At 37.4% G+C, this 144,179-nt stretch overlaps 1 protein-coding gene across 1 annotated transcript; it reads right to left on the bottom strand.

Annotated features, from left to right (window-relative positions):
• Positions 1–66,851: 66,851 nt before the first annotated feature.
• On the bottom strand, positions 66,852–119,764 carry brinp3a.2 (bone morphogenetic protein/retinoic acid inducible neural-specific 3a, tandem duplicate 2). The gene is made up of 7 exons (XM_053636254.1): positions 119,541–119,764; positions 93,860–94,050; positions 85,622–85,812; positions 76,142–76,247; positions 74,193–74,429; positions 72,534–72,756; positions 66,852–68,836 (listed from the first exon to the last, which is right to left on the bottom strand). The coding sequence occupies exons 1-7, from the start codon at positions 119,735–119,737 to the stop codon at positions 67,720–67,722; spliced, it is 2,262 nt and encodes a 753-aa protein (XP_053492229.1). The 5' UTR covers positions 119,738–119,764; the 3' UTR covers positions 66,852–67,719.
• Between the last annotated feature and the right edge of the window lie 24,415 nt (positions 119,765–144,179).

Here is a 144,179-nt window from a genome sequence, read left to right as displayed (position 1 = left end):
CTGTGCAGGACAACCTAACTCAAAGCAAATGGGCATTGCCCTGAAGCTGATTATTCCCCCTCCACCCTCTCTTTTTCACTTTTGTGGTTCCTGAACACTTTTCTGTGACAGAAAACTTAAAGTTACAGCTGTACCTCTGACCATTACAAAGCACTGACACTGGAGACTCCTTCCAAAAATGCTAAATAAACATCTCCTTACAGAAAAGGTTTTTTTTATTATTATTATTATTTTTTTTTTTTTTTAAGAATATAACATATGTGGAGTGTATAAATATAAACATGTGATTTGAATTACAATATTACTATCGTTAGAACTGCTGTTATATAAAATTAATCAACGCCTTCTGACCAATACGAATTGAACATTCAACAACACTGGGGAATAACTACAGTTAAATAGCATGCAGTTTTGTGACAGTAACTATCATTAAAAAAGAACAAAAAAAAAACAACTGTTCAGAAATCTGTCTTCATAAAATATTATTTTATGTCATGTGTACATTTCTGAATAGTGATCTCCTGGATAACACTGGATTTACATTTTGAGTTACATTATACATTCACCGAACACTAATAGGAACACCTGTATACCTGTTCATTCAGCAATGCAATGCATAAAATCATGCAGATACAAGTCAAGAGCTTCAGTTAATGTTCACATCAGACATCAGAATGGGAAAAAAATGTTATTTCAGTGACTTCGACCATGGCATGATTGTTAATGTTAGTGTAGAACGGCTGGTTTGAGTATTTCAGGGCTGATCTCCTTGGATTTTCTCACACAGCAGTCCAACAGTCGCTTATCTTAGTATGTCCAATCTTATCTGATCTCAGAAGCTACACAGGGTTGGGACTGTTGGAACTTGGACGTGTGGCCAACTGCGAACACCAGGTGCTGCAAGCTATTCCACATTGATCCCGTTGGGGATCAATAAAATACATGTATCCATCCATCCATCCATCCATCCATCCATCTATCTATACTGTACATACAGTTTACACAGAATGGTGTGAAAAACAAACATCCAGTGAGCAGCAGTTTTATGTGCCTCGTTAATTAGAGAGGTTAGAGGAGAATGGCCAGACTGCTTTGAGCTGATAAGAAGGCTACATTAATTCAAATAACCACTCTTTACAACCGTCGTAAGCAGGAAAAAAAAGTGTCTCAGAATGTACGTCACAATGAACATTGAGGCAGATGGTCTACGACAGCAGAAAATCACGTCAGGTTCCACTCCTGTCAGCCTTAATCTGGAATCTGATGCAGAGCTGCAGATGAAACACCACATGACATTTCCAATCTTCATATGTCCACATGATTGGCTGATTGGGTAATTTTATTAATGAGCAGTATACAGGTGTTTATAATAAAGTGATAAGTGGGTGTACTTCTCAAGTATAGGGTGTTTTGTGACAACATGGTGTTTCTTGGACTCACATCTGTTTGGACTAGGAGTTTGGTCATCACTCACTGCTGCAGCACCTGACCTATAGGAAACTTCTCTGTTGAACCAGAACTGCACCAGAAGATAAGGGATAAGCTGGCTGATCTCATTGATCCTATCACTTACACCAAAATACAGGCAGATGATGTGCTGGAAGAATGTCAGGAAATATCCACTGGTGTTGCCAAAATCATGTCATGAAAAATCCCAGAATAACTATGAAAAACAGGAAGCATTATTTTAATAAATTAATTATTAAACTATATTTTTTTAGGACTGATAACACTCCTAATGTATAGATAGCATCTACTATTTGATCATTTGATTAGTTTTATACCCTGTGTAACTGGTAATCAAAGTAAACTCATGCAGTCTCCTTATATGTTTCAGTTTTGTGCAGAAAGGAGTCTCAGGTTATCAGCGATTAATGCTAATACACTGTGTGAGCTGTGTGACTTCTTTGTTCATTGTGTTGAGCTTGTGGATACCTCTCTTGTTAAGGAAAATTGATTGCTTCAAGAAGTATATACAGTACCAGGTAGCAGGCACTGTCATTGTTAAGGCCCCAACCGTATTTGGCACAACTGCTACTGAAAAAATTGGTGCACAGGAGGATGAGGGACAGTGCTGCAAAAATACCATCTAGACAGGTTGACATGCTGGAAGTACAATCCTGTTTTTAGAGAAATGTCTGGTCAGATTTTCTATGAAGCCCACATTCATAAATCATTAAAACTGTGCATATAATTCTTTGTAAGTTGGTAATGGTTCCTTTTAAACATGTTCTAAACTTTAATAATCACTCATAAAGCTCTAATACATGTGCTGAAATTAATTCTTTCATAACTTATAATCATGTAATGCAAATGTCACCATTCACTATGGAGCTCTGCACAACATTTATAATTAATAACGACATGCACATAATTTATAAAGCAACTGGAAATATATTTCCAATTAGTTAAGCATTATAAACATCTAAAATGGTATAATTGAGTGCTTCAAGTAAAGTGACTGATATATTCAGGAATAAGTTAAAACACGTTAACATTATATTTATATTTATATTTTATTCATTTTTACTGTGTTTGTTCTAAAAAATCCAAAAAAGAGACAAAAATCCCTATTCAGATATGATTAAATTTACATAGGGTCCTGATGTAATTACCTATTTTTTCAGGTGCTACTCTATGATTTTATCTTCATCCGGATTGGCCTTATTAAATATTATATATAATATAGGGCATTCAACAAATGCAATTTTCAGTGTTCTAGATAGTTTTTATTAACGTTTTTAATTATACATTTCAAATTTGCAGTTAGCTTAATGTGCAGGACACTTTGCTTAATAATAAAATGTATTTTAGAGTTACTTTTCATGCATTTTTATAAATATGTCCTGGGGACGGAAATGTCACCCATTCGGTGGAATGGCTCATGTAGCAATATAATGAATAGTCTATTACAATATGACTAAAAGGTATTAAGGAATTATTGGTATAGCTATATGATGCATTATTAGAGTTTATAAAATGTTTACAAGGAATCATAATCAGAGTTTTATGATTCATGATTTGTGAATATAATAGAAAAAGTTCATAATTTCTTTTTTCTAGAAAATGAATTTTCTTAACTCACAGGTATGTATTATAAAGTTGAGCCCAAACCTAACTAATAAAAGTGAACTTGCAGCCTACATTTGTACATGTCAAATATTAGTACAGTACAGCATTAAAAATTCAAATGACAGTAAAGCTCTAAATATACATTTTATTGGAAATATTACTACTGGTTTCAGCTAGTTATCAAGGCATGTCTCATGTATGTTCTGTGTAATAAATTCAGATATGATGTCAAGAACAAACCTGCACATAATGCAAAGTTCATTTTAATGCTTCGTAACACAAGCTTGACCTACAACACTGGATCAGTGGTAACGTTATTGGTTATTGATGCACAAATTCAGTCCATTTTTTCTACCTAGGCAGTAGATCCTTATATTGGATCTTATATTTATACTGGGGTGAGTTAACAAGTAAATCCCACTTAACCATGGCTGTACTTTCTATACAATGATGCAGGCATGTCAGAAAGATGGACACACAGGCAGTCATGCATAATTATGCTGCACATAAAATCAACAAAGATATTGGACCTGCTTGTAATGCAGCCAGAAATAAACATGTTCTCAAGTGATTTCTAATTAATGGTAAGCTATGAGTTCTTTTAGGAGATACATGTAAGCATGTCAGTGTCGCAGACAGGGGGAGCAGAGAGCTGTGATTATCTTCTCAGACATGTCAAGTCTTCCATATGGCATAAAGACCAGTCTGACTACTAAACGAAGCCTTCATTATGCATCTGCACTGTTTTGTTCCATGTAACTCCAGCACACATGCAGCCATCATTCCACCTTTATTTATTTATTTGATTGTTTGTTTATCATATGATATGCATCTTGTTTACATGAGAGAAGGAGAGAATTATTGATTAAAACTAGGATTGATCGTGCAGTTGAATTAGCACTCCATCTGACAGTTCTCCCTTCTGAAAACCTGAGACATACTAAAGGTTAGCTCTGACTTCTATTCGAACAATGGCTTTAGCAATTAACTGGAATTCTATTGGAGGTCCTAGCCTTGCCACAGCCTGTGAAAATGCCATCTGTCATCAGGACACACTTCATGAAATTTTCTGCTCTGCCTCACATTTGCTTGAGGGAGTTAAAAAAAAAGAAAAAGAAGAAGAAAAAAAAAAAAGACTATTTTTTTTTTATTATTTATTTATTTATTTATTTTTTTAAGAGGTTGAGATGCCCTGTCTGTCATGTAATCAGGGTTGGAGATAGAGGCAAGTGCAGTTAAAGCTTTTATTTATTGTAGACAGGCAAGGCAAAGCACAAAATGAGAAACTAGGGACAAGAGCAAGAACAAAGGCTTGGTAATGTACTGGTGGCAAAACAGAAACGCCATGCTTCGCCTAGAACAAAGGCACATGGGGGTTTAAATATAAAACGTAATCAAAGCACATAACACAGAAAAGCTGAGACATTAGGAAAAAACAATAACATAACAGGGACGGAGACATGACATAAAACATAACAAAACATGCGTGTCAAAAAGAAAACAAAGTATGACAACGGGGACACACGCGCTGTCATGCTACGGGCTGTTGAGCACTGTGCCTGCTCCGGCATTCAGCATGAGGGGAAATCTCTGACACGGTGCCCTAAAATGTGGTATTTTTCCCCAGTTATTCTAATACCTTATGTAACCGGTCCATTCTGCCTAGCCCGGCTACACTGCATTGTGTTCTAGTGCACAATAGACACTGGACACCAGCGTATCTTGTTGAATTCAGGTTTATTCATCCCGCAGACAAGCTCAACATCTATTTAGAGTTCAAAAAGAGAAAAACGTCGTCATACAGGATTTATCTTCTCAACAAACCTCTCTCAGTCAAACTCAATGCCGACTCTCTATCGACATGAGACTAACTCAAAACATGTTAATAAAACACAAAAGATACAAATAACAAATGTCATTAAATTGCATTCTATGACATTCAATTATATTATTAATAACAAGTAGCTTTTTAACTTAATACATATTAACACAAATAATGATTATATTGATGCACATTTATCACCTGGCGCATAACAAAAAATATATATACATTCTATGAAGGAAAGGAATACACAAGCACCCACAGCAATCATGAAAAACCGCCTATACCACAACAACCTAATATCATGATCTTGACTAAAATAATATATTTACTGAACATGGTAATGGGAGTACAAAACACATGCACATAACTATTCAAAGTTCAAAGAGAGCAAAACATCGTCATACAGGATTTATCTTCTCAACAAACCTAACATGAGAACATAACATAAGCGTGTACCTCGATAAGAAGATAAAATGGCGACAGCTAGCGCACACACGCGACAAAAACGTGCTAATTTGCTCATCTTTCACAAACTCATTTTACAAGTAAAATACACAGCAAAAATGACAGTCCGTCTATCCTAATAATACTATAAATGATTAAACAGGGTTCTGCACTTGAAACGACTTTTAAAGCTTAAAATTCAAACTTTATAATCGTGCTGGCTTAAGTACATACCTCTCTCAGTCAAACTAAACGCCGACTGACGCAATACATCTGCTACCAATTAGCAAAGAGCGCTATAACACAAATAAAGTACTCCCAACACCAAGAACAGCAAACTATTAAATAACCGCGAAGGATTTTGGCAAAATTAATACATTTTACAGCACAACACATGCCATGAAAAAAAAATGTCACGGATTTCCCCTCACTCTGAGTGCCGGAGCATTCAGCGCGCATGAACTGCCCGAAGTTGTCTGAAGTGATTCCGGGTTGTCGTTGATTGTTTACTTTGACACTTGTGTTTGTTTTGGTGTCTGTCCTGTGTCTGCCCCTGTTATTGGTTATTTCCTAATGTATCTCAGCTGTCCTGTGTCATTCCCGAATGTTGTATATTTAAACCCCTCATGTGTCTTTGTTCGGGGCAAAGTATTGAGTGTTTCTCTGTTTCCCAACAAACCCGTACCAAGCCTTTGATCCTTGTTCCACGTCTCATAGTTTCTTGATCCTGTTTTCGTCCTTGCGCTTCTGATTTTTGTTCTGCCTAGTTTAGCCCACTTGCCGATCACCTGACCCCTTGTCTGTTTTATGACCTTGATACTGCCCTATATTTTGGATTTGTCTGCCTGTATCTTTAATAAAAGAGTGCACTTGCAGACGTTTCCAACCCCATTACATGAGAGTCACACAGTGAAACACATCATTTCAAATGCCTTCTGGATTATTACATTTCTTATGTATGACCTTTCAATGGTTAACACACAAATTACTTAAGAGTTGCAAATTTAGAGGATATACACTGAAAGCTATACAATGTGTTTCAGTTTTTTTCTTTATATTTTATTTCATATCCCATAATTTTTTTTACTACATTTGCTTCATAACTAGTAACTTCACAATATCCATTCAGCCATTTTCTGTACCTTTTCTGTTATCCTAACTTCACAATATTTACTTTTTAATTGTTGAGCATTTCCCCCAATATCAACTGATTCATAAACAGATAGATTAGATCAAGAGTTCTCAAACTTTTTTGGCAAACAAACCAAAATAGAAATTGTGATTTTGTGTGAACCCAAGCCTTGACCACTCTACATATTTTTTTTTTTATTCCAAATTTATTGGATTACTGTAACATTTGAAAAAAAAAAAATATTCTGATTGGTCAGGTGTTGATTAATTTATACATTTTTCAGCAGCTCTGACAGTATATCTTACTGCAATGTTTATATTAATGGACTCATTCAAATGCATTATTGTATCTATAGTAAGAATTTATACAGGGGTTTATATAAACAAATAAAAAAATGTTTTCTGCAAAGAGATGTGTATGTAGCTTTTATGGAAGGAGTCTCCACTGTCAGCACTTTGTAACAGTTAATGGTAAAGCTTAAAAAAAAAAAAAAAAAAAAAAAAAAAAAGAGTCTGGGTACACTTGTAACCAGACAATATAAGTGACGTGAGTCCAGTTGCATCACACCACTGTCTTGTTGATTATTTTCCTTTAATAGCACAAAGTGTTTCAATTCTGGCATAATCCACATTATAACACATTTGAAGTGTAGCTATTTTCAGGTGGACAAATAACAATCAGCATGTAGTCTGTAAATGCATGACAGCAGATGGATCTTTATAAAACTCAGTGAAGAGAAGTTGACTTTTCTCTTGATGATCTATCCATATTTGGCATACATCTGGCATACATCTTGCACTGAAAATGCCAGCTGTTACTTTGGCCCCTCATGTGCAACACCAAGAAACAGCATGCAGTAATGCCCTATTCTACTGTTACTTGCTAAGATCTCAGAGACAGCCAGTCAGAGGGGAGCAGTATACTCCAGAATTATTCACGCCCTTTGAAAGATCGTTTTTTTGACTGAAACAATTGTAGAAAGTATATACAAATAAATATAATTTACAAATAGAAAGGAAAGAAAAAAACAGCATAGAGTCTTAGAAAGATGTTCAGTGCACCCTGGCAGAGATTCTACAAGTCTCTGTACTGTACTGGAGCAATGAACACGATTCTTCTAAAATATTATCCATCTATCTATCTAGCCATCTATCTAGTCACCTATCTAGCCATCTATCTATCTATCTATCTATCTATCTATCTATCTGATGCATGATTGTCATAAGATATTATGAGTTATGCCACATACCTCTGCCAGGACAAAACTTTTTTTTTTTTTTTTTTTAAGAAAAAGATAAAAAGGTTAAAGTCGAAAGGTAGAAGCCTATTATGATGATAATTGTACACAAATGAGGAATAAAATTGAAAAGTGTTGTTCAGTGGTTTCCATTATGAGCAAACTGGTTGTTGAATGTCCAATATTGTGTTTTGTGTAGTTCATGTCTTCTGCAAGTAGTGTTAATTTTCCCAAATATTAATTGTATTTCTAATACCAGAGTTGAAGATACATTGTAGTTTTAAAATGCTAGAATTGTATTGTGATATTTGTTAAATATCTAACAAAGTGTGGTTCATTACTATAGTTGGTGTTCACTGTATTTATTGACAAAAATGTGGCCCTATTTCCAAAATGAGGCCTGAAACGTCCAGTGATATTTAAATTACACTGTCCAGTGAGAAATGTTTCCACGTCAAAAGACTTTTATTCTGTATACTGTGCATCAGTATACTTTATGCAGTATCTGAGCTGAGTATGTGCTAATCAATATTATAGACTGTTTGGTCATTTCCTTCAAGTTGGTTATTGTGTAATGCTATATAAGCTATATGTTGATATCTTGATGTTCCATGTCCATGAAGTGTTGGAAGTAGTGAGGCACCGAAAGGAAAATTCTGGGCGGAACCGCCCATGATTTTTTTAAAACCAATTTTATATATTAGTATAATTGTATTAATAATAGACTTTTTAATTCGTTTCATGAATTTATTGAATCTGAATTGAAATGATCATATTTTTATTGAAATTAACACATCAAAACAAAAACAATATTAAATATATTATTCTTCATTCAGTTCTGCAACAATCAATATTTTTATTCAATTATCCTAATAATGTAAAGTTCTAGAATGTCATATCACAGCAAACCAGTGACTAGATTTCCCATCCTGCAAAGCGGCCTACAAACATGGCCGCCTGGACTGCAATTCCCAGAACACTCATTCATTCTAATCATGCACACCTGCATCCAATCTCACACACAATCACACCGCAGTTTCAAAGGACTTTCTAGGCATTTACTCTTTGCAAAGTATTATCACTGTACCAAGCGATTATACCCTGTTCCTCATTTTGTTTCATGGTTCTTGATCTTGTTCTCATTCTCGATTCTAGCCTTGTCCAGTTTATGCCTGTATGCCAATATCCTGACCCTTTGCCTGTTTCTTAACCTCGCTATTGTCTCGTGTTTTGGATTTGTCTGCCTGTCTCTCTCTCATTAAACTCTTATCTGCATTTGCATCCATCCTAACCTTCATTACGAGGAATACGTGACAGAATACTTCGCCTCACCATGGATGCAGCAGTAAGAAGGAGGAGACATCATTCCCAGGTAATGAGGAGCACCTTACCAAGACTCAACTCTGTCAAGGCTCCTCAATGGGTTGCCATGGATCCCCCAGAGCCATATGATGGATTTTCTGGCTACACTGAGTATTTTTTGTTTGACTGCCAACTGCATTTTTTGAGCCTGGAGCACCCCAAGCCTGACCAGAGGCAGTGGCTTGGGTTCATACTCTCCCACCTCGTTGGCCAAGCCCACCAGTGGGTGAAGCGTCTAGCCCATACAGATTCCAAGGGTCTGCACAATGTACCTCAGTTTGCGGGAATATTAATAAAGGAGTTTGGGAGTCCAGAGTACGCCCCCAACCTGGAAAAGTGTTTGGGGAAGGCCTGCCTCATAGATAAACCTGGCATGGCATTCACCACCTATTATGAGCAGGCAAACTGGGTGACCTCATCCCCAAAGCTCCTGCCTAAAACCCACTATGTGGTCTCACCTGTCGAGCTCCAGTCTGAGGTCAACATGGCGACCTCCTCCCCGGCGGTCCAACCTGAGACCCACGAGGTGGTCTCACCTGCCAAGCTCCAGTCAGAGGTCAACGTGTCGACCTCCTCCCCAGAGCTCCAGCATAAAGTCAAGTTCCTGCTAGAGGTCAACGAGGTGACCTCCCAAGCCATGTTCCTGTCTGATTTCAAAGAGATGACTTCTCCAGCCAAGTTCATGTACAAGGTCTAATAGGTGACCACTCAAGCCAAGTTCCTGTCTGAGGTCGAAAAAAGGGCCTCTCAAGCCAAGTTTCTGTCCGAGGCCGAACAGATGAGGTGACCTTTCACGCCAGTTCCATTCTGAAACCAATGTCATGACCAACCAGGTTCTGCTCAGGCCTGAAACCGACGTCATGAGCAACCAAGTTATGCTCATGCCAGAGTTTGTTGATACGACCAACCAAGTTCTCCTCATGCCTGAAACCGACGTCACGACCAACCAAGTTCTCCTCGTGCCTGAAACAACCAACCAGCTTCTGCTCATGCTTGAAGTCAATGTCACGACCAACAAGGTTCTGCTCACGCCTGAAGCTGACTTCACGACCAACCAGGTTCTGCTCACGCCTAAAGCTGACGTCAGGAACAACCAAGTTCTGATCAAGCCCGAGTCTGCTGACACGAATAACCAAGTTCTGCTCATGCCCAAGTCTTTTGACACAGCCAACCAAATTCAGCCTGGAGAGTCGAAGGAGGACGACGTTCCACTTTCCTGCAACAGATGTAGCCTCAATCAAGAGCAGAGTTTTACAGGGCTACACAAATTTGAATGTAATTCTATACACATAACAAATTGGACTGCTTTCTATTTAAGCAAAAGTGGCAGGCTTCTCTTCAAGAACAAAAGTTGTTCAGCTTACTCGCAGGAGAGACGGTTCCTCTTCTCATCAAGTACTTGAGATGCTGCACTGAATAGTCTCTCACACTCTGTGCTGGTGCTTGGGGCAGATAAATACCTGCACGCAATCTGCGCAAGCAATGGAAAGTGTAGCGGTGCTTGTTGCGGCACTGCTGTAGATCGGGGCGCTTTGCTGTAGAAACACGTCATCAAACATGTCAGAAAGTGAGGGGGTTTGTGCCTCATCACTGGCACGCACCCGTTTCTCTGGCACATTTTGCTCTGTGCTGCACATCAATCCTTCAGCAGATGCATTCATCACTTCCAGCTCTGCTTGTTTCATTTCCTGTGCACGCTACTTTTTCTCCATGTCAAAGTAATGTTCTTCAACTTGCGGATCTAGTAATGTTGCAATGCTACAATAGCCGTTGGCTAGATCGAGAGTGAAATCTGAGCACCGAGCACTAAGGGGCGGGGTGTCGCGGAATATAATTCCGGCTCATATTTTCTGCCTTTTTTCCTTTTTCGGCCAATAACCAAAAATGCCATTTCAGCCGGAAATTTTAGGTGGGCAAAATTTGGGTGCATCCCTAATTGTAAGCTATACTTTAATTTCCCAAGCCATGTTTCTGTGGTTCCTCAGTGTCTGTTCATTCTTGAAATGTGTTTGTTGTTTGAGTTTTGGTTTTTGGTTTTGCAGGTTCCAATGCTGTTGAAGTTCACGTTGCTCTGGACTTTAGGCCCTGGGGGGTCACACTGCTTAGTAGTGCTATTTTCACAAGTTAGGGCTGTATATGTGTTCATTCTGTGCTGCACTTCACGTGGCTTTGTGATCCCCAGTACAGCATTCATTATCAGTGAGCGAAAAAAGTTAATTTAATAAAATTAATCTTCACGCACTTTTATTTGTTGCTGTGACAGGGATGGTATGTGTGTGCTTGAGTATGGTATGTCTGTATAAGTTATATGTAATCAAAAAGCCAAGCAAAACAGTCATTGTAATGCTACCACCACCATGCTTCACTGTGTGGCTGATGTCCTCATTGTTGTGTTTCTGACAAATGTAACCCTTTGTGCCAAAGCCAAAATGTTCAGTTTTGAACTTGAAACATATCAGAGAACCTTTTACCAGTCTCCAACATGCCTTTTAGCAAACTCCAAACGGGATTTCATACCACTCACAACTCTTCCATAAAAGACAGCTTTGTAGAGTGTCCAAGCTATGTTTGCCCTGTGAACAGCTTCTCCCATCTGAGCTATAAATCTATCCAGTACCTTTAATGTTACACTTTGCCTCTTGGTTGCTTCTCTGACTAATGCCTTCTTTACCAGTTTACTGACTTTTGGCAGTTTTTAATAATGGACTTAAGGGTGCTCTGCAAGAGGTCTATAGTGCGGGATATATTTTAATATCTTTATATATAAAACCACCTCTGTAATACACCATTTATTCCATGGTAGCATTCTACAAGGCCACAAAACCATTATATGGATCTTGTATTTGACCAAGCTAAAAATGAACCCTTTAGTTTTTTTTAGTTTTTTTATATATATATATATATATATATATATATATATATATATATATATATATATATATATATATATATATATATATACACTTTGGGTGGGACTAATGGATGTTGAAAGTATACTTATAAGTAATGATATTTTGGTGAAAGGGATGGCCTGTGGCTAAATGCATTGTTTTAATGTTGTTACATAAAGATATTTTACTGCTGCAAAAGAGAAAATCAGAGCTTTTCATGGGGAAAAAAAAATATATCAATTGTGAGTCCTCCTATTTTCTCCTGTTTAATTTTTGAGCCTCACAATTCACAAAGCTTAACATGTGCTATTGTTTCTAAATAATCAACTCTTAGTGAAGACAGTGCTTTCTTAATGTGACTTGAATTTAAAGTAACACAGAGAAAGGTGATAAGCTTTGGATGAGCTTGGATACTGTGGATGATCCCACATAAAGGTAGATACCCACAAACAGATTCGGCCCAAGTCTCACCCTTGATTCAGTGATAATCTCACCGGGATACTGTAGATTTTACCTAAGAAAAACTACTGTTTTAATCATAATGACCTGTGCTCTTCGCAGGATATGCTCATATGGATCAAGGCTTCTTTCTCATGTCATCTCAGGGAGTTTTTCCTTACCACTGTCAGCTCATTAGGGATCGAAATCTACATCCAGATTTCTGTGACAATGTCTATTGCTAAAAGTGCTATAGAAATAAAACTGAATTGAATAATTAACATAGCTAATTAGCCTATTTTTTTATTATTATGTTTATTTTAGGATATTAAGATAATAATTACCCTAGAACATGCCAAATCCAAAATCCTTCCTGCTAGTGATTTAGATTCTCTTCTCCCTGAAACTGAAGAAACTCCTATTATGCATTCCAGGAGAAAGTGACATTGGGACTCGTCCTCACTCAAATAACGGAATTTAAAGTAGTCGGGGACATTTCTAACATCCACTGGCAGGCCTGTACTTGCCTCAGTGGAACTTGTGATATTTAATTTGTGTGCCACGTACAAAGGGCATCATATCATATATCATTTACTTTCTTAAACTATGACAATTAGAGAAGAAACTCTATAAATAAGTCATTGCCATTCTATTTTAAGGCCTTTCATTTACTTATGATTTGCCATTCTCTGTTAAAAGTCTCAAACAGAAACTGGTCTAGCTCCAGTGCATGCCAAACTTTCTCTAGTCTCATCAAAAATCATTTTGCCTGGAAATTGTTGTAAGGAAAGTCATGACAGCTAACCCCATCTCTCAACCAAACCTTAATAATAAATAACCTTTATATGTGATCTGACTTGCATGAATTAAAATGAAGGGAAACCTCACATCATTCTTTCTCTCAAAGGGCATACTTTTTCATGCCACTGGTACTCACATGTTTACTAACACATGTTGTCTAATATCTGTATACATTTGTAGAACTTACATTTCTATTTGTATAACTTAAATCTTAAAATCTTCCTTATATGTTCTTTATTATACAGCAGAATTTAACAATGCAGACTTCTTTAGTTAATGTATTTCCTGCTGTCTTCGTGACCAAATCATTTCCTTCTGAATTCTGGGAACTCAAAGTTGTTGTGCAGAATTCTTCCTGTTTTAACTTGGTTTTGCTTAATTCTCAGTGTTGCCTCTGTTATCTTTCTTTCTTTCACACACACACACACACACACACACACACACACACACACACACACCAAGATTCCTAGTCTGACAGATCTACTGTATATTCTTTTTCGACTAACTAAATCAAAATCAGCAGAAGCACACTATCAGAATATTATAGACCAAAATTTTCTGTATTTTATAAGTATGAGCTTTCTTTTTTCTTTCTTTCTTTGTTTTCTCTCTTCCCTGATAAATATGAGCTTTCTTTCTTTAAAAAAATAGCTTTTTTTAGTTCTGTCAAAAATTTGCTTTTATTTTATATTATATATATATATATATATATATATATATATATATATATATATATATATATATATAATAAAAGCAAATTTGACAGAACTAAAAAAAGCTATATAAGCTTTATTTATTTCTTCAGAAATACAATCTTTATTTCTTTCTTAGAAATTAGCTTTCTTTCTTTAGTTAAAAAATCATACAGCCTTTCTTGTCATTTCTTTCAAAATACAAGCTTTTTTTATTGTTTAATGTAATATTTCTTTCTTTCTTTCTTTCTTTCAACATGACAAACCAAATTGACAAACCAAGTAAAATAGAAAAACAAAGGTGAAACTGGGAGCTCACCACATAACTTGCAGAAGTTCAGCACCATGTCTGACTAAAACACGAGAGGGATCCTACAATGTGTTTCTGAGCTCTGGGTTATTTGGGGTGTGTGTGTGTTGATTGTGAACAGGTGAGTGAAACTGGGAATGGGGAGAGTGATCACGTGATAGGTCATGTGACATGGTTTGTAGTTGCAGATCTTTTCTGTGTTCAGGAGTAAGGAGAATATTATAAACAGTATAGTTCAGTTGTAATTTGATTATATAAATTACCTATGCAATTTGAATTTTCATGCCTTACCCCATTTATATCAACATATTTTTATGAGGATCCCTGGTAGCCTAAGCTATCAACAATAATATCAACAATAAATAAATAAATACATAAAAACATGTACACTCCGCTCTGAAAGTGTTGGAAGGACAAGGCCAATTATTTTATTTTTGCTATACACTGAAGACATTTGGATCAAAAGATGAATATGAAATCAAGATTTCCTCATATTTACATCTGGATGTGTTTAAAAAAAAAAAAAAAATTAGAACATGGTACCTTTAGTGGCAGACAACACAATTTTTAGGTGAGCAAAAGTATTGGAACAGATTTATTGAAGTAAAGTAAATAACACTTAATATGTTGTTGCATATCCCTTGCTTGCAATAACTGCATCAAGCCTGTGACTCATTGACATCACCAAGTTGTTGGTTTCTTCTTTTGTGATACTTTTCCATGCTTTTACATACCCTCTTTCATTTGTTGTTTGTTTCAGGGTGTTTCTCCCTTTAGTCTCCTCTTCAGGAGATGAAATGCATGCACAATTGGGTTAAGGTCTGGTGACTGACTTGGCCAGTCTAAAACCTTCAACTTTTTCAAATTGATAAAATCCTTTTTTTTTTTTTTTTTGAGTTGCCAGTGTGTTTTGGCCCATTGTCTTGCTGCATGGTGAAGTTCCAATTAATTTGGATGTATTTCCCTGACAAAATGTTGGCAGACAAAATATTTCTGAAAAATTCTGCTCCTACCATCATGAGTTATATCATCAGTAAAAAATTAGTGAGCCTGTTCCAGTAGCCGTGCAAGCCGAATCCATGACACTACCTCCACCATGCTTCACAGATGAGCTTGTATGCTTTGGATCACTGATAATTGCTAGCATTTAAATGATTAATTGACTGATTGATTGTTTGCTGCATTATCCAAAATAGAAAATTCTTCTCCTTCTTTGAAATATATATCTTTTGAAAGTTCCATAGTGCCAGGGACTGTATAAATCTATGTACTGCAGTCTGCTGAGCCACAGAGGGAAATCACGTATCATACTCTCCCAATGACTTTCATACAGACCCCCACATTCATCGATTAAATCCTTTAGTGTGAAGTTGAGCGATGGAGGGCACCTGTGTGATTTTATTATTTGGCTCTGGTGGGCAATATCATATCTGCCTATATGTTGCTGTGTCTCTATTCAAGCATTCCCTGTTCTGTACTCAAATTACTTTTTCATCTATTGAGCATTTTTCACCCATATATCCTCTTCTTAAACAGAAAGACTATAGAAAGGGTATCGTGGAGACCTCACTCTGGTGCAGTAAGTGGAAGGGAACCATAGTGTTTTGATGAATTCAGACACTGCAAATTTGATGAATTAATGTCTCTGCAAATAGTAGGTCTTGATAAAAGCTGTTGTTAGGGTATTGTTGATATAAACAATTTTAAATATTATAATTATATCATTAAGGTAAACCGAATTAGATTTCTTAGTAATGAGATGTTGTTCAGCATACTGCATTCTAGCTCCATGTAGTTCTTGAAAAATCTATTACTGTTATATATATATATATATATATATATATATATATATATATATATATATATATATATATATATATATATATAATTATTATTATTATTATTATTATTATTATTATTATTATTATTATTTTTTGTTTGTTTGTTTTTTGTTTTTTAAGTCCATGCAACATTTTGCAAATAATTTTTGGAGAGAACAGCAATCAGTGTTCTGTCCCAAGAGCAATAACATTACAAATGACTTCGCCCTTGGAAGAGAACAACATGTTTTCGATTGAGACTACAAAGCACTTCTGTTGCACCTTGCTCTGTTTCTCTGAACAAGCAATGTTCTTGGTTGTATCTTCAGTAACCACTTTATTCTGCTCAGGATGGAAGTGGATCTGGAGCTTATCCCAAGAGCACAGGAATACACCAGTAGTCAACTACTGGGATAAATAGCTGACTACTCATTGTTTCCATAGTTAATTATGGAAATCACTATTATTAGACTTTTTTAATGCAAAACCAAGAACATGTCAAACCACAATTCACACTTCAACAGCCAAGCACAGGCTACAAATACATTTCCAAGTTTGATGTGGATGAAAAGAAATAAATTAGCAAAATAACAAATCTGTGTGTAGCAGGATGAGAATTTCACGTGCTAGTATCGGGGTGATCACTTATTGATGGCCAGTCATCGTTAAACTTAAAGAGCCTCTGTTTGGTCGCTGTCATGTAATATCGGAGAAGGATTAGAGACTATGATTCCCATCAGACACTGCACCTAGTCACATGTCTTGTTTTCACCTGATTCACGTTTTGTCTCATTAGCATGGGTGTATATATAGTTAAGTTCTGCACTGCAATAGTTGTCTTACCTTGTTCGGTCTGTCTGCCTGTTTCACGTTATGCTCGCCCTTGTTTCATATAAGTCTTGTCTTGTCTTGTGTTTTGTACATTATTAAACGCTTCACTTCAGTTCTGCATTTGCATCCATCTCTATGTACAAACGTGACAGGATACAAGACCTTATAAACTGGATGCAGCAGAATTATTCAGTGTCCAAGATGCCCTTTTTGAAAGGGAAAAACCAAGGTGGGAGAAGAAATGGAGATTCTCCCTGATCAAAGCCAATCAGGAATGGCTTGATGTGATGTACTCCCTCAGGGCTCATATCAAGAAGGAGCCTTCCAACCAGGCTGAAACCATCTCCCACCCTCCCTGTCCCACTAAGGACGTCAATCTGCCTTCCTCCCCTGCTATGGATCTCGTTCAGCCTGCCAAGTCAATGGAAAACTTCATTCAGCCTCAACTGAGGATGCCGCTAAGCATCCCTGTTCAGCTGAGGACCTTGCTCCGCCTCCCGGTGTGGTCAAGAGCTGCTGCACTGCTCTATTTCCCTGCTCTGCCTCGGGCATCACTATGCCAGGCTCCTCTTCGGACATCGCTCTGCCTTCCTACTCCATTGAGGACGTAGCTCCGCCATCCAGCTCGGCTGAGGACATCACTCTGCCATCCTGCTTGGCTGAGGATGTCGCTCTGCCATCCTGTTCTGCTGAAGATGTCATGCCTTTTCTCTGCTTCGTGGCATATGCTGCTCCCCCCTCTGGCCTTGCACAGAACTTCGCTCTGACCTTTCGGAGGGTGTCACTCGCCCCTCTAGCTTCATGGTGAACATTGCTCCACCCTCAGGTTCTGCCTTAAGCTTCATTCCCCCTGCTGGCTGCACAGTAGCTGTGTTTGGTTACTTTTTTGTTTTCTTTTTCTTCTTTTGAACTGCATCTAGGCCACTTTTGCAGGGAGGAACTGTCCGTCGCTTTAGTGCGAATACAGCAAATCTTTTTTCTTTCCTCCATGCTGTTGCTGTTGTGGCTAATGATGTGGTTACCACTGTTCTCTCCTTTTGTGTTTTGATCATTCGTATCTTGTGTTTAAATGACTTGCTTATTCACTTTTGTTTATTTTTGTTATTATTGACTGTGAATTGATTTTGTTTGTTTTGCTGGCATATCAGTTATTGGCATTTGCCAGTTTGTTTGTTTTTTAATTGACTGTGATTAGACTGTCTGTGTGTGTGTGTGTGTGTGTGTGTGTGTTTGTGTGTGTGTGTGTGTTTGTCGTTTTTTGTGTGTATTTTTTTTAGGAGCTGACTGGCCCCAGGGTTGGGAGGCTAGTGGTCTCCATTCTTTAGTTGTGAGAGTTTCCTCATGGAGTGTTGCATCCTTGATGCTGCATCAACTCTCTTGAGTGTGTGTGTGTGTGTGTGTGTGTGAGTGTGGTTGTGTGGAGTGGGGTGGTGGTCACAGACCCATTAAGTCATCAGCTAGCCTACCCAGCTTGTTTTGGTTGATGGATAAACTGGCAGCGATAGACCAGGTTTATTGTGTTTTGATATTTATTGCCAATAAAGGAACTATTTTTGTATGCGTATCCACATTTCACTTTGCAATCCTTTGGTAAATGATGTATGTTATATAGCGCTTTTTTAACTTTAGCAGTTCCAGAAAGCGCTTTGCACTGTGTCTTATTCACCGATTCACTCACACACCAATGGTAGCAGAGCTGCCATGCAAGGCGCTAGCTTGCCATCGGGAGCAATTTGGGGTTCAGTGTCTTGCCCAGGGACACTTCGGCATGTGGAGTCACACGGGTTGGGAATCGAACCGCCAACTGATTAGTTGTCCATGAACCAAGTAATGGACAACTACCACCTGAGCCACAGCCACCCATGGTAACTTACCGGTGTCCTTGTTGGGGTTATTTTTCTCTGGGGAGTTTTCCCAGGGTGCCGTAGTCAAGAGTAAATTCCATTATTTGGGTTTCCCTCCACTTCTCGTATGCCACGTGTGTATCATATTAATTAAAGAATGTGTTAAAAAAAATGCACTCAGGTAAAGGATATGACTCAAATGAAATAATTGATTCTGGATCTGAGAGTGCACAGCATGGAAGCTCATGTCCATCAACAGAGCACTCCTCCTCTTATGCAATGACCATCCTTACTTGGATGGAAGATGCTAGGTCTACAGCAGTGTCTGGGAGCTTTTTTCCAGAATCATCGCTCAAATTCATACAAAAGTGATATGAAAGTGATAAAAGTTACATTAAAGCAAAATAAAATAAACAGACAGTGTAGCCTCACACAAAACACAGTTGACAGTTGTTTAGTTGGCTTCATCTAATCTTAAATATTTTCAGACTAACAAAGTACTTTTGTTAACTTATTTTACTGTTTGTCTTTTTTGTTCCCAATACCTAAACTAGTCAATATTCCCACAGTGGTTACTAGTGAAGCTATTATTTGACTAGTTTGTGTAAGGATTTCCGTGTGTTTGGATTTTCAGTGACACCGACTTTGTTTCAGTGACACCGACACCTGCATTTGTTATGGTTTATGTCTTGTCTCCGCCCTTGTATTGTCATGGGTTGTTTCCCGTATGTGTCATCATTAGTCTCAGCTCTTTTGTGTTCACCCTTGATTACGTTTGTCATTTAAACCCCTCATGTCTCTTTGCACTTCGCAAAGTATTACATGAGATTCCGTATACCACGTGTTTGTTTCTCGAGTCATGTGTTATTGTTTTGATCTTGTTCTCTCCGTCGTTCTTGATTATTGTTTTGACTCATTTATGCCCATTTTCCGATCGCCTGACCTATTGCCTATTTTCTGACCATGCCTTTGTCTCATGATTTTGATTTATCTGCCTGCCTCTCTTTAATAAAAGCTCTTATCTGCACTTGCATCCGTCCTAACCTCCATTACGTGAATTACATGACAGAATACTTCGCCACACCATGGATGCAGCAGGAAGACGGAGGAGACATTATGCCAGGGAAGCCAAGGAAACTGTGCCAGCCTTGGATTCAATCCAGTTTCCTCAATGGACTGCCATTGAGCTCCCAGATCCTTATGATGGATTTTTTGGCTATGCTGAGTATTTTCTTGTGGACTGCCAGTTTTATTTTGTTAGCCTAGCAGACCCCAAGCCGGAGGAGAAGCAGTGGCTCAGGTTCATGTGTTCCCAGTTCTTTGGACCTGCCCGCCAGTGGGTGCAGCTCCTAGTGGCCAAGGGAGCCAGGGAACTTGGGAATGTAACCCAGTTTGTGGGAATATTTGTGATGGTATTCGGGAGTCCAGAATCTAAGGCCAACCTGGAACACCTTTTTGATGGGGGGGGGGATCAGTCTGGCAGAAAAAACCTGCCCTGCCATTCACCACCTATTATATACAGGCAAAGAGGGTGGCCCTCACGCCAGAGCTCCAACCTGAGACCCACAAGGTGGTCTCACCTGCCGAGTTTCAGCTGGAGGTCAAGGTGGTCACCTCCTCCCCACTAATCCAACCTGAGACCCACAAGGTGGTCTCACTCACAGAGCTCCAGCCAGAAGTCAACATGGCGACCTCATCTCCAGAGCTCCAACCTGAGACCCATGAGGTGGTCTCACCTGCCGAGCTCCAGTTGGAGGTCAACATGGCGACCTCCTCCCCAGAGTTCCAGCACTAGACCCATGAGGTGGTCTCATCTCCAGACCTCCAACATAAAGTCAGGTTCCTGTCTGAGGTCAACGAGATGGCCTCCCAAGCCATGTTCCTGTCTGAGGTCAACGAGACGGCCTCCCAAGCCATGTTCCTGTCCGAGGTTGACGGGATGGCCTCTCAAGCCATGTTCCTGTCCCAGGTCGAAGAGGTGGCCTCCCAAGCCAAGTTCCTGTCCTAGGTCGATGGGACGGCCTCTCAAGAAATGTTCCTGTCCCAGGTTGATGAGACAGCCTCTCAAGCCACATTCCTGTCCGAGGTTGACGAGAGCCTCTCAAGCTACGTTCCTGTCCCGTGTCAATGAGACGGCCTCTCAAGCCACGTTCCTGTCCCAGGTTGACGAGACAGCCTCTCAAGCCACGTTCCTGTCCCATGTCGATGAGACGGCCTCTCAAGCCACGTTCCTGTCCCAGGTCGATGAGATGGCCTCCCAAGCCACATTCCTGTCCCAGGTCGATGAGACGGCCTCCAAAGCCACATTCTTGACCGAGGTTGACGAGGCGTCCTCCCACGCCAAGTTCCAGCTAGAGGTTGACAAGACTACCTTTCACGCAAATTTCCAGCTAGAGATCAATGACGTGACTTTCCATGCCAAGTTCCAGTCTGAGATTGATGAGGTGACCTTCCATGAAAGTTCCAGTCCAAGGTTGCTGACACGGACAACCAAGCTCTGCTCATGCCCGAGTCTGCCGACATGGACAACCAAGGTCTGCTCATGCCCGAGTCTGCCGACATGGACAACCAAGGTCTGCTCACGCCTGAGTCTGCCAACACGGCCAACCAAGTTCTGCTCACACCCGAGTCTGCTGACACGGCCAACCAAGTTCTGCTCACGCCCAAGTCTGCTGACACAGCCAACCAAGTTATGCTCATGCTTGAGACTGACAACACAGCCAACCAAGCTCTGCGTCCACGTGAGTCTGGTGACACAGCCAATTGAGTTTAGCCTGCAGAGTCTATGGAGAACGATGCTCAGCCTCTCTGCATGACTGAGGATGCTTCTCAGCATCCCTGTACAGCTGAGAATTCCGCTCAGTCTCCCAGCTCCGCTGAGGATATTGCTCTGCCTTCCTGCTCTGCTGAAGACATCAGGGGAGGGGAGTGTGTTCAGGAGCTCTTTGGGGGGGGGGGCTCTGTCACGATTTCCCCTCAAGCTAGCACTGTAGCATTCAGCGTGCTTGAAAACCTGATGCGCGAGCTCAAAGTGCAACTTCAAAGCGAGCACATGCTTTTGGGTTTTCAGTGACACTGACTTTGTTGACTTTGTTTACTTTTGACACATGCATTTGTTATGTTTTACGTCCTGTCTCCACCCCTGTATTGTCATTGGTTGTTTCCTGTATGTGTCATCAATAGTCTCAGCTCTTTTGTGTTCACCCTTGATTACGCTTGCCATTTAAACCCCTCGTGTCTCTTTGCACTTCATGAAGTATTACATGAGTTTTTGTATACCAAGCGTTTGTTTCTCGATTCATGTTATCGTTTTGATCTTGTTCTCGCCTTAGTTCTCGATTCTTGTTTTGCCTCATTTATGCCCGTTTGCCGATCGCCTGACCGATTGCCTGTTTTCTGTTTAATGTTAACTAATGGTGTAAATCATATTAATATAATATTAATATAACTTGTTCCCAAAATTCATAATTTACATAGTTACAACTGGGGAATGATGATCAGCTGAGGGATTTATTTATTTATTTATTTTCCTGGGTAAGGACTTTTTGCTCAAATAGCATTTTAGTTTAGCATGCTACAACAACAACAACTAAAACATTGGCTACTGTTACAGTTTACTTCCAGTAAGGGATGCTTTATGCACATGCTCATCTTATATTTTCCATCCATCCATCCATTTCATGTACTGCTTATCCTACACAGGTCACAGGGATCCTGGATCCTAAATCCAGGGGAATTGGGGCACTAGGCTGGGGACACCATGGACAGGGTGCCAACCCATCACATGACACACTCACACTTTGGGCAATTTAGAAATGCCAATCAGCCTACAACACATGTTGTTGGACTGAGGGAGGAAACTAGAGTACCTGGAGGAAACCCCCAAAGCACAGGGAGAACATGCAAAAGCATGTTAAAAGTGCATAGGGCAGAACCAGGTATTAAACCCCCAACCCCAGAGGTGCAAGGCAAATGTGCTAACTCCATCGTATCTTTTAATTTGTTTAGATTATACAGATTTATAAGATTATAAGATTTTACACCTTAGAAATCATTAATGGTAAACCCAGTTCCTGAAGGTTCAATCTTTTATTGGTCTTGGATTTTTTGCCTTATGGAATAAATGCTGGGCTTCTGGAGCTCTACAACCTTGGTGTTATGCTGAGCTGCTTCCAATTGTTGTGTGATTCATCAAACTGATTGAGGTGTAATTTAACATTCTTGTCTTGTGAAGCTTGACCTCCTGAGGGTCCACCTAAAATATTCAGCCTTGGCATTTGTAAACTGTCACCATGCGTAATTACTGAAGGATTGCACCAGTGCATTTCTGCAGAGCCTTGAAAAAGCTATTCAATCCTGTGTTCAACGCATATCGACTTTTAAAGTGGATCTCTGATAAAGCCCAGGTGAATGTTGGACTAATGGAGACTCTATCATAGCTAATCAAATTAAATTAATCTTCATTATACAATCGTATTGTTTCTGTAATGCAGTTCAAGGCCTAGGGTGTTGCTGCACACACTGCTGCTTAGTGTTCTTTAAGGCAGAGGAGCTCACGCTAGAATCCTATACGGCTTGATAACTTCCTGCTCGCAGACACCCAACAAGCATAGTGGCTGGAAGCATGCGTTTCTGAAAAAGAAAATCAACAATCTGTGATAGATTACTCTTCCCATAATGCTGACCTGACGAGTCATGCAAGTTTCTACTTTACAACTGGCTATTTCTCTCTACAGAGCCTACTCAGGTGTTTGTTCAGTATTTTGTCATCTTGAGCCTGGACTACTGCAACTCACTCATTGCAGGTCTTCCTTTGCATGCCATTTGACATGTGCAACTGGTCCAGAATGCAGCTGCATGACTTAATTTCAATCTCCCTAAGTTGTCTCATATTACCAGATTGCTATGTTCCCTTCACTCTTTTCCTGTAGCTGCTGGCATTGGATTTAAAACACTAACACTCACATACCAAGCCAAAAATGGACTCCCACCTACCTGAAGGCAGGATTATTAAATTGTATTGTGGGTCCAAAATGAATCAATTTGCATAAACACTAGCCAGTATTTTGCACCGTAAAGTAGAAATGCCTCAAATTGAATGTGCATTAAGGCAAAAAAATTAACACAGAGAAATACACAATCCTCCAGAGGCCCTGTTACTTAATCAGTTGGCACATTTTGTTCCAGGGGGTGTTCTCAAGTTTGTATGTGGTTTTGCACATGCAAACATTTAGGGCCTAATATTACTCTGACTCTGAAATATTATATTAATTCTACTGAATTAATCTTGTTCTGCACTTCCAAGTGACCTGAGATGTTTTCGAGATCAAATTCTGTTATCACAGAGTGTAACCTCTTATCATCAGTTCCATGCATGAATAAAAGAGAGGAAAAAATGTTGTTTTTTATAATATAAATGAATCTGCTCATCCATTAAATCAGGTTGGATTATGGAAAAATCCTGAGACAATTATTTTCTTTGCCATATACAGTGGCCTCCACTAATATTGGCACCCTTGATAAATATGAGCTGTAAAAAATTGTCTTTACTGTTTAACCTTTTGATTTTTTGTTCAAAAAATTCTGGGTCACAAAAAAACTTTGCTCTCATGGATATCATGTATGGGAAACACAACACAGGTTTATCCAAAAAAAAAAAAAAAATACATAACTTTGGTAAATATAGGTGTGCAACAATTATTGGCACCCCTATGAATTTATATGAGAAAAATATATTTGAAGTATATTTAATACATATTGATATTTTTTAGTACACCTGGGTGAGTAGGAAAAGAAATTGTTGAACCATGACTTCCTGTTTCACAGGAGTTTAAATATGAGGTAACACATAGGCCATATATAGGAATATAGCTGTGATTCACAAAAAATACCACAAGCATTGAAAATGGCCATTTCCACCATCCGGGCAATAAGTAAGAAGTTCCAGTTACCTGGAAATGTTATGAATTAACCTGGGATTGGATGTGTGTCTTTATTGTCTCAATGCACTTTGAAGATGATGGTTTGAGTGGCCAAAAATCCTCCAAGGATGTTTGCAATTGTTTGATATCCATGAGAGCAGAGTATTTTTGCTATTTTTTTTTTTTTAACAAAAGATCAAAAGTTTAAATAATAAAGACAATTTTTCACAGCCTTCTTTGCTCATATTTACCAAGGGCGCCAATATTAGTGAAGGGCACTGCATTAAGCCTTATTCCCTTACCAATTTCCATTTTTTATTACATGTCATTACACAATCTGGAATAGAAAACATAATGAAATGCAAAATTGGTAGCAACTTCAAATCACAGGAATCAGGATAAAGGATATTTTTAAATCAGTCATTCATTTGTAATTCTTGTATAAACAACATTTGGGGTGTGGATTACAGGAATTTATACCGCAGCAATTTAGAATGCTCAAATCTGATTGTTCAGAAGGTATTGATTTTCTATAACAGCATATACAGTAACATAATGTGCTTACTCTAGCACTGTGTTATTGTTTCTATAGTAACATCTTATACAGGGACTGGTATTGTGCTCTCAGGAAACAGGAGCTGAGACAGATGCAGTTGTAGTTCAGCGTTCTTTAATGAGAGCAATGCAGATAAATTCAATACGTCAGGCAGAGTCAGCATCAACAGGCGTGGGTCAGGCGATAAGCAAACAAACTAAACTAGACAAAGCTAAGCATGTAAATCTAGAAACTGGTAGGGAATCGAAAACCAGGATCATAAACACTGAAAAGACGTTTGATAAAGTCAGATGCAGAAGGACGTACTGAGCATTTACTGTACTTCGCAAACTCAGAATGAATGTGTGAGTGTGTGTGTGCGTGCGTGCGTGTGTGTGTGTGTCTGAGATCAGTCAGGTGATTGGGAAAGGGTTTACCATTTACCATTTAGCTGCCGTTGATTCTGGGGTGCGTAGTCCGTGGTGGCCATGTTTGTAGGCCATGGTGTGTTATGGGAATTGAAGTACATGGATTGTGTGGACCTGACAAGTGAACACAAAGCATGAACACACACACACACAAAACATAGGGGCATGGTGGCTTAGTGGTTAGCATGTTTGCCTCGCAAATCCTGCCTCCGCCCTGTGTGCACAGAGCTTCCGTGTTCTCCCCATGCTTCGGTTTCCTCCAGTGTCCTCCCCCAATCCAAAGACACGGCATCTCTAAATTGTCTGTAGTGTGTGAATGGATGTGTGAAAGCATGTGCAGTTGTGCCCTGCAATAGATTGGTACCTTGTTCAGGTTGCCTCCTGCCTTGTGCTCTGAGTTCCCTGGGACTGGCTCCAGGCTCCCCTGCAACCCTGTGTAGGATAAATGGTACAGACAATGGATGGATGGAAGGAAGGAATCTCAAGTGTCAGAACTTCGTTACAGTCAGAGCTAAAGCTGTAACTTTCTGACATTTTTAATCTCGTTTACTTCAAGATAGGGAAAAAATGAGAGGCTGGTAATGGAATGAATGTCATAGACATGATTCTGCATTTGCTTCATAGAAACCTCACATTAAATCTAACAACAAATGGCTAAAAAGTATGATATAGTTTCCTAAACAAAGAAACCCAGTCCCCAGTCTGTCACAGGGCACCGTGCACACACTTATTCAAACACAGAGTAAATTTAGAGTCCCCACTCCACCGACCAGCATGTCTTTTGGAGGTGGTAAGTAACTGAAGAATCTGGAGGAAACTCCACAAAAACATGGGGAGAACATGTAAAAAACCATACAGACAGTATCCAGAGCCCAAGATTGAACTCAGGAGCCTAAAGCTGTACAGCAGCAACACTACCCACTGGCTAGTTAAAAATACTTCAGTGAGTAATTGTTTAATACACAAGCGAGCACCACAGGGGTGAATCACTAATGGAGGTCTATTTTGAAAACACACCTCAACCATGGGAATAATACATCAGTGCAGACTGGTGACATGCAATGATGTAAGGGTGATTGAAAATCTTTTGTAAATTATTTACAAGTCATTACTCATTGCTGATTTGGGTGTAGGAATGACACAGACAAATGGCAATATTAATGTTCACAGAGCAGGAAGCAACATAACATATAATCACAGAGAACAAATGCTCTGTAGCAGTGGACAAATCAGTGGAACAGGTGGAGTTCATGCTCAGGCTGTTCGCATTTTAATTATATTTAGTCAAGAGACATGTAGGTAAAATGGAAGAATAGTGCAGTGGAAATGTGAGACCTGGGTTCAATCCTCAGGTCGGGTGAGACTGCAGAGTTTGAAAACACATGATGAAATCATGTTGAATGAGCAAAAACAAACTGTGTTAATGTAACTCAATTCAATCACGTGAAACCGATGTACACATTTCTATTAAGTCAATTAATTGAATTTTTTTTCAGTGTAGGCAGAATAGTATGCATGGACAGCAGATGATCTTTTCATAATTGGGAACATGCAGATAAAAAAAAAAAAAGAAAAGAAAAATAATGAGAAAAGAAAAACAGACAAATGAAACAGGAATTATGTACTTAAATCAAACAGCAGGGATTAGAAACCTATAAATCAACTGACAACTTGGCTTGATATACAATATATTCCAGGAAAGGGTCCCACAATTAATTAAATGTCTTGATAGAGCCCCTAACTGGATTCATCTTCTTTTTCTTCTTCTTCTTCTTCTTCTTCTTCTTCTTCTTCTTTTAAAATTTAAGACAATTTAGCATATCTGCATTCCAGTGGACAAAGTTTGATGAATGTGGATCCTTTCAGTTTCGTAAAAGTCTTGTGAGCAAAGTAAAATCTACACAGTCAGTTTCCACTCCTGACAGAGAGGTCACATCTGGGAGGTCACCAAAAATGTCCCTGCACAGTTTTGGATCTACAGATATACAGTGGTGCTTGAATGTTTGTGAACCCCTAAGAATGTTCTATATATTTGCACCATCACCAGGTTCAAAAGGTAGATGAGGAGAACCCAATTAAACAAATGAGACAAAAAAATATTATACTTGTTAATATATTTATTAAGGAAAATGACCCAACATTACATACTGCATCTGTGAGTGGCAAAAGTATGTGAAGGTCTGGGATTAGCAGTTAATTTGAAGGTGAAATTAAAGTCAGTGGTTTTCAATGAATGAGATGACAATCAGGTGTGAGTGAGCACCCTGTTTTATTTAAAGAACAGGGATCAATCAAATTCTGATCTTTGCAACATGTTTGTAGATGTGTATAATGGCACAAGCAAAAAAGATTTCTTAGGACCTCAGAAAAAGAGTTGTTGAGGCTCACCAGGCTGGAAAAAGTTAAAACACCATTGCTAAAGAGTTTGGACTCCACCAGTGAGACAGAGTGTGTACAAATGGAGGAAATTCATGAACATTGTTACCCTCCCTAGGAGTGGTTGACTAACAAAGATCGCTCCAAGAGCAAGACATGTAATAGTCCATGAGGTGACAAAGGAACCCAGGGTATCTTCTAAGCAACTAAAGGCCTCTCTCACATTGGCTAATGTTAATGTTCATGAGTCCACCATCAGGAGAACACTGAAAAACAATGGTTTGCATGGCAGGGTTGCAAAGAGAAAGAACAAAATTAATGTTTTGGAATGGTCAAGTCAATGTCCTGACCTTAATCGAATAGAAATGTTGTGGAAGGACCTGAAGCATCAGTTCATGTGAGGAAACCCACCAACATCCCAGAGTTGAAGCTGTTCTGTACTGAGCAATGAGTTAAAATTGCTCCAAGCCGATGTGCAGGACTGAAAACAGTTACCGGAAAACATTTTGTTAGTTGTTGCTGCACAAGGGAGTCAGAACAGATACTGAAAGCAAAAGTTAACATACTTTTGCCACACACAGACATATAATATTTTGTCTCATTTGTTTAATTTGGTTCTCTTTATCTACTTTTAGGACTTGTGTGAAAACCTAATGATGTTTTAGTTCATATTTATGCAGAAAGCTAGAAAATTCTAAAGGGTTCACAGACATTCAAGCACCAATGCACCTAGAATCCCTGAAATGTAGCTACCACTTTTTAGCCTAGTCAATTAGGTTTCCAGAAACTAAAACTGGCAGCACACTGAAGCTTTTTCTTGCCCTGTGGACTAGCTGATGGATTTAGGATCTCAGGATTGTTAACTTGCATTGAGTTCTCTTTGGTCCTTATTTTAAGAAATGTAATAATTTCCTAATGTGCTTAAATAACAGCAATCATTTAATCAAATGTTTGCTTTTGTGCATGCATAAATTACAAAAAAAAAAAAAAAAAAACAACAACAAACAAATTGGTAATTGTCCAATTACTTAAGTCCCAATGTATACTGACACTTAAAAGAGTGAAAATAAGCACAAAAATCACACCACTTATTGATGGATGGAAATTCTGAGAAGCACAACAACATGTAGCCCAAGCATAATTTCTCAAGTTGTTTTTTTAATGCTGTCTCTTCATATTTAGTTTTATGGGCAAACATCAGCTCTTGGACAATCTTCTCTCCTGTCATTCTGTTAAAACCTTCTTTGTAATGAGGATACAGTGGAGTGATTCTGTGCTGACTGGCAGAAATGGCACATGGCATGCCTGCCTGCAGTATGCCCATTTCTGTCTGGCTTGATTATCATGACATTCAAGGAATTATGAAATGCACAGAAAGCTAAGTGTGGCCATTTTTTTTCTTGCAGTAACCTACGCTTTGAAATAATTGCTTTTAAAGGTGACTAGATTAGGCATTGTTCCACCCGCATCCCATTAGGTAAAAGTGCACCCGATGACCTTTTCTGTGAATGGCAAGTTAAAATGATCCACAATACAAGTCAGTCGCAGAGATTAAAACATGTCCTGTAAACTATTTGAATTTATGGTTTTAGGGCTATTTTAGTTTAACTGAATTCTTTGCAAGTCAAAACACATTGTCACATCTAGGGGTAATTTATAGACACCAACCCACCTACTGGCAAGTTTTTTTGCGAGGTGGGAGGAAAATTAAGACCTCCGAAAAGACACAGGGACAACATGCCAATGATGACACAAACAGTAACCTAAGCTCAGGATCAACACTCTGTGCTGGCAACAATACACATTGTATCACTGTTCTACCTCATGTTTAAATTAATCATATGCACAGTGGTCCAAATAGATGTAAGTAAATCATTTTTTTTTGTTGGATATTTGTAGACTTTAAAAATCTTTTTTTGATAATCAGTAAAATTTTAAAATTTGCAGTCTTAGTCTAAAAGACAATCAAAACACATTGAACGTTAGGTGCCAATAATTCTTTACCACTTTGATACTTTAATTATTTAAGGCTAACACGGTTTCTATCATATTTGTAATGAACTATGAATATATTCATATCATGTAATATGGAATTCATTATACATAATGAATATGTAATATGGAAGTATTTATACATATCGTTATAATTATTTATGAAAATGCATTGTCATCTCTTGACCTCCTTATATGATTTTCTGGTCTCTACACAGACTCTAGAGTTTACTCAGAATGGTGTGAAAAACAAAGTTCTGTGGCCTTGTTAATGAAAGAGGTCAGAGACGAAAGGCCAAACTGGTTTGAGTTGACAGGAAGGCTATTGTAACTTAAATAGCCACTCTTTACAACCATGGTGAACAGAAAAGCATATCAGAATGCATTTCAAACCTTGAGGCCATTGGTCAGCCTGTGCCCACTATAGCCTCGGATTCCTATTCTTAGCTGACAGGAGTGGAACGTGATATGTTTTTCAATCTGGCCATTCTCCACTGCCTCTCAAATCTGTTACTCATGTTAAAATGCAACCATTTTCAGCAATGAAAGCTTGTTGCCTGAGCTAGGGTAACATTTTTCCTGTTTTGTTAGATTGCAAAATGATAAGGGCTAAATGGCACTGCAATCATGGAATCAGAAGAGCGACAATAAATCAAGTCCAATGTTTAGTAAATATCACTGTACAGTCCCAATCCCACCACCTTCTGCACTACATACATCAGCTGATATGCAGTGTGATTGATGAGAGAACATTTTTAACATGCATGTGGGTCCCTATCTGCTCTTTCATGAATTTGTTTCAGAAGGAATACACGTGGATGATATGTTGAGCTCCTGAAAGCAGTGCAGTGTGTTTACTGGAATATGGGAGGAAACACCACAGCAGATGAAATTACCATCTCTCTGGTCATAGCATTCACCTTGACAGTGAACTCTTGACTCACGATGCAACAGTAAATTAACATTTTCTTTTCTTTTTTATAGTAGAAAACACCACAACAGATACAATTGCCATCTGTCTAGGCACAGTTATAAATAAAACATAAATAAAAATAAATAAAATATTTGCACTTGCAGCCACGCAGCCACCAAGTTCTTCCGCCATGTGTGAGTTACACAAACAAACCACAGTATGCAGTACTATATATACAGTACTGTGTGTGTGTATGTATATATATATATATATATATATATATATATATATATATATAATGTGTGTGTGTGTGTGTGTGTGCGTAAACCTTTGCTATATTGTAATATAATATTGCACTGAATAATACTTAATAATAATAATAAATAATTGGGGGTACAAATAGTAATATAACAATAGTGATATATAATAATAACATTATAGGCAACTCAAACTCACAGCACAGACAGAGATGAAGTTGGTGTGGAGTGGCGTTTACTGTAAACTGAGCCACTCTAAAACACTGAGCCACACACACTGAGTGCAACACAATAACACAGGTTTACCATCTCAAAAGCAATGAGCAAAAATAAAATCTAAATCTGCATTACAGTGTCGGTTTGGTTGCATTTTTAAGACCTTTGAAACGTGAATTTAATACATTTTAAAGCTAATTAAGGCCTTGTTTTTACAATAAGGAATTTAAGACATCTTAAGACTTTTTAAGGACCCCTGGACACTTCGTGATATGTCTCGATATACTGCATATTCCAGGAAAGGGTCTCACATTTTATGAAATGTCTTGGTAGAACCCCTATCTGACGTTTTTTTTTTTTTCCTAAATTTAACATGGTGAAGCAGATCTGCCCTTGTCACTGTTCTTGTTCTTAACCACATTAGTACAGCAACCTTAATTACAAAGACATTTTATCAACTCAAATGTTTGGTTCATCACAATTCCCATCCCAGAATAGTTTGTGGGATATTCTTTTTATTTGTTTTTTTTTTATAGACAGTATCAACATGATTTCCCTGAGCGCATGATTTCCCTGAGCAATAAATTACTCAAATACTCCTAGAATCCTATAGTAAATATATCACTACAAGGATAGCCTCATTCCCTATGGAAGCTTAAAAAATATCAGCAACATTCTCTATTTACATCACTCTAATAAATACAGAGGCCAGAATAGGAAACCCAGAGGTGGCACTGAGACTTTAAAATACTTTTAGCGGATAGAGTGGCATTGTAAAATGGTGTTAAGAGCAGATGGTCTAAGTTGGAGCAGTTATGGTACTTTGCTTGAGAATGGAACTTTGTTAGTTCATATCACTGTACACAATACTGGACACTTAAGACACTTAAGACTCTAGCATGCACAGCTGCATGCTTTTAGTTGACTCTGTCTCACTTTGGTAAAATACATCTATGCTAAGTAATTAAATAAAAGTAATGAAATCATTGTGACATTAACCACATAAAGTTTATTACTGAGGTTTATTACTGTGGTGTTACTTTTTTATTTTTGCAAGGATGCTGGTGCAATGTTAAATACACAAACAACACAGTAAAATGTGTCAGCCAATATTTACTCACTGACAGAATAGAGCATACTCAAAACATTACTATAACAAGCCAGAGGAGAAGGAAACTTTTAACTGTAGATATTTTGCTAGGATGTTAACACATTGATTTACTAATTAACTATTAATTAAACAGTGGGATAAAACAGGATTGGTATTTGCTATTCACCTACAGTGTGTAAACAATCTGGCAAATTAGAAATTCTTCAGAACAACAAAGACATTTGAGAATTATTATTAGCAAATTATAGCTACTTCAGATAACATTAGTATTAAATATTACTGACATTAGTTATCTAAATGCAATGCACATAATAAACTGAAGCTTCCAGTGAAACTGGGACTAATAGTCATCTAGCATATGTAGTGAGAGTTTGTTAGAGAGTTTGAGTGTTTGTAAGTAAACAGGATTTGATCGTACAGAACATCTGTGTTTGGCCATCTATCAATGAACATAATGACTACTTCGAACAGTCTCAAATGTGCATTTTGATCATTGTTAATGTAAGGTAAACTTAAAGTATAGTCCACATTGAGATATAAATGTAGATGATAGTACTTTGAGATTTTGCTACCTGGAATGTCAAAAGATTTATGTCTTTATATCTCAAAATGGCTCTTCACCCAGATTGTTACAAACATTTTAGTTCATGTTTAAAAACAAGTTAACATCAGGCTCATTGTCAGAGGTTAGTAAAGGGCATAGCATAAATCAAAGACATCGAACACAAGATTAGTCATTGTGATGCAAATGTATTGAAAAATAGAAAAAAATGAGCTTGCTGCCAGAGAAAAGGGTCAGGGTGAGTAACATCAAAATAACAACAACAAAAAAAAAAATCACTAACTGTGCTTTATAAACTACCTTTCATATTCAAAACACAAAAAAGTCCTCCCGGTCTTCCTGCATAAACAAAAACAGGAGAAATGGAAAGATTTACAAAAGTAAGAGCACTTCAGTTTTCAGGCAGGTCTAAAGGGCATGCAAATTATGTCTGATATTGTTATCTGTATGCACAATGAAGTCAATCTAGATAATATTTATATATGTACAGCATGCCATGTATAAAGATTAAATACATAAATCACAAAGCTGGCTTAAAACCTAAGAATACAAAGAACACAAACTGGCATATAGGTTAAAGTCAAGTACAAAACCTAGCATTATTCTTTGTTATCAAGAGTTCAAAAGCCTGCATAAAGCTTAGAATCAACAAAGTACAAAGCCAGCATTATGCTGAGATATATACAAAAGTTGGGGTTGGTTTTTAACAGGACTGATGGCCTCTGTATTTTCATATTCTTCTAAGGGATGACATTATTCCCAATCTGCCAATCCCGGCTCAAGATTTGGTTCTCTAAATAGCCAAAATACATACAGGGATTTATCAAGATAGCTCACACATAGTTCAGACATGGAAAATAATATTCCTCTGGACTATGAGCATGGCTATTTAATGGGTTACTTTAACTGGTAATAAAGCAACTTAAGTTACAGTGTAGGCTTAGTAGTTATCACCTTTGCCTTGTACCTCCAAAGTTGGGGGTTCAATTCCCTCAATTCCATGTGTGTGTGGAGTTTGCATGTTCTCCCCATTATTTGGGGGTTTCCTCCAGGTACTCCGGTTTCCTCCCCCAGTCCAAAGACATGCGTTGGAAGCTGATTGACATTTCCAAATTGTTTGTAGTGTGTGAATGTCTGTGAGATTGTGCTCGTGTTGGGATGGCACCTCGTCCAGGGTATCCCTTCCCTTGTGCCCTGAGTCCCCTGGGATAGGCTCCAGGCTCCCAACGATGGATGGATAAATTTACCATGTCATTTTTGCTGTAAAAGGTATACAAAACTTCTTCAGACAAGGACTAAATTGGCTAGGGATATTTTGTGATGAGTCTGCTTCATTTTTTATCAATCCATTGGAAAATTCAGGTCAGGAGGGATTAATTAGCTTTCTGCGACCTAAACACCACATGTCAAGGTAATCTTAGCAGAGGTCAGTGAAATATCTCAAGATGAAAAGTGCTGTCTCTGAATATGCTGCACAGACAATGTGGTCTCTGACACTGCATCTCTTTCAAACAGGTCTACATCACTCAGTAGTAACTCAAACACTCTCCATGTAGTCATGACCTCATTAATCTCCAAGCGCTACATAATTAGGTCTCTTTGAGGATGAAAGTCAGAGTGTGCCAACAAGTCATCATGTTTGCCTGCTGTTCACTGCATTCTGGTTTTACTTAATGTAGCATATCAATACTAATTAGAGGCACTTCATATCTGTAATTGCTGACATGCACAGCATATTTCAGAGAAAGTAACCAGTTCACTTTTTTATAATAGTTATGCACAGTGCTGTTGGAAATATAATACTCACATTAGTCAATAATTAACTGTTATTCTGCACACTAAATCTAAGATACTGCTGGGGTTTGACTATATGGTATGCTTTATGAATGATATCTTTACCTAAACGCTTACCAGGTAGTGATGCCCCAGGAAGAACCTTTTTTTTTTATATATATTTCTTCTAAGAGTCACTGTGGTGGCATGGTGGCTCAAACAGTTGAATTTCCACCTCAAGTGCTCCAAGGTCCCAGATTCAATCTAATTTCTGTTTGTGTGGAGTTTCACATGTTCTTCCTGTTTTCCTCTCATGTTTCTTAGTGATACTCCAGTTTCCTCCCACCTCTCCAAAACGGGTTGGTGGATTGCCAGTGCTAATATTGCCCATTAGTATGGATGGTTGTATGAATATACACCATATGGCCAAAAGTATGTAGACAACTGAAAAAAACTCAATCATATATGCTTGTTGAATATACCATTCCAAAGGTGCGCACCATTGCTGTTATAGCAGCCGCCACTTTCAGGGAAGGAATTCCACTGGTTTCTGTAGCATGGCTGTAGGGATTTGCCCATTCAATAACAAGAGCATACTGTAAGTGAGGTCAGGCACTAATGTCAGATGAGGAGGCCTGGATCTCAAATGGGTCCAGTTTGGTTGAGGTTAGGGCTCTGTGCAGGCACACACACTTCTTCCACTTAGTTTGAGCCTCAGTGAAAAGAAATCATAATACCACAACATACTAAGACATTCTAGACATTGTGTGCTTCCAAATTGGTGCACTGTAAAACATGATAGCCCCATTAAGTTATGTGAAATTATTTCTTCTCCTTAGCTCCAATTGCCATGACAAGTTTTGAATATTGTCACTGAATATTGAACTCAAGTTTTTAAGCTTTAAAAAAATAAACTTAAAGTAATCTATTTTCTTGACTAGTAAAACTTGTAAAACTTAACTTTTTGAGTTGAAGCAAAGGTTATCTTCAAATTGAGATTACTCAGGTTTTTAAGGCAGCAGGTGAATGTTTGTTTCTAAGTTTAACTACTTGAAATGTTTGGCAACAGTTTGGGGAAGGCCCACATGCGGTAACGGTATCGGTGTGAATGTCAGGTGTCTGCATACTTTTGGTCATATAGTCTATGTGTGCATGGTGCCCTGCAATGGACTGCCATCCCATCCAGGGTTCTTGAATTATACTCAGAGTTCCAGGGTAGGCTCAGGTTTCACCATGACCAAGATAAAGACCTTACTGATGATGAATGAATGAATGAATGAATAAAGAGGCTTTGACCTATAAAAATATAGTAATAATCTTTGGAGAGCAAAAATATAGTAATGCCACCTTCAGGTAATTCAGAGTATGGCCATATGTTTGTTGAAAAATGGGAACTGCATGCAAGGAAAAGCCTCTAACCCCTCTATAAAATACAGTATCCATCATTAATGCTTTGGCGCTAGTTTGCAGTTGGTCCAAGGGCTCTTTTGAAGATTGATTGCATCATTATTTCTCCCATCATTACCAGGATAGTTTAGGCCAAAACCATTTTTGCCTCTGCCAGAAGGTTAAGACCTGGCCACAGATGGATCTTGCACCAGGATAAAGACCCCAAATTAAAACAGAAAATAACAACAACAAAAAAAAACTGTTTTGCAACAGCCAGTCTCTGCATGTGAACTTCACTGAAAATCTGGGGTCTGGATGAAGATGATAGTCCACATGCACAAAGCTAAAAATACAAATGAGCTTGAAACCCATGATAGCACACACTCATCCAGCTAATATCAGCACAATATGCACAAATTATGTCTCAATGTAATATTCTGCATTTTACAGCTTTAGAAAAGTTGAAATATTTAGTTACATAGTTGTTGACTGTAGTCAGCCATGTGTTGCTCACTACTAATCACAGGAGGAAAGACGTGAGAAGGAACTTTAGCTGAATTGGCTTATCACATGGTAAGGGATTGGAGATTTAATAAATCCTTACTGTAAAGAAAGAATTTCTTTCAACACTGACATTTTAAATCACAAATTATGAAAAGATGTTGTGCCAATGTTTTCCCAATTAAAAACAAACAAACAAAAAAAAAACTGTATATGAAGTGTGTAATGTGTAATATTCTGCATGGAAAGGAATCCAGGTCCGGCCGAGTATTCATGCAAAAACAGTCGGTTATGTCTAAAGTGAATGTAAACCGTTCGGGAAAAATCGGAGGTGTGTCAATACACTATACTGGATCTGTGTGTAGGTCTTAAAGTGACAGCAGTCTAATAAACCTGCTGCTGTCTGTGTCATTAATGTTAATCAAACAACAAAACGCAAAGAGAAAAGCACTAAGTCACTCATTTGATTGAATAACTTCTGTAAATTTAATAAGAATCACTGTATATGTCATACAGTGAAGTCTATTTTATTTTACATTTAATTGCTTTATTCAATTTCCATAGTATTTCTTCTTGAATAGACCTGCCTGTGTAAACGCATCATTATTGTGAAATAAGATTCTAGTCATATCACCCACCCCTAAACATTAGCATTTGGTTATTCCAGCCTTGAAATTCATGTAAAATGTAAAATGTACCTCTTAATGTAGGAAATATCAAGAACCCTGCTGATAGGGGTTTTTTTTGTTGTTGTTGTTTTGTTTTTTTTTGTTTGTTTGTATTTTTTTTTTGTTGTTTTTTTTTTGTTTGTTTTTTTTCATTTTAAGAATTAAAATGAAAAACGTTACAAGAAGAGAGCTGTGTTCAGAAATGAGTTTGTTGTCATTCATAGATGGATTAAAAGCAATAATAAAGCATGAAGCTTGTTGTTATGACATGCTGCTAAATGTACCTGTACTCTGTACTCTCTCTCTCTCTCTCTCTCTCTCTCTCTCTCTCTCTCAGCCTATATAACTGTGGGGGAGTGGCATCATATAATTGAAATGTCAACTCAAACTGGAGGACACAATATAGTGTGATACAATAACAAAATAAGGTCATTTGTATTTTCATACACTTGTAATATAATAAAAGTTCTACATATCCCTTTTTTCTTTCAAACCATTTTTCATAAGAAACTAGTTGAGGTGTTGATGACATGAAATAAAAATATAAAATTACAATGGCAAGATATAATAGTGGTATTTTTTGTTACATTTATGTTGCCATTGGTTTGTGAATTTTAAAATATTAATAGCTCAGAGTTGAGTTTAAAATTGCAATTTATTTATTTATTTTTTAAAATTTAATTACTTTCTGAACTCGGCCGGACTCGACTCAGACCATTAAGGAAATGGACTTGAGTCCAACTTGGTCCCTTTTGGACTCGGACTCAATTGGTTAAGGACTTGGTCTCGACTCGAACTCGACAAAGGTGGACTCGGATTCAACACTATCATTAAGTACTTTAACATGGAACAATGGGAACAAGGTGGGAATATGCCCTGAATGAGATACCAGTTCATTGCAGTGCACCATGCACACACACACACACACACACACACACACACACACACACACACACAACTAAAAGTAATTTAGTGCAGACAATCCATCTATTTGCATGTTTACTTTTGTTTCTTTTGTTTTTTTGTTTTTTGAAGTGATAGGAGAACATGAAAAACTCAGCACAGAGAGTGACCCAGACTCATGACAGAACCGGTGAGCTGTGAGGAGGCATCACTACCTACTGAGCTGACCCTTACATATTTATTTATTTATATTCTCTATTCAAATCATACCAAAATCATGCAATTTTTTACAGATAAGCTATTAAATGTTCAGATGCCTTGTAGTATTGAGGAACTACTAATAATAAATAATCTTAAATGAACACAAGCACATCAGGTATGATCTTCTGTGCTGTCTTTCTCCACCTCAACCCCTCTGCAGAGAGAGGGCATTAGGCTCTATCATGGCATGGTGCTAATGAGTTAGAAAATGCAGCCAGGCACGTTCTCTCCACAGGAAGCCTGCACCATTAGCATTATATCTCTACAGCTTGGGTGCTTAAAATTCAGACCTCAGCAAATCCAGCAATTAAGTTGTTTAGCAGAACTTGATGGAAAACATTAATAAAAATGTCTGAGTTATGCATGTAACCCAGTTCCCTGAGAAGGGAATGAGACGTTGAGTGAGCTCCACGCTGTGGGAAGCGCCCTCGCGCGTGATCGGCATCTGAAGCTTGTGTAACATCATGCCTATTTATAGGCTTGCCGTGAACAGGGTTACCCAGACATTCCCTTTCGAAGGGAACTCCCCATTGCCTGAGCTCCACGCTGTGGGAATGAGAATACCCACTATGTCGCACTGAGGGTATGGCCTGTTCAAAAAGATCCGAGCCTGAGGGTGACTGCAGGACACTTGAGCCCTGGGTGGAATGTATATCCATGCTGTAATAGCGAATGAATGTGTGTAGTGTAAACCACCCCGCTGCAGCACACACATCCTGTAAGGGTACCCATTTAGACAAATCCTTCAAGGAGGTGACCCCCCTAGTGGAATGGGGCCTTATGCCCAGAGGAGTAGCGAGACCACACACTGCGTAAGCAATAGAGATTGCTTGCACTATCCAATTAGAGATGCGTTGCTTTGACACAGCATTGCCTCTACTGTCACCGCCAAAGCAGACCAGCAGCTGCTCTGACTTATGCCACTGGCCGGAGCGGTGGAAGTAAGTAAAGAGAGGCCTTACTGGACACAATATTTGCAATTTCTCTTGTTCTGGTGTGAGAAACGGAGGACGGCAGAAAGCCTGCAACACTACTGGCTTGGCAGCAGATGTAGGGACTTTAGGAATATAATCGGCCTAGGAAATAGGAAGGTCGTGCCTAATCCAAGGGTAAATTCAAGGCAGGAAGGGGCAAAAGAGAGTGCTTGTAAATCTCCTACTCGCTTGAGAGATGTCAGGGCCAGCAGAAGGTAGCTACCTTTAGAGTCAGAAGCTTCTCATAGGCTGCCTCCCTCGCACTAGCACCGGCCGGGGCTCCACTCATGGATGCCCGGGCAAACTCGACAGTGTTGACCACCAACTTTTGCTGTTTTGCTTCACAAAACTTGTGTGCGATGTCATTAACCACGCCGCCAAACAGGCTGGAAGGTTCAACAGGGGTATCAAGCAAGGAGAGTCAATCTTTGTCCCCTATTCCTGAGAAGTTGAGTCATAGGTGCCTCTCCACCGCAACCAAGCTACCTATTGAACGGCCAGTATGACAGACCATTTGTCTGGTTGGCCGGAGAGACAAATCGGTGGCGCGGCGAAGCTCTGCCACAGCCTTGGGCCCAATTCCCTCCCCAGTGCTTGGTAGGCCTGCAACACTACCATTGTATGCAGTGACCCACAAGCAAGACCTGCTGTCACATAGGCTTTGTCCACCATTGCCAAGGCGGCCTTACATGGCCTGGAAGGCAAAGCCAGTCTCCCTAAATTACCTACCGTTGACGGAGAGAGGTGGCTCACAAGCACCTCCTAACAATGGCCAAATAATTTGACGTTGCGGGGTTATAAATACAGCTAGTGTCTGGTTTCCCCCAGAAGTGTGATATTTCAGCATGTACTTCTGGAAAAAAGAGCCACTCCCCCTTCTCCGGGCTTAGTTTTTCAACTGGCTGACGGCGCCTTTCACAGGTGCTGTTTTTAGTTTTTAGGCCTATAAATAGGCATGAATCTACACAAGCTTCAGATGCCGGTCGTGTGTGACGGCACTTCCCACTGCATGGATCTCACGCAACATTGAGTTCCCTTTGAAAGGGAACTTCTTGTTCAGATGTATGAACAGGCTGAATATTTTATAGCTGTTCAAGCCTGGAATTTTGAAATGTTTCAACAATGTGATCAAATTGTATAAGACATTTGAATGAATTAATGAGCAATGTGAATGGTGGTAATTAAAGCACCGTTAGCACACATGCTTTTGATCATGAGGATGAAAAAAGGTCTGTCCCTTTGTTATTTTATGTGCTGATAGCAGTTCAGTGATTCATACTTTTTAATGGGATTTTTTCCCCCAACTCACTTAGGAAATGTCATGTCCATCTCCCTGCTGTGTAAGAGCTTCTGATAGCCAAACACTTCTATAGAGAGGTGACCTGTCAAACTAAAAGCTTCAGCTGGCTGTGATAATGCAATTGATGAAGTGGAGAAACAGATTCATTTTCTGGTCACTCAATAGACTGTGCATAGGTGGGAACACTATTAGAACACTTTGTGTACTATATATGTTTATACACTGGGGGAAATAAGTATTGAACATGTCAACATTTTTTCAGTAAATACATTTCCAATGAGGCTACTCACATGAAATTTTCACCAGACATTAGTATTAACTCAAGAAATCTGGAAATATGAAGAATTCACAACATTAATGTCGATAAATAAAGATTTGTGTAATAAAGTGGAATGACACAGGAAAAAAAGTATTGAAGACGCTAAGAAATAGCAGTTTTCCAAGGTAAGGCAAGGAACCAGCTGAAATCCTTAAGTAATTATACCTCCTATCTGTGCAAATTAATATCAGCTGGGTTAGTAAATTGATGGTCTATAAAAAGGATTTTTGTTACCAAAGTATCACACAAGAAACATCTCATGATGGGTAAAAGCAAATAGCTCTCCCAAGACCTTTGCAACCATGTTGTTGCAAAACATATTGATGGAATTGGATACAGATGTATTTCAAAACTTCTGAATCCTCCAGTAAGCACCATTGGGGCCATTATCCGCAAGTGGAAGCAACATCACTCTGTCATCAACTGGCCACGCACAGGCGCTCCTCGCAAGATTTCTGACCAAAGAGTCAGAAGAATAGTCAGAAGAGCAGCCCAAAGGCCAAGGGCCACTTGGAAAGCGCTCCAGAAACACTTGGAGGCAGCAGGTGCCATCGTCACAGAGAAAACAATAGGCAATGCACTCCACTGCTCACACTAAACCCACAAGACTCCATTACTAAAGAAAAGGCATGTTGAAGCTTGTTTAAAGTTTGCTTCAATTCATTTGGACAAGCCTATGAAATACTGGGAGAGTGTAGTCTGGTCAGATGAGAGCAAAATGTAACTTTTTGGTTGTTATACTACACACCATGTTTGGAGCAGAAATGGCACTGCACATCACCCTAAAAACACTATACCAACAGTGAAGTTTGGATGAGAAAACGTCATGGTGTGGGGCTGTTTTTCATCGTATGGTACTGGCAGACTTCATATAATTGAAGGAACAATGAATGGAGCTCTTTACCGGGAGATTCTTGAGAACAATCTGCTGTCAATTACCAGGATGATGAAGATGAGACGTGGGTGAACCTTCCAGCAGTTCAACGATCCAAAGCATACAGCAAATGAAACTCTCAATTGGGTTCAGAGAAAAAAAAAATCAAGGCGTTAGAATGGCCCAGTCAGGCACCTGACTTGAATCCAATTGAACAAGATTTAAAGACAATGTGTTTAGAAGAATTGGCCAAAATCACACCTGAATACTGCGGACAATAAATTTCTTCATACAGGAAGTGTCTTGTTTGTCATTACAAACAATGACTTCTCCACCAAGTATTAAATAAATTTCAGTTATTGTGTTCGATACTTTTTTCCTGTGTCATTCCTCTTTATTACACATAATTTTATTTATAAACTTTAATGTTTGGATTTCTTGAATTAATACCAGAGTCTGGTGAAAATTTCATGTGAATAGCCTCATTGGAAATATATTTACCGAAAAAATGTTGACGCGTTTAATACTTATTTCCCCAACTGTATATATAAGCTACAGTATATTATACAACAGTGATGTTGAATTCTTCAATTTGATTGGTCAAAAGTTGTTGACAAATAAAACACTTTGAAATGTTCGGTTACATCTCCTGTTATCATCTCTGCTTGAATTGTACCATGAAAACTTTGTGTCAAATGCTAATCAGTTTTCTGCTCTGTACCTAAATTACCACATAAAACAAGGACAGGTAAATTACAAGCAAGCATAATTCACATTTCTCTGTATTTCACCTTGCTTCAACACAAGGCTAAATGCTGTCAAAGTCATGTCTGACTTATGCTGTCTGAGTCACCTCACTGCACAAACACTGTCTAGGCATCATTTCTTTTTTCTTTTTTGCTATCATCACTTAGAACTCTTACTGGAGCCCCTGCTTGAACTCTGCACATAATGCACATCTTTAAAAATTATTATAGGACAAGAGCACACTTACATTCCCTATGTAATCAAAAGTTTTGTGGCTTTTAGTATGAATATGTTAGCCTTAAGTTTTGTCTATATGTGTGTCCTCCAAAACAATGACAAAATTCTCATTTAGAAGATTTATGCATTGAAAATTTACAATCTTTCTCCACCACCACTATGGATCAAAATTTTTTATGACATCATTCTGCACTTCAGCTTCTCATCAGTTTTTCTGTCTAATTAAATGCTCTCTAGAATCTGAAGTGTCTTGCCCCCAACTTTGTAAAAATCCATCTAACTGTCCATCTAACTTGACTGACTGTCAAGTACAGCTTAGCCGGGCTGTGAGGTAAGCTAAATACTGTTGGCTATTTAAAAAGGGGGAGGAGCCACATTATATCTCCCGTCTTGACTTCCTGTTTCATTCCAACTCATCAAATAATGCTGCTCATTTCAAGGCACTTCACGGGGACTTTATTAGTACTCTAAAGATGCCAGTGATCCTGCCTCTTTCTGCTCTCTGGATTTGCCTGATCCATCCTGATGCCTCACTTCTGCTTAGAGTTTTCATCACCTGAAATCACTTGCTGCTGCTGAGGATGATGCCACATGGACAGCCACAGAGATTACTGTGGATGATACCAAACAAAGACCCTAAGGATGGCTGTGGATGTTCTTCCCTGGATAGCCTTAAGAGTGCAATTGCTAAGAACAGTATATATACTCAAGTCTCCATCATGGAAGAGAACTTCAGTTTGCATTTCAGTTCAAATCTCTAATGATGCTCCTATTCAAGTTCCTGTTAACAGAGTTAGCACTTTTTGGCTCAATAATATACAGTTATAGAAGATAAATTATTTATAATCACACTATCCCATGTCATGAAGTTTTTCCTTGCCAGTGTCACCTCTGGCTTGCTCATTAGAGATCTTTTTTTTTTTTTTAAATAGTTAAAATTTTATACCTGGGTTCATGTAAAGCTGCTTTGTGACAATGCCCATTTGTTAAAGATGCTTTATAAATTAAATTGAATTGAACTTAGGAGAACGACAATAGGAGATCTTTAGATGCCTGCATACACCTGATAATTTATTCATTAAAATAAAGTAAGTAAAACTTAGAGCACCCTCATGACTTCACTCTGCTCCAAATCAGTGAAGTGAAGAAGAACAGCTATAGTGGTCAAACCCATCCCTGAATCAAAATCTTGTCATTAGTATCAGACTGCTAAAAAAAAAATGACAACACAGATTCCACCATCTATGAAATTGTATCTTCAAGATCATGTAGAGCAGTGGTTGGGTGGGCAGAATTATTAAAGTCTTCAGGAAGGTAGATCTCCAGGAACAGGATTACTGATCATTGATATAGATTATTCACTGGAACATCATCACTACTGCAACAAGGGAAACACCCTCTCCAATAAAAAAAAGAAATTAGGCTAGGTCACATCCTGTTTAGAGTTGTAACCTGCATCCCAGTGTCTTATTATAAATGGTATAAGAGGAAGCTTAGGGAGATATGGTTTTTAAAATAGTTATTGTATTGAAAAAAAAAAGAAAAAAAAAAGCTACAAAGTACCATATCAGTAAAAAAGTTAATTGAAAATGTTAGTTAATTGAATTTAATCAATTTGTCAAATTATTCACTTTCGTGCTTCAAATGGTTAATAGTTAGCAGTTAACTAGCTAGTATCTAGAGTAGGACATGGTAGGCTAATACATGTTAAGTTGCTAGCTTGTTAAAACTAACTATGACAACAATAGCCTGTTGATTTTAAAGATAATCATCACTCAGGTGCTCAAATTGTCAATCACCAACAGTTTACTTCAGAACTATAGCAACTCAGACTATTCACAACCTATAAATTAATTGTTTATTAAACTGTTTTTCCCTCATTCAAGATTGAGAAGTATTGTTGGGAAATGGTTTACAATTTATTTTATTTATAGGGAAGCTGCATGGAGGAAAAATGGTCTAAAGATTTTAGCCTTTTACTACAAAACACAACATACTGTATATGCACTATACCTGACCAAACAATTCCAAAATGAAACATAATGAACATTTCTTCATTAGAAGAATATATTGTCGAAAAAAATAAAATTAAATAAAACAGGCACAACAGAAGAGACAACAGATACAGCAGAAAAAGGTACAGGAGTGAAAGCATATTTCTGTCAAAGTTTCTAAAAACAAAACACTTCCAGGCTTTTTGAAGTTTATTTCTTCGAAACATTAACCAGGCTTCAAATTCTCACTGCTTACTATATTACAACCCCTCATGCATTTATTCTGTATTCTCTATTGAATATGAATGGGAATGAAAAGCTTTTTTTTTTCTTTTTTTTTTATTGTGCAAATAGCATAATGCATATGTCTCAGAAATGGCACAGCATTGCCAAGAGGAATATTCTGGTTTCTGGATTCAAATAAGCATAAAACATTGGCAAACAATCCATCTGCTACCATGTTATTTATTTATTTACTATTACTTGCAGAATTATTTTCATATTGTTGTTCTATATTTGCTTAGAGCTTCTACACTTGTGACTCACATGAATGTCTTTAAGATTTGCACTTCCAAAAACAGTTTATTCCTTGCTTCAGCAAGAATCTTACAAGGATACTGTAGATTTATACCTAAGAGCTGCAGCTATTTTCATAAAGACTGTCCTGTGCTCATCCCAAGATATCCCTGAACATCCACTTAATACAGTTAGTGTTTGAATTGAGGGGGGCCTGGGTACCCCATAGGGACCCCATATAAGGCTGGACAAAATTAAGTTGGGGGGCAGGGTTGATGTTTCATTGAAACTAGAAAATTCGAAACAAAAACATTGTTTGTTATTTGTCCCAGTTTCATAAGTTATCCAAATTAGTTTTTTTTTTTTTCGTCTGAAAACTCTAAACACGCTCGAATGCACCATGAGTGGATTCTCATTTTCCAAATAATCCAAAATGAGTGGATCCTCATTTTCACCTCATGATGATAGTAAGATATAATTCTTCTTTTTTATTATTCTTTGGTGCACCTAATTTATTGACATTGAATAAGCTGATAAAAAGAATTAGATGGCTAGTTACAACTGTCTGATAGTGAAATGATAAATTATTAACCTAGTGACTGTTAAACAGATAAACACTTATTCAGTGTCAATAAATTAGGTGTACCAAACAATAATTAAAAAAAAAAAAAAAACTGATTAATTGGCTTCACTGAGGCTTATAGAAAATGACTGTAACAAATATCATTGTGCATTTCTTTCTATGTAGTATGAAACAAAACTGAGAAGAACAACTTAACACGGAACAAAGTGTTACTTTATGGACTTCCTCCTCTAGGGCTACTCGATTCCTTGTTAGAGTAGCAGTAACCAACATAAATGCATAACGAATTTGATAACACAAATGACTGTACTAAATTTCATAGATGTTGCCATGAGATGAAAAGAAAAAAGATTTTAACATGAAAAAATATATCCACTGTACCCAGGTGATCATGGACACCAAGCATAGCAAAGTGTCCTGGACAGAATGTGCCAGTGTGCCCTATCTGATGCAGTATTGGAAAAGCAGGGAGTGTCACAGTAAACCTGATGATGGCATATGGCACAATAAAGAGAATATGTCATGTATTCATCACTTAGTGCTAATGAAGGGTTTCACAGCATTAAAAGAAGATGCCATGAAAAACAGAACTGACTTACATGCCATCTGAACCCATCCTCCTTTTATACAGCAGCACTTCTTAATTGAATACCTGGTCTTATTTTTCTTAATTTATGGATTTATGCTTGCTTTATTTCTTTTATTCTTTCTTTGTTATTTATTTTATATTTTCATTCCTGCAAGGTTTTATAATGGAAGAAAACATAAACATAAAATTGTTGTAAATTTGCAGCTATTTTTGCTTAATTAAGATGATTAATTGATAGTTACAAGTAAATTGCCTTGTAACTTCAATTTATATCCTAATTCACTAATGACATTATAACTACAGTAAGTATTCCTTAATTTAAAATGTCACATCACACTGTACATGGGGATTAACTTTTAAATACCTACTCTATTATTAAATAGTAATTAGCACTTAACTAAAAAATTAATTCAGAGCAATCAATAACTAAGTATTATTATGCTTACGTATTACCATAGAGAAATCAAAGCAACTGTTTTTTTTTTTTCATTATTCTGTTTCCTTTAATGTTGTATTACTGTTTATTTTACCATAGGTTTTATGATATCATATCATTATTTTACCATCTAGATAGTAGAACTTATTATAGACTGCAGTGACATTAATAATGCACATATATGCACATGTACATTAATAATGCAGTGACAATAATACATTAATAATAATAATAATAACAGTCAAATATTTTCATTTTATTTTTTCTTCAGCTTTCCTCTATAAAACAAACAAACAAACAAACAAACAAACAAAAAAACAAGTATTTGACAGGCCCACATGTCATTTGTTCATCCTGACACAGTGTGAAAATAGACACCTTTGGTAAACATTCACTTTTGTGTCATTTATATCCAGCACTACACATATTGCTTGGGGTGTTGATCAAATTTATGAGCTAAACACTCACTATATCTTAATACATATTGAAATGTCACAATACCGACACCCCATGGGCATTCAGTCCATGTTGCCCATTCTAATTTAACATAGCAATTGGAGGGCTCACAAGAGAGACTGAATGTATTATATACTTGGATACACACTCACAAGAGCACCTAATATGGGGGGCTGGATGATGAATGTCTACACATTGTTTTCGGGGGCAAATTGATTCATTGAGCCCTCTGCCTCAGCACCACATTTCCATTTTCTACAAAGAATGGGTGCAAAGCCAGGACCCAGAAAGGGAAGACCACAGTGATAGTGAAAAATGCATAATCTTTAGAATACAATAAAATATTGTATTATGTGTGTGTGCTATAGTAGAAGAAATATATACAGTGGGTTCAGAAAGTATTTAGACTCCTTTGGTTTTTGCACATATTATAGTGTTATAGATTTAATTTTAAATGGGTTCACTTGTTTGTTGTTTTTTGTTTGTTTTTTTCTATCAGTCTATAAGCAACAACCCATAAAGACAAATTTATTACAAATCAAAAATGGAAATCTATGATTTACAAGAACATTCAGACCATTTATTTAGTACTTTGTACTGAATCACCTTTAGCAGCAGTTACAGATTTGAGTCTTCTTGGGTAAATCTTTACAAGCTTTGAAGACCTTGATTTGGGCAGTTTCTCCTATTCTTTTTGGTAGATCCTCTCAAGCTCAATCAGATTGGATGAGGAGCTTCTGTGCACTGATATCTTAAGGTCTCTAAGTGTTCTAAAGATGTTCTAAGTGGTTCAAGTCTGGATTTTTAGCTGGGAGGCTCAAGGACATCCAGTTGGCTGTATGGTTCAGGTATGCTCCAGTTTTCTCAGTTTTTGTAATTGAAGAGTACTACCATAGCATGATGCTCCCACCACCATGCTTTACCATAGTGATGCTATAAGCCAGAGCTATTTTGTAATTATGGTTCTAATGTACAATATATTTGAATACTTGGCATCTTCTCATTCATTTGCTTTTTGCATTTATGCTGTATCTGCAATAGACTCATGTACCATCCATGGTATTGCACCTTGCACTCAGTATTCTTGGTATAGACTCCTGAATCTACCCTGACCCTAACCAGGATAATACAGTTATTGAAAAGTAATGACTGAATGAAATGTATGCATATATTTAATAGCTATGCAATTAAAAGCAAACATCATACATCACGTTAGCCTTGCACCTCCATGGTTGGGGGTTTGAACCCTGCCTCCACACTGTGTGTGTGTGTGTGTGTGTGTGTGGAGTTTGCATGTTCTCCCTGTACTTCAGGGGTTTTCTCCAGGTATTCCAGTTTCCTCCCCAAGACTAGGTGGATGGTCTAGACATAATTGAATAACCTGCCTTGGGAGCTGTATGCCAGAAAAACCTGGCAACATTGAGGGTGTTACCTGAACGCTGCGATTTTAATAATCTCTATGAGCTGTGCAGAAAACAGGTCAAGCACCTATGTAGCAGAAGTCTAAATATTACTAACTCTACCAGCATATCTACTGACATATTTTGAATTCATGTTCCTTGTGATAAAAGGATTCTTATAATAACACATTACAGAACTGTTGAATTCTTGAATCTGATCAGTCAGATGTTGATTAATTTGCTAGAACAGCAGAGTGCCAGCTATAATTCAAATGATGTGTATTTATTAGTGTTCATTCTTAGTTACAAGAAAAATTGTGTATGGTGGATGATTTAACAACAACAAAAAAACTTTAACAATTGATATTGTGACACTTTCTATAAGGAAGCAGCATTCTCCGGTGACAGCGTTTAGTAATAGTCAGTAAGTTTTCCACCATGGGAGTCTTCAGGACAGAGGTTGTTTTCTTGTTAACATGACAAACTGCGTTTTCTTTGTCTTTGGATTATTTTCCCATAACAACATTCCATGCTGTGTTTTATTCCTTATGTGGGATTATTTTCCCCTGGTTATTTCTTAAGAGATACATGTTTTATTCATCTAAGATCAATTCAATTAAATGTGATTTCTGTAAGTGTCTTTCTTCACTTATGATCACTCATGATGCGCATGTGTCTGTCTGTTGGGTCATGATTTTTTCTCCTTTCTTATGTTTTTCTCCTATCGTAACCTTGTGCATTATCTACATGGTCTAACACATGTCCTCTTGCACGTACAAATCAGATATAAAAGCTAACTATTTTCAACTATTGTTTAGACTAGAGAACACCCAGGTTGTCTTCTTGCACGCAATAAACCATCTCTTTTATTATAATCTGCCTCTTGGTCTCCTGACTTTGGTTTCCTGAATCTATAGCATTTTGATGGTCATCCAAAAAGATTTACAACACTTAAATAACACTTTCTTTTCTAATTGATCCATTAGAATCATTAGAATATAAGATTTGATGCCAGAGAGGTACATATGTGAGCTCTAATGTCAGCAGGCAGACGTATTTTAATCTGTTGCAAAGCAGGTGCACTGTGAAGATGTTATTAATTGAAATTGATTCTGCAAACTGGGACACATGGATCATTAATTTCTACTCTTTTCTCAGTCAATAAGGTATTTGACTAAAGCAGCACTGAAAAGCACCTTCCAGTTATGGCAGCTTACATTTTTTATCCAAAGGCAATAAATAATGCCTTTTTTTTAATCACTTAACAAAAAGTTGTTAGTTTTGTTTAGGGATGGCACTGTTTATGTGTATAAAGTTTATGTATAGTATCACTGCATTCAGATTTCATAATTTAAAAATAATAATGCTATGTTATGAACGTTATTTCTGAATACTATTACTACTACTACTACTACTACTATTATTATTATTATTATTATTATTATTATTATTAACAACTCCTTAGATTTATATAGCAATTTTCTAGGCACTCAAAGTGCTTTACATTATATTATGAATTACATTATGAATTACATTATGAAAGGCCTGTGACCTTGAGTATGCACAGCTTTCCATAAAAGCTGTCCATAAAAACAATTGTTCGCATCTACTTGAACATTCTTGAAGAAGGCAATATATAATTAGAATGTTTCCTTAAATATGTTCAAACTAATATACAAAACACATTTTACATACACACACACAGACACACACACACACACACACACACACACACACACACACATATATATATATATATATATATATATATATATATATATATATATATATATATATATATACACACACTCCCACATCATGCCATGGCTGTGTTCCCTGACTTCCTATAGCTGCCTACATCAGATGTAACACACTCATGATTTCCTTCAAAGCCATAAATGGACCAGCCCACACCTTCCTGAAGACATTTATATCCCACTTTCTATATTACTGTATTCCCTTCAGACCACCAGTATGGCTCGACTTCACCTGCTATCCCTCAAGATACAAGAAAAACATGCTTAAAAACTTTGTTCTGTAGTGGTGGAATGAACTTCCCCTGGCTGTCTGAATGACTGAATCACTGGCTTCAAATAAAGACTGAAGATATACATCTTCACTAAACCTTTAGAGGAGCACTAACCCTGTAGTAGGACAAATAAAATAAATGCACCTCAGTTTGATCATTTTTACATGTTCTGCCTGTGTCCATGAGAGGTTATCAAATTTCCTCCAACCTCCTAAAAACATGCTATTAATTGAACTGGTGACTATAACAATTCAATTAAATTCAATTTTATTTGTATAGTGCTTTTTACAATAGACATTGTCTCAAAGCAGCTTTACAGAAATATATAAACATGGTATACAGATATTAAAAGTGCAAATTTATCCCAATTGAGCAAGCCTGTGGCGACGGTGGCAAGGAAAAACTCCCTAAGGTGTTTAGAGGAAGAAACCTTGAGAGAAACCAGACTCAGAAGGGAACCCATCCTCATCTGGGTAACAACAGATAGTGTGAAAAAGTTAATTATGGTTTTATATGAAGTCTGTTTGGCCTTAGAAGCAGCCGTAGTCCCAGCAATCTGGAATTGGAGTAGATGAGAGCTCCATCCAGAGGTAGGACATCCGAAACGGATCAGGCAGGTCCGGAGAGCAGAAAGGATCAGGATCTCTAGTATCTCCATAAAATGGAGGCTCGACAGAAGGAGAGAGGGAGAGAAAAGATTATTAGGACTGTGCTTAGTGTAACAGAAAGTCTAGTCAGGGTAGGCTTGAGTAAACAAGCGTTTTAAGCCTAGACTTAAACACTGAGACTGTTCCATAACTGTGGGGCTCTATAAGAGAAAGCTCTTCCCCCTGCTGTAGCCTTCACTATTCGAGGTACCGTCAAATAGCCTGCATCTTTTGATCTAAGTAGGCGTGGCGGATCATAGAAAACCAAAAGGTCGCTTAGATACTGTGGTGCAAGACCATTTAGTGCTTTATAGGTTAATAATAGTATTTTATAATCAATGCGAGATTTCAGTGGGATCCAGTGCAGTGTGGATAAGATCGGGGTGATGTGGTCGTATCTTCTGGTTCTAGTTAGGACTCTAGCAGTTGTATTCTGGACTAACTGGAGTTTGTTTATGCTCCTACTGGAACATCCAGACAGTAAGGCATTACAATAATCTAGTCTAGAGGTGACGAAAGCATGAAATAATATTTCTGCATCATGTAGTGACATTATATTTCTTATCTTAGAAATATTTCTGAGATGAAAGAAGGCTATCCTAGTAATATTATCTACATGAGCATCAAATGATAGACTGGAGTCAATAACCACACCAAGGTCTTTTACTGCTGTATATGATGAAACAGAAAGTCCATCCAGTGTTACTATGAGATCAGAAAGCTTACTTCTAGCTACACGTGGTCCTAATACAAGTACTTCTGTCTTATCAGAATTAAGTAAAAGGAAGTTATTTAGCATCCAACGTCTAATGTCCTTTAAACATTCCTCAACTTTATTAAGCTGCTGTCTGTCCTCTGGCTTCGCTGAAACATACAACTGTGTATCATCAGCATAACAGTGGAAGCTAATTCCATGTTTACGAATCATTTGACCCAGAGGTTGCATATATAAAGTAAAAAGCAGTGGGTCTAAAACAGAACCTTGTGGAACACCAAATTTAACCTCGGTATGCGTGAAGAAGTCTCTATTTACATCTACGAACTGATAACGATCGGTCAAATAAGACCTGAGCCAGGAGAGGACTGTTCCCTTAATGCCAACAACATTTTCTAATCTATCAAGGAGAATAGTATGATCTATAGTATCAAAAGCTGCACTAAGGTCAAGTAACACAAGCAGCGAGGCAACCCTGATCAGAGGCCAGTAGTAGGTCGTTTACTACTTTAACTAACGCCGTCTCTGTGCTATGATGAGGTCTAAATCCTGACTGATACATTTCATGAATGCTATTCCTATGCAAGTATAAGCATAAATGCTGTGCTACAATCATTTCTAAGATCTTGGAGATTAAGGGGAGATTTGATATAGGTCTATAGCTGGACAGTTGAGAGGGGTCAAGGTCAGGTTTTTTAATCAGGGGTTTAATAACTGCTAATTTAAGTGATTTAGGTACATAGCCAGTGCTAAGGGAAGAATTGATTATATTTAAAAGCGGTTCAATTACTCCTGGACAAATCTGTTTAAAGAAACATGTAGGTACAGGATCTAGTATGCAAGTTTATGAATTCGCTGAAGAGATTAATGTAGCTAGTTCAGTCTCTCTAAGGGGAGTAAAACATTCTAAACATTGATCTGATATTGCTATATGATCATCTATAGGGTTAGTTATAATACTGTCTGGTTTTAATTAAATAGCCTGAATTTCACATCTAATATTTTCAATCTTACCAGTGAAAAATTTCATGAAAGCTTCGCTGCTATGTCATGATTGAGTGCTTCATTCTGTAGTGGTTTTATTCCTAGTTTATTTTGCTAGTGTGTTGAATAGAAATCTAGAATTGTTTTTGTTATCTCCTATTAAGGTGGAGAGAGAGACTTTTCTAGCATTGGTAAGAGATTTTCTATAGTTCAGTAGGCTCTCCTTCCATGCTGTTTGAAATATTACCAATTTGGTTTGACGCCATTTACATTCTTTTTTTTTTTCCGTCTTTAATTTATTTATTCATTTTCATATGGTTCATTTACATGTGATTCATTTACATGTGATTCATTTACATGTGATTCATTTATATGTGATTCATATTCATGAGATTCATATTCATGTGATTCATTTACATGTGATTCATTTACGTATGATTCATTTTCATGTGATTCATTTACATTTGATTCATTTTCATGAAATTCATATTCATGAGATTGATATTCAAGTGATACGTTTACGTATGATTCATTTACATGTGATTCATTTACTAATTTGCTTCTCTTTAAATCCAGTTTTAGACTGTGATATTACAAAGGTCTTTCCAGATTATTACTTGCTACACTGTATGAGATAACCCCAGTAAAATTGCCTGAATTCTATAATATAATTTGTTCACCATGTTAGGTTTAGATCCTCTAAAAACAGATTCGCAATTAAATAACATTACATCCTTCAAAGCATTGGCATGTTCTGCTTACTCTCACAATCCTCCAAACACCCACACACCCAAAGTCTCCATAAACAAATGAGACAGCAGTGTATCCTACAGAAACTGAACGTTGTCCACAATGTGAAAACAACTCGGAGAGTAAGCTGAACTAACCAACAAAATTACCAAGACTAAAAAACAGTCTGCACACAATAATAAATATAATGTCCTTACCTTTTAAAGACTTGTAACAAATAATATAACAGTGTAGTACGTAAAGCCGAGAAGATAACACTAATAAAATTAAATAAACAGAAACTCTAACCCGGTCAGAGCATCAAAACAGAGAAGCACATTAATACAGAAGTAAATTTTAAGAGGATTAAGTCCACAAAATTTAATGTGAAAAGTAATGCAACGACAATATCTTCAATAAGAATCCGAATTCTGTAGAGCTGGAAGGCCGAGTGCAAAAAATGAAAATAAAAGAAGAGCGAAAAAGACTCCGCTGTGTAGGTGATGCAGTTCACCCCGATATCAAGAGTTTAACGTAGTCTCCTGCTTCCTCCGCTGAAATAAAGTCCTTCTGAACACCGTTATATGTAATGCGAAACCAAGCTGGGTGAAGTATTCCATAGCGAGCGCCCTCAATACCACGAAGTTGACGCCGAACCTCGTTAAATATGGCCCGGGCCCGGGCTGTCTTGGCTGTGTAATCAGAGAAAACGGAGATGGTCAAATCCCTCACTTTAATCCGCTGGATCTCTCTCGCACGGCGTAAAATGTCAACACAGTCAGTGTGATAGTGGAATCTGCACACAATAGCTCGTGGTTGTTCACCAGGCTTGGGCTTCGGCTGAAGGGTCCGGTGGGACCAGTCCAAAACCAGCTCCTTCTCCAGACCAAACGCTTCTTTTAAAAGAAGCCATTTACATTCTAATTGTCGAGTGGTCTGTTTTAAGGTGCGCATTTTATCGTTATACCAGGGTGCTAGTTTTTTCTCTCTAATTAATTTTCTTTTGAGTGGAGCCACTCTATCTAGCTTGTAGCAGAGTGTTGACTCTAAGCATTCAGTCGCCTGATCGAGTTCTGTAGGATCAGATGGTGATCCAAATCTAATTGAGGTCTCTGGGAGGTTATTTATGAAGCTCAGTGCAGTCGCTGATGTGAAAGTACGTTTTACGCGGTAGCAAGGCAAGGTGGAAATATTATGATCAATACGTATTATATAACAACCCACTAAGTGTAAATGGATGTGTGAATGTGTGCATGGTATCCTGTGATGGACTGACATCTCATCCATGATGTATTCCTGATTAATGCCCAGCATTTCTGGGATAGGTTCTGGATACACATTTACATATATGGAATTTGGCAGACACACTTATCCAGAGTGACTTACTTTTATCTCAGCTATAGAAGTGGTAGCTTGGTAGTGCTGGGATTTGATCTCATGAACATAAGTCCATTGAGCTACCACTGAGTGGTGCAACCACTGAGATACACCATGACTTTGACCAGGTTACTGAAGATAAATGAATGAATTAATCAATCAATGAAAATAAAAGAGAAGAAAAAATCCCTATATCTGTTTGGGTTTTCTCCATGTTCTCTGGTTTTCCTCCCCCTCTCAAAAAACATGCCAGTAAGTGGATTGGCTTTATCAAATTGCTCCTAGGTGTCAACTGTTAAGTAATGGAGGAATAGACAGAAGCAAATGCAGGTATGGCAGTTTAATAAAATAACAAGTCCAAAGGATCAGGCACTAAAATCACTAAACATAGACAGGCAGAATAAACAAATATGGTATCAAGGTTTGGTAACGGCAGAGACAAAATGCAACTGAGCGCATACTTCGCAACTACATGAGTCAACAAAAGTCTCTTAAAAGGAGTAGTGTGTGTGTGTGTGTGTGTGTGTGTGATTGGGATCAGGTGTCTCTAATTAGAACTCTGGGGATGGTGGACATGTCCGTGTGTGTGTGTGTGTTTCAAAAGTGTAGTTGTCGTCGGCCATGTTTGTAGTTCGTGGTGTGTTCTGGGAAATGGAGTTTCAGGATTGCGATGGTATGACATCAAGGATTGTGGGAATGTGTGTGTCTGTGGTGGGAAATTCACTGGTGTCCCATCTTGGTGCTCCCGGGAAAGGCCGTAATAAAATGTTTACTGAATCTGAATAATCAATAATAGTAATAATAAGAAGAAATAACATCAAATAAGTAAAAATACATTAGCTGTACTCTGTGTTTATGCACTTGTAGATACTCGTGTACTAACCTCTTAATGAACTTCCTCTGGCTGTACCATGAAACCGAAAAGCATCCATCTTGAAAGCTTTCCCTTGGTGGAAAATGTTGGAAAACGTGAAATGTGCTAACATAAAGATGTGTTTATAATGGAAACTACAAAGCAGTTTTGTAAGTCTCTCTGGATAAGAGCGTCTGCTTAATGCTATAAATGCAAATGTTAATGTGTGAACATGATTCTCATTACAGAACACAATAAATTCATTGATGTTAAACCTCACATATAACAGACATCTAGGTAGTCAAATATACCTCATACTGGCATATACTGCCTATTCCTGTCTATATGGTAATGAATAGTGAGATATTAATTTTCAAACATGTTTTTTCCACACCTCTAGTTGCGGCACTGATGAAGGACATTTCTAAAATGTGCCATGAATCATGATGTATCATAAATGACTCCTAAGGTAAGTTAAATCCTCTGATAGGTACATGCTGTACCTGAGGATTGTTTAATAAGAGTTGAATTTAGAGGCCAGACAGAAGATCCCAAAGCAATTCGTTGGTAATTTGCACTGCAGCATAAAATGGTTCTGTGGGAGCTGGGAGCTGATTGGGCTGGATGTGTGTTTGTTGGGCCTGGTTTAACTTACTATTGAGAACTGGGCTTTGTGCTGAATTTCACTTAGCTCAACATTATGAGTTTATCTACCACATTACTCTTGCTTTTTCAACTTTTAAAGACATAATAAATGAAGGTTTTACGCACTTTTGTCACTGTTTTCCAAAACGTTTTAGAAAGATTTTGCTTTTAATGTAAACATATAGAGCAGGTCTTCTTAAATCTGTCTCATTATGCAGTAGACTAAACAGATGACTGATGAAACAGATTTCAAGTTTCTCACCTGTAATCAACAGCAGACCTTCTGCAGAATAATTCATACAATAAGCAATGCTTCTCTACTGCTATGAATGCAAATGTTATTTCTTTTCCACTGCTAGCAATAGCTTTATTTGTGAGAAAAAAAAATAGATTACACTCTGAGTTACTTTAGGAATAAAACACAATAGTGCATGTTGGAAATTAATCAATAATGCAAAGCTGAGTTACTGGTTACTTGTCCCACCCCAAAGTTCATTATTTCCCTTTATCAGCAGATCCTAACATGTTTTATTCCATTTGTACTGCTGCAATTTTCCACAATTATATATTTACACACACAGACACACACACACACACACACACACACACACACACACACACACACACTTATGAATGTTTATGAAATACTGAAGCCAGCCCACCTGGTACCAACGTCCATGCTGTTTGATGTGAGCATTAACTGAAGCTGTTGACTTGTACCTGCATGAATTTTTTGGCACTGTTCTGTCACATGATAGATAACTGCATAAATGGGTAGGTGTACAGGTGTTCCTATATATAAATGACAACAAAAATATATTTTACAATAACAACTTATTTTCTCATGTAATTAACATTATAGCAGATATAAACAGTTACAATCAAAATTATTCAACCCACATTTGCAAATCAAGTTTATTTTAAAAGTGTACAGACTTTCAGCTGTTTGCAATGAACAAATCAAACAAAAGTAATTGAAATAGTTCAACACAACAAATGCTTCAAGTGGTTTCCCCAAATTCAATTGAAAATGCAACTTCGAAAATTGAAAATAATGACTTCTCAAAATTGAAAATAATGACTTCTCCAGTTTCAAAATTATTCAACCCCTTCATGGTAAGCATCTTTAGTACTAAGTAGAGGACCCTTTTGCTGTTATGACCTGCTGCAAACGAGATGCATAGCCAGACACCAGGTTCCTGAGGAAGAAATAATCCATTCCTCATGAGCAATGACTTCCAGTTCAGTAATATTCTTGGATTTGCATGCTGCAACCGCCTTCTTCAAATTCCACTAGAGAACGTCAGGTGACACTGAAGGCCCTGTAGAATCTTCCAGGAGTTCTTCTGCAACCAAGCCTTGGTGGAATTTGAGGTATGCTTGGGATCATTGTCCTATTGGGAGGTCCGATGATGCCCAAGCTTCAGCTTCCTCACAGACGGCATGACGTTTTCTCCTAGAGTTCTGGCATCTACCTTCTGCGTTTAGTACATTGAGTGCATAATGTGCTCACTGAAACCTACTGCAGTCACTCAAGGGTTTTTCACAGCCTGCCTTCTCAGAAATCTGGTTACACTACATGCCATAAATGTAAATTTAAAACTTCGCCAAACCAGTGGTCATACATTTTGCTTGGTTAAATAACAATACATACTGTATTTAATCCATTTATTATTAATCTTATTAATTATATTATATATAGGATGCTCAATATATATTGAGCATCCTATATACTTGAGTTGCTGTTATACAATATAAATTGATGCCTTCTGACATCAGAATCGAGAATTCATCAGCACTGGGGTATAATGGAGAATTATACTGTTAGAGTGTTGCTCTGTACATGAGCAATCCAGAGACAGTAAACAGTGTACTAGAGAAATAATAAAACATAGAAACCTTACAGCTGGACAGCATAGTTGCAAGGTCAAGGCTAATTTGATTTTTTTTTTTTTTTTTTTTTTTTTGATAAAAGATAATTTGATGAAGGAATGCTGGCAAAATGAGGGTTATTTTTCTTATGTTGTGTCCTCTGTATGGTACAATTTCTACTTCATTTCATTTGTCACAATCATTTGTTGTTGGTCCTACATTTGCAACCTGGTGCCCCAGAATTCAACGTTAGCTGATCAGTTTGGTGAATCAGTTTTATTAGAGGCAAAGGTAAACTCTTATTTTACAACTTTGATCTACTAATGTTTGATTAAGCTTAAGAAGTACCGATTTATCATATTCACATTTGCGGTCGATGTGGTGCCTATCATGGGAACACTGGGAGTGAGGCAGGAATAGACCCTGGATAAAACACCAGTCCATCACACACTCTTTGACATCTACTGGCAATTTAGAGTCCACTATCCACCTACCAGCCTTTAGAGAGGTTGGACAAAACCATAGAACTCTCAGGAAATCCCCATGGGCATGGGGAGAACTCCACACAGACAGTTTTAAGCAGTAAAGTTACCTACTGCACCACCATGCTGCCCAAGTTTAGATTATGACATTATACATTTTACTGCATTAGTTGCACATGAACTGGTAGCTGAAGCTAATCAGTAATATTTAGAACTTGTGGGGAAAATGTCATCCACCATTTTAGAGAATAGAGAATTCTAGAAAATGATGTACCTGAAAATCTTGTATGTTTAGATAAACAGAGTTATCTCTTGAGCAGTAGCAGCAAAGTCAGCTGACAAATTTGTGTTGACGCACAAAAATTGCTTTTTAGTCACCAGTGCAACCTGAGCAGTCACTGTGTGGTGATAAAGTGTCAAGTCGTTTGAACTCTTAACACCCTTGGGAAATTTCACTGGACAGCTAAAGTAGTAGGTACACAAAATATTTGTTCTGGAAAGACTTTTTGTGTGTTTCTATTGTTGCAAACCTGAGCAATTGGTGGCTCAATATCAAGTCTGGGGAAAAAAAAAGGCCAATAAAAAAATGGTACAAAAATGGTACATTGGTGCAAACTGTTAGTGTGCTTCTTGTAAAGATCGGTGTTATAGGCGCTTTGATCTTTTTTAATGGAAATGTGGATGTCAATGATAAAATCCTAAGCCCATCACAGTTTTGTCAGATACACCTGTGCACCAGAGTACTTCATCCTTTCTTTGGTTAGACATTTTGTACATTGTATATGGTGATCCAGGGAATTTGCATTGCATTATGAAGAATATTACATATATATAAAACCAAATTTAGTTTGTAAAAGTATGTTTCATTTTATTAACTATCTGGCTGGAGGGAAGGTGTTTCTTCTGCCTGAAATGATTGGCACGTCAGAGAGGGGATAGGAAGACAATTTTCTGCATGCATAGTGATGCATGCTGAGGCTTGTAAAAGTAATGAGGTGGATCTCTCAGACAGTTTTATGTGTGTGCCTTTGGATTTACAGTGTTCCATAAATAGACTAGCTGAGTTATTGGTCAAGCCAGCTGTTATTATTTTTAAAATATTTCATTTAAAGTTGGAAGAAAACAATATTGAATCTTAAACATGTCATCTCTAGTAAAAAGTGTAGCATATCAAGTGGACATGTCCCCAGTGATGAGAAGTAATGTGGGGTTGAAACTGGTTGCACAAAGATTAGCATGTAGTAGATTTTTTTTTTTTTTTTTTTTTTTTTCAGCTTTCAGGACACTTGGGTGGAACTAAAAGTTTTTGCCATATGTTTGTCAATATGATGTATTTCGTCTGGCTACAATTATAGTAAATTCAAATGTGGTAAAACACCATCACTCTTGTTAAATGTCTCTTTGCTTTGTGCCTCAGAGTTCTAGAAACAATGCTGTTACCAAGAAATGCAAATACATTGCAAAAAAATGTTGGTATAGGTTTGTTCCATTTTTTTGAATTGCCTTTTTTCCCTCAGGAATAACTTGTGTTGTTAGTGAAGCATAAAGTGTCAAGTGCTTATCATCCCAAGTCCTAGTGTGTGTTGGAGCATCTGCATGAAAGGTTGAACTCAATGATGTGAATTAAATGCGTTAAAGTTACCCAGGAAAGAGATGGGGATAATCCGTTTTTTTTATTATTTGCCATATGTGAAGCTGTTCACGAGACACTTGGGTTTAATCCTACTCAATTGGTTCCAGAACCAGTTAGGATCTTTTGTGAGCCATTAGGGTCTGAAGAGACGATGTGTAAAATCTTACACTGTGGATAACATATACGTTTGTTTCACCATGCAGCCAGTGACTAACCCATGCAGGTAAAATAGTCACATGAAAGGGAATGTCAGTGGTCCTTGTTAAATTGAGTCTAAAGCCACTGAGATTAACAAAATAGCTAAAACCTCTTGGAGAGAAAAACTTATTACATGAGTTCAAATTGAGACTGATATATTGAATGAATGAACAAACAGCACGCATAGTGGTGCCGCAGGTAGCATTGCTGCCTCACAGCAGTCATTGAAGATGAATGAAAGAATGAATGATAGATAAATAAATAAATGCTGTACAAATTTGTATAATATGTACTGGCCACTTTTATGTACTAACTACATTTTTTAAAAACTAAACAAATATTTTATTTTGAAGAGAATCTTCATGGTTTTATCACAATGATCTCTGTCTATTACCAAGAAAGTTGAAAGGCCTTGACCAATCATACTGTTCTGTTTGTCCCCACTCGCTCATTGCTATATTTACTAGATGTGCTTATGCTACAAAATTCAATGTCAGTAACAAACATTCTGGAAAATGCCAATGGGTCTGTGACTGCTCACAGATTGGGTGATTTGTGTTGTTCACACAGATAGCAATTAGTCACTAACTAATTGGTCGGTGAAAGAAACAAGCAGAGCTAAAATCAGCCAGTGTATATTCAATGTAATGCCTTCTTATATGTCCATTAGGGAACAGGGATGCTTTTTTTAATGATAAAACTGTTTATGCACTCACAGCCCATATTATTAGGAACATCTGTATGTCACCTGGTCTGTTTCCAATCGTCAAGTGTCTAGTTTCAGTAAACCTGTGCCCACTGTAGCATGAGATTGCAGTTCTTGACTAACATGAGTGGAACCCAATGTGGTCTTCTGCTGTTGTCGCCTATCTGTTACAAGATTTGACATGTTGTGCATTCTGAGATGCTTTTCTGCTCACTACAGTTGTAAAGAGTGGTTATTTGAGTTACTATACCCATCCCATCAGCTTAAACCAGCCTGCCTTTTCCTTCTATCGGCTGCTCCAATTCAGGGTCTCCACACCAGATTACTCATCCACATATTTCGATTGTAAGTTTTACACCAGATGCCCTTCCTGACACAATGCTCCCCATTTTTCAGGTTTGGGACTGGCACTGAGAGTTCACTGGCTCGTGCAACCCTCCAGTCACTGGGGTCGGTTCCCTGACCCCATATAATAATTATAATAATTCAGGAATCGAACCCTAGCTGCGGTATGGAGAGTGCCACACTAGTCTACCAGGGAACTCTGGGAGTGAAAGATGTTGTTTCTTATTTCCTTCATTACTGATACTGGTACAATTCATCAAAGAGCTGAGCTGCTTTTATATCCCCAGTACTCTTTTCCTCCTCCCACTATATTTTACTTTCATCACTTTTTTTCAGAACAGTAAAATGTCAGTGACTATAAATTTGCAGGTAATTTTCTGCCTTATATAATGTCAATTCATTAAAATGCTATTCATTAGGAATTATTGGGAAATCTTCGTTTACACTTTGTTTGTATTCTATGGCACCAGACTCAGAAACCTTCAGCTGCTGAATGCACTGATGTATTATAATCATAGATTTTAATGGACCATAACAGTGAGGATTGATTTTGTCCTGTAGAAAGCCTACCAAGAGGAAAACACAAACCAGTTAATAAATTGATGATGATGCAGGTCTGGTGTGAGCATCAAAATACCATCAGTTTGTGTGACTGCATTGATCTTCCTGCCAAACCTTTGCTTCTTTCAGGCAATAAAGCTGAACACTGATTTATTGGCAGTAGACAGTTACCTTTTGCCTCGTTCTCTGTTCACATGGCCTTTGTTCCTGCGGCATCACCTGTAAATACTTGTACTGGAACACAGGAGATGGTGCTGATGTTATTGATTACACTGTCATAGGGTGTTTCTTAAAATCATTTATACTGAAGTGTGATCTGTTCTTACAGATTTCGACTTTTGTTGATGACTCCTTTTGTCAAAGTAATGCAAGTGGTAGAGAGCAAATAAGAAATGCACAGGTTGCTGCTGTTTTGGACAGCACAACTTTTTCAGTTTTTAATCACAACAATTCCAGTATAAAATATACCAAAATACTGCAGAAAATATGCAGGAAGAAGGCGATCTTTACATTTGACCATTTAGTCGCTGAAATGACCAAGATATCATAGACCAATTAGATTATATGTGTGGTGGCCTGGAAAATCCCTTCATGTGGTCAAATATTGACATGTTCTACTATAAGATTCCATCAAGAGAAAGACACCATAACTAACTTTACATTTGTAGCCTAATTCTCAGTACAAGTTTTCAATTTCTTGAACTTTTCTACATTTTGTAGTTTGAGGAGTTGAAATGGATGTAATTGGGATTTTATCATTTGATTTACATAATACGGTATGTCTAACATTTGTAGTGCTTTTTATTGGAGACACAGGTTAATTCAACTAAAATTGCATACATTTATTGTTTGCACCATCCATATTACCAGTTTTTGAATCCATGCTTATGAAATGCATTTCCAAAATGCGATGCTCCCACCAGCATGCTTCACTGTGGGGATGATGTTCTCAGTGTCTGGTTGCCACCACACATCAAAATAAAATGTATGTGTGTGTGTGTCTGTGTGTAATTTTATTCAATATCCAAATTTTAGTAAATGGTTAGCTGTTTTCCAGAAATTAGCCAGTGAGATCTGACAAGTTTTTCCAGACCGCCACACATGTAATACCAAAATTAGACAGTACACTGTCTTTGCAAAGCCACTAACCATAGGTGTATTGTGAGAACTGAACCACTGTACATTCTATGTGCATCTATTTCTGTTTTTGCCAGGCTGGGAGAATGAATGATTACCTTTGTAGTAGCCATTTTGTACTTTCCGATTTGCCATTATGAAAACAATGTGTTAACTCATTTTGGCATTACTGACAAGCACTAATTTCCCACTAATTTCTCTCTAGGTAGCATGCTGGTAATTAGTAGATGCATTTTAGCACTAATTATGCCCTTGCTCATTCTTGCTCATTTGTTTTCACTATGTCATTGTGCCAGTGAGCAATGTTTCTTATGTAAAATATTACATTGGCAGCCCTGGTCAGAATGACATGAAGAAGAAACTATATCTGCAGTAATAGAATCTGGTAGAAATTTTATATATTCTATAATCTATATTCTCTGTCACTTGTAACACATTCTAGCATTTTCATCTCTTCTTCATTGCACAGTAGTTTGACCTTTACAGACATGTATAGAATGTTGACAATATTGAAGGGTATATGCAAACCTCCTGACCTGTTCACCACAGTAAATGTGAATTTACATGATTTTATCTAAAAGAAACACCACTGACTGGAGGAGTTATGAAACTTTCTAGCTCACGTTTACAAAGGCACTATGTTACCACTTCAGTGTAACATTCAGTGTAAGGCTCCTTTGAAATTATAGCCTTTTTTGACATGTACACTATATAGTGAAATCTTTGTTGACACCTGACCATAACACCCATATGTGCTTGATGAACATCCCATTCCAGATTTAGTTTCTCTTTGCTGTTATAATCACATCCACTCTTTTAGGAAGTCTTTCCACTAGATTTTGGAGCGTGGCTAGGGGGATTTGTGTCATTTCATTCACGAGATCATTAGTGAGGTCAGGCACTGATGTTGGGTGAGGAGGCCTGGGGTGCAGTCGACATTCCACTTCATCCCAAAGGTGTTCATTGGGGTTGAGACCAGGGCTCTGTGCAGGACAGTTGAGTTCTTCCATTCCAACCTTAACACACCGTCTTCATGGAGCTCGCTTTGTGCACAGGGGCAATATCATGCTGGAAGGTTTAGGATCTTAGTTCCAGTGAAGGAAAATTTTAATGCTACAGCATACAAAGACATTCTATGCAAGTGTGCGGTTCCATCTTTGGGGAAGCAACAAATGGGTGTAAGGGACAGGTGTCCACAAACTTTTGGCCATAACTACTACAGTTACACACCACAAACACAAAAGGAATACATAAAAATGTAATAATAATAATAATAATAATAATAATAATAATACAGTGCATCCGGAAAGTATTCACAGCGCTTCACTTTTCCCACATTTTGTTATGTTACAGCCTTATTCCAAAATGGATTAAATATATTATTTTCCTCAAAATTCTACTAACAATACCCTATAATGACAACGTGAAAGAAGTTTGTTTGAAATCTTTGCAAATTTATTAAAAATAAAAAACAAAAAAGCACATGTATATAAGTATTCAAAGCCTTTGCCATGACACTCAAAATTGAGCTCAGGTGCATCCTGTTTCCACTGATCATCCTGGAGATGGTTCTACAACTTGATTGGAGTCCACCTGTGGTAAATTCAGTTGATTGGGCATGATTTGGAAAAGCACACAACCGTCTATATAAGGTTCCACAGTTAACAATGCATGTCAGAGCACAAACCAAGCCATGAAGTCCAAGGAATTGTCTGTAGACCTCCGGGACAGGATTGTATCGAGGCACAGATCTGGGGAAGGGTACAGAAACATTCCTGCAGCATTGAAGGTCCCAATGAGCACAATGGCCTCCATCATCCATAAATGCAAGAAGTTTGGAACCACCAGGAGTCTTCCCAGAGCTGGCTGCCCGGCCAAACTGAGTGATCGGGGAGAAGGGCCTTAGTCAGGGTGGTGACCAAAAACCCGATGGTCACTCTGACAGAGTGCCAGCATGTCTCTGTGGAGAGAGGAGAACCTTCCAGAAGAACAACCATCTCTGCAGCACTCCACCAATCAGGCCTGTATGGTAGAGTTGCCAGACGGAAGCCACAGTCCACCTGGAGTTTGCCAAAAGGCACCTGAAGGACTCTCAGACCATGAGAAACAAAGTTCTCTGGTCTGATGAAAAAAAGATTGAACTCTTTGGCCTGAATGGCAAGCATCATGTCTGGAGGAAACCAGGCACCACTCATAACCTGGCCAATATCATCCCTACAGTGAAGCATGGTGGTGGCAGCATCATGCTGTGGGGATGTTTTTCAGCGGCAGGAACTGGGAGACTAGTCAGGATCGAGGGAAAGATGAATACAGCAATGTACAGAGACATCCTTGATAAAACCTGCTCCAGAGGTCCTGCTCTGGACCTCAGACTGGGTTGAAGGTTAATCTTCCAACAGGACAATGACCCTAAGCACACAGCCAAGATAACAAAGGCGTGGCTACAGGACAACTCTGTGAATGTCCTTGAGTGGCCCAGCCAGAGCCCAGATTTGAACCCGATTGAACATCTCTGGAGAGATCTGAAAATGGCTGTGCACCGACGCTCTCCATCCAACCTGATGAAGCTTGAGAGGTCCTGCAAAGAAGAATGGGAGAAACTGCCCAAAAATAGGTGTGCCAAGCTTCTAGCATCATACTCAAAAAGACTTGAGGCTGTAATTGGTGCCAAAGTGCTTCAACAAAGTATTGAGCAAAGGCTGTGAATACTTATGTACATGTTTTTTATTTTTAATAAATTTGCAAAGATTTCAAACAAACTTATTTCACGTTGTCATTATGGGGTATTGTTTGTAGAATTTTGAGGAAAATAATGAATTTGATCCATTTTGGAATAAGGCTGTAACATAAGAAAATGCGGAAAAGGTGCTGTGAATACTTTCCCGATGCACTGCATATATAGTAAGGACAAATGCCAAATCTGCATTTTTTCGGGACCACAACCCCCCCCCCCCCCCCATTATATGCTTCAGCATGTAATGTCCCATAAACAAAGAGATTAACTAAGACATCACAGAAAATGAGAAAGATGGGGAAAAGAGGGGAAAAAATAAGCACAAATAAGGTAATACAAATAATAATGGCAATATAATATTAATAGTAACAGTAGTAACAATTAATAATTACAACACCATCATTTGGTTTGTGTGTGTGTGTGTGTGTGTGCAAGCAATGTAAGGCCCATCTTCATAAAATGATATCAACACATCTGAGAAAGTCTAACCCAGCTTCACCATGGCAGTGAGCAGCACTGTTAATTTGTCACAAAACACATCATCTGTAATGTTAATCAAACATGTGATTTCCTTTGTTAAACAAAAAATGTAAAAAAAAAAAAATCTTATTCTTTCAGACAGGAGACAGCTTATCATAACAAGGCGTAATGTAATTGTGTTAATGAATCTGTTATATTACTATTTAATCAAGCACTTGTGTCTTGTTTAATCTCATTTACATTATCATTATGTCATATAAAGGTGGACATAATTTTCCAGTATTTAAATTGCTGAAAAGCTAAACCAAAAAAAGAAGACTAGTAAATAATTAATATTACATGAAGTTTTAATAACAATTTACCTACAAAACATACTGACATCACTGTATTCTGTTTAAGGAAAGTGCACTGTCACTGAAGCAAAAAAAGAAAAGAAAAAAAAAAGAAAGAAAATTTGCAGTCATATACAGCAAAGGTCCCACCAAATCTTTTAAGTGCTGCTCCAAACAAGAAAACTGACTTGGTTGATTTTAGTACACTTGTTTCAGAGTGAATGTGGAAACATATACAGTATTTTAGTCAATAATTAAGCGATTTATTTTATTCATGCACAGTCTCCTCTCTGTGTGTAAACATATTCTAGATGAGTGACCTTTTAGTTGTTAGCTACAAAGTTTGGTTGTTTCATAATCAAGAGGGTTTGGGAGTCGTGCACTGAAGGCCTGGAGAGAAGAATGGATGCGCATCACTTCATTGACTGTGAGTTTGAGGCGATGGCGCAATAAGCAGGAGAACAGGTCCAGAGGCTGCTGGCCTGGTGGAGACAGTCGGTTAACGCGGTCTCGGATCTCTTGTAGCTGCATCAGGGCAGAATCTTGTGACCCCTGTGTGTAGGGATAGTCCAGCTGCAGGATCAAGTCCCGGATTGCCTCTGGGTTGAAATGCATACTGTAACCAAAAACTTGTATGCTGTTGATTTTCATGTAACCCAAGTTTCTGGAAGGGTCTGCCATTTCCAAAGGTTCCAAGTAAACACTCTCATTGGCAGTAGGACCTGATGTTTTAATGTGGCTCCTCAAATAAATGTGAATTGTCTCAAAGAAGGTCTTCCACTTGTTGCCCAGAGTCAGGGTCCAGTTAAAACACTCAAGTGGAAGGTCCAGCTTAGTGGACTGCCAATTTGGGAATTTGTTTTCATTTACAGGTATCAACCAGCTCTCTGAGTGGCTCCCACCAAAGGGGTTGATGAAAAGAGTAAGGGCAGGTTCCAGGGTGCTGTTCTTAGTAAGGCAAATTTGGAGGGAGATCCCCAGAAGCATGTGCACCAGATTGGATTTGTACTTGTTGCTCTTTAGTGTGAGCAGCATTCTCTTCCTCCACGAAGGGTCAAACCAGCTGTTGAGGCGCATATCATTGCTAATGAAGATAGCATGGACCTCTAGGCGACGGTCAGACCTCTGCAGGAGGTAGCGCAGCTCTAGGTCCTGCAAGTCAGTCTCAAAGCCCAGGTAGTTGTCAGTGGAATCAGCCACCATAGGCCGACAGGATCCTTGACTTAGCATGTAGCCAGTATTGCAGCTACCGCAGCGAGTGTAGTTGTCACTAGCACAGGATGCACAAGCTGGACCCTCTCCGACAGAACATGGTGTGGGTCGCTGGCATGAGTATTGGTCATATGTGCAAATGCAGGTGTGCAGCTCCTCTGAGAAAAAGCCCATCTGGTTGTTCTCCGAGCAGTAGAGTAATGACTGGAAGTAGTTTAGCCAGTATGACCGTGGCCTACATTGGAAGTAGACAGAGTGAAGATTTAGTAATGTGTTAAAAATAGAACTCTACACAACATGTGTGGCTTAATGTCTGAGCTAGTTATGGCACTATGTTTAATAATAGTAAAATCACCATGGGGAGAAAATTAGACAAGCACCAGAGCACAGAATTTGATGTTAATTAAGACTTTTTAGCATTAGCACCTTATTGTGAGCCAAAATAATGTTTGTACGTTAGTGAAAAAAAGAACGAAGAAACTACTAGGGCTTTACACATACACCTTTGTATCACTGGCATTTGCTTTGTGCATACAGAGCTCTATGAATTATTTCAAGTATTCATAATTGGCACCCAAAGCAACTAGAGAGCCAACAATTAACTAAAATTCAGCATGTACAGCTTGTTTCTGAGATGAAATAATTAATCTGCTCCTCATGATTCCCAGGCAAGCATACAGCATTTCTCTACCCAGTCCACTGAGATTTCAGCCTGAAATATGGGCCACTTGGGTGAAGCAGCAATGATTTCAGTTCAAATTGTGCAGGGAACTCCCTGTACTAATAAAGGTATGACTGAGAGAAGAGTCTTCCCTAGCACCCTGTAGTTCATGACCACTAATCTGGATCATAGAAAGCAGTACTTTTCTTGTTTATACCGGCTTACCATGTTTACCATATTTCTTAGCATATCCTCCTTTATGCTAATGGATTAAAAGCAATGCTAAATATTTACTTAGACAAGTATATATGTTACTTAGACAATTAGTTTGCATGATAGTGCTTTAGCATAGAGAGTAGGTAACTACATTTATATTGCTATATTTATGTTTAGATATTGACTTGCTATTCTTGTATTAACTAATACTATGGATATGGTTGTAGTAGTAAAACTATTCTTTTAAGAATTTTGAGGCATTTTAAAATGCTAGGATAGTGTTGATCATAGATGGCATTAGGGATGCATCAATGACATTTCTTTTTGCTAGACCAAGTACATGTTTTTTGGTACTCTCTGATACCATTACCGATACTGAAACCAAACAAGTAATCAATCATAGATCATTATTTAGATCTGTTTAGGTTTGCCCTGTTTAAATAGTGGCGATGAAAGCTGCACATGTGTGTCCACGTGCATACACTACTAGACATATTATTTATAGTGTTAGCTAGCTCATTTTAATGAAGTGAATAAGCTAGCTACATTAGTTAACACAAATTGTGTAGGGTTGCAATGGAGAAGAGCGGATTTTGTTCCATTTCGGAAAAGCACTTCTGTCTCTAGACATTTTTTCTCTCCTAATTACCATTTGCTGTAACATTGGTTGCTTCCGTGTGCTTCTAGCAATGAACTCCTCATGCTGAGCTTTATTTTCAAGTTTTTTTTTCCTGATGACATTTTTTTTTTACAGATTTTTTTCATTTTTACAGATTCCAGATTGGGTTATTGATCAGAAGGTCGGGGGTTCAAGCCCCAGCACTGCCAAGCTGCCACTGTTGAGCCTTTGAGCAAGGCCCTTAACCCTCTCTGCTACAGGGACACCATATCATGGCTGACACTGCGCTCTGACCCCAACTTCCTAACAAGTTGGGATATGCGAAGAAAAAGAATTGCATTGTGCTGTAATGTAGGTGTGACAAATAAAGGCTTCCATCTTCTTCTTCTTCTATTTTCACACAGTACAGTTTTCAGTCTCCTCTGATTTCACTGGCAACATTAATCATGAAATACAGTGCCCTCCACTAATATCCGCACCCTTGGTAAATATGAGCAAAGAAGGCTGTGGAAAAAAATGTCTTTATTGTTTAACCTTTTGATCTTTTGTTAAAGAAATTCAGAAAAAAATACTCTCCTGTGTTGCAAACACAACACAGGTTTATCCAAAAAAATCTTAAATATAGGTGTGCAACAATTATTGGCCCCCCTATGAATTCATATGAGAAAAATATAATTTAAGTATATTCCCATTGATATTTTAATTTTAATAGAAGACCCGTGTGACTAGGAACAGGAAATTGCTCAACCATGGCTTCTTGTTTCACAGGGGTATACATATGAAGTAACACATTCCCTTAGTGATTCATCACATTGAGTAAGACCAAGGAATATAGCTGTGATGTGCGGCAAATGGTTGTGGAGCTTCACAAATTGGGAAGTGTCTATAAGAAAATAGCACAAGCATTGAAAATGCCCATTTCCACCATCAGGGCAATAATTAAGAAGGTCCAGTACACTGGAAATGTTATGAATCAACCTGGAATTGGATATTTGTCTATATTGTCACTGTGAAGTGGATGGTTTGAGTGGTCAAAAAATCTCCAAGGATCACAGATGCAGAATTGCAGTTAGTTGCATTCTGGGGTCAGAAAGTCTCCAAAACTACAATCCGAAGTCACCTACATCACCACAAATTGTTGAAAGGGTTTCAAGAAAAAAACCTCTACTTTCATTCAAAAACAAGCTGTTGTTTAATACTGGATCTGATGATGAAGCTGTCAGCAAACAAAATATTTATTTTGATGATTATAAACACGATAGTATCCTATTGAGAGTAATGTATCAAATGTTCCGGATCCCGAATATGAGCCAGATGCTAAATTTACCCGGGGAAGCGCAGAAGGTGTCACATGTCTCTATCATAATATAACTTGATAATATTGTTTTTAGCCATGAAAATTATACATCTTAAAATTACTTTAATTACAAAAAATATAAAATATTGTAATGATTTAAATTTTGTTATGGTGACTGAAATGACTGAATGAAAATGCTACAATACTTTCACTCTGTTAGCAAGTGAATTATTAGTGTGTAATTTTAACTGTGTATATTTTGTACATCTGTTTGATGACAAATAAAATGGCAAAATATAATGCTGTATTTTATTATTTTGTAATTGTTAATAAAATTGTAGGACCGTTTTTTATAGTATTGGGGCAGTTTAAAGATCCATCCGCGTTAGATATACCCTGGGCGCTAAGGACCTGAATATATAATAATGATTAGGGAAACATTTATGCATTTAAGGGTTAATGGCAGGCATTTTTTCCCATATGACAAACAAAGTCTTACAAAGTCAAACTTAGAGTATTTCTCAATCATTATGCACTTTTAATCAGCAATTTAATTCCTCCTGCTATTTTGTCTATCTGTGATTTTTTTGTATTATTTGTGTTTGTTTCATATTGTATTTGAACCTGCTTTGTGTGGCTGTCTACTTTAAAAGCATTTTTGTTATTTAGTATTCTACTTTAAGTTCTTCAAGTTAATTGTGTGTTATCTCAGCTGGAGTTGGCTTCTCTGTGGTTGATATTTCCTGCTTTCTCTTTAAGTCTGTTTTTCTAACCTAGGTTGTACTGCATTTAACTTAATGTCTACTTTTTACTTAATTTTATAGTTTAAAACTCCAACTTTTATTTTTAACAAATTGATACTTTACACTTGCAAAAAAAATATTTTATTTATAGATTTATTTATTCATTTATTTTAGGGGACAGCTGTCCAACATTTCAAAAGTTTTTGCTAACATTAAAACTGTTCATGCGACTGAAGTTCCCAAGGTGGCTTGTAAATCGTTATCAGTAAGGCTTTACAGAACTTTCTGGTTCATGTAGAATAAAAAAGAAAAAAGAATCCTTATCCCATTCCTGAATTAGCTGTTAACCAATGCCATAGAGCCTTGATGAGAAGATAACAAAGTGGTTGTGCTCACCTTTCATGTGGTAACTTGATAAGGGGCTGCTTTTCACACCTCTTGCTCAGACTGAAGAGCTTGTACACAACTCTCTGGGCCCTCCTGAACAGACTCTTCATGGTGCTCTCTAGCAGCTCATAGCGCCGCTGAAACATGCCATCCAGCAGCCATAAGTGGTGGATTGCAGAGGCGTTGAGGTAGACGTTCTGAGGCAGCCTCGTCAGAAATGCCTTGAACTCATCTGGTGGAGGTATGCAAAAAAATAAATAAATAAATAAACATGCTTTCTCCAAGGCAGATACAGAGTGGTCAAATAAACCGCCAACACATTTTCTATGGAGACACTCCCAGCATTTCATTTAAGCTGATGGAGAAGAACATGGAATATCTTTCATATCTCTCATAGAAGAACACATTTATGACATAGTTAAAAAATAAATAAATACTTCTGTCTGGCACTTCCTACACTTTCTCCTAGCTCTTTTAATCGGTAAAAATAACTGCACTCAAAGATGTTTCAGTAACAAAATATATGTGAATTTTTATCAATTTGCCCACTGCATTTGCAGTGCCCCCCAACTAATATTGGCACCATTGGTAAATATGAGCAAAGAAGGCTGTGACAAATTGTCTTTATTGTTTAACCTTTTGATCTTTTGTTAAAAAAAAATCACAAAAATACTCTGCTCTCATGGATATCAAACAATTGCAAACACAACACAGGTTTATAAAATAAATATCTTTGTTAAATATAGGTGTGAAACAATTATTGGCATCCTTATGAATTCATATGAGAAAAATATATTTGAAGTATATTCCCACTGATAGTTTACATTTTTTAGTAGACCTGGGTGACCAGGAACAGGAAATTGTTCAACCATCACTTCAGAGGGGTATAAATATGAGGTAACACATAGGCGAAATTCCCTGAGTCATTCATAACATGAACATACTCAAGCATCTTCAGTTTGCCAGACACTACTGGAACTTCAAATGCTATAGGGTTCTATGATCAGATGAAATCAAAATAGATCTTTTTGGCAATAAAGACCACAGGTGGATTTGGCACACAAAGAGAGGTAGCCATATGGAAAAGTATATCATGCCCATGGTTAAATATGGTGGCGGCTCTTTAATGTTTTTGGGCTGTTTTTCTGCCAGAGGACCTGGACATTTTGTGAGGATATTAAATGAAAACCTGACTGCCTCTGCCAGAAAGCTTAAAATGGGCTGTGGTTGGATCTTCCAGCAGGACAATGATCCAAAACATACATCAAAATCAACACAGAAATGGTTTACTGACCACAAAATCATGATCCTGCCATGGCCATCACAGCCACCTGACTTGAAAACCATGTGGGGTGAACTGAAGAGGACCACCAGTGTGGACCTCGAAATTTGAAGTATCTGGAGAGGTTCTGTAGTGAGGAATGGTCTCATATCCCTTGCCATGCATTCTCCAGTGTCATCAGGCAATAATAGGAGAAGATTCAGCTGTTATCTTGGCAAAGGGAAGTAGCACAATGTATTGACATCTATATTTAACAAAGATATTTCTGATTAACCTGTGTTTTGTCTGCAGTTGTTTGACATCCATGAAAACAAGAGTATTTTTGTGAATTTTCTGAACAAAAGGTCTATACTACACACTGTAACTGTATCCATACACATACATACCTGATTCCTTGAATTCTCTGTAAAGGAATTCCCATGATTCAGAGATTCGAAGAAGACTTTCTTGCATGGCTTGAATATCCATGTAGGGACAATTACATTCTGGGAACTTTGGGTCACATTTGCACCAGCAGTCATTGTTCCGACATACAAAGTTACCTTCTCCATTGCAGGCAATGTAGCCAAGAGCTGCTTGGACAAAGGTGTGTCTGAGGTAGTCTGGTAGAATGACCTGCAAACCTTTCATTAAAGAAGAGATGTTGTGAGAAAAAAAAAATCCTGTTAACTTTATATCAGCCCAAAAATATAAATACATATTCACAGTTTTTAAATGATAATGTTATTTATAGAAGCAAAAAAGTTATCCAATACCATCTGGGCCAGAGTGAAAATGTATTTGTACCCACAGTTACTAATTCCCTAAATCTATTAAACTGCATTCATAATGAGGTTCAGCTAGACTAGACACAACCAGGCCATCAAATCAATACTTAAAAATAACTTTTTCTTTTCAACAGCATGAAGTTGGTTAAAAGGTCTTACCAAGTAACACACTATGCCAAAGTTGAAAGAAATTCCAGAAATGATGATGCGGAAGAAGCTTGTTAAAATAAATCAGTCTACGGAGGGTTACAAAGCTATTTCAAAGGCTCTGGGACTCCAAAAGAACTACAGTGAGAGCCATTATGTCCAAATGGAAAAGCTCGGCACAGTAGTGAACCTTCCCAGAAGTGGTAGACCTTCCAAACTTCTTCCAATAGCACAGCAACAACTCTTCCAGGAAGTCACAAAAGAGTCAAGGACAACATCAAAGGAACTACAGGTCTGTCTTGCATCAATAAAGCTCACTGTTCATGACTTCACTATCAGAAAGACACTGGGCAAAAATGGAATCCATGGAAGTGTGGCGAGGTGAAAACCACTGCTAACCCAGGAGAACATTTAAGGCTAATCTGAATTTGCCAAAACACACCTTGATGATCTTTAAACCTTTGTGACGTGATGTTCTGTGGATTGAGGAGTCAAAAGTGGAACTGTTTGGAATACAGGGGCCATGTTACATCTGACTTAACCCAAACAACATATTAACAACAACAACAACAACATCAACAAAAAGAACATCATGCCCATGGTCAAGCATGGTAGTGGAGGTGTGATGGGCTGGGGATGCTTTGCTGCTTCAGGTCCTGGGCAACTTGCAGTAATTGAGGGAAACATGACACATTCTGTTCTCTACAAGAAAATCCTAAAGGAGAATGTCCGGTCTTCAATCTATAAATTGAAACTCAAGTACAACTGGATTATGCAGCAAGACAATGATCCAAAGCATAGGACTAAGTCCTAGTCCTAGAAGTAACTGAAAGACAGATCTCCAGTTATCGGAAACGTTTGATTGCCATTATTGCTGCTAAAGGTGGCACAACCAGATTGTTCGATATTTAATTTTTTTTTTGGATCAATAAATAAAAATAAATAAATAAATGAAAACTGTATTGTGTTTACTCGGGTTACCTTTAATGTATTTCATTACTTTTACAGCACTGTACTTTATATGTGTGTGTATATATATATGCATTTGAGGCATGTATTGTCTCATATGATGCATTTGAGTCATATGACATAATATACAGTAATTATGCAAAACATATGAAATGAGCAGGCCAAGAACACATCAAACTAGAAAATAATTTAATAATTGACAGCGTCTGATACTGTACAGGTTTTTGAAAATGTACAGAAAATTCTATTATATGACATCTCTGGTTGAGTCCAGGCACCATGAGCAAAAATGGTGATTCATGTGATAGACTCCAGATCCACCATGGCCCTGACCAGGATAAAGCAGTTACTGAAGATGAATGAATCAATGACTCATTGAATGATGCATTAACTACTTTCAGCATGACATTCTGAACACAGGACAACAAAGAGTATCCAGAAGTGATTACTACCTTGTAAGTGGACTTTGTTTTCAGGACTCTGAACTAAAACCGAACTGACAGAATCAAGGTTGTCATAGTTACTGCATCCAAGAGGGCCAGTCCTTGTTTCAGTTACCTGTACACACCATGAAACAAAAAAATTAAATAAACAGTTAAAAGAGCAAGACAGGTACAGTGCCATATACTATGTTTAGTGTTTAAAAATAATATTTAACATCGGTATGTTTAAGTGAAGGAGGTAAAATACAATTTGTACTTTTCTCTTTTTTGCTAGTAATCTAGTTGAGATATTATGTGTGCTGTTGCAGCATAAATGAGTCTTTTTCTGAGTACTAAGACCTATTCCCATTTGGGACTCTGGACACTTCTGTTGTATTGTATTGTATTTTTCAAGTCTTGTCATTTCTCTGTGCTTTTCCTTTAACAGTTTCCTCTTGATCCATTGTTTTATTTTCTTAGATTTGTGCTAATACATTCTCTTGCATAAATAAAATATTTTCCATGTTGTGAAACTCACACATCCTCATACAACAGTTCTCTGAAACATAATCAACTACTTTATTGAATTATTGCTGAAGGGGATTCTTACATACTGCAACATATGATTTCATCATCTCTTCTTCGACCTTAAGGAATGTAGTAACTTTCTTGTGTGACATTCTTTGACATGCATAAAACTTTGGCTAGTAGTTTTTTTCTTACTGCAAAACAATTTCTGATATGTAGTTTTGGATTTTGCAACTTTAATTTTTAATTTTTTATTTATTATTTTTTTAAAAAATACTTTATTTTGTAATACAGTTCTGACCTATGTAGTTTAAACTTCTTTTATCACCAGGTCTATTTTCACTTATGGACTCAGCAGGGGCAGCGTGGTAGTGATGGAATTTGATCTCATGACCTTACGATCAGTAGACCAATGCCTTGGCCAATGCTTTAAACTCTAGAGACTGTTGTGTATGGAAAATCTCAGGAGATCAGCAGTTTCTGAAATACTCAAACCTGCCCATCTGGCACCAGCAACCATGTCACAGTTAAAGTCACAGAGATCACACTTTTCCCCCATTCTGATGTTTGATGTGAATTAAGTGATGCTCTTGACCTGTATCTGCATGACTTAGCAGGTGTACAGGGGTTCCTTTAAAAGTGGATGATGAGTGTATGTGCACACAGGCAAGTGTACAGACCTACAAACAGTACAGACATTAAATACAGTACAATACAAAATAAATTCAATACAAATACAAAGTCCACATTCAATGTTATCTGTTAAAAGCCAGCCCTGCTTATTTGTTATAAATGGCTTGTTAAAAGATTGTTGAAAAAATTAATGTCCTGATGTCATGTGTACTGCTTCTGATGGAGCAGTACAGTTTAACTGAAGAGAGTTTCAGAAACAGATAATTCCCTTGGTATGTGGGGTCCATGATGAAATTTTCAGCTTACTTATATGCCCTGATGTTATGCAGCTCCTGAATTGACAGCTGCTGCAGAAGAGCCAGCCTTTCTGCTGTGTACACAATTCACTGCAGTCTTGACTTTAAGCAGGAGGAGGTTGAGCTGAACCACACAGTTATTGATGAGGTTCAGATGCACTTGATAATGATTCTTTAGAGCTGAGAGAGAGAGAGAGATAGTTGACAGATGTTTCGTTTCTGCAATTCCCATTAAAACATACCATTAGCTGCTGATGCTTTTTTTTTTTTTTTTTTAATTGTGGTTGTTTTAGTATGGCATTGTTGTGATGGTTTCTATGAATTTGAATGACTAACTTATTCGGTGCATGGTTGTTGATTTATTTTTATTTTTTCTTATGTGTGTGTTGAGCTACAGGATGTTTTCAGTACAGCACAAAGCCAGATGGGCCACGTCTCTCTTGTAGGCAGACTCACCATTGTTGCTAATGAGGCCTATTATAGTTGTGTCGTCTGCAAATTTTACCAGCTTGTTGGAAGGGTCACTGGATGTGCACTTGGTGTACAATGGGTAGAGGAGAGGCAAGAGTACACAGCCTTGTGGAGCCCCTGTAATAATAGAAAGGGTTTCTGACGGGTATGGTTCCATCTGTAGAAACTGCCTATTGTCTGATAGGAAGTCAACAATCCACTAACAGATGGAGGTGTTCACACCCCAGTGTAACAGTTTGTTATGGAGTTATTCTGGCACAACTGTATTAAAGGCTGTCTAAGAACTTGACTCTGGCATTGAAGCCTAGATTGTCCAGAAGATTGAGGATGTAGTACAGACTGCATCATCAACTGAGTGGCTTGTTATAAGCAAAATGTACTAAATCAAGGGGAGGATAGGTGATGGAGATGAGAAAGATCCAGTGTTTCAAAGCTTTTCATTATTAATAATGTTAAGGCTACATGTGTACCGTCATTAACACCGGCTACTGTAAAGTGTCCTTCACTACTTCTACACTGGATTACTCACCAAGGATATAGTATTTGGACTAGAGTATGGTCTCAAGATTTGTTTGCGGATTTGTCTCTGACTTATTCGCATTTGTACGTGGACTTGTCTCTGTCTTGGGCATTGGTCTCGCTAAATATGGTCTTGGTCTTAACTGAGAGTTTGTAAAATAATGTTCATGTTCAGTTTGACAAAAAGTAATACCTTTTTCTAGAAAACATTACCTAACCAAGGGTGCAATGCACAAATGAGGACAAGTAGTTGAAGTAAAGGCTTGGCATTGAAAATGAATTGACAGTTTTCAGGCTGGAGCTTGACTCAGTCTTGATTTCATTTGGACTCTACACTTAGCCTCCACCCATACACCCACAGACACCATCTCCCTTATCCTCCAAGACTTGGACTTGACTCACTCTCAGATATTCCTGGTCTTATATTTGTCTTGGACTGGTCAATTGCAGTCTTGATACAGTCCTATTTCTCATTAATATGACAGTGAAAATTGCTAGTAAATGGTTGACCTTCAGGGTGGACTTTCTCCTAAAAGGTTTTGGTGCTTAAAGAAAGAAGATGGCTTGGTGGCATTTTAAGTAAGCAGAAATACATGTAACTGATTTTCATTTCAGTCAGTGTAGTATCAGTTTGGTGATTTCTTTTTTATTTAGCCTGTCAGATCATGACATTTCCAGGCTGACAGGAAGACAAGGTAAGTCTTGCTGCTGCCACTCAATCATACTCTCACAGAGAAATGCAGTTGTAGTCACACAGACTCACTTTCATGCACACCCTTATGGAGTATGAACACTAGTGTTCTGTTAGGAGATGACACTTTTCTGTCTTGTAATAATACATAAATAAATAAATAAAAACTAATTGCTTGGTAATTTATAAACATTTTGTAATGTAAAAGTCAGTATTTATTATATGCAGGTTGCAAGATCAGGCGATCAGCAAACAGAATACACTAAGAAAATCAGAATCTCAGAACTGAAGGACAATAGGAAAGTCAGAATAACCAGGATATCAAACACTGTGACCAAGTATGGGCACATCAAGAATGAAGACACTGAGTAATACTTCACACTGAATGTTTTGTGAGTGTGTATATGTAGGTAAGTGGTAAATAGTGATCGAGTCCAGGTATGTGTAATCAGTACTCGTATGACTGTGAATGTAGCAATGGCTGCATCCGAATATATCCCTACTACCATACTATACAGTAGGCGGAAATGCATTGCGCCAAAAGAGTAGAGTAGAGCGTCCTAATTCTCACTATTCATAAAACAGTAGGCAAAAAATACCCGGATGACCTACTGCTTCCACAGAGAAGCTGCATTATGGAACCAGTTGACACTGAGCTGTCACATAATGCAACGGTACTGGCATGGAAGAGCAGTCAGAATAAAAAATGGCAGAAGGCAACGAGTCAGCTCATTTTAAATTGTAGGTCATATGATAATGCCAATGTGGCACATGTAGTATGTCTGGATTGTATTCATGCTGCACACTTATACTGATCAGTATATACTGTATCAATGGCCGAGCAGCTGGGAAATGGAGTTCAAAGCAGCCATGTTTGTAGGCTGCAATGTGGGTTGGGAACTGGAGTTTGAGGTGGCCATGTTTGTAGTTTGAGGAGCAATCTGGGAGTTGGAGTTCCTTGCCGATTCCGGATTAGATATGACAATGCCATGTGGTGTATTGTAACATTTATAGTTACATTTATAATTAATAATTGCAATTTTATTACTAACAAGTTTTAGTTTTCCAACTTGCAAGGTATTATAAGCACAGTTATAATGATTTATCCATATGGGCATCATAGAAAGTGTTACTGGTCAATTTATGGGCACAAATGCAATTTGTTATGGAGACTGAAAAGTAGCATATGTTTATATATGTGTTATATACAGTAAGTATCACTTCAATAGGAACACCTGCACACCTATTCATTCATGCAGTTATCCAGTGAACCAAATCATGCAGCATCAGTGCAATGCATAAAACCATGCAGATACAGGTGTCCAGAACTTAGTTAAACAGTTAATGTTTACATCAAACATCAGAATGGATATGACCCTGATATGGTTGATGATACCAAACAGGCTGGTTTGAGCATTTTCGAAACTGCTGATCTCCTGGAATATTGCAAAATAAAAAAATATATATCCAATGAGCAACATTGCTGGTGGAAATGCCTTGTTGGTGCAAAAATTCAGAGGATGTGCAGATTCAGACTCCGACTCATTCAAGATGGCAGGAAGTCTATGACTAAAATAACCACTCTTTACAACCATGGTGAGCAGAAAAGAATACCAAAATTCACAATACACCAAACTTTGAGTGAAATGGGCTACAATAGCAGCAGACTACATCAGGTTCAACTCCGTTCAGCCAAGAACAGAAACCTACTGTAAGGCTACAGTGAGTACAGGTTCACCCAATCTAGACTGTTGAAAAATTGGACTTTCCAGTTAGATATAACTGGTTTACCCTCCATGTGAACCTGCCTTTAATATTGCATTCATCTGCAGTGCCATTAGGAACCAAGAACTTGCTCATTAATCCATCTTTAAAATGCAGAATCAGAAATTCCAGTTAAAGAGATGCAGGGGAGAAGAAAGACACTGTTTCAAAGGCTGCATTACAGTTTGCCATATTAAAGGCTGTGGAATCATAAGAGAGTGGGATACCATTAGTGGCTCTAACAAGAGTGCACTCATTGCTATGCTGAGATTGGTCATGAGATAATAGATTAACAAGACTTAAACAGGGCAGTTGGGCCAATTTAAGCTGGCAGATGAAATGAATAGATTATAAATAGTATAAAGACAAAGTCTCAATTAGTTAATGTGAAGTGAATGAATGATTTCACATAGCAGTGATATCCAGAGATGCTTCTGCAGCCAAGTCTAGTTCTTCTTGTAATTAATTTGTATGCCTGACATATTCTTAAAGCCTATGTAAAACAGTAAGGAAGTTATTGAAGAAAAACTAGTACAGGCATCCTTGATGTGACCTTGACCAATTCCAAAATCGAATCAATTCATCTGCTGGCCACAACAATAATTCCATATAAATCCTACAAACATTCAACCACTTGTTCTCGAGATATCATGAAAAGGAGAATCATGAATGGAAGCACAGAGGGATGAACAGACGCATAGTCATCTCAAAAACAGAATGCTTCTGCCACTAGGTGGTGAAGGCTTTTTGTTTTTGGGTTGTTACATAAAAAGTTAAGGAATGCTATAATGTGATGGCACACTGGTGAAAAGAGAAAGAAAAGGTGATGGAAAGTTTTGGCTTTGTGATCCTTATCCCCTCAGGAGTCTTGCCAGCTGGTGCTCGCTGAATAACCCAAAGCCCCCATCACCACTACCACCACCCCGTCCACTGTCTTCAAAGGCTTCTCTTTTTATGGTGCCACTGTGGGTGAGGACCCAGAAGTGAAGATGATAGGGCTTTTATTCCCTGGCTTTGCGAACATGTGGCCTCTGCCAGCTGGATTGCATCCACCAGAGAGTTAGGCTGGTGTCACTGTACCTACTTCTGTGCTGAGCAACTGCTTCAGCACCACTTATTCAACCAAATCTTTTCTCTGGCTTCTCATGGTCGGGCACCAGTTTCCACAGTAGTAGTAAATTGCATATCACAATGTTACACTAAAACAAGGAAATGTGTGAAGGAATGGGGAAAAATAGAGTGTCATTGAATTACAAGAAATAAATGCAATACAGAAATTATAAGACTATAATAAAAGACAGGAGAGAGTATAACAATAGGATTAGAGAGATTAGTGATGCCAGTAAAGAAGAGAATGGTGGTCAACCAGTGGACTGTGGCCTGGATGCAGAACCTGAATCCAGTATTTCAGTGGCTCAAACTGAGGACTCAGGGGAAGAAATAAATAAATAAAATTAGCAGAGCCAACTGACCTCTTAAGAAAGAAGAAGAAGAAAAAGATTGCCTGTTGCAGCCAATCTCATACATTGATGTGTCTTATTTATAGCCATGAGGTAATCAACAATGGGTTATAAACAGTACCTGTTCTCACCACTCAGTCATGTTAGTTGGCTATCTGTATCTTTGTAAGCAAGGAATCTTATGTAGTTGGACCATCACACATTTTAGTTGAAGACATCTGCTCTAGAAGGTGGAAGACATCTGCTCTAGAAGGTGGAAGTGCTGATAAATAGTTTTCAAAGCTCAGTATAAAGATAATAAGAAACATCAACATGCCATTCACAGAAAACCTGTCTATAGCCCATTGTGATTCCATGTGAGTGAACAGGTAAATTGATATTTTTCAAAGAACATATTCTAATAGATACCGAGGTTATGCTTTCATGGGCAGATTTGCAGAATGTCATGCAAGATTTGGGAAATCAACTTATGAACAAAATGGTTCCAGCCAGTCACAAAGCAGCTTGAATCGTTCCACATTAGGAAACAAGCTGTGCAGAACCATGCTGGAGTGATGCATCATGACTTTGTAAAGGCTCTTTTACACCCACCAGTGCACTAAAAGGATTTGCTGCAAAATGAGTTGCTAAATTTCTCTTTCACATAACCCAATGGGGGAGAGCCAGGAGCCATATTACTCACTCGAGTCCCATTTAATTTGGAATTCACATAGCAGAACATTTGCTTCTGTCTGTCCTGTAAAATTCAGGCATGGGTCAAAGCTCAGTAGAAATGATGCATGTGTCAAAGGCCCCTGATTCATTCTCCTCGACTGATGGAGTTGCACTAGACTGTCACATTCACTGCTCCCATCACTCAAGGAACATCTCAGCTTTTCATGCACAAACGAATGCCCTAATAAGAGCAAAAGCAACTATAAGTAAGCAACAGACATACAATATCAACCTCCACCCAGTGAGATCCACTCTCCCAACTGCAATGAAAATGTCTAAGTGCAACAATTGTGGGTTGTCAAGACAAGGCGCGTCTTCATGTAATGAAATGAGGAGGCATAATGAAGGGGTGGCCCAGAATAGGAGCATCAGCCCACTGCTCAGGAAAAAAAAAAGTAAATGTAGTTCTTTGGAGGTTTGGTTGTGCTTGCTTGGCCAATTTCCCAAGCTGTAGTATATTAAATATTATCAGAGAAGGAATGAATTATCAGAGGGAAATGTAGATATTGAGTCTCATTTATCAATCTTTTAATAAAACACCTGTTTAGTAAATGTTTTGTGTGACTGACGTGCATATGTTGATAAAAGCCAATCGTCCAGAAATGACCAAGCACAGTCACAGCACAGATGATTTGCAGTTAAACCTCACAGAGATTGACTGTGAAAGTGTGCTAAATATACCAGCAATTACAGGATATTGGTTACCATAGACACTGAATAATTTGATCATCCTTTCATAGGGTTCCTTTTATATGTCTTTTTGTCCCAATTGAATGGTTTGTCTTACTTGTCTTAATTTGCCTTCATTTGTGTGAGTTACTCAAAATATTCATTAAGTTTGTGTGTACAATTTTAAATAATTAGGCATTTTAAACTAGACAGCATAATCCATTTCTAGATTTGATGGAATTCATCACCAATTACAACCCCAATTGCAAAAAAGTTGGGACGCTGTGTAAAATGTAAATAAAAACAATGCAATGATTTGCAAATCTCATAAGCCCATATGTTATTCACAAAAGAGCATAGATAACATAATAAAATGTTTAAAATGAGAAAATGTACCATTTCAAGGAAAAAATAAGGTGATTTTGAATTTGATGGCCGTAACACGTTTCAAAAAAGTTGGGATGGGGCAACAAAAGACTGGAAAAGTAAGTGTTACAAAGAAGTAACAATTTCCATTTTTTTTAGAATTGGGCTTGTATATGATTTGAAGCCGATCAGTCCATGTTCACATTAGTGAGGCTCCTTATATGTAAATTTACACAAACTTAGGCACTCTTGTGGAATTTGAACAATTTTCTAAACTAACAGGACCATCATTGTCACATTGCTTGTGTAAATGCACTCTTAAATGATTTATGATTAAATTTCTTTGTATCCAGCTTGATAAATGCTTAGATCAAGCTGTTGGATAGTGATGTATGCCACAGTGAATACGATATAGGCCTAATCATTTCAATTTGTAATCAGATACCAGCTGTCAAAACACCTGTGATGGAACATTTAATGGAATTTTTCAATGCAGTTTTCTCCTTTTTCACTTTTTTTTGTGGTAAATAGACTCTGTATACTCTGTAATTTGTATACAGAGTAATTTAATTTAAAATGCAGCAATGTTATTTCTGGTTTCAGAACTGCATATAGTTGGTCAACATTTCACAATGTGAACGGGTTTCCCAGGCCACAACACGTATTAATGTGCAATGAAGTAATGAATTTAATGTGACATCAAAATTATTGCCCTCAATTAACCCATGCCATTATTTCTGGTCTGTGCTCTGATGTGAAATTTCCATTATAGCATTTCTTATGGTCTTATGAAGAATAGGCGGGTAGGGTGTCAGTTTAGATCAACAAATCCTGCCTTTTGGATAGGATAGAAGTAATCTTTATAGGAATCCAGATTTTGTGAAGAAAATGCATCAAGTGATGACCAACCAGAGATGTTGAGTGTTTGGCTGGAGATACAAATCACTTCAAATATCCTGCTAACTTCAAGTTATAGGTCCAAGCAAAGTAACCTTGGTTCTAGCTGCCATGCATCATGTTAAGGCTGAGAAGAAGAAAGGTAAACTAATACACCATTACAGAGTAAATATGTAAGGACTTCTAAGATTAGCTGGAAAGTAAAACCTTTGGAATGAGAGTATGTTGTATTTATTTGATAAGGTACTATGCACATAATGTGTGAAAAGCTAAACCTCACATAAGATAATATAAGTATCACATCACAAGACCCCAGAAACACCACCACAAAAAAAAAACAAAAAAAAAAAACATAATTCAATTCAATTCAATTTTATTTGTATAGCGCTTTTAACAACGGACATTGTCTCAAAGCAGCTTTACAGAAACATATAAACACAGCATACAGATCATGCTGTGATATATAATATTATCTCACCCTGAGACATGACTAATGACCCACCTTGATGGCAGTGGAGGCGATCTGGAGGTGGTGTAGTTTGCGCAGTGTGCTCTCTCTGTCTATGAAGTAGGAGGCAGCCAGCTGGTGGAGTGCCTCCAGAGTCACAGCTGTGCTGTTGCTCGTGTAGTCACTCACTTCTGCTTTCTTGCTAAGCTTCCTCTTGTCTACAAATATGGTTAGAGCCTCTTCACCTGAAAGAAAAAAAAAATCGAAATGTATGATTATCACTGAATATCATACGATTGAGAATAGTCTTTGGGTGAAGCATTTTTATTTGTGCACTTAATCATCAAAGATTAAAAAAATACCTTCATCATATGTTCGGGCTCATTGTTTCCACCCACTGTTTATGCACATTGAAAGCATATTTTACCTTACTGAGACATAAACTGAGAGATAATTAGGGGAAATAAGAGATCTTGTGGGACTAAATGTGTTTGCATCATTGAAATGTTTAGTGTTAGATCACTCAAAACTAAACTGGCTAAAGTAGTTTAAGGCAACTTCCAGCAAACTTAGATTGTTTCTATTAGACTTAACAAATCAGTCTATAACACTGGAAATTAAATGATATTACACCACAGTGCTGTTGAATACTATCTTCTGACTGTTGATTAATTTTCTATAACAGCAGCTCTGACAATAAGTCTGGCTGCAAGGTTCATATCAATGTGCTCATTCCAATACATGAGCATTTCTATAGTAACAACTTATACAGCGATTTGTATGGCTGACACTCCAAATGACCTTATAAAAATGTGTGTAATCATTGATATAGTGATGTCTGTAATTATTTGTTTATATAGCATTTGGAAGGAAAAAAGTATCAGTGTATGTCAAAGGTGAAGCTGTAACTTAAAAATAAAATAATACAACACTCCTGGACATGCTGTTATTGGAAAATAAGTAACTGCAGGTCATTGGGCCAAGCTTTTTACTGAACCTATGAATCAAATTGTTCTACAGTGAGGGAAAAAAGTATTTGATCCCCTGCTGATTTTGTACGTTTGCCCACTGACAAAGAAATGATCAGTCTATAATTTTAATGGTAGATTTATTTGAACAGTGAGAGACAGAATAATAACAAGAAAATCCAGAAAAACGCATGTCAAAAATGTTATAAATTGATTTGCATTTTAATGAGGGAAATAAGTATTTGACCCCTCTGCAAAACATGACTTAGTACTTGGTGGCAAAACCCTTCTTGGCAATCACAGAGGTCAGACGTTTCTTGTAGTTGGCCACCAGGTTTGCACACATCTCAGGAGGGATTTTGTCCCACTCCTCTTTGCAGATCTTCTCCAAGTCATTAAGGTTTCGAGGCTGACATTTGGCAACTCGAACCTTCAGCTCCCTCCACAGATTTTCTATGGGATTAAGGTCTGGAGACTGGCTAGGCCACTCCAGGACCTTAATGTTCTTCTTCTTGAGCCACTCCTTTGTTGCCTTGGCCGTGTGTTTTGGGTCATTGTCATGCTGGAATACCCATCCACGACCCATTTTCAATGCCCTGGCTGAGGGAAGGAGGTTCTCACCCAAGATTTGACGGTAGATGGCCCCGTCCATCATCCCTTAGATGCGGTGAAGTTGTCCTGTCCCCTTAGCAGAAAAACACCCCCAAAGCATAATGTTTCCACCTCCATGTTTGATGGCGGGGATGGTGTTCTTGGGGTCATAGGCAGCATTCCTCCTCCTCCAAACACGGCGAGTTGAGTTGATGCCAAAGAGCTCCATTTTGGTCTCATCTGACCACAACACTTTCACCCAGTTGTCCTCTGAATCATTCAGATGTTCATTGGCAAACTTCAGACAGGCATGTATATGTGCTTTCTTGAGCAGCGGACCTTGCGGGCACTGCAGGATTTCAGTCCTTCATGGCGTAGTGTGTTACCAATTGTTTTCTTGGTGACTATGGTCCCAGCTGTCTTGAGATCATTGACAAGATCCTCCCGTGTAGTTCTGGGCTGATTCCTCACTGTTCTCATGATCATTGCAACTCCACGAGGTGAGATCTTGCATGGAGCCCCAGGCCGAGGGGCTTCTTCTTTTGTGTTTCTTCCATTTGCGAATAATCGCACCAAATGTTGTCACCTTCTCACCAAGCTGCTTGGCAATGGTCTTGTAGCCCATTCCAGACTTGTGTAGGTCTACAATCTTGTCCCTGACATCCCTGGAGAGCTCTTTGGTCTTGGCCATGGTGGAGAGTTTGGAATCTGATTGATTGATTGCTTCTGTGGACAGGTGTCTTTTATACAGGTAACAAGCTGAGATTCCTTTAAGAGTGTGCTCCTAATCTCAGCTCGTTACCTGTATAAAAGACACCTGGGAGCCAGAAATCTTTCTGATTGAGAGGGGGTCAAATACTTATTTCCCTCATTAAAATGCAAATCAATTTATAACATTTTTGACATGCGTTTTTCTGGATTTTCTTGTTGTTATTCTGTCTCTCACTGTTCAAATAAACCTACCATTAAAATTATAGAATGATAATTTCTTTGTCAGTGGGCAAACGTACAAAATCAGCAGGGGATCAAATACTTTTTTCCCTCACTGTAAGTAAGAAGAGCTTATAAGCTACCAGTGTTGGTTAAGTTACTCAAAAAAATTAATCCACTACAGATTACTAATTACTACTAAATTTAATCTGATTACATTACTGATTACTGCATTAAAAAAGCAATCAGATTACTAATTACTTTCAAAACCTATCAACCCTACAAATATACACTACACACGATTCTTTAGTTTTTGCTATACACTGAAGACATTTTGGTCTGAGATCAAAAGATGAATATGAGACTATAGATCAGACTTTCAGCTTCCATTTCCTGATATTTACATCTGGTATTTACATCAACATGGCACCTTTTGTTTGAACCCACCAATTTTTCAAGTGATCAAAAACATTGGAACATGTGTACTCTTGGTTTGAGCCTTGGTTTTCACCTGTTAAGATCTCATCGGTCAAGCATGGTGGAGGAACTTCATCATGCAGCAAGACAATGACCCAAAACACACTGCCAACTCAGCAAGGACTTCGTCAGGGGGGAAATGTGGAAAGTTTTAGACTGGCCAAGTCAATCACTAGACTTTAATCCAGTTGAGCATGCATTTCTCCTCCTGAAAAGGATACTGAAGGGAGAAACCCCCCAAAACAAACAACAACTGAAATAAGCTGTGGTACAAGCCCGGAAAAGCATCACAAAAAGAAGGCAACAATATTGATGCAGTTATTGTGATCATGGGATATACAATCAAATAGTAACTGTTATTTAAATTAATTTCCTACTTGAAGACTACGATTTCAAGACCAGTTCCAATACTTCTGCTCACATGCTAATTGGGTGGTCTTCCACCATAGTTGCCATGTTTTAAGTTGTTTAACACCTAGTAAATATAAGGAAATTAAAGCTAAGATTCTGATCTATTGTCTCATATTTATTTTTGATCTAAAGAAAAAAGAAAAATAATTAGCTTTGCAATTCCAGTAGTTTCAGAGGGGCCTATACATCTTTCATATGTACAAATGAAATTAATATACACTCTGGTATGTTAATGACATGACTCTAGTTGGCCCTTGCTCTAATAACAAGGTGATGGGCTTTGGTTAGGCTTTGATTAGATTTCCATTCTTCAGATGTGATGCAGTTTTCTTTTCACCAATGTACATTAAAGATCAGCGTATAACACTTCCTCTCTCTCAGTGATCATCTATTAGAAATTATTAGAAGTACAGTATCTAGCAGCATTTTAATTGCAAACCTACTATTTAGTGATCATTTGTAAGAGGGCCAGCTAGAGGGTGTTTTTAATTAGAAAGCTTAAAGGCTTTGGTGTGAGTCAAGATATTTACATTAGTCTTGATGAAAATAAATGTCAAGACCAAAGAACTATGGCTGGCAAGTTTATAGGCAGTGTGTTAAAAAAAACAAACAAACAACAACAACAACAACAACAAAAAAACGGTTGAATCGCTGTACATAGTGGTTTATGTACAAAGTTCCAGCCAATGGTACAAGGCCAACAGGACCTCAATCACTCTGAATTTGAGTTCATTTTAGAGTTATTTTACAGTGCATATAATTAAAGAATATACAGTCAGATCCATACGTACAGTGCCCTCCACTAATATTTGTCACGAGTTCCCCTTTAAGCAGCGCGCTGTGGAGCATGTGAGCACGCGTGCGCTTTTCCCTTGTGGACAATCGTGACATTTCGACACATGCATTTGTTTATGTTTCTGTTATGTCTCCTCCCCGTTCTGTCATTGGTTGTAGTTTCACGTGGGTCTGAATTGCCCTCAGCCGTCAGCCATTACAACGCTGATTATCTCCGCATATATACCGCGCGCCTCTCAGCACACGGCGCGGAATATTGAATGAGTTGTAGTAGATTAGTTTAGAGGCCTTACGATAGAGAACCACAGTCAGTCCATAGTTTCATGTTCAGATTCATAGTCATAGTTCAGTTCATGTCATGTTTAGGTTCGTTTGTTAAGTTCACGCTGGTTTCTCCGCTACCAGTCCCTCGCTGTTGTTTATGTTTCATGTTTGGTATATCGACCCTGTATCTCGTGACCACGACTTTGATTCCTGCCTTGCCTCGTTTATGCCTGTTTGCCGATCGTCTGAACTTTGCATATTACTGGATTACGTTTTTGGATCATGTTCTGGATTTACCTGCCTGTGTGTCTCTCAATAAAACTGTTCACACTGCGCTTGCATCCTACCTTATCTCCGTTACGTCACGATACGTGACAATATTGGCACCCTTGGTAAATATGGTCAAAGAAGGCTGTGAAAAAAATTGTCTTTATTGTTTAACCGTTTGATCTTTTGTTAAAAAAAAAATCACAAAAATAATCTGCTCTCATGGATGTCAAAGAATTGCAAACAAAACACAGGTTCAAAAAAGATCAAAAAAGATATCTCTGTTAAATATAGGTGTGCAACAATTATTGGCACCCTTTTAGTCAATACTTTGTGCTACTTCCCTTTGTTGAGATAACAGCTCTGAGTCTTCTCCTATAATGCCTGATAAGGTTGGAAAATACATGGCAAGGCATCTGAGACCATTCCTCCTCACAGAATCTCTCCAGATCCTTCAAATTTAGAGGTCCATGCTGGTGGACTCTCCTCTTCAGTTCACCCCACAGGTTTTCTATGGGGTTCAGGTCAGGGGACTGGGATGGCCATCTCAGGACCTTGATTTTGATGTTAGTAAACCATTTTTGTGTTGATTTTGATGTATGTTTTGGATCATTGTCCTGCTTGCCGATCCAACTATGGCCCATTTGAAGCTTTCTGGCAGAGGCAGTCAGGTTTTCATTTAATATCTGTTGATATTTGATAGAGTCCATGATGCCATGTATCCTAACAAAATGTCCAGGTCCTCTAGCAGAAAAACAACTCCAAAACATTAAAGAGCCATCACCATATTTAACTGTGGGCATGAGGTACTTTTCCATGTCTCTACCTTTCTGTGTGCACCAAAACCACCTCTGGTGTTTGTTGCCAAAAATCCCATTTGAAGTTCCAGTAGTGTCTGGCAAACTGAAAATGCTTCAGTTTGTTTTTGGCTGAGAGTAGAGGCTTTTTTTTCTTGAAGCAACTTGTGGTGATGTAGGTGACTTTGGATTGTAGTTTTGGAGACTTTTTGACCCAAAGATGCAACTAATTTATGCTGTTTTCCAGCTGTGATCCTTGGAGATTTTTTGGCCACTCAAACCATCCTCTTCACAGTGCATTGAGACAATATAGACACGCACCCAATTCCAAGTTGATTAATATAATTTACAGTTGACTGGAACTTCTTAATTATTGCCCTGATGGTGGAAATGGGTATTTTCAATGCCTGTGCTATTTTCTTATAGCAACTTCTCATTTTGTGAAGCTCAACAACCTTTTGCCACACATCACAGCTACATTCCTTGGTCGTATCCATTGTTATGTATGACTAATGGAATGGCCTATGAGTTAGCTCACATTTATACCCCTGTGAAACAGGAAGTCATGGTTAAACAATTTCCGGTTCCTAGTCGCCCAGGTGTACAAAAATATCTATATATCTCAGTGGTAATATTTTTTTCTCATATGAATTCATAGGAGTGCCAATAATTGTTGCACACCTGTATTTAATAAAGACTTTTTTTTTGGATAAACCTATGTTGTTGTTTGCAATTTTTGATATCATGAGAGCAGAGTATTTTTTTTTAACAAAAGATCCACAGGTTAAACAATAAAGACAATTTTTCACAGCCGTCTTTGCTCATAGTCACCAAGGGTTCCAATATTTGTGGAGGGCACTGTATTTGGACAGTGACATTTTTTTTTTTTTTTGTAATTTTGCCTCTGTACACTATCACAATGGATTTGAAATGAAGCAATCATGTGATTGCAGTGTAGACTTTCTGCTTTAATTCAAGGGGTTTAACAAAAAATACTGCAGTTCTGAAATAACAGCCTTTTTATTCTATTTATTTATTTATTTATTTTTACATAGGTAGGTATTTTACACAGGCTCAAAATAATTGGACAAATTAATAATCATAAATATTCTGATTATTTTTAATATCTTGATGCAAATATTTTGCAGTCAAAGACCTCCTGAAGTCTGGAACCCATGGACCTCACCAAATGCTGAGTTTCCTCCCTTGAGATGCTTTGCCAGGCCTTTACTGAAGCTGCCCTCAGTTGTTAATTGTTTGTGGGTCTTTCTGCCTTCAGTTTTGTCATCAGTAAGTGAAAATCATGCTCAATTGGGTTGAGGTCATCTAACATTTAAGAACATTTAGTTCATTTGCCTTAAGAGGCTCTTGAGTTGCTTTCATGGTATGTTTTGGGTCAATTTTGCAGCATTTGACTGGATCAGAGCAGAAAGGCTATTTTTCATGCTATGGGCCATACATCGGTGCATCTCTAGTTGTTACTATACAAAAAAATAACGTATTAGAATGAGTGATTTAATATAAACCTGTGATTCACAGCTGCACTATTGTCAGGGCTACTGATACAGAAAATTAATCAACACCTTTTATTTTATTTGTTTATTTTTATTTTTCCCATGATTTACTCCTTAATTTAGTCTTAGCCAATTCCTACCTACCAGTTAGGCCTCCCCATCATACGACAGCTATCTAACTGGGAGGGTGAAGGAAAACATGTGCTCCCTCTGAGATGTGTGAAGCCAGCCAAGCGCATCTTTTTGAATTGCTGCTTATCCTGTGTCACAGGGTATGTCACTATCCACCCCCTTCCACATGCAACAGCTCACAGATGCCCATGGTTGGCAAGAGTGTCACCAGGGGACAGAGAGTACCCCCCCCCACCCCCCTTGTGGTCATGGACCTTATATAGAACAAGATATTGTTTATTTTATTTATGTAATATTACTCACCCCTTTGCAGCATAAGGGGTGCACTGAGTTACACTCAAATGCTGTATGTGTAACTGACCGGTTACATATGCAAACACATATTTGCACTTGATCAGAATAAATTGACAGTTATGTTAAATATGTAAAAATTTATTTTACAGTGCACACAGAATGTTCCTATTATAACTTCTGACTTATTCAATTTAATAACAGTAGCTCATGCTGACGCTATTTCTCTCATCAGTCACTATGGCTTTTACCTCACGAAGGCCATAAGCGCTGGTCTAGTCTTCAGTTTGAATTTAAGAAACATTTGTAGCGTAAGTCAGAGGCCTGACACTCTATTTCCACTTTCTCACAGTACACAATATTGCTTTTTTTTACCAGAGCAATGGAGTTCACATGCCTTCAAGAGATTTGCATTATATGGAGCTACTTGTAAGTGCAACCTTTGGTAGTTTGAGTGCCAGGGGAGTAATCAACAATCACAGAGGAATCCAATTTTAGACATGATCCCAGGCTTTGTTACCAAAGTAATCATGTCACTGTTACATTTAAGCTATCTAGCTGCACCTGCTTCCACAGCACACTCTATACCAGAGTAAATATAGGGCACAAGGACTCAGCGCTTGTCAAAAGTCACTTTCCTTGCTTTTGAAATAGTACAAGCACTAGCAACAATATGCTTGAGCTTTGTCTGCTTGATTTAGGACTTTCTGTTACAAGCCAGCTTTTCTTATCTTGTAACAGTAACTCCCATATCAAGCAGGCAGTGCTCATGTCTTTTTGCATGACAGAATTTTTACTCCTTGTTTATACTTGTGTGCATCTTCTGACATGCAGCAGGATGTGAGATATCTCTACCTCCTAGCGTGGCTGACAGGAGGAAATGTGTCCCATATTTTTTAATAAGGTTGTCGGTAATTAGCTTTGCGGAGGGTCTGCGTCCGAGAAGTCGGATGTTGCGGACGAACTCAGACGTCAGGGGTAAGGGGGAGTCCAAGAAATCTCTCCGCTCAACAGCCAGGTTATTCACCTTCCAGCGTCCAAATTCCCTGCAAGATAATCAATGACACATTAAACAAGCTAATCCAGAATAATTGGTTTTAATTAACACATATGTACTCCTCCAGAGGAGAAGGAAAATGAAATAACCCGTGCTAAACCATTAGTTTTCAATTTTAAAAATGTTGATTTGGAGAATTAAACCTGAAAGCTTTTACTTGGAGAGGGAGTCAACTCAGAACCTGCAGCTGACATGTGCTACTTGTAATAAACACAACAGAACAGAAATCAGCCCTGACAGGAAGCTCCACAGAAACCTGTTCTGACATCACCTGCTCTTATGAGCTTAACAATGAGAACAAAATGTTAGAAAATCTTAGAAAGGGTTTGGGAAATAAAATGGCATTCATGCAGCAATGGCTCATCTTATATTTTCCATCTACAAAGAGAATGTTGGTAACACTTTCTACGAAGGTCATGTTTATAATGAACTATGCACACGTTGATATCATGTTAAAATGCATTCATAAGGCAGTATATACGTTATAATAATTGTTTTACTCTTTATAAATGCAATACTCTTTATAGCTATCTTTATTATGCCTTGTGTTAACATTGACATTTACATTTATTCATTTAGCAGACGCTTTTACACAACGTGACTTACAAATGAGGAAATACAAGCAAAAACAGTCTTGTCCAAAGTAGGGATTGAGCCCATGATCTGATGACTCTGAGATTAAGAGTTTTGCTGTATGATAGTAATGTTCATAATGCATTATATCATCAATACCAAGAAAACCTGGCTGTACATATACAGTATCTTCCTAAACTATTTGGACTGCAAATGCAATTCATTTTTTGTTTTTGCTGTTGACTGAAGGCATTTGGGAAGCCATTTTGAAGCTGAGAAAAGAGGGGAAATCAATTGTACAAACACTGGGCATGACCAATACAGCAATTCGAAATGTTCTAAAAAAAAAAGAGAAACCATTGGTGTACTGAGCAACAGACAACCTCCACAAGACAGAGGTGAAGGTATCACAACCCACTGTTCAAAGAAATATAGAGGCCATACCACAAGATGTGGCCATATCATAACATACCTCTACCAAAGTGTGGGAAAAGATAGAATCTGCTCATAATCCAAAATATACAAGCTTATCTGTAAAACATGATGATAATAATAATAATAATAATAATAATAATAATAGTAAGTTTAATTTATATAGCACCTTTCCACAAGCTCAAGGACACATTACACTCCATATACATTTAACAGGACAAAGTATATTAATATACATGTCAACAGAATTTACAATCTCAATTACAAAAAGGGAAATAAAACATCAATCAGTAATAGACAGATAACGTGCTGAGAAAAGATGTGTTTTTAGCTGAGATTTAAAGAAAGAAATAGAGGAGATGTCAGAGAGGCTCTGAGGTACCGAGTTCCCCAGTTTAGGTGTATCTACACTGAATGATCTCCCACCAAAAGTGGATAGATGAAATCTAGGGACAGACAACAATTTGGAATCAGAAGAACAAAGAGTGTGTGCTGGTGTGTATGGATGCAGCATATCACATATATAACAAGGTGCCAGATCACTGAGACCTTTGTATATCAGGAGAATCATTTTAAACTTAATACGGCATGAGACAGGCAGCCAGGGGAGACTAAACAAGATGGGAGTAATGTGTGCAGAATGCTTGGTTTTAGTGAGAACTCTAGCTGAAGAGTTTTGGATGTATTTTAATCGGGCAATAGTTTTAGCTGGTAGGCCAGCAAAGACTGAGTTACAGTAGTTGAGATGTGATGATATGAAAGCATGAACTAGTGATTCTGCATCCTTGAAATTGAGAATGGGGCAAAGTCATGCAATGGAAGAAAGCAGTTTTAGTGATGATTCTAATATGGGCTTCAAAAGTAAGAGCTGGATCGAAAATGATTCCCAGATTCTTAATGATTTTAGAGGGTTTTGTCAGATTTCCATCAATATTGACACAAATGTCAGTATTTCTTATAAGTGTTTGTGGCACAAAAAGCATGTTCTCAGTTTTGTCAGAATTGAAGTTGAGGAAATTACTGTTTAACTAAATTTGTACATTATTGATACAGGAAGTTAATGAGCTGATGTCATGTTTTTCATCAAAACTTGCGAATGTATAAATCTGTCATCAGCATAGCAGTGATAACTGATACCATGAGATAATCTGACCTCGTGGAAGAACGTAAATTATGAACAATAGTGGACCTAGTGGAGAACCCTGGGGGATACCCTGAGTGAGAGGAGCAGTAGGGGATTTGTTTTTCTACATAGAGATGAAATATTGTTTGTTAGTGAGGTAGGAAGAAAACTAGGATAGAACAGTGCCAGTTATAAAAGTTGTAAAAAGACATTAGGTGTTTGACAAGACTCAGTTAGCGGTAGCATGTCCAGCTTTTTATCAGTGATGAGTTCATTCAGAATTGACGTTTTGTCCGTTAGAGAGCTACAGGTCAATAATGCTAAATCCTGACAAACAAATCCAAAGTGTTTTGATGTGGAGTAGTGATCATCTTTAGTTAAATGCCTCAGTGAAAATGAGCATCTTGCAACATCAGTTTTACAGCACTGTCTTTTTGTCCAGATAGATGGAATTGCTGAGGGAGACGAGCAATAGACATACTGGAGATTCCGTGGTGAGCTAAGGATATACCGCGGCCGCCGGAGGATTCAGAGTTCACGACAGAGTTCATATGTATAAACGTGGATGGCAGTTTAAGAAGTCGTGATGTCAGTCATTGGATTTCCATGGCATGAATGCCAAGGACAAAAGCGAGAAAGAAAAAAAAAAAGGTGCTTTAATAGATGAAATCCAAGACATGCTCATATTCAAGATATAGAACAAAAACAGTCATGGGATGCCAGCTACAGCAGCCACAATCAATTATATCATGTTAGCCGGAACCTTGCCTAGTCTACACCTAACAATTGACCGAGAGGAAGTTTACCCAACCGGTCAAAGACCTGTCAACACGCAGGTGATAAAGAGAGTGGAGACTCAATACCCATGTTGAGAGAGGTGAATGACAGACCAAGAGAGGGCCCCTGACATACTCGTGAAATGGAGTGTGAACTATCCAGCCTCCAACTGCAGGTACATGCTGTTTTTCTCTGGCGAGCAGAAAGAGAGGCATATAATCCAATTCCAAACGTTTTTATAGATGCAGAACCCAACAGGATTTAACTTTATGTGTAGACTAATAAATGAAAAGAAAACAAACTGAATCAAAACCAAAAAATTCCAAATGTGAAGCAGTGAAACATGGTACTGGTGAAACATGGTGGAGGTACTGTAGTGTCATGGCTTGGGCTTGCGTGGCTGCTTCTGGAACAGCCTCACTAATGTTTACTGATAATTCAACTTTTGATGGTAGCAGCAGATTAATTCACATGTTTACTGGAACATTTTGTCTGCCAATTTACAGAGCAATGCATCTAAATTAATCAGGAACTTTATCATGCAGCAAGACAATGATCTAAAACATACTGCCAAGTCAACAAAGGACTTTATCCGGGGGAACTAGTGGAAGGTTTTAGACTGGCCAAGTCAATCACCAGATCTTAACCCAATTGACCATCCATTTCATGTGCTACAGGCTGGTGTAGTTATTGCAAAGAAGGGATATACAAACAAATATTAAGTGCAATTTACTTTAATTTACTTCAAGACTTATCTGTTCCTATACTTTTGCTCACCGAATAATTGGGTGCTCTGACACAAAAGGTTCTGTTTTTTTTGGTTTTTGTTTGTTTAGCACATCTAGATGTAAATACCAGGAAATAAAAGCTGATCCATTTAAACAAAATGGAGCTGAATTTCTACTGGCTGTCATGTCACAGCAAACAAATGACTCCATTTCCCAGAATGCACCATGAACTACAAACATGGCCAAAGATGACTACAGCTCCCAAACACACACGCAGCCACATTCACCGTCACCTGACTTCTAATTAGAGACACCTGCTGCCAATTACACTTGCACTCCACCACTCTTTTATAGAGACTGTTCACGCACAGTTGCTTTGCGAAGTATACGCTCAGTTGCCTTTTGTCTCAGTTGTTACCAAGCCTTGCTAAAATGTTTGTTTATTCTGGTTTTGACTTTGTTCACGTTTATGACCTTTTCTCTTTGCCTTGGCTAGTTTGGATTGTTTGCCTCATATCCTGAGCTCTGCCTGTCTATGTTTATTGATTTCTGCCTGATCCTTTGGACTTGTTTTATTTAAACTGCCATACCTGTACTTGCTTCCGTTTGTGCCTCCATTACGGGACACTGTACCATTGGTGATATACCAATTATGAGAATAAAAATAAAAAAGGCAATTATCTATATGTATTATGAAATGTATGTAATTAACTGATCAAACTAACTACCCCTGAGGAAAAAAAGCCTCGTACCAGGGTCATAAATAACTGAGACGGCTTTGTCTTAATAAAGGCTTCATCATATTGTTTGCATAAAGATAGAATTTGCATTCAGGCTGAGGCAATTAAATAAGTGAGCCCCTCTGTCATCCCCTCGCTTTGTTTTACTCATTATTTCTCTCTGTCATATCTCTTCATCATGTTCCTTTCATAGCAATCGAGCTTAAATAAAAAAAGAAAGAAAGTAAAAGAAAACACAAGCATCCACGGAGGTCTTTGCTGATAATATCATTGTATTATGAATCTCACTCAGCCAAAGAATGTGTAAATGATGGCATGTTCTACCTTGCCTTTAGTCATGTGAGAAACACTGGGCAACCTCGTCTTCGGGTGATGGATGAGGTTAGTAAGGCCTTTTGAAAGGAGATACATCACATTAAATCAGAAGTAATGACAGGGGCCTCCTGACCAGATGCTTGATTGATTTTTTCCAGAAAATAAACTTAATTTCACCTGCCGTTTTGCAATTCACATGGCAGCAAAACAGGATTTTATGTGAGATTATATTAAGAATAAAGTGCACTACAGTATGGTGCAAGCTGTTTATTTGGAAGGAAGTCAAACGTAATTTTCACGTATTTGCAGTACATTATAAAATGTAATTCTAACTGCTCTGAAGGAGTCAATATACCTGGCATGAGGTGTTACATCAGCTGCAACGGGGCCCGCTAGCTTTGTAGAATTTGATGATTTATCTCAATTTCATGTGACACAATGATAAGCTGTCTACGGCTTGTCTGGCAGATCTGGTATGGGATCTGTTAGTGCACTCGCCCTCAGCAGTTCAAAGGTTCCGTGCAACAGAGGGAGAAAATTTTATTTTATTCTGCTCTGTCAGTTTATTCCTCAGTTTCTAGTGAGCCTGATAACCCTTCCTTGTCACCACAGAAGGATACTGGCCACTCTCTGAAGCACTTCATGGAGCTTTGGATGAACAACCTGATTTGAATTTATCCAGATTATCATTTTCAAACCTTCTGTTAAAAGCATGGAACAGATAAGCCCTATACTGTATATGTTTGATAGATGGGTAAATCTTTTTTTCTAACAGCTCTGAAATCTAATTTGCTGCACTGCATTTAAAGCTGTTGTAAAATATTCGATATACGCACACCTATGCCCACATCCCAAGAATTGAATTCTGAAATAATGCATCAGGTTTTAAACCAGCAATTTTAATCATTAATCCATTGTTCTATAGAATTAAACTAATCTTTGTCCAGTACTTACTGTTAACAGTAAGATTTTATTGTAAATATTATTAATAATTTACTGGATATTATTATACTGTTTTTGTCACCATTTTATAATTGTAATAAGCCACTCAATGCTGTGCCTTACAATGATTTTTCTCATGGGTATGGTGGTTTTATGTACTCCACTTAGCACTGTGCACACCCTTGCCCATGATAAAATCACTGTAATGCACATCTATCAGATTATTTGCTGGATTTACTCTATGATATCTCATAGTACCTGTTGCTTCACTTAAATAAATAAATAAATAAATAAATAAATTAATTAATTAATAAATTCATACATACATACATACATACATACATACATACATGTGGGATATACCAGATATACTATTTTCTATACTATACAGTTTTTCTCCTGTTTCTGATGCAATTAGGATGCTTTCTGCCTGGAATGAAAGTAGCTTGTTATGTATGAAACTGGCATACAAGCCTTAATGCTTAATTTATGTACCATAAATATGGTAACAGCAAAAAGAAAACATGGACAAAAAGTGGTAAGTCAGAGCAATTAAAGGGTTCTGGTCAATTAGCCACAACTAGACTGGCAGATCATTTCCTCTAATGTCTAAAATGAGGTGTAAACTAACATGGTGCTTGGAGCTATACAGGCATTGATGCCAGGTGCATAGTTTTCATGCAGTGCTTCTAGGCTATGGGTATATTTGGCCATTTTGGCAAAGATTATCTCATTAACATTAGCTCTGTACATTACAGTATGGATTTATCCAAGTGAATGAATTACACTTGTTAATACCTCATATATTTTAATTATTTATAATAATTCCTGTAATAATTCGATACAATTTTAAGACCTCAATCCTGATCTCTATTTTGGGTTTTTTTAAAAAATTTTAATTTATTATTTTTATTTTTTATTTTTTGCATGGTTTCTGTGCAGTATTTTACATGGTCTCCACATGGCTTTTCCCAGGGTTCCCAGTTATTTTCCCTTTGAACTAATGTGTTGATATGTGCATTCCTTCCTCATGTTCAGTGTTCCGAGGATAGGCTCTGGATACACCAAGACCCTGATCTGGATAAAGGGGTTAGAGAAGATGAATAAATTAATAAATGAATGTTGCTTTTAGGAAAACAGCCATTGTTGTTACCAGGTATGCAATGGGCTGATATGTTTTTAATTATTTTCTTTCTTTCTTTATTATACATTTTATTTATTAAGTTTCCATAGATGCATTCTGCAAACATTAAATTCCTCACAGATTCCCAACCTTGTTCCTGGAGTATCCTGTATATTTGACTGTTTCTCCTGCTCTAACACACCCATTGCAACTAAGAAAGGGCTGTTCATAAGCTAATAATTTGAATAATGCGTGTTGGGAGCAGGGAAAACAGTAAAATGTTCAAGACAGGGGGTACTCCAGAACTAAGTTTGGCAAGGTTGCACATTAGATCATTAACATTAGCTTTGCACATTACTGTGTGAATGCATCTGTGTATTCTCATAGATATTTATGACCTATTTGTAACATCTAGAGTCAATTTTAAGACCTTGGGACCTTGGTGACATTTCCAATTTTCCGAATGTTATAACAGCCGCAGTTGGAATATGGATATTTGCACGCTTTTATAGGAAATATCTTATTCAGTATGCAGCAGTCTTTTCTTTGGGGTAAAACCAATTACCTTGGGAATATAGTTTCTTAACAGCCATATCAATACCCTGTGAAGCTGTCTGCCTGTTCTGACACAAGTCTCATTCATGTATAAAGAAATTTATTTATTAACAAATGTAACTTTTCCTCGCTGAACTTCCATTTTCTATTCATTTCTGAGCCTTGTGATGGCTCTGTAGTTCACCATTTACATTATATCATAGCAGCTTTTAAAATCTGTTCCTCACATACAACCTTGGTGCTGTTTTCATGATGATCTACATTCTTAATAAACTGAACATTGATTGCAGTGTGCACTCACTATGCATCTGAAGTCACATCAAGCATATGTATCAACCTAATGTATGTTCATCTTGCCCTGTGGAGCTAAACTTGTAATTGAACTTATTCAAAGGAAAATGGTACAAAAGAAACATATATATATATATATATATTTATTTGTGTGTGTGTGTGTGTGTGTGAGAGAGAGAGAGAGAGAGAGAGAGAGTGTAACTGTCAATAAACAACCCAGACTTTTATAGACTTGACCTTTTAGAAGCAATCTGAAATTTAAAACTAATATCTCTAAGACCTGCAGATGTTTTTTTTTTTTTTTTTTCAAATCCATCGGTACATCAGTGTCTATGGCCACATTTCTTTGGCAGGCAGTGCACTAAAATGTTATCTGTGCTGAAGAAAGATGCTATGTCCATCTCAGACATCATGTTGACCTGCCTGAAACATAAGCTCACACTGGACCAGGGAGGCTAAAATGTAGGGTATGAAAATAGGTCTATAGCAATTTAAGAAGTCAAGTCAAGTCAAGTCAAGTCAACCTTTATTCATAGAGCACATAAAACAATAGAAGTTGTCCCAAAGTGATTTACAAATCAATCAGCCAAATAAGCCGTAACAGAGTTATGTTTAAAAAATATATAGTGACAATAATAATAATAATAATAATAATAATAATAATAATAATAATTAGCTACTTTTAAATATATAATCAAGTATATACATATTTTAACCTATGAAAAGACCTATTCAAAAACTAGAGAATAAAAATACATTTTCAATGAAGATTTAAAAGCGGCTATTGAAGAAGATGACCTTACATGAAAAGTGAGACTCTTCCAGAGTTTAAGACCTACCACAGAAAAGGCATGATTGCCGCAGTGCTCTCATGAAGGATGAAGAAGATCATTGATATATTTGGGTGTGAGACCAGAGAGTGCTTTATAGACACAGAGCAGACTATTGGTCACCATCTGCCTGGTGAACTTTGTATTAATTAGTTTGACGGGTGTAGCTCTCCTAAAGTCCATTCCCCAATTAGGAATACATAATGGTCATGGTCAAGCATTTCATGTCAAGTAGTCCAACATCTTTTCCACTGAGCTTCCACTGCCCAGTTATTTATTGGAGTTTAAGTTGTCAATGCTATAAGATATCTGTATGGGATAGTGGGGTCCCTGAGCAGCTCCTTTAGCAGCAGACTGCTGCACCCTCAGTGCAAGAAAGACTGCTACCGCAGGTCCTTCATCCCTACAGCAGTCAGACTCTTTAATGCAACAACAACATAATGTAGCACTGCTAGCTGTTTTTTTTTTTTTTTGCATTACAACCTACACATTATTATTTGTTGCTCACCCCTCTATTGTTAACTGTGCAATAATCCATTTATCCACTCATGTATATAAACAAGTTGTTACTCATCTGTATATATTCAAATTTGTATTCATCTGTTCATACATTAAGGTGTCCATAGTGTACATATTACCTTTATTATTATTTTTTTACTACTTTTATTCTTATTTTTCTATTCCTATTGTATAAATTTGTTTAGATACTTTTTTTTCCCTCTTCAATTCTATTCCTATTTAATGTATATTCTTTCCTATCTGTTTTTTGTATAATTGATCTGCTGTAACGAGTGAATTTCCCTAGTGTGGGATCAATAAAGTTTATCTTATCTTATCTCATAATTTAACAGCTGAATTAAGCTAGCTAATTATGTGTAATGTTACCACAACACTTAGCTATAACAGAGTGCAGGCACTGTTTGGCACAAATGTAGTTGTACAAAATTTCGAATGGCTTGTACTTCATCAGCTTAGATGCAGCTGGTCAGAATGACACAACGTTTATTGTTCTGCAAAGGTTTGTCCAAAAATCACAATGTATAATTTGATCAGTATGTGACACTAAATAAGTGTCAAATGTATTTTGCTACGACAGATATCAAATGAGATTATGCAAAGTTTGCTCTTGTGATATTTAAAACATTGGTAGTTAAAATAATGTTTCAATAAATATGTTGGTTGAGCTTCTGTTTCAATGACATATACACAGGGCTGGCTGGCCAAGAACAGCAGCACCATCAAATACTGCTACAGTATTTTTCAAGTACTCATTTTGGCCAAATGTATGTGGACACCTAATCACCAAAAACATCATCCCATTCCAGAGTTCACCCTGCTTTACTGCACTATTCTAGGAAAGCTTTTTATTACATTTGGAACTTGGTTGTGGGGATTTGTGCTCATTGAGTCACAAGAGCATTAGTGAGGTCAGGTAATGATGTGTGGTGAGGAGGCCTGATGTCAAGTCGGCATTCCAGTTCATCCCAAAGGGCCACTGTGATGCTGAAACAGATTTGGACCAGTGAAGGAACATCTTAACTCTACAGGATACAAAGACATTCCAGACAATTGTATCCTTTCAACTTTGTGGCAACACACATGGGTGTGATGGTCCACATACTGTACGTTTGGTGTACATAGTACATAGTGTACAATGCTGGGTCCACATCCAGAACACAAGTTGACAACCATTGAACTATACATATTTTGCTTTAATAACATAATGTAATAAATTATATATAAGTAACATTTATTTGACCGATTTTATTAACCTATCATTTGTATGTGAAGTTTACAAGTGTACCTGAATTGAAATGAAGAAAACACTGATGTGTGTGATACAAAGCCTCAGGTGAAAAGGATCAGCTCAAAACCTAACACTATAGCAAATGCATATGTACCCATGGTGGAGTGGGACTGAATCATGTACAGCTGGACTAATTCCTCCAACTGCTTGTCAAGGGAGAAGTTGGAGCTGGACAACATTCTCATAAAAAACCCTTTAAATGTGCTGCCTATGACTTTTCAGAGTCACCAGAGGAAACTCTAGTCAGCACTGATCCTCTGCAGCACTCTTTGCTTCACAAGCACAACTAGAAGTAAGCTGGTGATCTCCTGCAACTACCCTTCCACCCGTCCCTTCACTCTTATACAATAAACCCTCCAGGGGATTCTACTTGCTATCTGTATTGTATATATTTTTTGCCTGTGCCACACTGTCTGACCTAACATATCACATATGTCACCGGGCTTCAGTTTTGAAAATGGCTTTCCTGCAAAACATAATATATTCCCATGTGAAAATATTTATAATATGGGCAATTATTTAAAATATTAATTATTGTGAGACTATTATAAATTAATTATGATTATTTTTAGAGGTGTTTTTTTATGACTTTACATATTTCAGTTGTCTTATTGTATTGCCAGATACACTCAAAGGAAGTGTTGGTTCAGAAAATAGTACTGTCCATTTCAATCGTTACAGATCTGTAGTGAATCAAAATCAAAATTGGTTTCAGAAAGAGTGATATATCCTGTGTTAAAACTATCTGCCATAAATAATGTAGAATTGGCATTGAGGGATCAGATGTCAGCACATGAGGCTTCTCATATGGAAATACTAAGATAATACAAAGTGCAAAGAGAGTTCATAACACTATTTGTTTTTGCTATGGATTATACTGCATATACCTTCTATTTCCTAGATAATGTCCTGACCAACCAGTATGGATACCAGTATGGATACTGAGCATTACTCATGAATTCAACTTTTGGAAGGATAAAAAGCCGGTGCTCATGTGAGTTCCTGCATGCTGACATATTAATGCTGTTCAATCAGGATGTGATTGTAATCTCTGTCTCTAACACAACCTCGCTGCTAACAGTCGCCTCTCAAGAGAATCCCAATAATGCAGTGTAATAAGTATTAAGAACCCGCTAATCACTTGGACGCATGATAAGACTATTAATCGCACAAAGTATGCAATGAAATACTAATGTCGAACGGCTGCCAAAGGCAAAAATAAATACAGGAAATCTTTTAATGGTGAGCCAATCACAGGAGGTCTAAAGTACATACCACAAATCGAAAGATATCTACTGCAGTGGCTGTGACTGGAGGAACATTCAATATTTGTTCCCTTGATGAGGAAAAAAAAATTATGGCGCATTGTTATAATTTTAATAATTTAAGTGCCAAAGTATGTGCACATATCCTAACAAATCATCCATTTTTACCAGGCAGAAGTCAACAAATCTGTGTCCACTTAGCAGAATATGCATGTTACTGCAAAGCGCAGATATGAATGATGAATAAATGTGAAAAAAAAAACCCATTATGACAATGGTAATTCCTAAATAAAAAAATATAACATGTTAAATTGACTCAACAAGACGAAATTAGCTCATAAATATGAATATGCTATACAGTGACCACTAATATATTAATAGTACATTTCCTTACTTAAATTTAAAAGGTCATTAAAGGTTATTATATTTCACTTACAATAATATATATATATATATATATATATATATATATATATATATATATATATATATATATATATATATATATATATATATTATTTATTTATTTATTTAGATTTATTTATTTATTTATTGGTGTGGGTGTGTAAGTTTCTCCGTGTCTTTATGGTCTTGTACATCTCAGATGTTATTTAATGTTAATCACTGATTTTGATGTTTGTTTTTTCATCTCTGTACTGCTATAAGTAGTCAGAGGTAACAATAATGGCATTTTTTAAAATTACCATAAATAAAAAAAGAGATTTCTTCATAGTTATTACCTTAAAGTCCCTGCGAAATGCCTTGAAAAGTGCAGCGTAATTTGATTTGTTGACGTGATTTCCACTGAAAAAGGAAGTCAGGGTGGGAAATATCGATTGGTTCCTCCCCCTTTTTAAATAGCCAATAGTATTTAGCTTACCTCACAGCCCGGGCTAAACCGTACTTGACAGTTAGTTCCATGGATTTTTATAATGTTGGACAGAAAATCTGATAAGTGCAGAATGATGTCATTAAAACTGTTGATCTGTACTGGTGGTAGAGTGAGAATGTAAATTTTGAATGCATATATCTTCTAAATGGGAATTTTGCAGTTGTTTTGGAGAACACTAGCTGATAGTGGCTAATATATTCATACTAAAAGCCACAAAACTTCAATTTTGATTTGATGGGGACTTTAAGTATTGACTGCAATCATATCATGGTGCACCACATAATGTCACTCTGAAACTAATGCTTTGGACTGTACACTCACTAAAAAAACAAACAAACAAACACAAATAAATAAAAAACAATGGAATGCCATTTGAGGCCATTATTAAATACACAAAATAACACTGTTGTTTTCAGATACATTGCTTGCCTTGAGGACCAATTTTATTTTTTAATGGATAAAATTATGAAATCTGCAGTGATTGTGATAATTAAAACTAGGATTTTCAAAAGTGTTGCCTTATTCAGTCCACGCAGAAAATTTACATTAGCACATGCATAACCACACTCTGAATCTGAGTAACATTCCATGTATAAATATTGACTTTTTTTTAAATCATGCATTTATACTGTGCAAGAATCAAACAGCTTATTTATCGGTTCACATTTGAATATACTAGATTATGTGACCTTGACCTTTATTCCATTGCATTGCCATGACAATAATGTAGGGAATAAACACTAAAGGTATCCACTGTAATCAAGTCATTTGAGCAAATAAAAGCAAAGTCAGATGAGGTCTGATGTGTGGAATTTTAAAGCACACCTTAAAAATGACCTTGGCTGTGGGCAAAATCACTACCTAAGAATAAATCATAGTATGCACTAGACAAACTGGACAATTTGGCACAACGTTACATATGAGATGTGCAGTGCTGAAAAAATTAAATAAATGAAATCCATATTAGGTGTTTTGTTTTTATTACAGCTGATACCTATTATTGCAGTTACAATAAACCATACAAAAATATGCCCATATATTTGCAAAAAATATTATTAATAGTATACTTTAAAAATAAGTGGCGCATACAAATCATTGTATGCGTCTCATTTTTGGTAAAAAAAAAAAAAAAAAAATGATGTAAACCGAAAACAGGATACTGACTTGATAATTGGCCACACAACACACAGTGGATTCAGAAAGTATTCAGACCCTTTTACTTGTACACTTTATAGTGTTGTGGATTTGATTTTGTATGGGCATTTTAGCCATCAATCTACACTCAATCAGCCATAATGATGAAGTGAAAACATGTTTTTAGAGATTTTCAAAAATTAATTAAAAATCAAAATCTGAAATATCTTATTATTCAGACCCTTTATCCAGTACTTTGTAGAAAAACCTTTGGGAACAATTACAGCTACAACACTTCTTGGATATGTCTCTACAAGCTTTGTACACCTGGATTTGGGCAGTTTATCCCATTCTTCATGGCAGATCCTCTCAAGCTCTGTCAGATTGGATGGAAGAAGTCTGTGAACTAGCATCTTCAGGTCTCTTCACAGCTGCTCGATGGGGTTCAAGTCTGGGCTCTCAAGGACATTCAGAGACTTTGCCCAAAGCCACTCCAATGTTGTTTTGGTTGTATTCATAGTGTCTTTGTCGTGTTGAATTTGTGTGCACTCTGAATAAGGTTTGCTTCAAGGATGTTCATGTATTTGGCTCTATTCGTTTGTCCCTCAATTGTTACCAGGCTTCCTGCCCTTGTCACTGAGAAACACCCAAATAGCATGATGCTGCCACCATTGCGTTTTACTGTAGGGATAGTATTAGCCAGGTGATATGTCATGCCTGTTTTTCACCACACTGCTTGCTGTTCTGCACAAATAGTTCAATTTTGGTTTTATCACACCAGTGAATCTTTTTCCACATGTTGCTGTCAGGTATGCGGTCATATGCTTTTTACTCAACAGTGGCTTCCATATTGCCACTCGTGAAAGCTTGATTAGTGGAGTACTGCAGAGATGGTTGTCCATCCAACAGGTTCTGAGCGGCTGTTGGGTTCTTCTTAATTCCTTGACTAAGGCCTTTCTTTCCTGGTTGGAAAGATGGCCAACTCTAGGAAGGTTCAAAGTTGTGCCAAGCTTATCCCTTTCACAATTATTGAAGCCACTATGTGGGAGCTCTCAAAACCTTGGAAATTATTTTGTATTCTTGCTCTGACACAAATTGATTGTGGAAATCCACAGACAGTTCCTTGGACTTGTCCTGACAATGCAGTGTAAATTATGGGCCCTTAAAAACCCTGGTATATGCCTTTCCAAACTATGTCCAATCAATTCAACAGGTGGATTCCAATTGAGTTCTAGACATAGCTCAAGGATAATTAAAGCAAACACAATGCATCTGACTACAATTTGAAGTAACACAGCAAAGGGTATAAATACTTTTATGAATAAGAGATTTCAATTTTTGATTTTTGATGATTTCTTAAAAAACTTTACAAATGTGTTTTCACTTCATTATGGGTGATTAATTATAGATTGATGTGTGAAAATGGCAATTATATCCATTTAAAATCAAATCCTTTAGTGTAGAACAATTAAGGAGGAGTCTGAATATTTTTTAATCGACTGTATTTTATACTAAAAATATATAATTTGTGTACGTTAAGAAAGTTAAACAGCATAGTAAATGGTGTCATGTTTAACCACTTATAAACTAATTTATTCAAATAGACTTCATTATCAAGTAATCTTTCAATACATTTGTTGGAAACTACACTTTTTTTTTTAATTTTACTGATTTCATTGCTTTATTTTTGCAGTCCTAGCATTAGTAAAAGTCAACTTCTTATTGTAAAGATAATTCAAATACAATATGCTTAAAATACTGCTTCAATCAGGTAGAAGCCTAGGTAAAGATTCTTTAATAACCCACTCATACCTGCTGTGTATTGCTGTTTAAATATAAAAGAAAATGATGTGTGGCAAACTGGCCACTATAGGTCATAGCAGTAGTAGCATTTCATGCTATAGGCAACATTGCATTGCCCAGGGTGTTAACTTGCCAGACGTATCTCCGTCACATTTTGTTTTATATAACATAAGTGCTCTGTAATTGTTTATATCTGTTCATTTCCATTTATTGACATTGCCTAAAAGAAGTTGCTATAAGTTACTGTGCCCTAAATATTGTTAAGGCTTTTTCCCCCAACTTCGATATTTAATTTGAAATTGTTTGTTTTTTATTTCTATTTATTGCCTTTAGCCTTTATTTCTTGACTAAAAAATCATATTGTATTTGAGACAGTTGGGTTTTCAGTTTCAGAACTCGGTAAGGAATAAGAAAGTTAAATAGGTATAAAATTGGAGATTGCTTCTGATGTTGAATTTGCTCTTCTTGGCTGCTCCACTGTTGCGCTGTCCTTTCCAATTGTGTTTAATTTTTGCCATGGTTGTAACCAAGAGGATTGTTCAGAAGGGAAGAAAGTCTACAGATTCCCTTTTGAATAGCTGGTTCAAATTAGATGTTTCTTTCCCTTTCGACTGGAAAGAAAATGTTTCATTAAGACTAGCAGTTTTGACATTTGGGGCCCTTTCCTCAAGCACTTAGAAAGCATGTTATTTTAATTTTCACATCATTATTCACATTACTTTTTTACTTTTTTTCTTTGTCTTTTTCCATTATCTAATTGCTTTGGAAGATATACAGTATATTAAGTACTATTACAATGCTGGCATGTAGCATGTTTGTTTGAGGGATGGAAGGGTGGATTGCGGTTAATGTTGTTGGGGTTTTTTGATATTCTGGAAATTTCTATGTAAATATACAGTGCCCTCCACTAATATTGGCACCCTTTGTAAATATGAGCAAAGAAGGCTGTGAAAATTTTTCTTTATTTTTTAAACTTTTGATCTTTTATTTTAAAAAATCACAAAAATACTCTACTCTCATGGATATCAAACAATTGCAAACACAACACAGATTTATAAAAAATATCTTTGTTAAATATGGGTGTGCAACAATTATTAGCACCCATATGAATTCATATTCATGGGGTATTCATGTATTTGAAGTATATTCCCATTTAAATTTTACATTTTTAATACATCTGAGTGACTAGGAACTGGAAATTGCTCAACCATGGCTTCCTGTTCCACAGGGGTATAAATATGAGATAACACACAAGCCAAATTCCCTTAAGACCAAGGAATTTAGCTGTGATGTGCGGCAAAAGGTTGTTGAGCTTCATAAATTGGGAAGTGGCTATGAGAAAACAACACAAGCATTGAAAATGCTCATTTCCACCATCAGGGCAATAATTAAGAAGTTCCAGTCAACTGGAAATGTTATGAATCAATCTGGAATTGGACGTGTGTCTATATTGTCTCAACACACTGTGAAGAGGGTTGTTCAAGTGGCCAAAAAATCTCCAAAGATCACAACTGTAGAACTCCAGACGTTAGTTGCATCTTGGGGTCAGGAAATCTCCAAAACTACAATCTGAAGTCACCTACATCACCACAAGTTGTTTAGAAGGGTTTCAAGAAAAAAGCCACTACTCTCATCCAAATCCAAACACAAGTGTCTTCGGTTTGCCAGACACTACTGGAACTTCAAATGGGATCATGTTCTACGGTCAGCTGAAACCAAAATGGAGCTTTTTAGCAATAAACAACAGAGGTGGTTTTGGCACACAGAGAGGTAGCCATATGGAAAAGTACCTTATGTTCATGATTAAGTTTGGTGGTGGCTTTTTTATGTTTTGGGGCTGTTTTTCTGCCAGAGGACCTGGACATTTTGTTAGGATACATGGCATTGTGAACTATCAAATATCAACAGATATTGAATATTAAATATTAAAAATGGCTCTGCCAGAAAGCTTAAAATAGGCCGTGGTTGGATCTTCCAGCAGGACGATGATCCAAAACATACATCAAAATCAACAAACAATGGTTTACTGACCACAAAATCAAGGTCCTGCCTTGTCCATCCCAGTCCCCTGTCTTGAAACCCATAGAAAACCTGTGGGGTGAACTGAAGAGGAGAGTCCACCCATGTGGACCTCAAAATGTGAAAGATCTGGAGAGATTCTGTATGGAAGAATGAATGTATTCTCCAACCTCATCAGGCATTATAGGAGTAGACTCAGAGCTGTTATATTGGCAAAGGGAGGTAGCACAAATTATTGGCTATATTTAACAAATATCATATATATATATATATATATATATATATATATATATATATATATATATATATATATATATATATATATATATATGTATATATAATCTGCATTGTGTTTGTAATTGTTTGATATCCATGAGGACAGAGTATTTTTTTTTTTTTTTAACAAAAGATCAAAAGGTTAAATAATTAAGACATTTTTTTCACAGCCTTCTTTGCTCATATTTACCAAGGGTGCCAATATTAATGGAGGGCACTGTATACTCAAAATATGAGTTTGTGCTGCAAGGACGGTGTTTGGCTGTTAGGTCTACTCATGCCACAAACTCCATTTCCCATCCTGCACTGTTGCGTATAAACATGGTCGCCATGGACTGCAAGTTCCAGATCATCCACACCTACATCCAATTACCTGCACAATCACAGCCACACTATAAAGGGACTCTCATTGCACTCACTCATGGTGAAGTATTCCTAGCATGCTTATATGTCTGATCGTGGTTCTGTTACTCACCTTGTTTTGCCTAGTGTTTCCTGATATTGTCCTGCCTCTGATATCCTGTTTGTTGATCGCCTGAGCTTTTGCCTGTTTACTAATTCTTTTTGCCTATGTTTTACATTTGTCTGCCTCAATCATTAATAAACACCTCTAACTGCATTTGGATCTGTCTGCCCATTCCTCACGACAATGGCAGGAATTTGGGAGGTGTCAATAAAATCTTTAACCTAGGGTGTCAAATATATTACGGCTGCCACTGGTCATAGGAGTAGAACGTCAATTCAGATGTTCAACAACAAACAATTAGAGATTTTGAAACCTAGAGAGAGGTTTTTTTTTTTTTTTTTTTTTTTTTTTAAATCCTCAATTACACAGATATTATTTGTTGTGCAGTAATTTTTATTGCATAGTTGGTTCTATTTCCCAGAAACTGGTAGCCTAATTTAAACCACTGACCAGACAGTTACTAAAGATGAATTAATAAACCTTTTAAATGCATCATGACTCATGTTCACATAAATTCATATGATCAATCTGTATTCGGATCTGATTACAACACATTATCTGTTCCTTCCAGCAATGTATTTGTATTTGGTTACATGCCTGTACAGCCCCTCCAGGATTTTGTGATTTTGCTATCACAGAAATTAATCCAAAATCAACAAACTCTCCAATATTCTGAGGAGCTTGTAATTTTTCAGAATTACTGCAGAGTTTCTACAGATTTCGGCTAACATGCGTCATTTGATGTCATCACAAGGTGCATTCAGCCTAAGCCCTTTTTGATTGTTGCACATGAGTACAGCTATATGGTCTCCTTCAGCAACAAACATCACTGTGAAAGACAGTGCAAAACAATTTGGTACAATTGCAATTTCTGCAATTCAAGCAGTTTTCTGCAAGAAAAGCACAGAAAAACACAAAAAAAGTTGCAGTAAAATCAAGCATTTTTGGCTGAAACAGTCACAAATTTTTTTTTGTAAAATTCTGTACAAACCGCCTATAAGTCAAGTCATTACAAATATTCACATTATTAAAATTGTCTGATTAGACCCTGGGGATTGCAAATAAAGTTATCAATATCATAGATGCAAGAGTAGAAAAAAATGCTTCTCATTCCATGTTTCGTTTTATACTCCACATTATATATAGCGTGACTTTATTTTCGTATTTTTGGCACATTTTCCAAACTGAGCTTGATTATTGCCTGATTTAGTTGAAGCATGTTGCTCCTGTACCCATTAATTACCATTTATTAGAGAAAGCAAAATCAAATTTCATTAGACTTTCCTTCAATATCCACAGCAGATTTGTTGGCATGACACATTAAAAGTTTAAATGAAGTTTACACATGCCATTCACACTCACAGCAAAACAAGAGTTCAACCTGAAAGTTAATCTATAGTGCCGAGCACATTAGACTCTCAAATTAAGCCTGAGGAGTACACATGGGGATAAATGGGATAAAAGTTCTAGTGGATCATGTCTCGATCACATCTGGCTTAGATAAACATCACTTCTCAGGGGGCTTGGTGATTATATGCAAAAACAGCTGCCAAACATGCTGCTTCTTTTCAATAAACATCTTTGCACAACCATGAAGCTACCCATATTTTTTTAAACTCCAGTATGCTTTGGATGATGACACTGTATGTCATTCCTAATAAATCTAAAACAAGTACTTAATGTATTTTATAGAAAAGAAACTTGATATTTCTTTTGGAAAACAAAATACTATGAAAAAATCTGGTTTTGACCAACACTGTGTTCTTCTACTAATGATATATTACACGTAATGTTATCTTCTCCTATTTCACTTTTGGGGGTTTAAAAATGCTAGAACTTTAATTGTGTTTGAGATTCATGCATAAGAGGACATAAGCCCTATTCAGATTGTATTAGTTTATCAGTGGGACGACGGTTATACATTTTTATGTGTCTCCTCAGTCATAAAAATTTTGCATTAGGACAGCAATAAAATTACAACAGGAGCAGTGAGTTCCTAGTGGCTTTGTTTTCTCGGAACCCAGATGTTAGAGTCACATGGTCATGTGATCACACTCCATTCACAGCATGATGCCCAAGTGGTCATAGAGGCTCTTATTTTACTTTGGGGTGAACCAAAGTTCCAGCAACAATTTGAAAATGCAATAAAACAATAATCACAACGTATACAAGAAGCATCTATTTAGGAAGTATTTAATATCTGGAAGAGGGTCACTGATACATGCTACGGTACTAGATATAGCAGCCGACTTGAGGTGACATCTGCATAGAAAGTCATGAGCATGTGTATCTGGACTAAAATTATCAGACATGTGCTAAGTTTGGAGAAAAACCAAAGGTGAATCGACCTGTGATTTTCTCAGAGGAGGACAAGAGAAAAACATCAATATTGCTGATCTAGACAGAAATAAAGTCACAAAGTAGCACCTGTAAAACAGGAAATTACCCAAGGATCCCACGTAAATTTAATCCTGTCCAAATATGCCTATATCTTAGTTCATGCTGAAACACATTTGAGACAAGGAACATACAATCATCATTAGAGACGCAACCTTAATGTTGTTGTGTTATTTTCGTCACATTATTTTTCATGTTATACCAGAGCACTGCATAATTCTCAAATCTCAAGGTGTTAAATGTTCTGTAACAGCAGCTCTGACATTCTCTTCATTCTAATATAGTATCCTCTACAGGAACTTGTACAATTTATAGGCCTGCCAAAACCACTGACGGTCTCAAGTGCAATAGGCCCAACGGTATGACATTAGCTGCTGCTGCCGTAAGTCCCACCATCCCTAATAGAGACTGGTGGGGATGACCAAACCCAGCTTTATCTTGCTCAGTGTTGATTGGATTGACCCTATGTGTGTTGGGTATAGAAATGCCTTCATCATAGTAGAATCCCATATAAGCCCTAGAAAAGTTGTCCTCTGCACTGGAGAAAGCATACTTTTCTTGGGGTTCAACCTGAGTCCCAAGCTCCTCATGTGGGCGAGAACAACATATCGATGTTGGATCACCAACTCCCTGGATCACACTAGAATTAACCAGTCCTCCAGGTAGATTAGTACACAGATGCTCTGGAGTCACAAGGGAGCCAGAGCTGCATCCATGGACTTCGTGAAGGTGTGAGGGGATAAAGCTAGACCAAAGGAAATAACCTGATATTGCGGGAACCTCAAGAACATCCTGTGACTGGGCAATATTTATATGTGGAAATATGCTTAATAATCTCACATCCCCTGATACTTCCCTCTGTGGCCAATCAGGACCACTCATTCTTTGCTTGCTGGGCATTAATGATCATTCTCAGATCAGGCCTACTAGCAGGCTGCAACTATGACTTCTTGGTCCCCCTGGCTCTCCGCGGGGGGAGATGGGCCACCACACTCCCCTTCTGTGCCTCCCTTGCACTAGAGGCTCCACTCGTGGATTCCCAGATGGACTCGACATGACGGGGAAGGAACTGGCTGAATGCCACCCTTTGTTGTTTTGTCTCGTAAAACCTGTTGTCAATAGCGTTAACCGCGGCGTCGAAAAGGCCGGAAGGTTCAACAGGGGAATCCAGCAGGGAGACCTTATGCTTATCCCCATCCCTGAGAGTTTGAGCCATAGGTGGCTCTCTGCTGCAAGCAAGATACCAATTGAACAGCCGATATGATGGGCTTGGTTGTTTGGTTGCTGAAGAGACAAATCTGTGGCGTGGCGAATCTCAGCCACTGTCTCGGGCCCAATTCCCTCCCTCCTATCAAGCTCACTCGGCAGGTCTGCGTGGTAGGCCTGCAACACTGCCATTGTATGTAATGACCCACAAGTGAGACCCGCTGCTGCAACGGCATTGCCAACCAATGTTGAGGTGGCCTTACATGGCATGGATTGCAAAGCCTCCCCCCACCCTAAATTTCCTGCTGTCGATGGAGAGAGGTAGCTCGCAAGTGCCTCCTCCACCTTGGGCATAGTCAAATACAGCTAGTGTATGGTTTTCCCCAGAAACGTGATATGCACTTCTGGAAAAGGGGGAGTTTTCTGCGGTGTGAGGAAGATTTATTTTCACTAGGGAGGTAGCGCTTGTCCAGCCTGCTATGAGCCACTTCCTCTTCCCATGGCCATGGTTTCTCTACAGCCCTAGTAATCACGTCAAGCAGCTCTTCATATGATTGAGAGCTGCCCTCTGTTTTTAGTGCAATGGCTCCCCCTTTGGTTCCTTGGATTTAGCGAGGGTGGGTTGATTCTCCATACCAGAAGGAAGAGTCGCAACATGAGCTCTAATAGCCGGCATAGAGTCAGACCTAGAAGACAGGGCAAGAGATAGAGCAGCGCTCGTCTCCAGCTCTTCCTCCAGATCTATACGGGATCCCCAAGACCTGAGCCAGCTGGCTGCCTTGGAAGCGGCCAGCCCACATCCACAAGGCTCCGAAACCCAACTCCTTTTGGCAAAGAAGAGAGCGAGCTATGAGCAGAGCTGCCTGATTGAAAAGCATTCACAATGCGTGCAGTCAGCCCCCTCAAGGGCCACTCTCGCATGCTCAACCCCAGACAGAAAGAGTGTCCATCCCCCTCCATAATGAAATGGGAGCAAGACATAACACACTTCTTGAACTCTCTTTGCCTCATACTTTTCTTTTTTTTAGGGATAGGAAAGTTTATTTATATATATATATATATATATATATATATATATATATATATATATATATATATATATATATATATATATATATATATATTTAATACAGAGGAAGTGAAGTCTGTTTTTGTGAGCGTTCACACAAATGGCCAACATCGCTGAAGATAAAAAGGCTGATGACATGGTTTACAGGCACCGTTTTATAATCATGTGACGTGCGAAATTCCACATCACCTGATCACAGCAGGCCTATAAACAGGCATGATTTCACACAGCCTTCAGATACCAGTCACGCGCGAGGATTCCCACAGCACGAAACTCATGCGACGTACAGTTCCTTTTGAAAGGGAACACAGATTTACCCATAAAAAATATCTTTGTTAAATATAGGTGTAACAATTATTGGCACTCTTTTAGTCAATAATTTGTGCTACCTCTCTTTACCAAGATAACAGCTCTGAGTCTTCTCCTATAATACCTGATGAGGTTGGAGAATACATGGCAAGGGATAAAAGACCATTCCCCCATACAGAATCTCCTTAGATCCTTCCAATTTCGAGGTCCACGCTGGTGGTCCTCTTCAGTTCATCCCACAGATTTTCAGGTTTCCATTTAATATCTGCTGATATTTGATAGTCCACGATACCATGTAGTCTAACAAAATATCCAGGCCCTCTGGCAGAAAAACAGCTCCAAAACAGTAAAGAGCGACCACCATATTTAACTGTGAGCATGAGGTACTTTTCCATATGGCTACCTCTATGTTTGCCAAAACCACCTCTGGTGTTTATTGACAAAAAGCTCTATTTTGTTTTCATCTGAGCATAGAACCCAATCCCATTTCCAGTAGTGTCTAGCAAACTGAAGATGCTTGAGTTTGTTTTTGGATGAGATAACTTCTTAATTATTGCCCTGATGGTGAAAATGGGCATTTTCAATGCTTGTACTATTTTCTTATAGCCACTTCCCATTTTGTGAAGCACAACAACACATCACAGCTATATTCCTTGGTATTACTCATGTTTATGAAAGACTAAGGGATTTTGGCCTATGTGATGGTTGAAAAATTTCCTGTTCCCAGTCACTCACATGTACTAAAAAAAATATAAAATATCAACAGGAATATGTTCAAATACATTTTTCTAATATTAATTCATAGGGGTGTCAATAATTGATGCACACCGATATTTAACAAAGATATTTTATATATATATATATATATATATATATATGTATATACATGTATGTATGTGTGTGTGTGTTGTGTTTGCAATTGTTTGATATCCATGAGAGCAGAGTTTTTTTGTGAATTTTCAGAATGAAAGTTCAAAAGGTTAAACAATAAAGACAAATTTCCACATCCTTGTTTGCTCATATTTATAAAGGGTGCCAATATTAGTGGCGGGTATTGTATCTAAGCCTAATTAAAATACATAAATAAATAAGAAAATGTGTTATTAGTCAAAGAGAAAATGATATTGTGAAGTTTACTGTAAGGAGACTTTGTTTATTTATGGAAGGAGTCTCCAGTGTCAGTGCTTTTTTAACAGTCAGTAAGTTAAAAGACAGAGGGATTTCAGGATTCTTAGTTACAAGACAAGCTGTTTTTTTTTTTATTATTATCTTCAAGATAGAGAAGTAAAGAGAGTCTGATGAGGGAACAAGTGTTTCTAGCTAATATACTCAGCAAAAATAGAAACTGCTTACATACAACTGCTTTTATCTCCAGCACATTTCTTAACGTGTAAATATTTGTATTAACGTAAAAACATTCAACAACTGAGACATAACATGAACAAGTTTCACAGACATTTGACGAACAGAAATGGAACAATGAGTCCCTGAACAAAGGGGGGGGGGGGGGGGTCAATATCAAAAGTAACAGTCAGTATCTGGTGTGGCCACCAGCTTCTTTAAGCACTACAGTGCATCTCATGGACTGCACCAGATTTGTCAGTTCTTGCTGTGAGATGTTACCCCACTCGTCCACCAAGGCATTTGCAAGTTCTCGATCACGTCTGGGGGGACACATGGTTACATGTAATTTTCCACTGGAAGGATGATCAGCTATCCTTTCTTTCTCCCTATAGCACTGTCTTAGGCGTCTTACATTACAGACATTGAAGTTTATTGCTCTGGCCACATCTGCAGTACTCATGCCTCCCTGCAGAATGCCTACGGCATGTTCACACAGGTGAGAAGGCATCTTTATTCTGGTGTTTTTCAGAGTCTGTAAAAAGGTCTCTTCAGTGTCCTAAGTTATTGTAACTGCGACCTTAATTGCCTACCGCCTGTATACTGTTAGTGTCTAAAGGACTGTTCTACAGGTGCATGTGCAATAACTGTATATGGTTCATTGAACAAGCATGAAAAACATTGTTTAAACCCTTTCCAATAAAGATCTGTAAAGCTTATTTGGATTTTACAAAATTATCTTTAAAATACAGTCTCCTGAAAAAGGCATGTTTCTTTTTTTGCTGAGTTTATATGTAAGTGATAACAGGAACTAACTTGTCTCAAAGACCTTCCACAACATTAAATGCAACAATAATGTTTAAAAAGTATGTCATTTCATTCATTAATCATTCATTAAGTAAATTGTAATTGTTGCCAAGTTGCTGTGGTATAGAAGGAATAAAGCACTTCAGGATGTACTAATCCATTTCAAGGTGGTAACACTAAGAGCTTTTCATCACTCCACTCCTTCATGTATTATTTAAATATAACAACATTTATTTAACTTGATGTATCCTTTACTCACCTGTATATCTTGTAGCGGGTAGAAAAGCCCTGGCGGTTCCTCTCCACAAAGTCGGTGTACTCCTGGGTGTTATGGAAGGGGCCCTTGTCAGAAAGGAGCCAGTCAAGGGGTCCAGCAGGGCCTTCCTCACTTAAACTGGCACATGAAGCCAGCCAGCAGTGAAGGCTGAGAGATAGCAACAACTCCCATAAAGCCATGAGAGAGGATTCACTGGCTCCACCACTCAGCACTGGATATCAACATGGTCTCCCATCTCCCATGCAGAAAGGACAGAATTAACACCTGCACTGTTAAACACACACACACACACACACACACACACAGACACACACACACACACAGGCAATTACCCAAAAGTTCTCCTGTGTCCTTAAGGAAATGAAAAGCACTTCAAGACCACAGAGAGATCTTGAGATTATAGAGCGAAGAAAGAAGAGTCTGCTAATTGTCTGAAAATGAGAAGAATAAGGATGCACTTCAGATGCTTTCTGTGAGATAGTAAGTGTTTGCTTCTTCCTCAGGGACAAATTTATTGCCTGACTAACAACAAAATTATGAAGTAATGACAACCTCTCTGAGTCTACCTCTAGTGCTCATGTGATTACATCATATTCAAATTCAGTTTTCTAATATGACGGCTTACATTAAATTATGAAAAATGAGCCTGTCCATAAAAAGTTAGAATCCATAGGTTCAAATATTGATGCTATAAATCAATGTAACACCACTATCCATGATATCCATCCTGGATCTATTTTAGTAATTATTTTGTTCTTGGCATTATGTCCATATTTTTTTCTGCTGCTGTCAGTCTTTTTCCTAAAGCCATGACTGAAGCAGATGTTTGAACAAAGATCTCATTACTGCATTATGACAATACTCTAGAAGCTGATGTATGGCATGTGACTATATGTGTGCACAGCTCTCATAACTCTCACAATAGTAGTGGTATATGAGAATGCAAAAAATAAATACATTAGATTTTCCTTCAATATCTAAAGAGCAGATTTGCCGGCATCACACATTGAATGTGTAAATGTGATGTACATTTAAAAAAACAGATTATTTATTTATTTATAATGTCTACTGAGGTCAATGTCCAAACCAGGAACCTAAGGATTAGCTCATAGGCTATTGAATTTCCTGGGCTGTGTGTTGTCCCGGGAGCTGCTACAGGTTCTTGTTGAATCCTTTCTTGATGGTTCCAAGAGCCCCAACCAAAACAGGCACAACTCTGATCTTGGCTCCCCTGTGACCACAATCTCCAGATCTTTATATTTTCTCAGCTTTTCAGCGTCTTTGAACATGATGTTGTTGTCATCATCTGGTATCTCTGAATCTATCAGCAGGCATTGCTTCTCCACCCTGTGGTGGAATAGGAGATCAGGATGGTTTGCCAAGATGGTACGGTCTGTCTGCACTGCCATATCCAAATAATGGTGATGTCATCAATGTTAGCCACTGCTTCAGGAGAGTGTTAAAACCATTTCTTAGGCTCTTGTACACCAAGCTCCTTGCAGATCAACCAGTGCAACCTTGTTGTGCTGGTTCATGTACTCAGTAACAGCCATTGTCTCCTCAACCTTATTCTGCATTTGCTGTTGACCTGCTGCTTGAAAATGGTTAGTTGGTGGTATGCAGTGTTGAGTGCCTGGTCCTGTGCTACTATAATCAGGCTTTCAGTCTCTCCCTTCAAGCCAGAGCTGCTCAGCCATGACACACTAGCACTTCTATCAACGAACAGTCTGGCAAGCCTCTGGTAGAACTGGATTGTTTTTAAGTATTTGAAACTTCTCGGCTTCAATATTGATCTTGATTCTTTGCTTCACTGAAGATAGATCTACAGGCTGTGTACTGTGTACAAGTACTCGCTTTTGATTTCTTTTTCTGCTGTTATAAGGGAGTACTTCATATACAGAATCATTCTTTCTACCCTCCAATAATGAGATGCAGATTAATACACACTGTACACAAAGTGAAAGGAATAATAATGGGTGGTCATGAAACATAATGTCATAATTTTAAATGTAGCCAAAAAAATTGACAATGAAACATGATTTACATGCAAATGTCCAGACATACTGTATATCAGCACATATAAACACAGTAGTTTGACTGATGGAAGGGAATGTTCCACACAGACAGACAGCTGTTCACTTAGTAGCACAAGACATCTAATTTAACAAGAAATAAACTGTATCTCTCTCACCTAAGAGGCACCAAAGGTCTAAAAGCAGAAGTGGATTTTATCCCTTCATTTTTGATAGGGTTAAAAACTAGAGATGCCACCAACCCAATAGCCAGATACCAGTAAAAATTACACTAATTAATTAATAATAATAAGAATAATGAATTTAATGGGATTTGAAAAAAAAAAAAACATTTATTGTATTATATTTATACTTTCTTATATTTATTATATATATTTTTTGACTGAATTCAAGTGCTTCAGTTAAAAAGTATGATATTAAAGTGTAACAGTTTTTAAAGAAAAAAATATATTAGATACATATTCAGTATCAGTATCGGAATCAGAAAAGAGAAACAGGTACAGTGCCATTTTTATTCAAAACAGATAGCACATGTGTTCCTAATATTCTCTAGGACAATTTATATTTATAAAATATATTTTTTTAATTTAGCTTACATTACAATTATTAAGCCACTAGGTTTGTGCTCTTTGGTTTGCTTCTCAGGTCTCATACTGAATAAACAAGAAAATACGATTTCAGCATTTTAGTATGCCTATTATTCATTGAGGGGTTTAGTTTAGCATTTGTATGTTTGTTTAATTGAGTTATAGAGAATCATTCATTTACAACAAACCTACCTTTGGAAGATTCCTTATTATAGAGCTTTTAAGTATAGCTAAGGACTATAATATATTAGCGATGGAACATTGGGAAAATCATATGACTGCTTGGGTTTTTCATTTAATAGTTTTGCCATTAGCCCTAACATTTCTGTACACAAAATGTGACTGTTTATGTCTTATATCACATGGTCATAATACTGTATTGTGTAAAACCTTTTAAAACCTTTCAATATCTGGATGTCAGTCAAACCTTTGTTCCATATGCTGTGTTTCTGCTGATTTCCTAAAAACAAAATAAAACAAAACAAAAAAAGGCACAATGTAATGGACAGATAAGCAGATGCAGAACAGGCTGACAGAAAGGACACACTCCAATATGGGCTATAATACTGCTTCTGTGATTACAGCACATTTAAAAGCTGGCCTTTTTACAGCATGACATCTAATTCTTCAGCACCGACATTTGTGCTCTTCCATGCATAATGATGAAGCACATCCAGTGTAACCCAACAGCCACTCGGCTAGCATCCCTGAATGCAGCACTCTTCAACGCTCTGGCAATCCATGGGAAGAGGGGCTTAGAATGAGACATACCTTCCATTCTGAACAGCCACTTGTTCTGACTTGCTGTTTCTCTGCCTTGTCCCTGTTTCTTGTCCCTCTGTGCTTTTTGGCAAATCGCTGTTTGTGTTGCTCCCAAGAGTTCTGCACTGCTGTTCCATTTGAGGAAAATGGCATGCTTTTTATTATTATTATTATTATTATTATTATTATTATTATTGCTATTATTTTATGTTAATTCTCTGGAGAAACTCTGATATACATTATGGTACTATTTTAAGGAAGGTGTGTACTTGCGACATGCATGTCACTTTATAACCCTATATAACCTGTATTAAGCTCTACATTCATCTATAGATCATTTCAAATGAATATTCACGAGCATACGAAGTGAACATAGCCAGTTGACACTAAACATCATTCTAATAACTAGTGAAGAACCATACTCTGTGTGCCTCTTCATTATGTGATTGGTATGTTGATTTAATGATAGGATGTCCACATTAAAATTAAGGCCTTGTTGTTGAATGTTCCCTCAGGCCAGGAACAAACTAGCTTTCAGAAATTAAACTATATCTATTTCCAAAAGCACAGCAAAACACTTCAAATGCTGCAGTGGCAGATGAATACCCACTAGCAATTCCAATATCTGTAGCTTACATTTTATTTCAACTTATATGAAATATTACATTACCACAAATGTAGTATACTTAAAAGCGAATAAAGGCGGGTCATTAACAAGCCATATCAATAAGGGACTAACAGCTGCATGTCATATCCTAAATACTCAGCTGTGTATAACATTCATTTGCGGAATAAGAAAGCTAACCAGTTAGCCAGCTAATTCACTCAGCAACACACGTACAATGTCAGCTTGCTACTTTCCCCTCCTTCTTAGCAATGAACCATGCTGAATAAACTTTACACAGTGTTTGACTTGCTCCAGCTTCATCCGCTGCATTACAAGAGCAAATGTTTCTATAGTTTCCTCTAAAAAAAAAAAATTAAGCATCCAAAATACGAGAAGGTTTCACCACCCCTCTGGTGTAAACACACTGCATATCAAGAATGTAATGGGACACACCAAGGTGTGTCACTTGATATTGCTAACTGTTTGTATATATCTTATTTGTTAGATTCTCATTGGACTCAATAAGTATGAGCTAAAAATTTCATTTTGACAGCTTTATATTTAAAAATAGTTTTAGGAACAAATATAACTATGGCTATGTCTCCATCAGCTCCCTAGCTCCCTATGTCATGAATCAGTATATCATGTACACAAGTTGAGGCACTGGTAAGGACCCTGGCTCACTACACATTGGGACACTGATGGCACTCAACTTCCGGTGACATGATTACGTACTTGCATTGTAAAACGTCACCAAAAACAAAAAACTATTTAAAAATTTTATGTCATATAAATGTGTTAGCTTAATCATACATGTTTATATCATGGTACTTCAAGCAGGATCGTACAATAGCTAGTGGATTTTTTTAAAATCAATAAACACTTAAGTCATGTTAAAAGACTCAAAGTCAAATTAAGTTCAAAACACCAGATAACGTAAGTAATCATTTGAGAGCTACAACAAAGATAACAAGCTACTAACATGTGCAGACAATGTTGGCTGAGCATTCGTCCCCCTTTTTTTTTTCAAGCTGAGAGGCTTCAGAAAACATGGTCATTTCCATTAAGGGAACATAGTGAGCATCGATGCTCCCTGTTTTTTGTGGTGCATTGTGGGATTTTTTAGGGAGCAAATGTTCCAGCGCACTGGAAGGGTTTTGCGATTGAGACAACCCTTAAAATGGCCGACTCCCTGATCAGTGCCCTGACTACTGAACAACGGAGCTGACTGAGACATAACCTCAGTAATTGTAATCTCACTGAAATGGTCTATACACTCACATGCATATGTTATACAGAAATTACATTCGCTACTCTGCAGCATAAGAACATGTAATTAGGCTGTTTGCATAAGTGAATGGGCAATTATTGAATCCACATGACAACAGTTATCCTGATTTGAAGAATTGACTCTGATAGTCAATCCAAGCAGCTGCCAATTATTCATTTATTTAATCTATTTGCAAAGACTCGATTATTCCTGTAATTATCCTAAGCCCAAACAAGTTAGACCTCTAAACATTAGTTGTGTTGGCCAGGAAAGACAAAATCATTTTTAATGTCAACGTTTTGTAATGTTACAACCTGGAACGTAAATTGACTTATTTGGGATTGAATAGTATGAATAGTATAGAATGTACATTTTAGAAAGAAAAAAAGAAAAAATATGTTGGGAAATTACTGTGGTCTAAGAAGAATACAGTGCTGTGGAAAAAAAAAGTATTTGTCCCATCCTGATTTCTTCTGTTTATGTGTATATCTCATACTAAATTGTTTCAGATTAAAACAAAATCTAAGATAAAACAAAGTCAACCTGAGTAAACACAAAATACAGTTTTAAATGATAGTTATTTATTGAAGCAAAAATGTTATCCAGTACCAACTGGGCCAGAGTGAAAATTGATTTGCTGCCGTACTTACTAATTCTCCAAATCTATGAAACTACATTCATAATGGGATTCAGCTGGAGTAGATGCAACCAGGCCTGATTACTGCAAACCCTGTTCAATCAAATCTATTTCAACAGCATGAAGCTGGTCAAAAGGTCTCACCCAGTAACACACTCTGCCAAACTTAAAAGAAATCCCAGAAATGATGAAGAAGGTGATTGAAATACATCAGTCTGTGAAGGGTTGTAAAGCTATTTCAAAGGCTCTGGGACTCCAAAGAACCACAGTGAGAGCCATTATCTCCAAATGGAAAAACTCAGTAGTCAACCTTCCCAGAAGTGGCCGACCTTCCAGAATTCCTCCAAGAGCACAGCAACTACTCATCCAGGAAGTCACAAAAGAGCCAAGGACAACATCAAAGCACCTACAGGCCTCTCTTGCATCAGTTAAGGTCACTGTTCATGACTCCACTATAAGAAAGACACTGAGCAAAAATGGCATTCATGGAAGAATAGCGAGGTGAAGATCACTGCTAACCCAGAAGAACATTAAGGCTTGTTTGAATTTTGCCAAAACATACTTTGATGATCTTCAAAGCTTTTGGGAGAATGGTCTGTGGACTAATGAGTCGAAAGTGGAACTGACTGGCATAAACCAAACACAGAATTCCACAAAAAGAATATCATACCTACGGTCAAGCATGGTGGTGGAAGTGTGATGGTGTGGGAAGTGTGATGGTGTGGGGATGCTTTGCTGCTTCAGGGCCTGGGCAACTTACAATAATTGTGGGAAACATGAATTCTGCTCTCTGCTGGAAAATCCTAAAGGAAAATGTGTTGTAAAAGACTGATATCCAGTTATTGGAAATGTTTGATGCTAAAGGTGACACAACCAGATTTTAAATTTAAGGGGGCAATTAGTTTTTCACATGGATGATAGGTGTTGGATAACTTTGTTTTTTTTTTTTGTTTTTTTTTTTTTGCTTCAATAGGAAAAAATATATATATACTGTATTATGTGTTTACTCAGGTTGCCTTTGTTTTATGTTGTATATTGTTTGAAGATCTAAAACTATTTAGCATGAGACATACACAAAAACAGAAGAAATACTTTTTCACAGCACTGTAAAACACTTCAGGACATGCTATTACAGGAAAGTAATCAACTTCAGATTGCTGAAAATAACTGTGCTTTACTGTAAGTCGGGCCACACCACACCAACCCGTTATTGATTATTTTTCTATAATAGCACATCTCCAGGTGTTTTATTTCTTACATATTGTACAGGTTTCAAAACTGCATTTTCTGGCTTTCAGCTTAAATATATGATCCCATGAGGCTATATATATATACACTTTGCTGTGTCATGCAAATGGGAACAATTACAAAGTCTGATAGGATTTCTGGGGGAAAAATCATTTTGAACCTACAGTTATTTCTAGTAATAAGAAGAAAATATTTCATATAAATGGCTGTCCAATATGCCATTGTGTTTGGTGAACATAATGACTAGTTGTGTTTAGTAATCCGTGCCGTAAGACAGTCATTTTACATTACTAGCACTGACAGAAAATGATTAAGATTTTTTTTTTTTTTAAAGGGAAAAGAGATGGAGAGAGAGAGAGAGAGAGAGAGAGAGAGAGACTGCTTAGTGGGAATTGTACATCATTTGTATAGAAAAGACTATTGTACGGAATGTTGAAAATGAAGTAAAGGTGATGAAGAAGGAAAATATAGAACTTAAAAAAGGACAAATGCAGTACAATATATTGTTACTGTGATAAAATGATAGTAAAATACTAGAGTTTCTAGCAAGAACTTGCAAAAAAAGTATACATTTTCAGCAGAGTATAAAGAAATTTCATATTGATTATGACATGCTGATAATAGCACTTTGAACATGCACAAATAACAGCATAAAAATACCATGTGTATATAATAATCAGGATTATAATATATTATGAAGTTAGGACAATCTCTTTTGTATAACTATTGAAATGGGTCAAAGCCTTATGGGACTGTTCCGGTTTCTCTTTACAAAACATGCTTTATTCTCAGCACAAAAGAATAAGTCTGTTGCAGTATAAATAATTAAGGAACTCTTTCTGGGTGAACATAAAAATAAGTGTAATTTTACAAGTCTTGACATTATAATGAATTATTGTATGTAATATGTTAACCACTTAAACGCTGGAGAACCAGACATTTATTTTCTCTTATAATTGCACCACTTTACAGTTTCACTGTAGTTCCAGAACGATCCATAGTAATTACAGAATAACTCGCTATGTTACTGTATGTAATGTATGTTACTGTATGTCAATACATTTAGTAGTTGTGATACGTCATTTCATGCCATGGAAATTTCAAAACAAAGAAGCCTTAAATAGTGATGGCAGGTTGTCATATTAGATGGGACAATTTAAATCTATACTATAATGAGATTTTTTTATCTTATGCATTATTTCACAAAGTCTTATCGGCGGCAATATGAATGATGTGGCAGAAACTATTACACATTATTACACAGATTACATAATTATAAAGATAAAAGATATGCAGCTGGATTCATGATTTCTCATTTTGTAAGTGTTTCAAGCTTGTAATGCTCTACAGGGTCCATGCCATGTTTCCTCTAAATACTAAACATGGTAAACTGAAAAGCTGTAGCCATTTCATTCAAATGAAAGGATGTTAAATTTACGATTCTATCATCTGGCCTTCTGTGTAATTTGTACTTGTATTGGACAATGTGTGCTTAGTCTATCTACATTTTGGGTGAAAAAAAGTACCATATATTAAAAGTAAATAATCCAGCTCATTCACCAGTCCATGTAAGATTTCACTGAGGTTTATTTTGTGATTGTTATGGCCAAAAATGCTTGATTTTGCTCAGAATGTTGTGGAGGTTGGTTGATTTTGCGTTTATTTCTGTGATCACAAAACCACAAAATCCTGGAGGCAGCGTGTCACATTCATTACACCCATGACTGTATTCTCAATCACACACACCTTCTCAATCAATGCTGAAGATTTGTTATAGGATGTCAGTGAAGTGGGCTTAAATAAATTATCCCCGATATACACAAATTCTACAGCGTGTTTCACCTGACATGTCACTGATAGGTTGCATGAATCTATAGTCTGGGCTAGATAGAGATCAGCACCAGCCTTATTTTTTCATACTATTCTGTTGCTTGTGCCATTGTTCTTGATTCCACAAAAATGGAAAATAATCCGCCTTAAGACATTTGTTAACGGCAAATAATCTGATGTACATGCCATAAATTAAACCTTACATTGTTGTCTTTTTGTCTGTGAAAAATTGGGAAGTTTATCCCGGCTAACACATGCTAACCACCCCTGGCCATAAAAATGTTTATGCAATACAGTCACACTATATACAAGAAAAATGCATGGTGTTCTCTTTCTCTCTACTTTCTTTTACTCAGAAATCACTTCTGGCCCATGCTCACCAGCCATCAGCAGCTACCCACACAGGTTAGCTCGAGTCTGCACAGGAGATTCATGTCAGTGCCAAACGACACTGAAGTTATCTTTCCCTTTCGTTCTTTATAAATGCCCTTAAAGAAGTTTGTGCGTTCTCGAAGGTATTTAATTGAATAATATTTAGAGGATAAAACATGTACACGAGTGTGTGGGCTGTTTTTGACTCTGACTGTCTGTTCCAGTATCTCATATGATTTTATATATATATATATATATATATATATATATATATATATATATATATATATATAATAAAGAAGTTTTGCAACAGAGTTATGATGAACTCAGTTGAAAGTATACAAGTACTGTAACACAACCTTTTTCTTCATATTATCTAGGTAGAGGGATTTGTGGTGTATTTGCACATTTATTTGTCTGAAAGCCATAATTAAAACAAATGTGGATAAACATATGCCGAAAGATACAGTTGTAATGTATCAAAGTGGAGCTTCAGATGAAAGGCAATAAAACAAAGTAAATGAAATATTGGTATTACATGGCCATCATGTGATTAAAAAAAATATTGCATCAGATATGCTGTCTAATCTGGCTGCATTTTTTTAAGGGGGGGGGCAGGGGCAAATAGCTTGTGAGGTAAGAATAAATTAAACAAATAAATAAATACACACGAGAGCCCAGATGAAAATCAAATGCTGAACTGAAGTGTTCAATAAGTACAAGCTTTCTTAACAATCATTAATAATGAATTTTGAAAAAGAACAAAAAAACTTGATTGTCTAGTGGGCTTAATACTTTATACTTAATAATTCTAAAATATAATTAAATACTTAATTTTATTTTAAAGCAATCTTCATTATTTTCTATACTACTGTATAAGTACACAGCTCTTTTTTTGCAAGACATTATCTTATAGAATTATTTGAGCAATAAATTGCGTCATCTGAGGTGCGTTACAAATTTCTCTTTATGGATACTGGAATAAAAATGATTTAAATACACTTGACACAGTGAATTTAATCAGTTAACCATGGTTATTAAATGGAAGAGTTCATTGAATTAAAAATGTGTGTAACATGACAAAGTCCTGATTATTCCTCCAATAAAACAAACCGTTTAGCTTACAGTTGGGGCAGTAATGAAAAATAGATGTTTTTAATTATTACACTTTTGTTCTTCATTTTTTGCATTTTTATTCGGCTGCAAAGCATTGTCTGGGTTACAGCAGCGTAAGAGGAAAGCACCTATAAAACTTAGTAAAGTGCACAGATGTCTTTTAAAACTACCTGACCAACAAGACCTGGTGCAAATGGTGCCAGACGCCTACAGTAACCTCGATGATTATTATGGTGACACTTAATGCGCACAGCTTTAATATGGTGCCTTTTTTCCTGGCTTTTTCTGAGTGTAAGGTTAAGATTCTTAACTCTTTACAAACATATGGTATATAATAGAGATTGCATAGGTTAGTCGACTAATACCTTCACTAGGTGCTGCTATAGGGATGCCAATTAGAATACATACATGCAGTCAGATGTTAAAGAAATCAGCCTAAATGTAATTTCTTAATCACTTCCTATTATATCACTTTTACAGTTAAATGTAGAGGTGGGTGTAAGGCTGTTTTGTTCATCCCACCCATTCCCGAATTAATTCTGACTAATCTTGCTTGCTCCCGCAGTTATTTCTGTTGCCCTTTAAAGCTAAGTAAAGTGTAAATAAAATACTTGCACTGTGGCATCCATTAAGACCAGCACTGCATGAACATCACTATCTAATCCCACTCAGCTAGTTTAAAGTGGCTGTGACACTACTAAAGCTGCGGTTGAACATGGCACATCAAGCCCTGGGTCATTATTAGCCTGGAAAAACCTGCCAGTTGCTGCTGTTGAAGGACATGAGCTTCCATGCTGTGCACTCTCTGTTTACATCCCTTAATAGTGTAATATGCTACAAAGGTTTATTATTCTGAACATTTATTGCCCTATTTTTCATCATTGAACAGTGTAACCTAAAAACCTGGAAATGTATTTTGTATTATGTTCATGGCTGTTAATTGACATGTTATTTGTTATTGTTAATCAGCATATACCGGTGATGTCCTGAATCCATTTTTGCTTTAACAATGCAAAACATGATCAGTGGAATACTTTTGGAAATTACTACTCAAGTACTATAGTAAATAAATATTCATGCAATCTCTAATACATACCTACTCCAGACTAGTAGTGCTACCTTCCTGGGACAATAGTGTCATGGGAAAAAGAAAGTACACCCACCATCAATTTTATGTTTTTACTTATCAGGGGCTAAATAATGATTATGTGGTACTCACCAACTTTTATAAACAAACAAATAACATCAGGTGACAGCAAAAAAAAAAACAGCAAAAATTTCAATATATCATGAACCTTCAGAACCCAGGTGGGAAAAATTAAGTACACCTTTCCTACTTCCACAAGCATTAAGAGAATAATTACCAGCTAGGTGTTATTAAAGAAAGGCACAAAATTACTTAATTATCAAGAAGTGTGACTAGCTTTATAAAAGCAAAACTTTTGGCTGTTTGGTGTTTTGGAGCATTCGTGTGAAAGGATATCAACTACGACCTCACAGAAGCAACTGCTGCTGCTCATCAATCGGGGAAAAGTTATAAGGCCATCTCCAAACAGTTTGAAATTCATCATTCTACAGTGAGAAGGAGTGTTTATAAATGGTGAGCCTTCAAGACAGTTGCCAATTAGAGATATAAAGAAATACCCAAGAGCTACATCATGTAACTTACAGGCCTCTGTATGGACATTAAATGTGTATGTTCATGACAGCACAATCAGAAACAAAGGCTGCACAACTGCGGCTAGGAAAAAGCCCTTTCTTTCCAAAAAAGAATATGGCAGCACAACCTACGTTTGCAAAATTGCATATAAACAAACAAAATTTCTGGAACAATATCCTTTGGACCGATGAGACCAAGGTGGAGATGTTTGGTCATTATGCACAGCGCCATTTGGCGAAAACCAAACAGAGCATATTACCACAAATACCTCATACCATCTGTCAAACATGGGGTCATGATTTGGGCTTGTTTTGCAGCCTCATGACCTGGGAAACTTGCAGCCTTTATACGAGAATATTCTTGAGACAAATGTGAGGCCATCTGTCCAGCAGCTTAAGCTGGGCTGAAATTGGGTGATGCAACAGGACAGTGATCACAAGTACACCAGCAAATCGACATCTGAATGGTTAAGGAAGACAAAATCAAGGTGTCGAAATGGCCAAGTCCAAGTGCAAACCTCAATCTTAAGAGAGCTGTCCATAAATTAATGCCCTCAAACATCAATGACCAATGATCAATGAAGCATTCCTGTAAATAGGAATGGAAAACATTTCTCAAAAAAGATGTAAGAGGCTGATAAACATTACATTTACATTTACATTTATTCACTTAGCAGACACTTTTATCCAAAGGGACTTACAAATGAGAAAAGATACAAGCAAAATATTGTATCTATGATAAACACCCACAGAAAACATTCACTTCAAGTTAGTGTTGCTAAAAGTAGTTAGTAGTAGTCAAAATTGTATTGAATTATAAGGTGTATTTATTTGTTTTCCACCTGCTTTCTGTTTGTTGGTTTACTTTTTGGGGAAAAAAGACTACATATTGAAATATGTTGTATTTTTTGTTGTCACCTGAGATTATTTCTTTGTTTATACAAGTTGGTGAGGACCACACAATTGTTATTTAGGCCCTGATAACTAAAAAAATAGAATTGAAGGAGGGCGTACTTTCTTTTTCCCAAGACTTGTGTATGTGTGTGTGTTACATTGTATATTAATGGATTAATGTATATTAAAGAATATTAACTTGCATAGCATTTAACTCGCGTATTGATTCATACAGCCATAGCAGACTGTGGCTACGGCTTTGTAATTTGTTTACATCTAAAAGAAATCAGTTTTGGACGATGTGTCATCTGGAGAAAGATATTAATAGATAAATATGGGCAAGTAGCAGAGAGATGTCAAAGCCTTGCTCTCTGTTGGTACTCAATTGCTTCTTTTATAAATGAGGTGACTGTTCCTCTCACTAACTCCACACTATAACTGCAATCTTCCAGCAATTGAGACAATACCATTTAAAAGCTTATTGGCATGAAATATTTCAAACACATTAACTCAATTGTGCCATTAAATGGTGGCCAGCCATGCAGGGTTGTTTGTGATTATTTTAGTGACATAAAAGTCATCTGAATCACCTCTAAGCTTTTACAGGTTTAGCAACTGCTTTTAGAGAAAGAAAGCACTGGGAATTAGTCTCAGAGAAAACAAAACGTTTCTTTGAGTTGTTTTCTCCCTTAATTGGCAGTTAATTCTTAGTCTTACTTTTAGCCTTTTTCATATAGGCTGTTCATTAATTTAAGGCTGACTTTAGAACTATATTAGATATAAACTACCTCCAGACCATGCCAATGTTATATACACCATTGTCCTGATTTTTTTTTTTTTACTCCTTTAAGTGTTGGCTGACAGCGCTAAATGCAGCACTGTGCGACTATCTGTGCATCTGGCCAGGATTCTTGTTAGCGCATTATGTTAAAAAAAAAAAAAAAAAAAAAAAAAAAAAAAAACAAGGAAAAAAACGAGTAGTTGAATGTTTGTAGGAGTTATCATTGTAAGTCATTGAAGTCATGTCATGTAATGGAAGTCATTGTTTTAAAGCTCTAATCAGCAAGCCAATCTTCCTACGCCCTTCTTTGGTCTCATATGTCTTGTATAAAGCCAGGACAAATTCAGTGATCTACCAGTTTTGCTCATTATCATAAAATAATGGGCTATGGCTGCTCAGCACAAAGCCTCTCTTTGCTCAGGCCTGACTGCCTGCTTCATGTTCAGCCAATCACTCGCTCACCCTGGGATTTGTGATGTCTTGCAATAGCCGCAGTGGAGCCTTCACGCACGAATCATTCATTAATCTGAGGGCTTGTTAGAGAGACACTTTACCTGTAGATAACCATTTGAAGAAGAGGGCTTCAGTAAGGCATGGTGTGATACATTCACTTGGTTAAGAAGGGCATTTGTCCAGCTCCCATGGCTTCTGATCTCTGGCTGCAACCATTTGAATTGGTTAAATGAACCCTTGAGGAAAAGTGGGCCATGTTAGCTACCATTTGTGTTTGTGTATGCTGCTCCAAGAGTCTTTTGTACTTCTTAAAAGCTAAAAAAGGGGAGGGAGAGGAGAGATCCTGTTGAGACTGTAATCTCTGCTGCACATAGACACAGTTACATGTGCCCACAATAAAGAATATGAATTATCCAGTACCTCACTACAGTTGTGCTTGTGGCTTTCCTGCACAGATAATTAATAAAATATATATCTTGCAGACAGAACATGCAAAATGCAATAGGGCAGAGCTGGCACAATTGTAAATGCATGCAGCTGCGACTTTATTACTTTACTGTGCCCAGTGGGATTTGTCCACTCTTGAGATATTTGTAGGGAAAGAATCGACATTTTTGTGTATGCAAAAAAAATTAAATGGGAAGTATTTTTGTAATATTATTTTCCCCTTACATGCTTCTTCTGATTGCACGATGGTGAGAAGGCTTGGATGTAACCTGCAGTACAATTGTAACACCTGTTATAATTATACAGGACTTGCTTCAGAGGCATCTCATATTGTTAACAGTAGCGAAAGGTGGTTGCAATATGGCTACTATGATTTTACCATGCATGGTTACTATGATACAAAATAAATAAATAAATAAATAATGTCTTTATGAGCTCTTCATTGTCAATTGATTGGAATACATTTGTATGTGGATGGAAATTAGCGAGTGCATGTCTTTTCTCTCTCAGTGCTGCCACTTTTTGCACACTACCGCATCTACTATGTAACAGCCCTTATTCCGTTTCCACTGTTTATTACAGCATCATTTAATGGGTGATTGTTCTGTGTGCACTTCTCCACATGCAAATGATAGTCATGCAATATTTTCCAAGCTACTCTCAGAGGTATACCACACCAAGTAATGAATGCATGATGCTTTAATGTTGGAGTTCCCTGATATAAATGCAAGTCTCTGGCATTTCTGTAATATAGTGTTACATTTGACCCATGTGATATTACAATTGTGGCTATTTGCCAGTACTACTGTGACACCTGGTTTAGTGAAAATATACAGTGCTCTGATGATATGGGTAAGCTTGCATGTAATGAAAGAAACAAAAATTGTATGTATGGTGTTATGTATGACATGTGTAGTCTAAATAATTGTTGAGTACTTTAAATCAAACAAACAAAAAAGCTTACAATTGTGCCAGCTCTCCCCGAGTCTCTTTAAGTCTCTTCCAAGATCTAATAAAACTGTTCTGTACGGTGCTCTGCAATTGATTTTCTCGCTAATGTTATTGATGTATTTCATTTACCTAATATTCAACTCGGGCCAAAAACAGTTGTTTAATTCTATCTTTTATGGCATTTAACAAAATCTCAGTAAAGAACATAAAAGATGAACATTCCCAGCACAACCTGAGCCATGAATTGTGCAGACTTGGAGACTGAATCAGTAGAAAGTTAAAGACTGAACCTACTGTGTAATAAACAGGCACATAACAGTACTCAGCTAAAATCCTCACCGGGCATTGGCTGCCATGCTCTTTCCACTGGCTAGAAAAATCACACACAGTGTGTTGCAATTCATTTGCTCCATCTGTGACAACCCAAATTGATGTACTGCACAATATCTTGCCAAATCCCTCCATTACACACCCTTATACAGAGTTGCCAATAAATACACAGCATGTGATTTATGATTCCACTCCTCATTCATTCGTCATGAAAATAATATATTGTAATGTTATACTGTCAGCAAGAATCCTTATCCAGTTTAACTATTTATATCCACATATCTAGATAATTTATCTACAGTAAACAATTATTGACTGGGCTTTATATGATTTTCTCTCTGCAGTGTCTTATAAAGCTTCATTTTTTTTTCTAGCCTTATTCGAGCATTTATTCATATGAGTTTCCTAGGCTATCAAAATGTCTGTTTATCTGTCACACCATTCAGGGAGACTTAAAAGAGTATATTTAAATAAATCAGTCACTGGACATGTGCTGTTTGGAAAGTTTGAAGCTTGTACTTCATGCATCACTAACACTTGACACAAGTCGGCTCTTCCCTGTTGAGTATTTGGACGTCTGGAGGAATATCAACAAAGTGTGTGTGTGTGTGTGTGTGTGTGTGTGGTTGGGGGGGGTATCAGGGAGAGAGAAAAGGGAATGCATAATAAGTATTAGAGGAGAGACATAGTGAGAGGAAAATAGATATATAGAGAGGCATAGATAGGGAAACTCAGTAGGTAACACTGACCTCTCGTTCCCAGTTCCATTATTATTATCATTATCATTATTATTATTATTATTATTATTGTTGTTGTTGTTGTTGTTGTTGTTGTAGTTCTTTGAACTTATTCCTAATGGTATTTGTATCTTTTGTTATGGTTTGACAGTACTGTACTCTATGCAGTCATGTCAATAAATCCACAATGCATTGAACTGAATTGAGAAAGGGAGACTGGGAGGTTAGAGAAGGGTTAGAGAGTGAGAATGAAAGAGCATCTACAGCATTGATCATAAATCACAAGAACATTCTTCAAGTGATTAGAGTTACTGTTCAGGAGCTCAGGTAAGATGTGTAATAGTAATATTATCCTGTCTGCCTGCTGTCATGCATGCGCTCTAGGCAATACTCGCTCCAGTGGAATGAAATAAAGGCATGAGATCATTGCTAATGGTTTCTGGTGGCTTTAACTGGCTCGTGGTAGACCAGTTTCATAGTAACGCCACTTGGGATCATGATCAGTTAACTGCTGGAGCAGGTTTCCAGATGTTAGACCAGACCAGCTGAATGTCTGAGCAAAACCTATTTAAAAAAAAAAAAAAAAGAAAGAAAAAGAAAGAAAGAAATATCCCTAAATGCTTCCTGGTGGATTGTTTGTTTTTCTTTTGATATACATTTTTATGGGAGCAGCTTATACACTGTCATAAACATGCAGCATTTCGCAGCATAAAGTCACAAAGTCAATTTTGCTGATAGATTAATGGAGGGATTTTGACATTTCCGACTAAACGGATAGAAAAATGTGTCTCAACTCACCCGGACAAAGAGCCCCATTCAAAGTTCATCTGAGCGCGTCCCATTCGTGCTTCAAATTTGCTCATCAGCCATTTCCAGTTTGAATGGATTCTTCATGCGTGTTTTGGCTTTAGGAATAATGACACACACGGTAATGAGGTCGCATTAGAGCCGAACCCGACTGCGCTTTTCAGTCCGCGCTCGCGCTCCTGCACGCTGGCCAACTTCGGTAAGGAACCGCATCCATGATGCTCTGAGCGTGGTGATCCGATAGAGACTTGGATGCTCCTGGCAGAAACACGACAACCTTTCATTAAAAAAAAAAAAGATATCCTGTAAAAACGGTCAAAAAGAGACACCGTGCGCAGTAAAGAAAGAGTCGGGGGCTTGTGCGTAAACGCCCGTCTTAGATATTCCGTTAGAAAGTCAGCAGAAGCGCTTCTTTGCCTGACCCTACTACTCCGGCATCGTGTGTGTGTGTGTGTGTGTGTGTGTGTGTCACATAGAGAGAGAGAGAGAGAGAGAGAGAGAGAGAGAGAGAGAGAGAGACGCATTAGAGCCGATAGACGCGGGTGCGAGGTCTTTCGTCGCCCCCTCTCACGCTTAGTCACATGTTTAAATCACAAGTAGTCCTCTGTAACGGATTTCTGGCGAATGAAGACCGGCAAGACCGTTGACGAGGAAGGAATGATAACGACTTTCAAAGATGAAGCTCCTTTTTATTTGAAAACCGGGAATCCTGGGCTTCATTTGCCCCAAGAAAATTTCACATAGTTGTATAATAGCTACATATGTACTTGCAGATGTCTCTCTCTCTCTCTCTCTCTCTCTCTCTCTCTCTCTCTCTCTCTCTTTTAAGCAAAATGTAAACGTGATATCATGTGAATAATATGTCATGACCAAAGCATTTCCACCTCACAGGTCCAGGTTCTCCAGAACAGGAACGCCCTGAGCTAGTGTTGCTGTCTTTGCAGAGTTCCGCATCGTCCCTTTGGGTTTTCTCAGAGGTCTCTGGTTTCTTTCCACCTCCTGAAAAAAAAGGTGTATTGGTGGCATTACATTGCCCTAGGTGTGAATGAGTGTGTGAATGTGTATGTGCTACAACAGACCCGTGTACCATTCAGTGTGTATTCCCACCTCACACCATGTGTTCCCAGGATAGGCTCCGGATCCACCGTGACACTCACTAACCATGATAAAGTGAATACTGAAGATGAATGAATGATGGAATGTGTGACCACATGAAAAGGATTTATTCAGGTGATAAAATCACATCTGATAAATGAAACCGCATGCCCCACGTATAATAAATTACATAAACATGTGAAATAAAACATGAGCAATATGAAGTAAATGTAGTGTCTAAAAAAACATGCATATTTCACGTGAATAATGTCATTATTTTATAGAATGAGATTAATTAAGTCAGTGTGATTTTATTTGCCATGTGCAGATTTTTGCCATAATGTCAATGATTCTATGCATTATTTGCTTGAGATCAACATTACCTGCAGTTCTGTATTTGTCTCATATCACATCTGGCATTCAGAACTGTCCCTTAGTGTGTGTGTGTTGGTGGGGGGGTGTGGTGGGGGGGTGGGGTGGGGGGGTGCTTTGTGACAATTCTCTCTAGACCCTAGCCCCCATCTGTGCTTCAAAAGTGAGTCAGACTGCAGAGGCAGGTCGTACAAACCTCTTACTGATGCACTGGTTCATATTTTATAAAGACAAATCATGTTTCTGAACAATACAGGAAACATGCATCATTTACTGCTGCTACCATCCTGCGTGTACCTGATATAATTTTATAGAGAAGAAGCCATTTTCTAACTATATAAGTACCACTTGACATTGTGCAGTATGAACACTGCAGACATACTTTAACCATGCACACACAGGCACACATCCATTTCTAGCTCTTTGTCTATTCTTGATTTGCTGTAACACTGATCTGTGCTGTGCAAATGCCACAGTGACACATCTCTATGTCTGAGCTGTCCATCGTGATGAAATCAATATCACACTCATTCTGATGTTATTACTATACATGCCTCATTTCAGTTTAAATAGTTGTCATTGCTTTTGTCATGTTTTCATTTTTCAGATTGAGTCTGCAGATTTATTAGATTATACTCTGAGCATTGATTTTTTCCCCAAGAATAAAAACAAAATATTTGATAAAATGTTGTGTTTTTTTTTTTTTTTTTTAACTTCATATCATGTGATGATACCAGGATATTGACTTTATTTTTTCAAAAAAAACATATGCAATGTATTCATCTCGTTGTGCATGGTGGCTAAGTGAATGCCAAATATAACCGCCACACCATAATTCTTTCATTTTGAATGCCTTGAGGAATGCTTTATTCTTAGCCATATCAATGCACCACTTTTGTAGAAGGAAGATAAAAAAAAATATCTACTACTATGACACTAAAGTGTAAGATTTGTTATCAATGCTTTTTGAATTATTTTACTGGCTTCACATTAGTTCACTTAATAATATGCACATGGTATTTCCATAGAAAAACTCATTAAAGAACACAATTTCTGTTAAAATAAACTATAAATGCATAGCATTTTTATTTTTATTTAATGTTTTAATTAAGTATACATTCAATTATTATTGTGCATATGATTTAATTATTTCCGATTAGTATCTGCAGAATTCCATATGTCTGAGCACACAAGTAGTTGAGGTTATTTCTTTCAGAGCTTGAAAACATTCCTTAATCCGACACCATGCAATTTGACATCGCCTTTCCTCAAAATCCCCTTGTGAATATGAAAGACGGTTCATTCACATAATTGCCATTCCATTATCTGTTAAAATAAATTTAGATCTGTTCAAAAAAGTGCCTTGACTCTATGTTTTTATGTATTATCACCTCACAGAAAATAACCATCAGGGAAGTTAGGGTTCCCTGGTGGACTAGTGGCTAGCATGCGGCGTTCAGAACCCGGGTTCGATTCCTTGTCAGGGAACCGATCCCAGCCATTGGAGGGTTGCATGAACCAGTGCAGTCTCAGTGCTGGTCCCAAGCCGGGAAAATGGGGAGGGTTGTGTCAGGGAAGTTATCTGCCATAAATCCTGTGCCAAGATCTAAATATGTGGATTCCTCTGAATGGGAGCAGCCAAAAGAGGGAGAAAAAAAAAACAACAGTGAAGTTAATATCAGTGAAGATAGTATTTATTTCATGTTAAAAATTTGGAGGCCAATGGGAAACATACAATAGCCTGCTTGTTTGAAATTGTTGCATTTTTCTAATAGGGTCATGTGTTATTGAATATATACATTCATTCATCTTCAATAACTACTTTATTCTGGTTAAGGTTGCAGGAACACCGGGTGCAAGGTAGGAATACAGACTGGTTGGGACACCAGAGAACCCAGAGGAAACCCACATGGACATGGGAAGAACATGCAGAGTAACTCCATAGACACAGTAACTCCATAGACACAGTAACCCAAGCTCATAATTGAACCAGGGACTCTAGAGCTGTGAGGCAGCAACACTAGCTTCTGCATCACTGTATTGCCCTTATGTGGATATAGGTTTCATCCAAATGAACTACTGTTAAAGGTTAACACTAACACTATTTGGATCACACTCTTCAAACACTCAACAAAGCATCTATAGACTGTGAACATCCTGTCAAGTGCTAACCTATCAACTACTTCTACACAATGTGTCAACAGCTTGTCACTGTTTAGTAGATAAACTATACACATGCACTTTTTTTTTTTGTATAATACAATTTGAAGATATTGATGTTTAGTAGTTAATATATTTAAGGAATATAACAAAGGAATAAATCACACAAGGCCTGTGCTGTTACAGAAACATTATCAATGACCGTTAGGTATGATGCATCATGATATAAAGTAGAGTTAACAACAGAATGTCCCAAAGTGTTGTTTCTCTTATACCACAGCAATTCACCAACATTAACATGTTTTTTGTTTTTGTTTTAATCTTTCAAAAATGACATCTTGTTACTTTTAATGATACAGAATGTCCACAAAACAAGTTCCTGTGATCACTTAGAGTGATGTGAGAAAGTATTTGTATTTGAAAGTATCTGATTTCTTCTGGGTTTTTTTTTTTTTTGTGTGTGTGTGTATATATATCATACTAAATAGTTTTATATCTTCAAATGAAATACAACATAAAACAAAGACAACCTGAGTAAACACACACAATGCAGTTTTGTTTTTTTTGGTTCTCCAACACCTAACATCCATGTGAAAAACTAATTGCCCCCTTAAATTTAAAATCTGGTTGTGCCACCTTTCACAGCAATAACTGCAACCAATACTTCCGATAACTGGAGATCAGTCTTTCACTTATTTCTAGGACCAGGAGTTACTTCCATGCTTTGGATCATTGTCTTGCTGAATAATTCAGTTGCGCTTGAGTTTTAACATACAGACTGAAGATCAGACATTCTCCTTTAGGATTTTCTGGTAGAGAGCAGAATTCATGTTTCCTTCCAGTTTCATTTTTATTGAACATTTTTGCTGAAAATTTCTGCTGAACGTTTCTGCTGAACATTTCTGCTGAACATTTCTGCTGAACTAAACATTTCTGCTGAACATTTCTGCTGAACTAAACATTTCTGCTGAACATTTCTGTTGAACATTTCTGTTAACATTTCTGCTGAACTAAACATTTCTACTGAATATTTCTTCTGAACATTTCTGTTGAACATTTCTGCTGAACTAAACATTTCTACTGAATATTTCTGCTGAACATTTCTGCTGAACATTTCTGTTGAACATTTCCGCTGAACATTTCTGCTGAACTAAACATTTCTACTGAATATTTCTGCTGAAGATTTCTGCTGAACAATTGTTTGGTTTACGCCAGATGTAGTGGGACCCATGTCTTCCAAACAGTTCCACTTTTGACTCATCAGTCCACAGAACATTCTTCTGAAAGGTTTGAGGATCATCAAGGTGTGTTTTAGCAAAATTTCCGACGAGCCTTACTGTTCTTCTGGCTTAGCAGTGGTTTTTGCCAAGCGCTTCCACTGATGCCATTTTTGCCATTTGAGTAATGAACAGTGACCTTGCAAGAGAGGCCTGTAGTTCCTTTGATGATGTCCTTGGATCTTTTGTGACTTCCTGGATGAGTCATCACTGTGCTCTTGGAGGCATTTTTGATGATCGGCCACTTCTGGGACAGTTCACTACTGTGCAAAGAATTTTCCATTTGGAGATTATGACTCTCACTGTGGTTATTTGGAGGACTAGAGCACTTGAGATAGCTTTGTAACCCTTCCCAGACTTATGTATTTCAATCACCTTCTTCCTCATAATATCTGTTTTTTTTTTTTTTCAGCTTTGGCATAGAATGTTAATGGGTAAGCTAGCCACTAGTCATGCTGTTGAAAAAATTCTATTTAAGTGTTGATTGATTGAACAAGTTTTGCAGTAAGACCTGTCAGACTTGGTTGCGTCTATTCCAGCTGAACCCCATTATGAATGCAGTTTCATATATTTGGGGAATTAGTAACTGTTACGTTATCCAATGTATTTCTGTTTGCTCTATGTGCCATTTGGGTGTCTATGTCGGTGGTGGGATGGGTTTCTTTTGTCTCCTCCCCCTTCTATGGGGCAAATACATTTTCACACAAGCCCAGTTGGTATTCAATAACTTTTCAATAAATATCATTATCATTTAAAAGCTGTATTTTGTGTTTTCTCAGTTTGGCTTTGTCTTATCTTATATTTTGTTTTAATTTCTGAAACAATTTAGTATGAGATATACACAAAAACAGAAGAATTTTTACATACTGTACAGTATAATAGCCGTAAACTATTGAAGTAGCAGAGAATCTGCAAAGTAAATATAAATAATAAATATATCCTTAATGAAAACTTCACCAAATCCCCCCCAAAAATACATAACTAAAATCATACAAAATACCATAGAAGTATTTTGCCAAAGCTGAAGTTATAGAAAATGGATGAACAGATTCTGACAGAATCAGCCATTCAACAGAATCAATATTTAACACTTATTAGCTTGTCCCTTTTGCCTTTTGGCATTGCTCATTTTATTAAGATAGTCCAGTTCTTAGCTCTTGAAGTTTAGTAGATGATCTATAGTCAATCAAATATTATCTCCATAGTAGTATCATAATTTGATATGTTGAGAATCATGACAATTCATGGCAGTCCACAGATGGTTTGATGCCTGTATACATATAAAGTGTCAGCTTAACAAACCTCTAAACTCTTTTATAGGTTACTAAATATACTGTTTTGAGGATTTATTTTCTTTAAACATATATCATTTCCATGTCTCAGACATTATTTCATTGATTATAGTGTGAAATCTTTTTCATATGCTTCTATGACAGAGTTAAATTAAACATTAAAATATGCTTTTTCACACAGGCAGGTGGTGTACCCATCTCCTCGTGGAAAATATCAATGGATTCCCAGAAATGAAAATCATCAAACTATTCCTTTCCATTTGGAAGGTGATTTTTCGCTTATAAGTATGATAATACACCTTTCTGCTAATAAGAAGTGCCTTAAGGTTCAAGGGCTTACTGGATGAATCGAGCCGATTGAATTTTGCATAATCCCCTTTCTTCAGATTCTTCAGTAAAAAGTGAAGCATGTCCATTTTGTCTAAAGTAATTGTATTTTATAAATAGGGCATTATGAATCTTCGCAACTCAAGTGTTTAAATCACTAATGAGAAAAAAAATAGACCCCACAAGAGGTTTTTTTTTTTTTTTTTTTTTTTTTGACTAGGCAAAAGTAAGCTAATGACTCATTAAAAATATTTAACAGCTTTTATAATGGCCCTCTTGGCAGTTTTGCTGTTCACCTAAATAAAAGCCCTCTTCTGTTCCCATCTTTTTAAAAGCACTCTTCATTAGTGGTTCACTCTTATATATAATTTTACAATGCCAGTGCTATATTTTAGGATTATGATTATTCTATTCTATTTAAATTGCAAAGACCAAATAATCAATGATTATAAATTATACATATACAATGGTTGTAGTATTAGATTAACCATTTCTATAAAAAAGTTAATAAACTTTCAAGAAGAATGAAATAGAAGTGTCCGTATGTGTGAATATACAGTTCATCATAGTTATACCA

The sequence above is a fragment of the Ictalurus furcatus genome, chromosome 11 (genome assembly GCF_023375685.1).
Source record: "Ictalurus furcatus strain D&B chromosome 11, Billie_1.0, whole genome shotgun sequence".
NCBI lineage: Eukaryota > Metazoa > Chordata > Actinopteri > Siluriformes > Ictaluridae > Ictalurus > Ictalurus furcatus.
Note: the sequence above shows the minus strand (reverse complement) of the source record. Positions and strands in the feature narration are given on the sequence as shown.

Coding starts and splice junctions, on each gene's coding strand:
- brinp3a.2 (XM_053636254.1), bottom strand. CDS start 119,737: ATGGCTTTATGGGAGTTGTTGCTATCTCTCAGCCTTCACTGCTGGCTG. Junction 94,051..119,540: donor ACCCGCTACAAGATATACAG/GTGAGTAAAGGA, acceptor ATTATCTTGCAG/GGAATTTGGACGCTGGAAGG. Junction 85,813..93,859: donor CCTGTCAGCCACGCTAGGAG/GTAGAGATATCT, acceptor TTTTTCTTTCAG/GTGAAGAGGCTCTAACCATA.